The following is a 132,606-nucleotide window of genomic DNA, read 5'->3' as shown; positions in this document are numbered from 1 at the left end:
CTTCAAAACATATTATAATGAACTTATTGCAACCATTTTAAAATTATTATAGCCTTTTTATTTTGCAGGTCAGAAAAAAGCTGGAAAATGGTCTTAAAAATAAATTTTGGCACAAGACATCGTGACTAATATAAGTGTCCTCTAGGGGAAAAATCACCTGAATGAGCCCATTATGCAGCAAAGTGTTTTCATTTTCTGATCATTTGGCACTATGTACTATTTCAGACATCTTTGGAAGCAAAAGTTCATCAAAGCTTTTAGAGTGTGCATTAATCAGCCGTACATGGCGCCTGCTAATTATTTCATTCAACCATGCATTTTTTTTCCTTGCATGCAATTATAGTTTTGTTTTAATTACAGTTTTGTGACAACATCGAGATTTGCATCGCATTACCGTGATGATGTTTGCTAGCCTAATGTAAGCAGCTGTTATTATGGTATGCATCTCTATTTAAGCCCCCAAAAGACCTATTGACTAGCAGGCTGTGATTATTCCAGTTGTGTAGGACTGATTGTTATTCGCTCAGGGCTAGTCAGCGCGGTTCTGCTTCACAGCTTGTTTCCGTGCGCGAGGATCACGGCCTCAGCTAGTGTAGAAAAACAATTTGTTCAGTGGTGACGGGAGGTTGGAGTGAAAGCACTGCTTCAGTTTGAATGAGCATCACAGGGAAGATTCAGTGGAGCAGACAAATGCTACAACACATGTGCTGCTGGTGAACACACACAAAACACGCAAATGCTTTCTGACACACCATCGCACACTAGACTGTTAGTAGAGAACGACCTTAGGAAAAGTGAAAAGTTTTGATTTCATTATTAAAAGTTTTTCTCCATGAGAACTGCTGAATAGGTAGCATAAGCTTGGTTTCCAAAATGTAGTTGAACATAGGAGTGTAATGGTACACAAAAATCACAGTTTGTTTTTGATGTTTTTGGGACAGCAGAAGAAAAAAACAAAACATAAAATAGCTTTTTTTATTATTATTAAACAGTGATTTGTCTTTAAGTACATGCAATTCTAATTCAAATTTACTTAAGATATATTATATATATATATATATCAGCTAATGCTGTGCTGTAAAGTATATCGGAAACTCTATAGAGGGTTTGCACATGTCACGGTTTGGTCAGTTTTCTACAGTGCAATTATTTCACTCACATTTGCGACTAAAAACTATTATGTGCAACCATGACTGTGCCTGACGAAGTGAAGTAGGCCAAAAGATCCTCAAAAGCTACACATCATATTGAGATCCAAAGAAATGAGATCAGGAACAGTGGTGAACCTTCCCAGGAGTGGCCGGCTGACCAAAATTACCCCAAGAGCGCAGGGACGACTCATCCAAGAGGTCACAAAAGACCTCACAACAACATCTAAAGAACTGCAGGCCTCTCTTGCCTCAGTTAAGGTCAGTGTTCATGACACCACCATTAGAAAGAGACTGAGCAAAAATGGCCTGCATGGCAGAGCTCCAAGACGAAAACCGCTGCTGAGCAAAAAGAACATAAAGGCTCGTCTCAGATTTGCCAGAACACATCTTTGTTAATCCCCAAGACTTTTGGGAAAATACTGGACCGACGAGACAAAAGTTGAACTTTTTGGAAGGTGTGTGTCCCATTACATCTGGCGTAAAAGTAACACAGCATTTCAGAAAAAGAACATCATAGCAACAGTAAAATCTGGTGGTGCTAGTGTGATGGTCTGGGGCTGTTTTGCTGCTTGCTGTGATAAATGGAACCATGAATTCTGCTGTCTACCAAAAATCCTGAAGGACAATGTCCGGCCATCTGTTGGTGACCTCAAGCTGAAGTGAACTTGGGTTCTGCAGCAGGACAATGATCCAAAACACACCAGCAAATCCACCTCTGAATGGCTGAAGAAAAACAAAATGAAGACTTTGGAGTGGCCTAGTCAAAGTCCTGACCTGAATCCTATTGAGATGCTGTGGCATGACCTTAAAAAGGCGGTTCATGCTCGAAAACCCTCCAATGTGGCTGAATTACAACAATTCTGCTGAGATGAGTGGGCCAAAATTCCTGTACAGTGCTGTAACAGACTCATTGCAAGTTATCGCAAACACTTGACTGCAGTTGTTGCTGCTAAGGGTGGCCCAACCAGTTAAGTTTAGGGGGCAAACACTTTTTCACACAGGGCCATGTGTTTGTTTTCCCTTCATAATAAAAAAACTTCAATCAAAAACTGCATGTTGTGTTTACTTGTGTTATCTTTGATTAATATTTAAATTTGTTTGATGATCTGAAACATTAAAGTGTGACAAACATGCAAAAAAATAAAAAAGGGGAGCTTCAAAGGTTTAAATAAGAGATTGATTGTGGAATATAGAGAGCTTTGTTGATTATAATAGAGCTTTGTAGGATCACAAACTAAGATGAGTGACAGCTTTTAATAATTTTTAAGGTAGTTTTTAAATGAGATATTAATTTAATACAACAGTTAAATAAACAAGAAGTTATTATTAAGTGACTTACATTGTCTGACTATAACACTATTGCCTGATTTTGCTCTATTTCGTCACCAAAAGTGGTCTGAAACAAGTCACAACTGAGCCGCTGCACATCTCCATTCAAACACAGCGGTGTTTAGTTTATGAATGAACGTGCGTTTTTCCCATTCATAAAGAGAGTCACTTGCTTTATTCCTGAATGAATCAGCCGTTTGAACGAATCAAATGAATGATATGATTCAGTAATTAAATCAGTGTCTTGCAGCCACCTACTGGCAAATTTTTCAGTTATTTAAATCATTTAATATTTCTTTATTCAAAATGTTAATGTTAAAACAATAAATGTATGAATTTGATTGCACTCATGCCACCTCTAAGCCTCATTAAACATGCAAAGGTAAAGTGCTCCTAACAAGAAAAGTAAGTGTAGAGCCCTGTATTGGAGATACTCGGATGTAAACAACAGCGTTGATTGCACGCTTAATGTAGCCTACTACTGAATACTTTGTTAGCACGTTGTGCTAATTTATGTTGTCTAAACCATGGGAAAAAATGTGTGGAAGCTCCTAAATCATATAGAGAAGGACTTAGTCAGCAGGAAAGGGTTCAATATTTTGACAAACTAAAGTTAATAGGTGCTAAAGATATGCACAAGCAGTATTAATTAAGATATTAGCCTAATATTCCACCTATCTGACCAGAAATGATAAGAACAAACACAAATGTTGTCAAGATTCTTGGAAATCCTGGTTCAGTTTGGCCAACCACAAACGCCTTTTGTTCCTCAGACAGTTTTTTGCACTCTTCCCCTAGATTTGTTATAACTTTTAGTAGTCTGTAGTGCTCTAAATGTTTTTTCCGGGTCCGACCAACTAGTACAGCCCAAAACATGACTATAATTGACCATTTTCAGCAGCAATAATCAGCTAAATTTGTAAGTAATATTTGCTACAATAAGTAAGAAAGCCCAACATGCATAACTAGACAAAACATTTGTCAAGATAAACTTTACGGCCCGGTTTCACAGACAGGGCTTAGACTAAGCCAGGATTAGGCCATAGTTCAATTAGGACATTTAGGTCATTTTTATAAACATGCTTGGAAAAAAACATTACAGGTGTGCATCTTGAGACAAAACAAAGGCACTGAAATATTTTAAGATCAATCAGTGCAATTTTGTTTCAGTTGAAACAGCTCAGACTTACATTTTAGTCTAGGACTAGGCTTAAGCCTTGTCTGTGAAACCGGGGGTACAAGTTTAAAGCAGTTTAAAGCATTTAAATTGAAGTAAATAGCAGCTTGGGTGTTATAATAATCAATGCTCAAATATAATATATAGTCAAATAAATTTATAGGCTAATACGGTGATATTTAATACCCATCGGAATGTTTATGTGTGTCCCAAAATGCAAGTTTTCAATAATCTGTGTGGTCAGTGATCATCAGCAAGTTGAAATGCAATGATACAGCTGACGTTTGCACCAACTACAGCTAATAAACCTTCTCTGAATGGACATCAATCACCATAATTGTTTTATTTCTAACAATCCCTCAGTTGAAAATTCAACCAAAATGAAAGATTTGCTCACCCTCATGTTGACTAACTTTCATCTGTGGAGCACAAAAGGAGATATTGACCATACAATGAAACACTGTAAACCTTAAAAATAACTGGAAAAGTGTTATAGAAGTTATGCACTGTATCCCAAGTCATCTGCAGTCATTATTCAATTTATTTTCATTTTTGCCAGAACTATTGCTTTAAATGGGTCACATTATGGAAAAAAATGTTCCTGTATAATTTTCCTATATCTTTTGAACCTTAAATCGTACTATGTAAATCTATTGTAAAAATTACATATGTAAACATATTGTAAATAATATAAATATCCTTCTCTACTGAAAATAAGCTGAAAAGCAGCTTATACCATTAAAAATGTATTTTTACTATTTAAAATAACTTCTCTATGTGAGTAAATAGTAAAATGTAATATTGTGAAAAGTAATGTATTATTTCAGGATCCTTCGATGAACAGAAAGTTAAAAAGAACAGCATTTATTTAAAATCTAAATATTCTGTAACATTACCAATGTCTTTATAGACATTTGAAATAAATGTAATGCATCCATGTTAAATAAAAGTAACTAAAAATTTATTTTCTTATACGTCCCATCTTCTCGGACGCCCTGATTGGTTGATTAAGTACGATGCCTGCCTGCTATTTTTCAGTCTTGACCTTTAGCAAGTATGAAAACAAAGCCAATAATCATCCTAAAGTATTCTTTTAAAATGCTGTCTAGGTAGGCAACTCAGATGTTATTTTGTGTTTTCACAGAAGTTGCTGAAATAATGTCAGAGGTCAACATCAACAATACAAACAAGAGATGGCAACGTGCAATTATTCACCAGGGATGAAAGGAAAAAGACAAACAGATTCTTAGAATAGATTTTAATTTCTTATATGCGTGACTCATTAGATATCATCTTTTTCAAATAAATATAAAAGTACAATCATCGTTATAAATGTGCAACTTGCAACCAGAAGTAATTTGCATACAGTAAATCAATGGTACGCCACGATGCAGGCAACATGAGACGGGCCTAAGTCTGAAAAGATGACTTATGAGGACTGATAACCAGGTAACCAGGTCTAGATTACCACACAGATGACTAAAACCTAATGAGTTTTCATTTTTCAATTTATTTAAAGTTTTAGCAATTTGGTTGCATTTTTTGTCATTATAATTATATGTCCATATAAGTTTTAATTTTTACATTTTAAACTTATTTTAGTTTCAGTTAACTATAATAACCTTGCTGTGAATTATTGATTAATTAAGGTTAGTACGATTAAAAATATTTTTGTCTTCATAATCATTCAGAGATGTTTTTCACCGCGTATTTCACAGAGATTTTTCACCATCCAACAAATTCCCAATACAATAACTGATAAAATCAAGATCCTGTTTCATGTCATAAAAATAAAATAACACAATTTCATGTAAACCTATTGAATTACATATAAACCTAATCCGACAGTTACCTTCCATGGATGTTTCTGCAAAAACAGAGAGAAATAAAGAAAAAAGAGATGGATTGAGTAGGCGAACAACTATTCGGTTCTGCTGTTCTTGCATACTGATGAGGAATCTTTCTTAAAATATAATGATGATGAAAATTCATGTCAACATTTAAACAGTCTGAGTCACACTCATCACAATTAGAAAATCTGAAATGCATGTCAAGCACACCTTTCCATTGTACAATTTATAATACCATCTCAACATGCAATCATACTGTTTCTATGTGGAAGACCAGGGATAACAGTAAAAAAAATGTACCTTTTCTTTAAAACCTCACAGATAACTACTAATGTACCTGCCATCTTCTGGTGTAAGAAACATTCAAATGCTTTTATAGTAAGAGTGACATGAAATAAAATCATTGAGAAAGACTGAACACAAAGGGAATAATATGTGTAAGCAGTTTAAGTGATTTTCTTTAAGTAATAGCTGTCAAAAATAATGTAAAAGAGACATAATTATAATGATCTGCAATCCTTTTTACAATAAATTGATCACGTAATAAAAAATATCAATCGACTAGGTTATATAATATTAATTAAATATTAATATTAAATATAAATATTAATATTAATATAATATTAATTAAACATTACATTTAATTTAATATTCAATCTTTCGGTTAACCTAGAGATAAAACAGATTAGCTTAAATGCAGAAGCTTCTTATCTTGAGATTGTAAAGAAAAATACTGACCAATAACTATCATTTTACCTTTATTTTGAGTGGTATAATCAAAAAATAGATAAATATAAAAATAATATAATATAGTTTTAGAATTGCCCTGGTCTCCCACACAACAATTCATTAAAAACAGACCTTCATGTCTCTTTCGGTATTTATTTCAACCTTTGTACTGCTTTTAAAACATGAGCTTTTCACTCTAATGACAAAAACACACAAGTGATTGAAATTCCTAATACTTGTTCCACCTTTATAAACACCATTCGTGATGTATTTTTCATGCATTCACCAACACATAGTCGTAATCTAAACCTGGTTTCCACTGTAGAGATTAACAACCTTTTGACAGCTGATTCTTGGACTTGTTTGGCTTTATATTGCTGTTGAAAACACAAAGGTGAAACATCATGGACAAATGAATTGAGTCCATTTCAGGGGCTACAAAAAAGATAAATAAATACAACAGTGAAATTCCCAGATCTCCCAAGTCCTGGAGAAAATGGAGGATTTCCGTTCAGTTAGATCCATTGCAATCAATGGAGATACATTTTGCAAAATGCAAAAGATTTACTGTACAGAGCAAGTCCGATCTACATTATAGTTACATGGTTGAGGAACAAAATAAGGCAGTTGATAATTGATCCATGCATGCATTTTAAGAGAACAAACTTAGTCGTAAATACGTTTATTTTTCTATATTTCAATGCATCTTCAGGCTTGTGGAAACGCGTTCCTTCACAAGCTCATACCAAGACTAGACTGCGTTGCATTTCCGTCGCATTGTTAGCACAGCTCTGCTTTACATCTCAAACTCTCTCTTCATGTACATCACACATGCGCAATGATATTTTCATGATGTAACTAGCACTTTTCTACAAACTTGATGTGCAATTTGTAGGACTTCATTAGGGGTTGGCGGTATGGCATCAGGGCTGTTTTCGCTAATTAAAACTATTACATTTGAACAATGCTGAAATAAATCTAAATATTAGATTCAAATTTGTAAAAAATTTAAGCAAATATTCAAAGTTCAAGTTTAAGCACTAAAATCACAACCTGTAAACAAATTTAAATTAAAAACGAGCAAAGAAACTAATACTGAAAAAATAATAAATGAAACCTAATAAAAATTACAAAAGCACATTAAAAATACAAAATATCAAAATTAAAATAGCACTTAAGATACAGTTGAGGTCAAAAGTTCACATACACCTTGCAGAATCTGCAAAATGTTACAAAATGCATGTTATTTTTTTTATTTACCACTGACCTGAATAAGATATTTCACATAAAATACGTTTACATATAGTCCAAAAGAGAAAATAATAGTTGAATTTATAAAAAATAGCCCTGATCAAAAGTTTACATACACTTGATTCTTAATATTCTGTTGTTACCTGAATGATCCACAGCTGTGTTTTAAAAGTTGTTCATGAATCTCTAGTTTGTCCTGAACAGTTAAACTGCCCCCTGTTCTTCAGAAAAATCTTTCATGTCCCACGCATTCTTTGGTTTTTCAGAATTTTTGTGTATTTGAACCCTTTTCCAACAATGACTGTATGATCTTAAGATCCATCCTTTCACACTGAAGACAACTGAGGGACTCATATGCGACTATTTCAGATTTAACTTATTTTGTCTCCTAAGAAACATGTAAGGATCTTCTACAGCCTATGAAGGACAATGTGATATCTAGGAAAATAAGAAAAATGTACACATCTTAATTCCGTTCAAAAGTTTTCACCCCTTGGTTCATAATGCATAATTTTTCCTTCTGAAGCATCAGTGAGTGTTTGAACCTCCTGCAATAGTTGCACATGAGTCCCTCAGTTGTCCTCAGTGTGAACAGATGGATCTCAAAATCATACAGTCATTGATGGTAAGGGTCCAAATACACAAAATAGCTGAAAAACCAAAGAATTTGTGGAACTTCTGTTTAACTGTTCAGGACAAACTCATGAACAACTATCACTAAACAAAAAAACACAGCTGTGGATCATTCAGGTAACACCACAGTATCAAGAATCAAGTATATGTAAACTTTTGAACAGGTTCATTTAAAAAAATTCAACTATTATTTTCTCTTGTGGACTGTGTGTAAACATCTTCTATGTGAAATATCCTATTCAGGTCAGTAATAAATAAAAAAATAACATTCAGTTTGTACGATCCCTCTTATTTTGCTAAAATAATAAACATTTATATACGTAAACTTTTGATCTTCACTGTATATAGCATGTTTGTCATCTTAAACTAGCACAACCAACTGGTAACTGGTTTATTGTTAATCCAAGATGGTCTTGGACCAGCTAATGACCAAGTTAGATGAGCTATAAACAAGTCACCAGTTATAGCTGGACTTTACATTAGAGAAAATGAGCACATTTCTTTCAGTGGATTATCCAAAAATGAACATGATCCCATATGAATTTCATGATATACACTGTTACATTAACATAATCGTACCATGTTTTGTTCATACTGCCAACCCCTAGTTTTCATTACATTTCAAGCACATTTGAGTCATTTGTTCCCAACGTACAAGTACACCATCACTGCCAGATAATACATTAATATATTCTTATAAAAATAGACCTATTAGAGATACAAGTGCCTCTCGTATGGCTTTACCATAGTAGCATGCAAAAAAACTACATCAGAAGATTGAACTACCTGAGGTTGTATATTATAAGCAAGAGCCGCGATCTTCAGTCATTCCTCACAGTTTCCCTTTGCAATATGCAAAAGAATCAAGTTGTTCTGCTGGACTATTTACAGAGAGTTACATACAGGTAGATTCACTATAAGAGTAGGTAGAGAGTATGAACTGTGCTATGCTAAGGGAGGGAGTGTGTTTGTTTGTTTGTTTGTGTGTGTTTTTGTGCGTTTGTGAATGCAGACGTGAGCTGTTGTCCTCAGGAGTTGAGCAGAGACAGTATAGATCACCAGCAGAGAGCTAGCTAATGGAAACTACATCTGTGCTGATGCCTTATCACACCCGAGGGACTGGATTCCCTCTCGTCTCCTGTCTTTCTCTTTCTTCTACTTTTACGATGTCAGGATTTAAGGCTGTGCAGTACACTAACATCTGTTTGTGTCTGCTACATAGACAAATGCTGCATGACAGCTCATTTAGCAACTCTTGCAATTCTTCAACCAATATTCCTTGTTTTATTAAAGCAGTTTGATTTATCATTTGGGGAAGAGGGGAGCTTGCTTTGGCGCTTTGCAGCAGGAAAGCAACTAGAAGTCATTCATTTTCAATGAGAGTTGGTCATTTGAGGCAACATGAGCGAGTTTGTTTGCAATGCAATAAAGTTCATTAGACTTGATGCAAATGAGCAGTGATGCATTGAGGAGTGTAACGGCTCGAAAATGCATATTAAATAATAAATAGCGATAATTATCAAAAATCAGCTCATTATGTTAAAAAAAACCCTCTGTTTTAGGAGTTTGTGCATGTCGTTAAACCGCCAACACAAGTAAGTCTCGTTTACATGAGATTACAAAGTCAGTCATCCAAACTGATTGTTAAGTATGCTGTTTAAATGCAAATCTAAACAAAACAGAGAAAAATCAATGTGTTAATGAGTGCATTTACATGCATAATCTAATGTTTTAAACAAGAAGGTTTAAGTGAAATTGATTTTTAGTTTACTCCCATTTCACTTTAGATGTAAATACACATTACTGTTTTGCTTTATTCAGCTTGTGCATGTCTTGTTCACGTTTTAATGCCAGGATTGAAAAATATAATTTCAAAATCTCATGAAATGTCATGCACATCTCATAAATCTCAAGGTTGTCTGCTTTTTTTAAGCAGATAAGTGTAGGATTGTGCATATAAATATTTATTGTGCCAAAGCAATACACAGGGTTTAAAATGTTTTTAAGACCAAGTAATGCAAGGGAATGCAATACATCAGTATGTGACCCTGGACCACAAAACCAGTCATAAGGGTCAATTTTTCAAATGTAATTAATATATAAATCAGCTTTCCATTGATGTGTTGGTTGGTTAGAATACAATAATTTGTGGCTGAGATACAACTATTTGAAAATCTGGAATTTTGAGGGTGCAAAAAAATCGAAATATTGAGAAAATCACCTTTAGAGTTGTCCAAATTAAGTTAAATATACTAATGATTTTTGGCATAAAAGAAAAATCTATAATTTTGACCCATACAATGTATTTTTGGCTATTGCTACAAATATACTTGAGCTACTTAAGACTAGTTTTGTGGTCCAGGGTCACATAAGTCCTCTTAATGTAGTTTTTGTAATAACTTTTAATGTACCTCCTGATCGCACTGCAAGAAAGATGAATATTTGTGTCATTGTCCAGTGCAAATGTCTACAAAACTTCTTAAATCAAGATCTATTTACTTCAGAAGCAAAATTACATAAAACAAGAAGTCTTGTTTTATGAGAAACTATTTGGGATGTAATGATATTAAAATCTGACGATGCGATAATATCACGATATGAATTCCATGATATGATATTTATTGTGGTATTTAAAGAAAAAGACAAATGAAGACTTGGAAAAAAATGAAAGTGTTGTACTTTTTAAAGATAAATTCTTCTTTCTAATGCACTTTGAGAGTTCAAAATTAAGAGCTCCAACCGACGTTCTTAACTAAGAAAACTTAAGTCAGGAAAAAGTCAAAAATACACTGTATGGGTCAAAATTATAAATGTTTCTTTTATGCCAAAAATCATTAGGATATTAAGGAAAGATCATGTTCCATTAAGATTTTTTTTTCATTAAAATATTTGGTAAATTTCCTACCTTAAATATATCAAAACTATCAAAAGTCAGGGAATTGACTTGTACTTGAACTTTAAAGGGGACTCAACTCTCTTTTTATTTGTGATATACTGTCTTAGCCTAAATTACATTCACACTGGTGTTTTAGGAAGCCAAAAAAATTGAATATAACAATTTTATATTATTGTTATTCCTATGACAGTAATAGCCATATATTGTAAAACAACTGCACTCCAAAATAAATGAAAATGAATATTTCATAGGTATATTATTATTTTTATTTATTTATTTATTTTTTTGCATAATTCCTACACTTAAAAGAGATATTTTGAATTCGGACTGCAGTAACGTTACCTATTTATACTGCTAGCTGTCAGAAATTCATACTGCACTTTTAAGCTTTTATTTTGACAGAAACGAGAACTTTTATTTTGATGAAAACTCCAGCGTCAGTGAAAACAGGCTTACGAAACCGGTCTCACCACAAATCTAGTGAAATGCTACAATATTCTGACAAAATAAAGTGTAACTGGTGGCCGTTGAGTTCTCAAATGCACGCTAAACTCACAGCACATGCACAAGGCCGTAACCAGGGTCTGAAAATGAGTGAGGTCCGAAGTAAGGTGTTAAGAATTGTGCTATAATAACACCCACAAATGCACTACATATAGTAGGGGTGGCACGGTACATGAAAAACAACCGAACCGTTCGGTTCGCTTGTCTCGGTTCGGTGCGTGTGTGCGTCGCACGGTTCAATGGTTCAACGCATAGAATTTCTCTCAAAGATATGTGACCCTGGACCACAAAATCAGTCTAAAGGAGCATTTGTAGCAAAAGCCAAAAATACACTGTATGGGTCAAAATTATAAATGTTTCTTTTATGCCAAAAATCATTAGGATATTAAGGAAAGATCATGTTCCATTAAGATTTTTTTTTCATTAAAATATTTTGTAAATTTCCTTCCTTAAATATATCAAAACTTAGTGATATGCATTGCTAAGAACTTCATCTGGACAACTTTAAAGGCGATTTTCTCAATATTTAGATTTTTTTGCACCCTCAGATTCCAGATTATCAAAAAAGAGTTGCATTTCAGCTTTCAGATGATGTATAAATCTCAAATTCGAAAAATTGACACTTATGATTGGTTTTGTGATCCAAGGTCACATATTCATTTTTTGCAATAACCGCGTTCGTGAATTTAAGACTTTCTGCTCTGATTTTTTTTTGTGGCTTTTAGGAGACTTTTTAAGACCAGCAGAAATGCTGATCATGGTATAATGCATAACTGTTATTCAACAACTAGGGCTATTCTATATGAACCGAGGTTCCTTTGTTAAACACCAGGCATGATATTATGCGTCCTGCAAAGCAAGGGCAGGTGTAGCAAACACCATCTAAGAGGATTTTATATAGACAGCGTTAATAAGATGATAGAGGGCACTAATGCTGGGTCTGCAGATGAACACGAGCTCCGCTGGAAGTCTAGTTCTGCGCTGATAGATGGCTCTTATTCTCTCTCTCAGGGATCTTTCACTCTGTCTCACTCCATCTTTTCAGCTCCTCCTCTTTCCTCTTTGGGGAACAGCAGAGTTTGGCTTTGAAGTTGCTTTGCTCAGCTCATTGGTGCATCTCATCATATTACTATAAGGGTTTAAAACCCTCAGCTGAATTTTTCAAACAGTGGCATTTCTTAGCCATGACATCCCTACTGACAGGAACACAGATTTGAAGTGGTACAGTAAACACGCTCGTTTATACTGTAACTCCCAACCCTCTAATCTGCATACTATAAAGTTATCATCTGCAACTAGCTTTTGTTCTACTTTTCTCTTTAAGTAATGTTGCATACTAACTTAATTTTCCATTCTCAGTAGTATTTTAGATAAAATAACATTTTTCTCTTGTTTTCCAGTTAATCCCTTAAAACATGATACATTTACATGAGAAGCAACACTGTGTAAAATAAGACTTATTTAACTTTTGTTTTTCAACTTATCTGTGACACTGGACCACAAAACCAGGCGTATGTAGCACAAATATATTTGTAGATTTTTCTTTTATTTCCAAAAATCATTAGAATATTAAGTAAAGATCATGTTCTGTGAATATTTTTTAAATCTTTTACTGTAAATATATTAAAACATAACTTTTGATTAGTATTATGCATTGCTAAGAACTTAATATGCACTCTAAAGGTGATTTTCTCAATTTTTTTTTTTTTTTTTGCACTGTCAGATTTCAGATTTTTAAATAGCTGTATCCCAAATATTGTCCTATTCTAACAAACTAAACATTCTTGGAAAGCTCATTTATTCAGCTTTCAGGTGATATATACATCTCAGTTTCAAAAAACTGACCCTTATGTTTGGTTTTGTGGTCTAGGGTCACATTTATATTCAAAACAACTGAAAAATCTGTCAGTTCATTGAGTCTTTTGATATGCTGCCAAGAAAATGTATGCTGTTTTAAAGATTTTTAGATGTCCCAACTGTAAAACATGTCAAAAAAGACTAAATAAAAACTTTAAGTATTGATATTTTTGTAGTGTTGCACTACGGAAGAAAAGGAGTTTTTTACTTTTTGTCAAAAGTAAGTGCCAAAGAATTATAGATTGAAAGCATTTTCATTCTTAATTGCATGAATCTAAAAGTTAATGAATTGAGCTGGATGTTAAGACACAAACTGTACAGAATAATGGAGGCTGTGCATTTTTGAGACATTGTAGCATGTTCAAATACTGAGTATGGACTTTCCATTGAGCAGTGAAGTACATACCTATAGTGCACAGCATAACTTGGATGCAGCCCAAGACTAAAAACTAATATGTCCGCGACATGGAGATGATGCATAGTTGTAAACTGAGTGTGCTCTAAGTAAATAGGATGCTACGTTTACTTATTTATGATTTGATAAGCTCTACAAATAGCCACTGGTCAAGCCTAACTTCAGAGCGTTTGTTTAGGGTTAGTTTATGTGGTATAGTATTGTCTACCAATTCTAGAAAATATGATTTGGGTACTAGAATATGAAAAATTTCTTAAGGTGCATTCAAATCCTCCTGGGACGTTCGTAATTATGAGTTGGAAAGTCATAAGTCACATGAAGCCTTTATATATAAAGCTTTATAAAAGTATTTTTAATGCACTTTAATAATGCATTGTATGACTTCATGAGTAATTATATATGTATATGTATGCATTGTTACACCTTTAGAAAGTATAGAGCATTAAAACTTGATGATTAGAAAGATCCAAAGGTCAGCATATATCTGAAATAAAAAGCTACACTATACCATTCAAAGCTTGGAGTCAGTATAATAAATATTTTTAAAGAAATTATAGAAATGAATACTTGTATTGAGCAAGGATGCTTTAAATTGATCAAAAGTGATGATAAAGACATTTATATTGTTACAAAAGTTTCAGATAAATGCTGTTCTTCTTAACTTTCTATTAATCAAAAAACTCTACTAAGCTGTTTTCAACATAATAATAATAATAATAATAATAATAATAATAATAATAATAATAATAATAATAATAATAATGTTTTTGAGCAGCAAATCAGAATAGATTCATTTTAAAATATACTCAAATAGAAATCAGTTGTTTCAAATGGTAAAAATATTTCAAAATGTTACTGTTTTGCTGTACCTTGGATCAAATAAATACAGGCTTGGTTGAGCAGAAGAGACTTTTAAAAACATTTAAAATCTGACTGTTCAAAAACTTTTGACTGGTAGTGCACATAAATGCTTCAAGTAAAGCATTAATGATTTTTTTCATGCAAAATGAGTATGAGGTGTGTTTTTCCTTTTTTTTTTTTTTTTGCTTTTATTCAATTTGTTGTAAAAATTTTATGCATGCTACTCAGATTTAAACAATAGACTTTTATTAATTTGAGCTTATATAACATTAATAAAGTTGCTGCATTCATTGCATCCCAATTTGGGACTTTTCACATTTCCCACTCGACTTTCCACTGGCGCTCATATGCGTTCATCTCATAAATACGATCTTTCCAACAAGATTCGGATGCACCGTTACTTCCTTAACATACGCTGTAGCAAGTTACGATCCAAAACTCCTACAGGATATCCTACACAGTTCATGCATGCCATGCTGTTCTACACAAGCTCAAAAATTTAAATCGCAAACCCAATGCTCAATGTCCAGAGAGAGTTGGAGAGGTTTCACCGCTAAAAACAATCATTTTTGAGATGGTTACCTCTACCTAGAGTCACTGGTTTCTGCTAATCGGTTGTTCATGATGCCCAAAGCGCCGACGCCACCGGAAAAGCCATTTTGCCGTGAGCTGCCACACACGGTTCTGGGATATCCGTTCGCAGACTCCGACAGCTGTTTCTGCATAATGGCCAGCGAGATTTTATTAGATCCCGTTAAGTCCCGCATGGAGATCATCTCACCTGAAAGCCTGCGTCCTTCTGTGTCGCTATCGCAAGGCCCATCCGAGTCCGGTGTTCGGCCAAAGCGTCCACGTCTGAGGCGCGATCCGGGTCTGATGGCGTTACGGCGTCCTAAGAAAGCATTCGCTTTGCTGCAGCGCTGGCAGCACAAGCAACTCATCTTCCCTAACATCCAATTGAGGACCTGTTTGATGACAATGGAGATGACGTTAAAGAGCGAGTAGATGCAACATACTCCAGTCAAGATGAAGATGAAGTTAGCCAACCGATAAAGTCCTTGATAGCCGTACGCAGCGTTTTGGCTGCTCACCAAATCTCCAAAACCAATCGTGCTAAAGGTGACAAAGCAAAAATACAGCGAGTCCAGATACGCCCAGCCTTCGACTGGAGTGTACATGGCCGACGCACAGCAGGAGATCAAGATGGACGATAAACCCAGAATGAGCATCACGTGATACACCGAGGGTTTCCAACCGGGCAAAGTACTCGCTGCGAAGTCCTGGCAGATCCCCGGCGGGAGGAGGCCGCTGGTCCGCAGACGACGCAGACGCACTGCTTTCATCACCACGGCCAGCAGGGTAATGATGCGCTCCAGGAAGAGGTTGAAGAACAGGATGGTGGCCGCACAACCTAACAGACCGTAGAAGATCAGGAAAACCTTTCCAGCTATTGTCACAGGGGTGGTCATCCCGAATCCTGCAGAGAAGAAAACCAAAAGAGCTTGTTAGAATGTCATATGAAGATCATTCATTTAGAGTCAAAAACCTTTAAGATGCATCATGCATCTACACTGTGTGCATAATTATTAGGTTATATTTTATTCAAAGCATATTTTACCAATTCCAAAAGACATCAATCTTAATAACTACTGTTGATTTTGTAATTAATCATTTATACATAATATATAATTGTCTATGAAGGCTGGAAGTGAAAAACACATTTTCTTTTACAGATAAAATGAGGCAAAAAAGAGAAAAAGTCAACAATTATTAAATACCCATGAGAAGGATGCAATAGAGACAGAGTGCATTTAGGCCACGCCCACACCAGAGGGGAAAACAATCCAACGCTCTCCATTGACTTTGTATTGCGGGAAGCGGGCTCCTTGTCATTTCTTATTTGTAACAAAAAACAGAACAATGTCTAAAGGCTGCCATGAGACAAGGGGTACAGTAAACAAGCTAAAAAACACAAAACTACATTTTTATAAGCTGTCAACCCAAAAAAAAAAACAAGTGTCTAAGGACACAAGTAGTTGTAAATGTTAGGGCTTTTCACATTGGGCCATTCAGTTGGATCATTTCTCCAACAAAAGCAAGGTAAGGAAAAGGAGCACTGACATAGACCAATAAAGTTTAGTTTCTAAATATATCCCCTCCTTTCAGGGTGGTGAAATAATCCTTTGACATGGTTAAATAATGAATGTTTACTGTCGCCATTAAATTTCCCTCCAGGTGTAGTTCACAGAGTAAGGCACGTTGCGCTCTACTTTTGTGTTCTTAAAATTAAAAAAGTTTATAAAAACATAGTTCTGTGTTTTTTAGCTTGTTTACTGTACACCTTGTCACATAGCAGCTTTTAGACATTGTTCTGATTTTTGTTATAAATCGGAAATGACAAGGAAGCAGCTTCCCACAATACAGAGTAGAAAGCGTTGGTTTGTTTTCACCCCCGGTGGGCATGGTTTTCAGATTATGACGTGTGTCGCTCTCTCTCTATACTAGAATCTTCAAAGTTAAGGCATGACCATTAGACAGCGAAATGCTTGTTGGGTCTGCATGGTCAGAAAAAAAAAACAGGTGGATAAGAAAAGACACATGTTAACTGCAAAAGAATGAAGAATTAGGTGTAAAAACCATCAGGAACCATTTAGTGCCATCATTTTCCAGAACTGCAACCTACCTGGAGTCTCCAGAAGTGCAATGTGTCAGGTTCTCAGAGACTTTGCTTTGGATAAAAAAATGACCTTCATTTAATAAGAATAACATGCTGCAGTGTTGTGAAAAACACTTTTAAAAATATATAAAAAAAAATCAATATAATTTCCATAAGTTTAGGTTTAGGGTTCAAGACAGCCACCTCCCAATTGAAAGTACCCAATAAATCAGGGGTCCCCAAACTTTTTTCTGAGAGGGCCACATAATTTTCTTTTCTTTAATGGGGGGCCGGGTCGGTTTATAAAAGAAAATTCCATGGGCCAGACTGACTACTATTATTATTATTATTTTATTATGATTTTACCTGTATTTGTTATACCTTTTAATGCTAGAATAGTTTATTATTTTGTTATGCACCACAGACAAATGATCATTTGCTTTTAAAAGATATACAGGCCCATCTCAATAAATTAGAATGTCATGGAAAAGTTAATTTATTTCAGTAATTCAACTCAAATTGTGAAACTTGTGTATTAAATAAATTTAATGCACACAGACTGAAGTAGTTTAAGTCTTTGGTTCTTTTAATTGTGATGATCTCAACAAATTAGAATATGGAGACATGGCAATCAGGTAATCAACTCAAAACACCTGAGCCATCAAAATGGTCTCTCAGTTTGGTTCACTAGGCTACACAATCATGGGGAAGACTGCTGATCTGACAGTTGTCAAGAAGACAATCATTGACACCCTTCACAAGGAGGGTAAGCCACAAACATTCATTGCCAAAGAAGCTGGCTGTTCACAGAGTGCTGTATCCAAGCATGTTAACAGAAAGTTGAGTGGAAGGAAAAAGTGTTTAAGAAAAAGATGCACAACCAACCGACAGAACCACAGCTTTGAGAGGCTTGTCAAGCAAAATCGATTCAAGAATTTGGGTGAACTTCACAAGGAATGGACTAAGGCTGGGTCAAGGCATCAAGAGCCACCACACACAGACGTGTCAAGGAATTTGGCTACAGTTGTTGTATTCCCAATGAAAAAACTATGAGTAACTGGGAGATGAGTGAAGTCTTGCTTTTGCACTAGTCCCACAAGCAGTGCTAGTTTCACCTCAAATGCTATTGAGTCGTTTTGTCATCGCTCTGAATTTTCTAGCTGGCTCGCTCATTACCTGTTCAATCACGATGACACATTATGTTGAATGTACCATTCTGTTGGTGAATTTAACAAATAATTAGGCTATGTTAATAACTAAGGAAAATTTTAGTTTAAAAGCCAACCTTTATTATTGAATACCGACATGATACAAGTAAAACATATATTTAAAATTACATTTTCAAAATATGTCTCTGGCATTGTTCAGAGGGCCGGTCCAAATGTGGGGGCTTTTATGCATTACTTATAAAAAGTAATGCATTACTTTACTTTTAGTAATATTATGTTGCTAATATTGTAATGCATTACTTTTATAAGTAACTTTGAAGGCATAAAGAATAAGAACAGAAAACACTGTCATTTCACCAGCACTGTAACTGGACTGACTGCGATTGCTGGGTCGCAAAAAAATTGCTGATATGCTCAAAAATTGATTATTCCAATAACGACTGACCTTCAGCAATGCTGCAGCATTCACACCGCAGTGATTAAACCAGCTTGTCTTTGACAGATAGCTGGAACTGATTTAGAGAGCTATATATTAGAGGAGATGTTTTCTAGAGAATTGCATCCGAATTCTGAATAATTAAAGGATTCCTGGGAGAAAAGATAAAGCCCTTACACTTTTGTCATTTTAACTGATTACAGTGAGAGAAAGTGAAAGAGAAACAGCACAATGAACTCTATCTCCAGATCCTGAAGAAAACAGGAGTGCAATAAATGCAGCAAAAGAGCAGCATTAAGATTTCAGGTAAGCTTTGGTGAACACAAATGTTTCTAGTTATACAATTAGCTATTTAATGGCAGAATGTCACACTGCAATTCGTAACACAATGCAAGTATGTTTATAGCACATTAGTATATAATTCTATTAATGCAAGTCAATGGAAATTTTGTTGTAAATCTTCCATTGACTCGCATTATTTGAGTTATACACTAATAGACTTTTAAACACATCTAGAGGTATTTACAAAACTGAATTAATTGCATAAATTACTTGAGTAGAAGACAAGTCTGTAGAATATTAATGCAGTGGCAGCTTGCATAAAAATATGAATTATTGCAAGATCCAAAATAATGAATTACTTCAAGTTCATTTGTAACTATGATCTGAACAAGAAGTGAAAAACTATATTTGTGACCCTGGACCACAAAACTAGTCTTAAGTAACAACAGTATATTTGTAGCAATAACCAAAAATACATTGTATGGGTCAAAATTATGATTTTTATTTTATGCCAAAAATCATTAGGATATTAAGTAAAGATCATGTTCCATGAAGATATTTGGTAAATTTCCTACTGTAAATACATCAAAACCTACTTTTTAATTAGTAATATGCATTGCTAAGAATATCATTTGGACAACTTTAAAGCCGATTTTCTCAATATTTAGATTTTTTTGCACCCTCAGATTCCAGATTTTCAAATAGTTAAATGCCGACCAAATATTGTCCAATCCTAACAAATATCAATGGAAAGCTTATTTATTATCTATAATATATTTTTTTTGTGGTTCAGGATAACATATATATAAATAACCATTTCAGAATGAATAGTGTGAAATTAATTATATTATTTTAATATAAATATTTTATTTTTTATGTTTTGTTTAATATCATTACATTCATATAGTCAATAAATGTAATTTAATAATAATTAATAAAAAAAATCAAAACATTAAAAAAATGTTACCACAACCAACAATAAAAGTTTTTTCCCTCACATATTTACCTGTCCACAGAGATTAAATATGAGACATCAAGATAAATACTTTATCACTAAACCAAAAAAAAAAAAAAAAATACTTGATTGTTTATTACTACTTTAGTATCGAGACACTATTATAAATTATATTTATTGATACAAATTATTATAATTTTTAGTTATGTAAAATTTTCTATTTTACAATTTTTAGGTATTTTGTTGTGTTTTTTTACATGTTGTTGTTTAATATGTCTATTTATTATTATTTATTCTTTTTTTCAGTTTTAGTTTTAGTTATTTTAGTACATTAAAAATGTTTCAGGTAAATTAAAATGTTTCCTTGGTAATTAGCTGAAATAAATTAGGTTGAATTTTAGATTTTAGATTTTTTTATTTAAGATTTAGTTGTAGTTAACTATAAATAACCCCAAATCAGCCTTAGCTAGACGAAAGTCTACACTTTTTTATTTAAAATATGTTTAAAATGACACGCCCATAGTACTATTAAACATACATCTTTTGAGCACTGCTGGACAAATTCATGACTTCCCACAAAATGACCGAATTCTCCTGTAATGCATTTATAAACGCAGTTGAACAAATAAAATAAAAGTCTGCAGAAGCACAACATGCCCACGGAAACACCCGATGTTGCATTCTGGACTGTTAGATAACATTTTTGTCTCAGGAGACAGACAAAGAGCAATGCCACAGACTGCGCTGAAACATATCCAATAAACACAAGCGACATTCACTGTCTGAAATCCACAACTGCCACACACTTCACTTCACAACAAAAAATAATGAAAACACTGAGCAGAAGAGCACCCATGTGGCTGATGGCAATGCACAACAGGCTCTCCCGAAAAACAGCCCATTCGCTCTGGTATAAAACCACACAGTGCTCTTTATAAGACAAAAAGAGAACAGGACCAAATCTAACCTCTCAGGCGTTCATCTCTAATTAATTAACCCTACTCGTTTTTCCACTGGCCTGCCGCTGAGATGCTCTTGTTAAGAGGGCACTGAGGTTTCGTCTGCCAAGGGCCACCCAGCTCTCTCTCATTAAAATCTCAGTTACCTCAAGCCCTGAACCATCGATTCGGTGCTGTTTCAGAGCCGAAACTTCAGACTTGATCTCTGGAGACTTTAGGGACAGAGGGGAGAAAGAGAGAGCAAACACACCCAAAATAACCTGCAGGATTTTAGACAACAGTCTGACAGATTGCCTTTGTGGAGAATTACGAATTACAACTCAGCACTCATAACTGCCGCATTCTGCCCGAGTGTGTGCAAATCATCAATGCCAGTCGTTGTTTTATGATCTTATATTTGACATTCGATATAAAACAATGTGGCAGGCTGGAAACAATACACCATGCTGAATTAACTCCAGATTTGCCATCTGTTTTGAGGTCTGCATGACATTAAATACCTCTTTTTAGAAAATAAAGTCAATTAGCAATAAATTAGCCAAAGGAGGTCTATAATACCTGTAGAAAGCTATCCATTGCATCTAAATAGTGAGGAGTATGTGTGTCACACAAAATATTTTAAGCAACAGTTTAGTCAAAAAAGAAAATTTGCTGAAAATGTACTTACCCTCAGACCATCAAAGATGTACGTGTGTTTGTTTCTGCATCGGATTTGGAGAAATGTAGCATTGCATCACTTGCTCGCCAATGGAGTAAATGGGTGCCGTCAGAATGAGAGTCCAAACAGCTGATAAAAACATCCCAATAATCCACAAGTAATCGACACCACTCCAGTCTATCAATTAATATCTTGTGAAGCCAAAAGTTGTGTGTTTGTTAATGACACCATTAAGGTAACTTTAAACAGTAGCTTCTGGTTAAAATATGAATCCATAATCCATTATAACACTTCCTCAAGTATCTCTTGTTGTTTCTCACATTAAATCCAACCACATATGTGACCCTGGACCACAAAACCAGTCTTAAGTCGCTGGGGTATATTTGTAGCAATAGCCAAAAATACATTGTATGGGTCAAAATTATTGATTTTTCTTTTATGTCAAAAATCATTAGGAAATTAAGTAAAGATCATGTTCCATGAAGATTTTTTGTAAAATTCCTACTGTAAACCTATCAAAATGTAATTTTTGATTAGTAATATGCATTGTTAAGAACTTAATTTGGACAACTTTAAAGGTGATTTTCTCAGTATTTTGATTTTTTGCACCTTTAGATTTCAGATTTTCAAATAGATGTATCTCGACCAAATATTGTCCTATCCTAACAAACCATACATCAATAGAAAGCTTATTTATTGAGCTTTCATATGATGTATATATCTCAGTTTTGTCAAATTTAACCTTATGACTGGTTTTGTGGTCCAGGGTCACTGAACATCACTGTTTTCTCTGAACATATTTCTCTCCTGATTTGATGACATTTTCTTTCTTTTTTTTTTTCAGTGGAGGAAGCAATGTTGTTGTTGGAGGACTCATTTTTAGCCATAAGCAATAGTTTGAAGTTAAAACATTTTAATTATAAATATTTTGGCTTTACAAGATGATGGACTGAAGTTGAGTGTATTATTGTGATGTTTTCATCAGCTGTTTGAACTCTCATTCTGACGGCACCCATTCACTGCAAAGGATCCATTGGGCAGCAAGTGATGTAATGCTACATTTCTCCAAATCTGATGAAGAAACAAACTCATCTACATGGCCTGTAGGTGAGTACTGTAAATATTCTGCAAATTTTCATTTTGGGGTGAACTATTATTTGAATTGCATTATAAAATTTGCAGCATGATTCAAACAATAAAAAATGCAACTTAAACCCACACAGCTGGCCAAAATGCGAGTCCATAATACAAAATAACTCTTCTTCCAGTGAAACAAATCCACTGACATATTTGGTTAGAACAGTTTTGGAGTGTTTTTGCTTGTAAACAGTGCTTGATCTGTGCACATTTCTCCCCTTTAGACATTAGACTAGATGATTATTTAATTGAAGAAAGCCATTAAAAACACCTTAATGATGATTTTTTTTTTCTTAAATACATGCACCTTTTGGTTTCACAAGACATTAAGTGATAAACTGGAGTGGTGTGAATAACTTGTGGTTATTGTTATGTTTTTATCAGCTGTTTGGACTCTCATTCTGACGGCACCCATTCACTGCAGATGATGTGAGTAAGTGATGCAATGCTGCATTTCTTCAAATCTGATGAAGAAACAAACTCATCTACACCTTGGATGGCCTGAGGGTTAGTATACTTTCAGCAAATTTTCATTTTCACATCTGGCCAAAATGTGAGTCCATAATACAAATTAAAATCCAAAATCCACTGACATATTTGTTTAAAACAGTTTGGAGTGTTCTTGCTTGTATACGGTGCTTGATCTGCGCATATTTCTTTCCTGATTCAGACAAGATGACTTCTTCATTGAAGAAAGCCATTAAAAACACCTTAATAGATAGATTTGTTTCTTACAAACACACAGCTTTTTGCTTCACAAGATATTAATTGATGGACTGGAGTGGTGTGGATTACTTGTGTATTATTATGATGTTTTTATCAGCTTATCAGACTCTCATTCTGACGGCACCCATTCACTACAGAAGATCAACTGGTGAACAAATGATGTAATGCTACATTTCTCCAAATCTACACCTTGGATGGACTGAGGGTGTGTATATTTTCAGCAAATTTTCATTTTCAGGCAAACTATTATTTTAATTGCATTATATAAGTTACAATATGTTTAAGACAATAAAAATGCAACTTAATATCTGGCCAAAGTGCTAGTCCATAATACAAAATAACTCTTCTTCCAGTGAAAAAAATCCACTGACGGCACCCAATTCACTACAGCGGATCCATTGGTGAGCAAATTATGTAATGCTACATTTCTTCAAATCAGTTTCAGCAAATTTTCATTTTTGGGTAAACTGTTCCTTTAATTGCATTATATAAGTCACAGACATTTCAGGCAATAAAAAAAATGTAACTAAAAATATAATAGGCATCATGTTGCCTGATCTACATGCATGTTACAGTTTTTGTGCTAGTATGTCAGTGTGTCCTTAAGAAATTAATAGCATGTGAGCGCTTCACTGCGACAGATGGTTTCAGCTCGTTTCCAAACACAATGCAGCACACAGCAATCTTTGCCTCACAATATGCCAGCACAGTCTAGCTATTTAGCACCTATGAAAAAAAGCATATACACACCATGCAAGCACATAAAAACATCATTGTTCGCATTGACCACAAGTTTCCCAATTTCACCAATCTGGCATTTTTCCTGCCCTGGACAGAGGCCATTTCAGTCGCCCTGCTGTCTTCAGGGATCGCAAGCCAGATACATCAAATACAGAGATGATGAGGAGAGTTAGGATTTTTTTTTTCCTGTGACGAACAGGAAATCATTAGTCACCGGCTGGAGTGCAGGGGGTCTGCGGAGAATGGGTTCAGGGTGTGATGATGGGAAGGAGGAGCTGAGTAAGAAGTACTGTATCTGGCGTTTTCTCTACACTACACTACCATCTGCCCATCACTTGCCCTGCTACACATCATGTGCCTGATTACTTACAGCTACACAAACACGTGCCGCACGGCACACCAGCTCTTTTTGGTGGTGTACAGAAACCTGCACTTCAGGTTGCATAAAGAACAAAAATAGCCAAGTTTAAACCACTACGTAAAGGTTTCCTCAAGTAGATATGAACTAGATTCATGCTAAAAATTTCTCTATACAAAACCAGTATTTAAAAATTTTAAGCAGTCACTTCCAAAAAACAAAATTTGATGTAAACTTAAGGCAATAGAAGACACTTTTATTCCTATTGATATTCTGAAGGTTTTTACTGAAGGGTTTGTTCATATACAGTTAAGGTCAAAAGTTTTTCAGAAAAATCCTTCAGGTCCCACAAATTTGGTTGGTTTTTCATCATTTTTGAGTATGATTTTGAGATCCATCTTTTCACACTGAGGACAACTGAGGGACTCATATTTAACTATTACAGAAGGTTCAAACGCTCACTAATACTCCAGAAGGAAAAAGGATGCATTAAGAGCGGGGGGTGTAAACTTTTGAAGACAATAAAGATATGTGCATTTTTCTTATTTTGCCCAAACATCATACTTTTTTTCATTTAGTATTGCCCTTCAGAATCTACAGAAGATCTTTACATGTGTCCCAAAAGATGAAATAAGTTAAATTAACACCGATCTTCAAATTCAAAAAGTTTTCACCCCCAGCTCTTAATTCATCATTTTTCCTTCTGAAGCATCAGTGAGTGTTTGAACCTTCTGCAATAGTTGCATATGAGTCCCTCAGTTGTCCTCAGTGTGAAAAGATGGATCTCAAAATCATACAGTCATTGTTGGAAAAGGTTCAAATACACAAACATGCTGAAAAACAAAAGAATTTGTGGGACCTGAAGGATTTTTCAGAAGAACAGCAGGCAGTTTGGCTGTTCAGGCCAAACAAGGAACTCATGAACAACTATCACTAAACAAAAAAAAAAAAAAAAAAAAAAAAAAAAAACATAGGCTAGCTGTGGATCATTCAGGCAAAAAAAGTAATCAAGTGTATGTAAACTTTTGAACAGAGTCATTTTTACTATTATTTTCTCTTGTGGACTATATGTAAATGTAATTTATGTGAAATATCTTATTCAGGTCAGTACTAAACAAAAAATAACATGCATTTTGTATGATCCCTCTTATTTTGGTAAAATAATAAACATTTTGTAGATTCTGCAAGGTGTATGTAAACTTTTGACCTCAACAGCATCACTTGCATAATTTTTATCCCTATACATTTTTCTTCCTTAAATCATGGTATTTTTGGCTGTTGTTTGGGATTCATGGAGTAGATTAAAAGAGAAATGCAAAATCCTCATTTGACTCTAATATGACAACAAAATAAAGCAATGATTTTGAACCAATGTTCAAATTTCTTTTCTGGAAATGTATGCATATTAGATCAATAAAAAAAAAGTTTGCAATTCTTAATGTAATCAAACTGGGAAAGCATACTGATTTATATTAGTAAAAAGTTTTACCTTATTCACCCGGGGTGTCTTGTCTTAATTTTATTAAACACTCATTTAGAGAAGCTATGCAGCTGTGCAATGTGAAATATTTTGCCATCTCAAAAATATTCTCAAAAACATTTCAAAATATTGATTCACACTCATTTCCATGTGTTTTTCCTGTGGCATCAGATTGGAAAATATCCTGCAAGTGAGCAGGGGGTGAGCAGGGAAGCATATTTATTATTTATTGATTTTATACAAGAGAGTGTATGAGAATTTGATATGGTGACTTGCCATATGTACGCCATGATATCAAAACTCTCAGCAGCTTCTCTTCATACGCGACTGCCTATAAATGAACTGCAATAACAAGAAAAGAATGAATCATATTCGAGCATGACAGAATCTCATACACAGCAATGCAAGAGCTGACTACATAAACAAACAACATGTACTTGCAGTTATTTTTGCATTGATTTACACAGAACAGGAAAAAGAGAGCAAGGGTCTAGATGAGGGAGTGCTTAGAGAGACGTGGTCTGCTTATATTTGGCTCAATGCTTCATCCTCGTCAACTGATTTCATTGGTTGTTTGAAATGATTTCATACTAGTTTGAAATGCATCGTAGCATCTGCAACCAGTTGCATGGTGTCTTTCTAGTGCGTCGCTGACGGGCACGCTGTGAGACGGCTCTGATCTGGGGCTCCTTGTCGCAGTTATAAAACATGAAAGCTTACAAGCTTAGAGCTTGTAGTGTGCGCTTCACTGATGGGGCAAAATAGTTTCAAATATAAAGCATTTTTGCACTCAAAGAAGTATTTATCTCCCAGAAAACAACAAATATCTCTTTTAGGGTGACCTTGACATCTCATTGGTCCAAAAATCACACTCTGCATTAAAAACAACACAGGCATTCTAGCCTTTTCCCCTCAAGCATTTAACTAAATATTTCTATAAAATATTAGAAGCCAAAAGCCTAAAAGAGACCAGTGTTTTTATTGAAAAAAAATCTAAAATATCTAAGGGTGCAAAAAAAAATCTAAATATTAAGAAAAAGTTTAAGTTTAAATGGAAGTACCAAAATTGGCTAAAACTAAAGTAAAATAGAAAAAAAAAAAAGCTAACAAAAATGCAATTTAAACTAAAATTAAAATATAAAGTAAAACAAAATAACACACTAAAAGTATATTTATTTTATACTAAAATATAAATTGAAATACTAAAATTATAAAACTAAACTAAAAAATAAAGCTAAATAGAAAAAAAGCTTACAAAAATGACAATTCAACTTGAATCTAAAATTAAAATATACAATGATATATAGAATAATACACTAAACGTATGTTAATTTTATACTAAAAAATAAAAACAACAACTTATTCAAAATTAATTTATAATAAATAAGAATAATAATAATCCTGACATTAAATATCCTTTTGAATCATTTAATAAGCAAGTAGAACTAAAATGACTAAAAATAAAAATAAATGAAAATATTAAAAAGCTAACAAAAATGACAAAAGCACATAACTAAAATAATATACAGAAAGTATGTTTATTTTACACTGAACACACAAAAATAAAAGCTAATTTAAAATAAATACTATAATAGTACAAATAATACAAAAATAAGCCTGACATCAATAATTTTTAATAAGCAAGTGAGCAGAAGTACTAAATTACTAAAACTAAAATATTACTGCTACATAGTAAAATGCATTAATTTTATACTAAGTATAGTTCTATTAACATATTTACTGACATATCGCTAAGACTTACTGAAAAATTGTAATTAATTGTAATTTGGAATACTACAACTATTTCTTAATATTAATCCAAAAATATGTTTTAATGTCACTGTTGATCTGCACAATCTTTAAATATTTAGCATTTAAAGAGCAATATTATTTAAAGTATACCTGCAATAGCTCCACTTTAGCACAATCAAATATATATAAAGTGCACTAAGTACGAAATTAGTTGTTCCAATTTAGCAGACTTTAAATATACCAGTTGAGTTTAGTATACTAAAAGTACAATTGCAGGGTATTTTATTAAGTACAGATTAGATTAAGATGTAAATGTATTGTAGTATACTTTGCATTAAATAAATGCATTTGAAATACATTTTAGTATATTTATTTTTCACTAGTGTAATATTAAAACAAGAAGTTAAAACAAAATTACTACAACTTAAACATTAAAATATATATAAAAAATACATTTATTCTATATTAAAATAACATAAATATAAAAGCTACTTCAAAATAAATACTGTAACAGTACAAATAATACTAAAATAAGCCTGACATAGACTATTCTTTTGAAACAATTTTTAATAAGCAAGTGAGTAAAAAATATTACGCAGTACGAAAGGTATAAATTCCCTCCGACTGCCTTGCCTCTGAGATCTCAGTAAGAGTCATACTGTAAGTATATCAGCTTATATACATTTTTCATGATTTCCTTTCTGGAGACTGTGTTTAAATGGTTCTTTGTACTGTGTTTAAATGGAAGAGCCCATACTGTGTTCAAACATGTGCTTTCACACAGCGTTAGAATGGAAAAGCTCACCTGCACCCCGACGAGAGCGTACGGTGAAGCGGTTTTTGAACTGAGGAAGTCATACAGTGCTCCAACAGTAGAGGTGCATTTGTTGGACGAATAGAAAAGCCCAGAATGCATTAGAAAGGAGATTCACACTGCATTTGAACCAAAGCTCACTGTGCGATTCAAAAGAGAGAGTAAATAACTTTGTCAATTAAAGAATAATGGCAGAACTGAATTCGCATGTAAGGAAGAGCTGACCCAAAAATAGAAAAATTGCTGAATATGTGACCCTGGACCACAAAACCAGTCATAAGGTTGAATTTGACAAAACTGAGATTTATACATCATATGAAAGCTCAATAAATAAGCTTTCTATTGATGTATAGTTTGTTAGGATAGGACAATATTTGGCCGAGATATATCTATTTGAAAATCTGGACTCTGAGGATGCAAAAAAATCAAAAAGACTGAGAAAATCACCTTTAAAGTTGTCCAAATTAGGTTCTTAACAATGCATATTACAAATCAAAAATTACATTTTGATATGTTTACAGTAGGAATTTTACAAAAAATCTTCATGGAACATGAACTTTACTTAATTTCTTAATGATTTTTGGCATAAAAGAAAAATCTAAAATTTTGACCCATGCAATGTATTTTTGGCTATTGCTACAAATATACCCCAGCGACTTAAGACTGGTTTTGTGGTCCAGGGTCACATATATATTCAGTAAGGATGCACCGAATGTTCGGCAACCGAAATTATAGCAAAAAAGGCTGAGTAAGTGAAAAGGCCGAATAAATTATACCGAACAGTGACGAGACGCGATCAAATAAAGGCGCACACTAATGCAGCAAACATGTGGGCAGTGTGGAAGCTTTTAAAACTGTCCGAGAAAGATGCAAAAATCATTACAAGCACCAACAGCGAGTGAAGAGAAAGGGGTGGTTGTTGCTGGTTACTGTATGATGACTGAAATCGTGAAATGGCCTTAAAACATCAGTAAATAAACTATAGAACGTTACATTGTCTAATATCAACGTCCAAAGTCCAAGGGCGAGAAAAATCTGCGCTGAAACAGTGTAATGAGAATTATTCATAAATCTGCTGCTGTCAGCAAAAAGTACTGAGGTTTTCTTGCGGCTTTCCACCAAAATAAAAGTCAACATTCATAAACGTTAGCATTGTAATTTTACTGTTGTTCTGTAAAATAAAATATAAAAGTAAGACAAAAATAACAACAATCATTACAACAGCCCTAATAATACATTTATTATAACATTCTCCTTTGCTCAGCAAGGCTGCTTTTATTTGTACATTTAAAACACATGCCTGATTCAAGAAGGGGGTCTTAAAAAGGCCAAAGAATGTTACTTTACTAACTTATTAATTTTAAGTTAAATTGTGCTTTGTTGGTAGGCTATAATGTCTACTAGAATGTTAAAAATATTCAGTGTTAAAGAAATATTTTTAAATTGTTGTTTTGTAATTGATTTTTTTTCTGTGAAAAGCAAGACAAAACTGTAAAAAGCAAATATTGGCTATTTAAATTTATGCAATGGTGGAAAAAAAACACTTGGCCATCCAAATTGTAGGTGAGTTTATTTCTTCATCAGATTTGGAGAAATATTGCATTGCATCGGTTGCTCACCAATGCAGTGAATCATCTGCAGTGAATGGGTGCCGTCAGAATGAGAGTCCAAAAAGCTGATAAAAACAAATAATCCACAAGTAATCCACACCACTCCAGTAAATTAACATAAATTAACATTTTGTGAGGACAAAAGCTGCATGTTTGTAAGTAACAAATACATCATTAAGACATTTTCAACTGGAAACTGCTGCTTCTGGCTAAAATATGAGTCCTCTATCCATAATATTCCTTCCTCCAGTTAAAAAGTCATCTGGTCTAAATCAGGAGAGAAATCTTTGATGTGAGACATCAACAGACTTTTTCAATGGAGTAATTATGGATTATCGACTCATATTTTTGCCAGAAGCGATGGTTTGAAGTTAAAACAGCTGAATGATTGGTTTGTTCCTTACAAACATGCAGCTTTTGGTTTCTCTAGATGTTAATTGGTGGACTGGAGTGTGTTGAATTACTTGTGGATTATTATTGTAGTGTTTTATCAGCTGTTTGGACTCTCATTCTGACGGCACCCATTCACTGCAGAGGATCCATTGGTGAGCAAGTGATGTAATGCTACATTTCTCCAAATATGATGAAGAAACAAACTCATCTACATTTTTTTTTTTTTTTGAGCTGACATTATTATGCAACAAAACTACAACTTCCCATCATTCTCTGGGAACAAATGGTTAATAAATAGTCACTATTTATGACACTACAAAAAAGCACAAACACAGTACTGTTTGTACTTCGTATTACTTAGTGTTGCTGTGGTAATAAAGTCATAAGGCCTGAACACAATCTGGTTTGTTCGAGTGTCTGTCAGTATTTAATTTTACACACAGCAGTACAGAAGAGAGCTCAACATCTCGTCTGTTCATTCATTGATTTATTGTCGAGAAACCAAGCAGCGCTCCCTCTCCTTCTGCATTTATTTCCTTATCGACTCTGACTTGTTTTCACAGTCTGCCACAGACACTTACAGTAGTTTGTGCAGTATGCCGTGAAAAGATTACTCAGGTGTGTGACAGATTTTTTTACATCACGAAAGAACGACTGGCTGAGCCGCATTTATCTTGGGGTAGAAGTGAAGTTTTGAAGCCTATGTTACTGCAAAGCTTTTTAAGCCAAGTGCATAGTATGAAAGAAGCTCATTTCCCTTTCCTGATTCATGACAAAAAGCTACAGGCTTGTCTTCTATTGCCTTGTAACGCACAAATTGGCAAATACAATTGGTCACGCAGGGATTTTACACATACAGAAAATGTGCAAGCTTTGCATATTCTGTATAAATACTAAGAACAGTACACTACAAAAAATAACTTCTAAACTTCTTAAAAACATATTTCCAGTAAAACATCTAAAAATTATTGAAATGCTAAGAATACAAGGTAGCCAACATTTCTAAAACATACTGCACAGTTCATTTGAATGATAAAGTTTACTCTTAACTTTGATAATAATGTTTTGCTCTTTCATTTTCATCTGCTTCTCCCATTTGCTCTTTTTACATTGACTATCACTCTGTACAGACTAATACAATCAGATCATCAATAATTTCTCAAATATTTATTACAATATATACTTAGAAATTGAATGTTCACTTGAATGGCACCAACTGAACTGCATTGCTCAAACTGTATGTTAAATATATTAATATTAATATATTAATGCAGTGTTTTCACTAGTTAGCAGTAAACCGGTTACCTCACCTGAATATGCTCGTAGAATTGTGTTGTATGCTCTCTTTGGAATAGAAATATGAATATTTTTCCACTTATTTCAGTTAATGTCATTAAACTAGCGAGCTAAGCCAGTAGTACTACTGACAGTATCTGTAAACATGGCTGAAGACGTGAAAAGCAAACAAACAGACAAAGCGATTCAATTGAATGAGTCATTTACGCTGGAACTGCTCCGATTGATTCAAACTCGTGACTTTGATCATTCAGTTCAAGCGATTCAATAGCAAAAACCTGATCAAATCAGCCATTCATTTTCGAATTCGACATCGCTTGTAATTATTTTAATAAGCAGATTGGTGGAACAGAACTTTTCGAAACGTCTAAACAGTTACATAATTGCGTTAAAAAATGGTTCACTGATTGCGTATTGAGAATCATTTGACTGAGATCGCTGAATCAAATGATTCGCGTACGCGATTTGAAGTCCCGTTCAGAGCGGGTTTGTAAATCTTTTGATTTAGATCGGAATTTTAGAGCGGGTTTGTGAATCATTTAGCGAATCAAATTAGAAAATTGAGTCTCAAACTGAAATGATGGTTTGTGAATCATTATTCAGATCGTGACTGCGGATCGCGGACCGCAAATCTTTTGATTTAGATCTGAACACCAGAGCTGGTTCACAAATCATTTCGCGAATTGAATGATTCGCGATTCACACTCCAAAGTCCTGACTCCGAACTGAAATGATGGTTTACGAATCATTATTTAGATCGGAACTATGGTTCGCAAATCATTTGATTTAGATCTGAACATTAGAGCAGGTTCGCGAATCATTTTGCAAATTGAACGAGTCGCGATTCACACTCCGAAGTCCTGGCTTTGAACTGAAATTATGTTTTGCGAATCATTATTCAGATCGCAACTGCGGATCGCGAATCATTTGATTTAGATCGGAATTTCAGAGCGGGTTCGCGAATCATTTCGCAACTTGAACGATTCGCGATTCACACTACATAGTCCTGACTCAGAACTGAAATGATGGTTTGCGAATCATTATTTAGATCGGGACTATGGATCACGGATTTAGATCGGAATTTCAAAGCGGGTTCGCGAATCATTTCGCGAATTGAACGACTCACGATTCACACTCCATAGTCCTGACTCCGAACTGAAATGATGGTCATTTCACAAATTGATTGATTCGCGACCCAGTACTTGATCTGAAATGATAGTTTAGCGAATGAAATGATTCGCGATTCGCACTCCGATGTTTCGAACTGAAATGATGCTTTGCCAATCATTATTCAGATCGCGACTAAGGATCGCAAATAATTTGATTCAGATCGAAACATCACAGCGGGTGAATCATTCACATTCCGAAGTCCCACCCTGAAATGATGGTTTGCGAATCATTATTCAAATCGGGACTATGAATCACGGATCGCAAATCATTTGATTTAGATCGGAACTTTAGAGCGGGTTTGTGAATCATTTAGCGAATCAAATTAGAAAATTGAGTCTCAAACTGAAATGATGGTTTGTGAATCATTATTCAGATCGTGACTGCGGATCGCGGACCGCAAATCTTTTGATTTAGATCTGAACACCAGAGCAGGTTCACAAATCATTTCGCGAATTGAATGATTCGCGATTCACACTCCAAAGTCCTGACTCCGAACTGAAATGATGGTTTACGAATCATTATTTAGATCGGAACTATGGTTCGCAAATCATTTGATTTAGATCTGAACATCAGAGCAGGTTCACAAATCATTTCGCGAATTGAATGATTCGCGATTCACACTCCAAAGTCCTGACTTCGAACTGAAATGATGGTTTACGAATCATTATTTAGATCGGAACTATGGTTCGCAAATCATTTGATTTAGATCTGAACATCAGAACAGGTTCGCGAATCATTTTGCAAATTGAACGAGTCGCGATTCACACTCCGAAGTCCTGACTCTGAACTGAAATTATGTTTTGCGAATCATTATTCGGATCGCGAATCATTTGATTTAGATCGGAATTTCAGAGCGGGTTCGCGAATCATTTCGCAACTTGAACGATTCGCGATTCACACTACATAGTCCTGACTCAGAACTGAAATGATGGTTTGCGAATCATTATTTAGATCGGGACTATGGATCACGGATCGCAAATCATTTGATTTAGATCGGAACTTTAGAGCGGGTTTGCGAATCATTTCGCGAATTAAATGATTCACAATCCGCACTCTGAAGTCCCGAACTGAAATGATGCTTTGCGAATCATTATTCAGATCGCAACTGCGGATTGCGAATCATTTGATTTAGATCGTAACATCAAAGCGGGTTCGTGAATAATTTCGCAAATTAAACGATTCGCGATTCACATTCCGAAGTCCCACCCTGAAATGATGGTTTGCGAATCATTATTCAAATCGTGACTATGGATCGCGGATCGCGAATCATTTAATTTAGATTAATTTAGATTTAATTTTGATTTAGATCACACTCCGAAGTCCTGACTCCGAACTGAAATGATGGTTTGCGAATCATTATTTAGATCGGGACTATAGATCGCGAATCATTTGCCTTAGATCGGAATTTCAAAGCGGGTTCACGAATCATTTGATTTAGATCACACTCCGAAGTCCTGACCCCGAACTGAAATGATGATTTGCGAATCATTATTTAGATCGGGACTATGGATCGTGAATCATTTGATTTAGATCAGAACTTAGGAGTGGGATCGCGAATCAATTGATTCAGATCGGAACATGAGAGCGTGTTCGCGAATCATTTCGCAAAAATTTAATAATTTGTGATTCACACTCCAAAGTCCTGACTCCAAACTGAAATGTTTTGCAAATCATTATTCAGATCGCAACTGCGGATCGCGAATCATTTGCCTTAGATCGGAATTTCAAAGCGGGTTCGCGAATCATTTGATTTAGATCACACTCCGAAGTCCTGACCCCGAACTGAAATGATGATTTGCGAATCATTATTTAGATCGGGACTATGGATCGCGAATCATTTGATTTAGATCAGAACTTAGGAGTGGGATCGCGAATCAATTGATTCAGATCGGAACATGAGAGCGTGTTCGCGAATCATTTCGCAAAAATTTAATAATTTGTGATTCACACTCCAAAGTCCTGACTCCAAACTGAAATGTTTTGCAAATCATTATTCAGATCGCAACTGCGGATCGCGAATCATTTGCCTTAGATCGGAATTTCAAAGCGGGTTCGCGAATCATTTGATTTAGATCACACTCCGAAGTCCTGACTCCGAACTGAAATGATGGTTTGCGAATCATTATTTAGATCGGGACTATGGATCGCGAATCATTTGATTTAGATCAGAACTTAGGAGTGGGATCGCAAATCAATTGATTCAGAACGGAACATGAGAGCGTGTTCGCCAATCATTTAGCAAAAATTGAATAATTCGTGATTCACACTCCGAAGTCCTGACTCCAAACTGAAATGTTTTGCAAATCATTATTCAGATCGCAACTGCGGATCGTGAATCATTTGCCTTAGATCGGAATTTCAAAGCGGGTTCGCGAATCATTTGATTTAGATCACACTCCGAAGTCCTGACTCCGAACTGAAATGATGGTTTGCGAATCATTATTTAGATCGGGACTATGGATCACGAATCATTTAATTTAGATCTGAACATCAGAGCGGTTCCGTGAATTCACACTCCGAAGTTCCACTCTGAAATGATTTGCAAATCATTATTCAAATCGGGACTATGGATTGCAGATCGCAAATCATTTGATTTAGGAACTAGCGGGTTCATGAATCACTTGATTCAGAATGTTTCACAGATGTTCCGATCTGAATCAAATGATTCACTATCTGAATAATGATTCGAAAACCATTTCAAATCATTTCAGTTCGGGACTTCGGAGTGCGAATCGCAAATCATTTAATTCACTAAATGATTCGCAACCCTGCTAGGTTTGGGCTAGAAGGGATACAGCTGAGTGGGTTCACACTCTGAACTGAAATGGTTTGTGAATCATTATTGAGGTCGGGACTATGGATCATCGCAAATCATTTGATTCAGATCGTAATTTCAGAGCAGGTTCGCAAATCATTTCGCAAATTGATTAATTTGCGATCCACACTCCGAAGTCCCGATTTGAAATCATGGTTCGCAAATAATTTGCTTAAGATCAGGACTTCGGATCGCGTTTTGCGAATCATTTCAATAATTTGATTCAGATCGGAATTACAGAGCAGGTTCGTGAATCACTGATCCGCACTTCGAAGTCCAGATCTAAAATGATGGTTAGTGAATTGTTTTAGATCAGGACTTCAGATCGCAAATCATTTGATTCAGATCAGGACCTTTTGTCTGATTTCTTTTTTTCACCCTAACTTCAGTGTCTGACTTATATAATAATTACGTCCATAAGCTTTTGGTGAAATTTAAATTAATTTGGATTAATTTTTTTGTTTGACCTCTTCATGAGGAGATAACTATAGTTTCCAAAGTCTGACATTGTTTGTTATGAATTTGGTAGAGAAGCGGTATGACATGTACCAATATCCAGAGGCTATTAAATTGTTCCTAGCAATTTTGTTTTAATCAAACATTATGTCCCATATGATTATATGCTGTTTCATATTGTAATGTTTCATCTATAAAAACAAGTATTAATATTTTAAGCAGTGTTGCTTCACAAGAAAATTAATCTTGTTTAGGCTAATTGTTTTTTTTAATCTTTTTATCAGTTGCTAGCACGTAACTCAAAACATAAACAGGAGATCCATATCACTGTCAACATACAATATGCACATTGTACATAACAAAACACATGTTGGTTTTTACTAAGACAAAGTTTCTGTCCACTGTCTACAAGTAGGATGCAGAGCCTGTTAAAAACCTGGTGCACTGCACAACTGGATTTTATGAGGTAGTCATGCCATCAATTCTTGTCTGCGTGGCATTTTATATACAAAATCCATTTAAACAAAAGCTCTGCAAAAGTGCACAAAGCGCAGCACTTTCCCCGAGCAAACACACCTGTCCCTCTGGGCGTTTTCTAAAGGCTGAACAAAAGCTCTTATATCTGCATAAAATCTTTCATATGACTCAATGAGCACAGCATACAAAACACATCATGCGTTAGAGAGCCAATTACAGTCATTCATACTCTGATATTGCTCATGACACACTCCGAAAGTCCCAACAGGAGTGGAGAGTGCATGATCTACAACGCTGTCCGTAAATGATGAAGAGCTGAAGATATTAACACAGAGACATGCTTGAGTTCACGTGAAAGTGAAACAGAGAGAGGGAGAGTCCGGAAAAGGTCAGAGCTAATGGCTAAAACCACATATATATATAGTTCTTGCATTTAAGAAAAATGTGTCTATCCATCACTAGTTAATATAGAGAACCACTGACCCTTTCAGCTGATGTCACGGTGGTGCATTTGACTTTCAGAGTTGTTCCTAGGACATCTTAAGATTATCCTGGCCGAGAATCGTCTACTAAGACAAGATGAGATGCTTAAAATGACCAAATACATGTATCTGAAATGTTTTGAGATCAAAATAATAGGTGTTAATGATTGCACATACAGAAAAAAAAAATGGTATAGGATTTGCTTCAAATTTTCACTTATAAATTGCTAGTAAATTTCATAAATAATTACAAAAACAGGAAGGAACACAATGACTTATGACAGTATTTTCTTGTATTTCAATAACAAAGCTTACTAACAACTCAATGCTGATATTGTGCATCTCAAACTAAAATTCAAGGTATCTTAAAACATGTAATATCTAAAAGATCTAAAATTAAGAATAATCTAAAAGATTTAATTTCTAATGTATCTAATAAATTTAATGGCATAAATTTCACAAACTGTCCAAAGCAAATCCAAAGACTATCATTTTCTCAAAAGCAATCATCCACTGAAATAAACAAATAAATAAATATATGGAGTATGTTTTACAAGAGAATACTTTTTCAGTAATATCTAAAATATAAAAAAATAATGAAATATTTAATATATCTAATAGATTTATTAGCATCAATTTCTCAAACTTTCAAAAGCAAATCCAAAGACTAGCATTTTCTCAAAAGCAATCATTCATAAAAATAAATAAATAAATGTTTTACAAGAGAATACTTTTTCAGTAATATCTAAAAAATTTTACATCAAAAATATTTAGATTTTTATTTTGAAGCTGTAAATAAAAATGATTGGAGTGTGTTTTACACACGAATACCTTTTAATAATCTAAAGAATTTCATTTCAATTAACACCATTTAATGATTTAATGGCATTTATTTCTAAGTTGTACATTTAATGTATTTTAAATTAATTCAGTGTGTTCAGTGTTTCTTGCTGTTTCTTTGTAATTATTAGTAAAATTTGCTAGCAATTTCTTAAGTAAATCCTACATAGTGTAATATTAACCCACTAACTTTAAATACAAAAAAACTGTGCTGCTCAGTGAGCTATATATAACTGAAGCCTGTGACTTTCTAGTTTTTTTTTTTTTTTTTTTTGTGCAATACACATCAGTCGGTCAGTGAGCGGTTTGTGACGGGTCTGTAGTCTGCCAGCAGAGACAGAGACTAACTTTGCACAGACGAGGTAAAAAAGCTCTGTGATGCTGTGCAGAACAGGTATCTAAATTTACACCAGCACATGGGAGGGAACACCATGTCCAAAATCTGAAGAATAATGCTGATACACTGCAGAGTTCTCAAGCTATCTCTCCTGACAGTTTTAAATTTGATGAAAAGAGAGTAAAAAGTTTCAATAATGCTCAGAAGTGCAGGATCTGCAAAGCTCTCTTGACCGCTTTAGTAATGACCCGATAACATATTACAGAACGAGGGCAGCTGCAGCAGGGCAATACTGCACTCTTACCACCAATTCAATCAACGGTTCGGTTTTAACAGGAGAATCCACTTAAGTGAATATAGCAAAACCAAGCCATCCTCCAGTACACACACACACACACACACACACACACACACACACACACACACACACACACACACACAGAAAAGCTTTAAACACTTTTAGTAATGATAGACTACAAAAGCAAGGTCGTACAGGTTAATCAAAGCACTAAACTTCAGTATAATTGTCCCCTCATTTAGTGCAAGTTTGTTCTGATGGAAAAGGTAAATGTTTAGTTACCAAGCTACAGTTTTAAAGTTATTCAAGAAGTGCTTGCTTTCTTGGAAACATTTAATGTTGCAGCATTTCTCATTAAATGGTAGTTGAATGCTTTTTCCTTCTTTCTAGAGGGATCATACAAAATGCATGTTATTTTTTTATTTTTTACTGACCTGAATAAGATATTTCAAAAGATATTTGCAAATAGCCCACAAGAGAAAATAATAGTTGAATTTATAAAATTACATATATTTGATTGTCAATACTGTGCTGTTATTCATGAATAATCCACAGCTATTTTTTTGTTTTGTTTAGTGATAGTTGATCCTTGTTTGACCTAAATAGTTAAACTATCTGCTATTCTTCAGAAAAATCCTTCAGGACCCACAAATTTTTTTTTTTTTTTTTTTGTCAAATACACAAAGAATGCTGAAAAACTAAGAATTTGTGGGACCTGAAAGATTTTTCTGAAGAACAGCGGACAGTTTAACTGTTCAGGACTCATAAACAACCATAACTAAACAAAAAAAAAACCACAGCTGTAAATTATTTAGGTAACAACACAGTATTAAGAATCAAGCATATGTAAACTTTTGAACAGGGTCATTTTTATAAATTCAACTATTATTTTCTCTTGTGGACTATACTGCCCTCCAAAGGCAGAGTGCAGTAACTACGCCAACACTGAAACTGAGAAAAATGCCTTTAAAGTTTTTACAGCAGCTAGTCAAACATGTTGAAATTCTGTTGAAAAACTCTTGTTTCTCTGAAACGGGACACAATATAACCAGGAGACTTTTCCACAAGACAAAACAGTTGTCACAAAGTTAATTTTAAGCCTTAACTCAATTTTGACCAAATCTGTAGTTACTGCGCTTTGCCTTTGGAGGGCAGTATACGTAAATGCCTTTTATGTGAAATATCTTCAGATTCAGATCAGTACTAAATAAAAAATAACATGCTTTTTGTATGATCCCTCTTATTTTGATCAAATAATTAACATTTTGCAGATTCTGCAAGGTGTGTGTAAACTTTTGGCTTAAACTGTATAGCAGAATTAAAAGCAGGATAGTGCTTAAAATATGCTTAACAATCAAAGGTATCAAACAAAAACTCACATGCAATTGACTCTTGCTGGATAAATAAAAATTGTGCAAGTCTTAAATGACCAAAATTACATCTTGAACACATTATTTGTGCACTTTGAGTCCATTTCTCTCACAAAACTATCTAGTCATTCAGACTCCTATTATAATACTTTCTTGTCCTTTTTTGGAGGTCATTGGCTCTTTTTTACTTGATGCTGTCATTGATTGTGCTGCTCTTTCTTATACATTATTCACAATTTCACCTTTTGTGCTCTACGGTAGAAAGAAAGCTAAACAGGTTTGGAATGACATGAGGCTGAGTGAATGATTTTCTAGGTGAACCGTCCCTTTAATGATGGATTGTTGGCTTGCCACTCAGAATATTAGTTTTGTATAAAAATCTCTTGTGACCTTTCCGATCAAAGCAGTATCTTGGATACTGATGAGATTTGCGCTTCATTTCAGTTTCTGAATGAAAAAGCATGAGGAGTGTATATGTACATACTCAGTGAGGGACATTTATGAGGTTATTGTCGAATGTAGATAATGCTGTGACAGCAACAAATCTGTGGTTTGACTTAAAACAATAGCTGTGTGTGCTGTGCAGCATGTGATTGATCCTCTGTGTATGCAGACGCCATCCTCAGATGGGAACACTCCGCATTGAGATTTATTTACAGTCTTTGTGTGTTTGCCAGGGCAGATCACGTACGTGGATCAAGGGCGAGTGCGGGGTGACAGAGAGGATGCAGGCCAGAGATAAATGTGCAGATGGGACAGGCAGTTTTTCCTGATACTGATTTGTCACTGTGTGGGTGTTTCTGCCTGTCTCAGCTGCTCAGTGGCTATAAATGTAAAGACCACTGTAAAGAATACAAGTAGTGTGGTGATACTCATTAGTGATGTTTGCAACAACACCCTAGCAACAGCCAGTACACCCTAGCAACCACATATTAACACCTAAATAACTACAAACCAACTCAGCAACTGCATTGTTTTAAAAAGGCAAACCACTGACATTTACTTAAAAATGTAAACATCTAGTTTTTCTTAATAGTTCACTAACAACCAGCTGTCAGTACAGCATTTGCCCTAATCATTCACAGAATAAAAGATGCAAAAACAAGTGTTTAAGAATAAGCCTTGGCCACTGTGCCATTTAAAATCCTCCTATTTAAACTGTCAAATTTTAACCCATATCAGTGCAATAGAACACATCTGCACATATACAAACAAATAAATGGATGCTTTCAGCTGATTTCCTATTGAACTGTCACCAACTGAATTGCAAACTATTTAAAATACAGTGGATTAAGCTACAAACTCGATTATAATGCACAATGTTTCCATCTGATCTAACATATATTTTGAAGTGCAGCATGTCATAGTAATGGAGTGTTTTCACTAGATAGCAGTAAACCAGTTACCTCACCTGAAGAAGTTCGTAGATGGATGTTATCATTGGTATGGATGGGTCTATATGGATATTTGTAAATATTTGGAGCGGGCTCGCAAATCATTTTGATTCAGATTGGAACTTCAGAGCGTATTCGCGAATCATTTGATTCAGATCCGAAGTTCGGCGTGGGTTCGTGAATCGTTTGATTTAGATAGCGACTTCACATTGCATATCGCGAATCAATAGATTTAGATTGAGACTTTTAGTCATGTATCGCAAATCACTTGATTTAGATTAACCCTCTGGGGTCTGAGGGTGTTTTGGGGCCCTGAAGAAGTTTTGACATGCCCTGACATTTGTGCTTTTTTTCAGTATCCTAAAACATTTTAATGGTTAAAGTCAGATTACATTGTAATCAGCACATACTGGGCTTCAATAATATGCAAGCAACATTAATGTGCATGTTTGTGTTTTTGAGAAAACTATGTTTATGCGTGGTTATTGAAAATCTAAAGTTTTGAAGTCATTGAAATAAGGCAATGAAGCACATACAGAACATTTGTCATCAAGACTGTTGAGAATTTGATGTGGTAGGCTAGAATTTTTTCAACCAAATGATGTGAAAATCATCTTGTTCACTCGTTCAGAGAAAACAATATATTGATGTAAATTTTCTAAAACATGTTTTGTGATCGAAAGGGATTATTCATAGGATTCATTTGATTTAAATCGCATCTTCAGAGCGGATTGGCGAATCCTTTGATTTAGATCAAGACTTCTGAGCAGGCTGGCGAATCATTTGATTTAGTTCAGAACTTCAGAGCGGATTCTTGAATCACTTGATTCATATCGTAAGTTTGGATTGTTTTTTTTAATTGGAAGTTCAGATCGTGTATCACAATTCATTTGATTCAGATAGGGACTTCAGAGTGGACTTGCAAATCATTTGATTTAGATCGAGATTTCTGAGCAGGCTGGCGAATCATTTGATTTAGTTTGGAACTTCAGAGCGGATTCATGAATCATTTGATTAATATCGGAAGTTCGGATCGTTTTTTTTTTTTTATTGGAAGTTCGGATTGTGTATCACGATTCATTTGATTCAGATAGGGACTTCAGAGTGGACTTGCAAATCATTTGATTTAGATCGGAACTTCAGAGCGGATTCGCAAATTATTTGATTCAAATCGGAAGTTTGGATCATATATTTTTTTTTAATCAGAAGTTTGGATCGTGTATCGCGATGCATTTGATTCAGATTGGGACTTCAGAGCGGGCTCGTGAATCATTTGATTTAGATCAAGACTTCTGAGCAGGCTGGCGAATCATTTGATTTAGTTCAGAACATCAGAGCGGATTCTTGAATCACTTGATTCATATCGTAAGTTTGGATTGTTTTTTTTAATTGGAAGTTCAGATCGTGTATCACAATTCATTTGATTCAGATAGGGACTTCAGAGTGGACTTGCAAATCATTTGATTTAGATCGAGATTTCTGAGCAGGCTGGCGAATCATTTGATTTAGTTTGGAACTTCAGAGCGGATTCATGAATCATTTGATTAATATCGGAAGTTCGGATCGTTTTTTTTTTTTATTGGAAGTTCGGATTGTGTATCACGATTCATTTGATTCAGATAGGGACTTCAGAGTGGACTTGCAAATCATTTGATTTAGATCGGAACTTCAGAGCGGATTCGCAAATTATTTGATTCAAATCGGAAGTTTGGATCATATATTTTTTTTTAATCGGAAGTTTGGATCGTGTATCGCGATGCATTTGATTCAGATCGGGACTTCAGAGTGGGCTCGTGAATCATTTGATTTAGATCAAGACTTCTGAGCAGGCTGGCGAATCATTTGATTTAGATCAGAACATCAGAGCGGATTCGCAAATCATTTGACTCATAACGTAAGTTTGGATCGTCTTTTTTTTAATTGGAAGTTCAGATTGTGTATTGCGATTCATTTGATTCAGATCGGGACTTCGGGAAGTTCGGATCATGTTTCATGATTCATTTGATTCAGATAGGGACTTCAGAGCGGATTTGCAAATCATTTGATTCAGACTGGAATTTCGGATCACGTATCGCAAATCATTTTATTTAGATCAGAACTTCAAAGCAGACTCACGAAACATTTGATTCAGATTGGAGGTTTGTAGCAGGTTTGTGAATCTTTTGAACAAATCATTCAATTCACAAAGAATTTTTTTATTCAGATTGGGACTTAGGTACTATAAGGAGCCTTTTGTTGAATGGAATTTTATTGAATTTCTTCATGGAAGCAATAATGCCGTAAAAAAAAAAAATTAATAGTGTACATGAAAGACCGTTTTAAAAGGTAAATTTAATCCCAATCAATTTTACAAACATAATGTAACACTAGATGCAGAGGGGAAAAGCATTGCAACAGTCTCATGACCTACACTTATTATGTTTGTGTCATAGTGAGTAAAATTACATTTCTGCTCAAAATGACTAAAACACATCACAAACAGGAAAATCTTTAGTACTCTTAGAAAATAGCATGATAAAAATGCTAAAGGTGAAATGATTCTCTATATTATGGTAATAGCCATGAATAGTATGTCACAATGTCACAAATGATTTTATAAAAATGACTGTAAAAAACTGCAACCTTTGACACTCCTTTAATCACATTCTGTCCTGTCCCGTCCCATTCAGTATCTGTGCTTGAGTACACTCTGTGAGAACAGCACACACGCCTTTTATGTGGCTACACGCCCTCTTCCATTTTTAACTCTGACATTTTCCAGCCCTCTGTTTTTACAGAGCGACCCAGGAGATCAGAGAGGCAGAGAGAGAGACAGTGAATGAGGGACAGAGAGAGAGACAGAGACAGAGAGCGAGACACCGGCAACACAATGAGGGAGAAGGTGCTGCTCTCTGCTCCAGGAAATCTGATGATAAGCACAACTGTAAATGTCTATCAGGAGCCTCAGAATAGCATGCTATCATACTACTAGTACTATTTTTGCAGCGTGCAGCATGTTAATTATTCACAATATGCACATATTCTATGCATGGCATACCTGTAAAATGTTCAGTTTCAAATGTTGATATTTGAAAGTTTGACAACTAGTGAGTAGATGAGTTTACCTGTTTGGTCTGATCACGTTTAATGTCACAGACAACCTCTGTAGTTCAGTTTAGCCACTTGTTTGCCTTTTTCAAGACAAGTAAAAGCCACAAAAGCAAAATCACAAATCGGGTATTGATGATGTATTTTGTGTTATAGAATAAGATGTGAAAATATCTTGAACTTGTGATTAACACAGACTTTATTTCAGACCAAAAAAAAAAATAAATAAATAAAAATACTTGTTTCTCTTAAATAATTATTTGAACAGACGGCCAAATGTGATTTTTTTTTTACAAAAAGATTTAAAATGGCAATATATCATTTTTTTTTAGATGATAAGACATAATGTATATAACTAAGTATGTAGAAAAATACTCTTTTAAAGGTCTTATCACTAAGCATGTATTACAGAATCTCTTCGAAACATTAACCTCAAAATCAAAGGAACAAAATTAGAAATCATTATTACAATTATCAATACTGCGCATAAATAAAATGAAGCCTATATTAGGACCGAATATAATTTTGAATTATAACATTTAAAAAAAAAAAAAAAAAAAAAGACAACTAGGCCCATTTACCCCCAAACGTTCATTATCGTAATGCACACAGAATCTTACTTTAAATTAGCTTATTTCTAACTGCATTATTCTCAGATGATTCTCATTAGATTGTCAGAACTGTAAAACAATGATTTTCATTAAAATCAGATAATGAGATTGGTTTATTGTGCATTACAGTAATAAGAATAGGAACGGTGCATGTGCTTAATTGTCAGCAGACTTCATTTTCTTCATGCAAAATAAATTATTTAGATACTTTTTTTGAGATTGGGGTGAAATACGACACATGTTCTTCACCTGCACTACATCCGTTTTATTTTTGACAAAGTAGTAGGTTTTGCCATTTGCATCTTAAATGTGTGAGGCTTCCAGTGTCAATCCCTTCCAGTTACAGTTGAGGTCAAAAGTTTACATCCTCCTTTCAGAATCTGCTAAATGTTAATTATTATATTATGCATGTTATTGTTAATTTAGTACTGACCTGAATACGATATTTCACATAAAAGATGTTTACATATAGTCCAAAAGTTGAAGTGAAAATTGAAAAAAAAGTTTACATCAACTTGACTTTTTAATGCTGCGTTTTTACCTGAATGATCCACAGCTATGTTTTTTTGTTTAGTGATAGTTGTTCATGAGTCCCTTGTTTGTCCTGAACTGTCTGCTGTTCTTTAGAAAACTTCTTCAGGTCCCAAACATTTTAGTTTTCCAGCATTTTCGTGTATTTGAACCCTTTCCAACAATGACTGTATGGTCTTGAGATCCATCTTTTCATACTGAGGACAACTGAGGGACTCATATGCAACCATTACAGAAGGTTCAAACACTCACTGATGCTCCAGAAGAAAAAAAACATGCATTAAGAGCCAGGGGGTGAAAACTTTTTGAATTTGAAGATCAGTGTAAATTTAACTTATCTTGTCTTCTATGTTTATTTGTATTTATTCATATATTTTTTTTATTCTACCTTTGTATTTAATGTAACTGTTTGTATTTAATGTTACTGTTTGTATTTAATGTTACTTGTATTCACCATGGGTCTGAGAGTAACGCAATTTCAATTCTCTGTATGTCCTGTACATGTGGCAGAATTGACAATAAAGTTGACTTTGACTTTGACTTCTGTGAAACATTTAACTATTTTCTATAGCCTCTGAAGAGCACTGCTAAATGAAAAAAAATATGATATTTAGGCAAAATTCATTCTGTTCAAAAGTTTTCACCCCTTGGCTCTTAATGCATGTTTTTTTTTTCCCCTTCTGGAGCATCAGTGAGTGTTTGAACCTTCTGTAACAGTTGCATATGAGTCCCTCAGTTGTCCTCAGTGTGAAAAGATACACAATATTAAGAATCAAGCGTATGTGAACTTTTGACTTTTGGGTCATTTGTATAAATTCAACTATTATTTTTCTCTTGTGGACTATATGTAAACAGATTTTATGTGAAATATCTTATTCAAGTCAGTACAATAAAAAAATAACATGCATTTTAGTCAAATAAAATACATTTTGCAGATTCTGAAAGGGGGATGCAAACTTTTGACCTCAACTGTATTTTGCCTCTACAAAAACAGTCTGTTGTAATGCTTAACATTGCTATCATAACCATAAACACTATAATTTGTAGTGCAAATAGCTTCACCATTGCCCTTTGTTATTCCTCTAGTTCTGAAGCAGCTAATGAATTGCAAGTCTCACACGTTCACAAAAATAACTTACTTTCACATTGCATAATAAAAAAGATACAGTACGCAGTACACTACTATCCCATTCTGAAAACAGCCGCCGTGGATCGGATAGCTTGGTAACCACATTGGCCCTTCTGAATGAAACACTGCATTTCATTGACCCAGATCATGTTTTAATGCATAATGATGGCGAATCAATGTATCATAATTCCCTGACCTGCAGTGTGAAGTGTTTTTCATGAGTCAAGTCCATCAGTGCAAACAGCGTGTGATGGAACACAATGAAATTAAAGGAGAGCGAGCGAGATAAGAGGGACGGAGAAGAGAGGAATCCATTCCTCTGCATTAGCCGAGCAGGTTATATTGATAGATGAGTCTGACAAGGAAGAGAATATCACTGAGGAGACAATGATGCATGATCCAATCAAACGCGCCGCTCGCTGTGGAGTAACCGGAGCCAAACGCACTGATTACTATGATACGGGAGAGAGGAATGAGAGAAAGACGAATGCTGTAATGGGAATCCCCGAGGTTTACTCACACTCAAGCAGGTTTACAAGAGTAGCTCACACACAAAAAAAAAACATACGGTTATTAAAAACAAAATATTTGGGCCTACAAGATTTTATTACTATTTGAATTGCGTATAGGATTTCCATCCATAAAGAAATAAACTTAATGTGATTCATATATGTCAGTCATTTGAAATAATCAGGTAAGATATCTGTAATGGCACTAATGAAGTAAATGTTTAAATATGGAAAAACCAGCTTTATGTATTTATCTTCAATAAATCCAATTTGTAAATGTCATACATTTTAAGTTTAACTAAATAAATATTTAATATTCCACCAATCTACGAAACTTAATGAAATGCATATTTGACAGGCAATGAAACAATAAATGAAACAGGCCAAAAATGGTATTAAATAAATAAATTAAGTAATTAATAAAAATAAAAAAACGGTATGATTCTTGCATAAAAAATACATTTTAATGCAACTGTTTGCAATGCATGCATAAATCTGTAATATTGTGAAATATTATTTTAATTTAAAATAATTGTTTTCTATGTGAATACATTTTCAAATTGAATTTATATCTGTGATACAAAGCTAAATATTTAGCATCTTTACTCCAGGCTTCAGTGTCACATGATACTTTAGAAATCATTCTAATATGATATTATTTATTGTTGAATATAATGCCAAAAATAAATCTTAAAAAAAATGTTTAAAAAAATCTGGGCAGGGCTTGCTTGTTTATTTTTAATATAAAAAGTTCTATTTTTGGCAAATGTAAAAGCCTTTTTACACCAAAAGCCTCAGGGTTAGAAAAAAGTAAATTCACTTCTGTACAGTAGACCGCAGAAGAAAAAATGTCAACTCTTTAGCAATAAAAAAAAGGAAAACAAATTTAAGATTATCTTGAGTAATTTTTGCTTATTAGTATGGATGAATTGGATCACCGAAGGTCAGCAGCAAAGACATCGGTTAATAAAATAGGATTAAATACATAAAGGATATTTGTAAATGTCATACATTTTAACTAAATAAATATTTAATATTCCACCAATCTACGAAACTTAATGAAATGCAAATGCATATTTGACAGGCAATGAAACAATAAATGAAACAGGCCAAAAATGGTATTAAATAAATAAATTAAGTAATTAATAAAAAAAAAAAAAAAACGGTATGATTCTTGCATAAAAAATACATTTAATGCAACTGTTTGCAATGCATGCATAAATCTGTAATATTGTGAAATATTATTTTAATTTAAAATAATTGTTTTCTATGTGAATACATTTTCAAATTGAATTTATATCTGTGATACAAAGCTAAATATTTAGCATCTTTACTCCAGGCTTCAGTGTCACATGATACTTTAGAAATCATTCTAATATGCTATTATTTATTGTTGAATATAATGCCAAAAATAAATCTTAAAAAAAATGTTAAAAAAAATCTGGGCAGGGCTTGCTTGTTTATTTTTAATATAAAAAGTTCTGTTTTTGTCAAATGTAAAAGCCTTTTTACACCAAAAGCCTCAGGCTTAGAAAAAAGTAAATTGACGTCTGTACAGTAGACCGCAGAAGAAAAAATGTCAACTCTTTAGCAATAAAAAAAGGAAAACAAATGTAAGATTATCTTGAGTAATTTTTGCTTATTAGTATGGATGAATTGGATCACCGAAGGTCAGCAGCAAAGACACCGGTTAATAAAATAGGATTAAATACATAAAGGATATTTGTAAATGTCATACATTTTAACTAAATAAATATTTAATATTCCACCAATCTACGAAACTTAATGAAATGCAAATGCATATTTGACAGGCAATGAAACAATAAATGAAACAGGCCAAAAATGGTATTAAATAAATAAATTAAGTAATTAATAAAAAAAAAAAAAAAACGGTATGATTCTTGCATAAAAAATACATTTAATGCAACTGTTTGCAATGCATGCATAAATCTGTAATATTGTGAAATATTATTTTAATTTAAAATAATTGTTTTCTATGTGAATACATTTTCAAATTGAATTTATATCTGTGATACAAAGCTAAATATTTAGCATCTTTACTCCAGGCTTCAGTGTCACATGATACTTTAGAAATCATTCTAATATGCTATTATTTATTGTTGAATATAATGCCAAAAATAAATCTTAAAAAAAATGTTAAAAAAAATCTGGGCAGGGCTTGCTTGTTTATTTTTAATATAAAAAGTTCTGTTTTTGTCAAATGTAAAAGCCTTTTTACACCAAAAGCCTCAGGCTTAGAAAAAAGTAAATTGACGTCTATACAGTAGACCGCAGAAGAAAAAATGTCAACTCTTTAGCAATAAAAAAAGGAAAACAAATGTAAGATTATCTTGAGTAATTTTTGCTTATTAGTATGGATGAATTGGATCACCGAAGGTCAGCAGCAAAGACACCGGTTAATAAAATAGGATTAAATACATAAAGGATATTTGTATTATTTAACTTTTAATTATTGCAGGTTTGCATTGGATTTCACTGTTTTTATTCATTTTGAAGAATGCTGTAACTGTTTTGTAGTAAGTGAGATGAATTAACGCATGTTCACATATATTCTAGAACTAAAGTACCATCTTACTCACGAATTCTCTCAACATGGGGACAGAAGAGCTTTTAATCAATGAATGGGGAGAAAAAGTAACTGCCGTTACTAATTTGAAAAAGTAACTCAGATATTTTCTTGTCAATTAAAAAGTAATGCACTACTTTACTAGTTATTTGGAAAAAGTAATATTATTACGTAACTGCATTACCCCCAACAATGCTATTAACACCAACCAGGATTGTGAAGTACAAAAACATTGCATACAAAGTGTATGCATAAGACAAAACAACATTTTTTGATGATGCCCATCCTAAAACCCTCACATAACACAGAGGAAGAAGAAACTGCGAAAATCTAGAACACGCCTCTGCTTGTGGAGTCAACGGCGGTGGGATTCAGAGCTGGGCAGTGGGACGCCCAGGCTCGTCTCTCCCGAGAGTCTCCAGAAATCAGTTTCTGTTCAGACAGGCGTGTAATAGGCTGAGCTCGCACGACTACTGTACGCACTTCTGTTCTATCAGCGTCCTCCAACCAAACCCAATAGATCCGCTCTGTCGGCACACAGGTCAGAAGAAAGAGATGGCCAAATCTAGACTCATTTAAAGGGGTCATCGGATGGCCATTTTCCACAAGTTCATAGGGTCTTAATGAAAAGTCTATAATATACTTTCGTTAAAAATTCTCAATAGTAGTGTAAAAAAAAACACCCTTTTACCTTGTCAAAATCAGCTCTGCAAAATATCAGCTCATTTTCTTGCATGGGCCCTTTAAATGCAAATGAGCTCTGCTCGCCCCGCCCCTCTCTGCTGTGGGATTATGAGCCGTAATGTTTACTTTTGCACATTATTAAGAAAGGCCATTTGCAAAGATGCATATAAAATACCTTATACTTCTGCTGTGGGTCAAGGTGCATCATGAATGATTTGCACGAACATAGACGCATATGTAGATCGGGATCGGCTCTTTCCTTTCTAAAACGAAAGTACGTTAATCCTCTGCATCTTCAGTGGCTCAGATGTCGAGAGTAAATGACGACTGCTATGTTCATTATTACATCCAACAAAAGAACACATCAATCGCCCAATCTGAGACATTCTTGTTTTCTCCTGCACCTGAGTCACACAATGGCGATCGGAGTCGGACTGTTTCAGCTCGGTGAGGGCGGGTCTAAGGTAAGGCGCTCATGTCAATCAACTATCGTGGGAGGGGCCTCTGTCAGTGTGTCGTCACACCCACAAGAAGCTGAGAATGATCTGATTTTAAAAAGGGGATATTACTTTTAAAGATTAAACAAATACCACTGGGTGAATTTGTCATTGTAGGGTGGTTGTGTACACAAACTGCCAAGACACATTAATGTTCAAACAACATGGAAAAGTGAGTTTTGCATCCGATGACCCCTTTAAAACTAATTTTCAACTTTTTGCCCACACGCCTTTTGACTTTTACACTACTTTTAGAGTCTGAAAAAATGCTTCAACAGTTCAACACTGGTGCCAATTTTAAATCAAGCTGGAAATGTTCCTTTTGTTCCAACTGGGAATAAAAGTCATAATTGAGATCTTCCTTAAAATCTCAATCGCTCCCACACGACAGTAAGATTAAGTAAAGAGCTTCAGCGAAAGATGTTTCTTCTGCGAAAAACACTTCTAAATCTATGCAATGCCTTAAATGGTCCTCATTTGCACTAATAATCTCAAACATTTATTATTAAATTCTTCCAAAACCACAATATGAGCTGCTACACATTCGTTTTATAGCTTTGTTCTCTTACTATGATCGACTCATTTGTGGTTTATCTCTCCTGTGGGATTTTAGGAAGATGTAGTTGATATGTATATGAAACATAATTAAGAACTCTGTTGTGTCTCCTGAGCAATGCGGTTCTCCTCCAGAAGCCTGCAAAGCCAAGATTGGCACCGTTGTACACTGCACACTCCAGCCGCAATGATAATTCATCATTCAGACAGTCATCTATTTTAAAACGTTATTAAACACAGAACTGTGTAATATTCGACTGCTATAAACAACAATACAAATCGTTTGACTCAGCAGTATATATTTATATTTCTGCTAAGGAATTTTAGGAGAAACATCTGAGACAGATTTGATACTTGTTTGAAATATGACTTTCAAGCCTTTCATTCTCATGCTGTTCTTAAAACGAAATACAATAAACATCTTTCAAGAACAGGGGTTTTCAAACTGTGCAATGGAGTGCTAGGGAAAATTGAAAGAAAAACAGAAAAAGAATGTAAACATACATGATTTAAAAAAAAGATTAAACTAAATAAACAGATAAAATTAATTACAATTTTTAAATAATATTAAAAAATATGTCAAAATGTCAAAATTATTATTTTTATGGAATTATACTCACACATACGCTGCTGTACAAAAGTGTGGGATCAGTAAGATTTATAATGTTATTTAAAGTCTCTTACGCCTATCAAAGTTCTATTTATTTGATTCAAAATACAGGAAAAAAATAAATTGTCCAAACAGTTGTCACATTTTCAAAACTCTAAACACAATTAGCACAGCATCGGTCCTTTGTGGCCATACCATTTACACATTTCATGTCATTTTCACCCAATATGCAGTCAGTGAACACATTTCCACAATGGTTACATTTTCTTAACAGACAAGCTATACCTCCCAACAAAATTATGGATTGTTTTTGTAGTATTTACGAATGTTAACACAACATCCCACAATAGCAAAAACAATATTCCAAACCTTAGATACAGTATAAAAACCTCTGCTTCTGCAATGATATCAGTTCAAAAACAATATCAATATCAAAAATATATCTCAGCTGATAATAAACAAACAATTGAATAGCTGATTTATGTTGGGTAAATTGGGCCAACCACAGCAGATTCCAGTCTGGCTTACACTCAGAGGCAGTCATTATTTCTATTACATTTACACTTATACAGTAAAATGAGGACTTTGAGGAGTGATGTTTTGGAAACAGGGTTGGGGTTATTCAGGAATGAACTCAACAATTCCAATTCAAAGAAGGAAATGGAATTGGAATTCAACAACAATTACAGGAAACAGAGTTGGAATTGAATTGGAATTACAGGAAGTGGAATTCAATTCAGGGAAATTCCACTGAATTCCATTTATTGCTGTTTCTGAGCATTTATTTGTGATTGCATTTAGAGACATACATTTGAACTTTATTTATGATGCTTTACAAATACCAAGTAATGTATGAAATAGAGTTGATCAAATGCAAGTAAATAAAAATGAGAACTGTACATTATGAATTAATAATTGAATGACAGTGGTGATAAGTTTCTGGATGTACTATACATTCAATATATGATTACCACATAATATATGTCTCAACTCACAAAAAAATGAGTCATGTTCATTCATGTATTTCAGGGGTTTTCAAACCTGTCCTGGAGCCTCCCCTGCCCTGCACATTTTGTATGTCTCCCTTATTAGGCACACCCAATTCAGGTCTTGCAGTCTCTACTAATGAGCTGATGATTTGAATCAGGTGTATTAGATGAGAGAGACAAGCAAAATGTGCAGGGCAGGGGAGGCTCCAGGACAGGTTTGAAAACCCCTGATGTATTTCATTCACTTTTTATTGCATCGAATTATTATCATTTCCTGAAATTTGGCATGTGAAATGATCATGCTTAACCAACTAAACATGCAGTACTTTGTATTTCTTTTATGTGTTTGTTGTTTATGTGATTTACAATATTTGATGTACTATAAACTAGCAACTCAAGTGGAATTTTTTGGAATTTATTTGATTTCAATTCTGTTTCCTGACATTCCAATTCCAAATCCAATTCCATTCCAGGAAGTGAATTGGACTTTACCATTCATTCTCAATTCAATTCATTGCAAGATTGCAGAGATTAGATACAGTAATTTTGTGCTTTTTTGAGACCCCCCCTTTTTTTTAATCTGGGCTTTTTGCTGTTGTTATTTTTATTTATTTATTTATTTTTTGTTCAGAATGCTCTTGTGTGTTTCATGGATATTTTGTTCACTGTAAGCAATACAGTAAAACTTTTTCTGTTCTACCATACCATGTTTCTACTGTACCTCCTGTTATAGACAGAAAAATAAACTTATTTGCTTTTTACTGGAATACTTTTGAATGTGAACATTACTGTACATGTGGACAGACAGTTCCCAACCAAGAAATTTAGTGTCAAAACGGTGGATTGCATAATTTGCATGCAAATACCTGTAAAACTGAAACATAAAAAGTCTATGCAGTTTTTGTAATGTCAACAATAGCCAGTATTTTGAAACCTGGTGTACTTTGATTGACTGCATGTACCTTGTGAAGTGAAAACAAGTGTTATTCTTTGACAGAATAATTTCATTTTGAGTCAGATTTCCAGTGTTTTGGTAAAGTTAGTGTGTGCAGAGAAAGATGTGTCCTGTTTTGAAATGAAGAGTTAGTATATATTTAACAAAATGTATTTTTGAGAAGAAAATGATCCATTTGGCCAATTGTGTTTTGTAGGTGCGAGTCTGTGTTAAGAGTTTAGAAAAAGTATCTGAAGTATGGGTAAGCGCTTGTTAGCGATTGAAAAAAACTGTAAATACTATTGTAATTCAAAATAACAGTTTTCTATTTGAATATACTTCAAAATATAATTTATATTTTTATATTTATATTTTTTTGTCTTCAACTCCTTTCTGAAGGATCATGTGACACTAAAGACTGGAGAAATGATGCTGAAAATTCAGCTTTGCATCACAGGAATAAATAAAATTTTAAAATATATTAAAATAGAAAACCACTTTTTTAAATTGCAATAATATTTCACAATATTACTGTTTTCTTCTGTATTTTTAATCAAATAAACAGAGCCTTGATGAGCAGAAAAGATTAAAAAATAAATAAAAACCAACATTCAAAATCGTTCTGATCCTAATTTTTTTGAAAGGTAGCATATATATAATAAATAAATAAATTCTTAGATGACATATGCATCAATGCAAATATTGGACAATAATCCCTCACATCCAGCAACTTGTCAATCATTTGATATTTCCGCAATTCACAAAACGATCCAGCACTCCAATCAATTCCTGATGGACAAAATCGAGTCCCAACATTTTTTTCCTCATTTGAAAGATCATTTTACTCAGCAATATGTCACAATAGGGAAGAAAAGTCTATTGCAATTATTGTTTCATGTCAAATAAATAAACAATACATCTAACCATATATAAAAAGATGCAGTAATGTAGTGTAACAGAGATGACAACTATTTGAAAATCCGGAATCTGAGGGTGCAAAAAAATCTAAATACTGAGAAGTTGTCCAAATGAAGTTCTTTACGATGCATTTTACTAATTAAAAATTTCATTTCGATATATTTACGGTAGGAAATTTACAAAATGTTTTCATGGAACATGATCTTTACTTAATATCCTAATGATTTTTGGCATAAAAGAAAAATCAATTGACTCATACAATGTAATTTTGACTTGTCGTTCTACTTACGACTGGTTTTGTGGTCCAGGGTCACATTTAAAATATTGAGTCTTCACTATATTAACTAGTAAACAATTTTCTAAAAATTATAGAAGATTTTGGGATGGGGATTCCTTGCACAAGGATGATCACATTTGGGGGTCCATCATCATATGAAACCCCTGTACTAGACTAAACATGATCTATAAGTATCCAGCTCTGCATAAAACTACTGTATAAAGGTAATTTCCTTAATTAAATAAATAAAAAAAATTAACATAAACAGCTAAGTAAGGTTTGCAATTCATAAAGAGTTTCTAATAAAAGCAGAGCTGTTCATGCATTGAGCGGGATTCTCAGTTGTTAGCGTCTGGCCACTAATGAAGCTCTCCTGTCTTGCTGATGTGAGTGATGAGTGATGGTTGTACCCTGCAGAAACGTCTCCACAGCTTGGCATCAGACAATTTCTGAGAGCATGTTACTAACTGCCTGTCTTACACAAAGTTTCCTCTCAACCTGAGCTGAAGCCACTCTGCTGTTCAGATCCATCATGACTGAAAATACTAAAAAAGTAAAATAATGATGCTACAGACAATCAGAAATAGAAGGAACGAAGTGCTTTATTCAACCTGGTTGTTCTGTCTAATTTAACTTATGCATCTTAAACTTGGCTGTTGTCATTTTACATGCATTTACATTTCTTTTGCAGTGCATAAAAGTTATCAGCATTTTAAAGTCTGCCTTGTGATTTCATCTGTTACTGTTTAAAAGTCTAGGGTCAGTATGATTAGGGGTTCAATCGCGTGGCAACGAAACCCTATTGCAATTGTTAGAATGGTCATGGATCAGCAATCTCCACGTAAAACTGATTGTGCAGACCAAACCGTACGTTATAGAGACTTGAAATTTGGAGGAATGTTAGTACTCACACTGCCGACTATGTCACCAAGGCTGGTCCCAGTCGGCCTAATGGGGGCTCATAACTCCTGAACCGTCAGTCTCAGGCTCAAGTGTCTTATGTTGTTGGAATCGAAAATGCAAAATGACATTAAATTATTTGTGTTTCAGAAATTAAGTTCTTTCAAACTTTCTAATCATCAAATAATCCTGAAAAATAAAATGTATCCTGGTTTCCACAAAAATATTGTTTTTCGACATTGATATTATATATAATATATTATATATATCACTCATCAAAAATTACATTTGATATATTTACAGTAGGAAATTTACAAAATGTCTTCATGGAACATGGATCTTTATTTAATATCCTAATGATTTTTGGCATAAATAAAAAATCAATAATTTTGAGCCATACAATGTCATTTTGGCTTGTCGTTCTACTTACGACTGGTTTTGTAACTGGTAAACAATTTTATAAAAATTATAGATGAATTTAGGATGGGGATTCCTTCCACAAGAATGATCTCATTTGGGGGACTATTAACGTCACCATGGATTGGCCTGACAGGGCGCTACAGCGATCAAAAGTACGAAATTGCTCATAACCCCTAAACCGTCAGATGCAGACTCAAGTGTCTTATGTCATTGGAATCAAAAATGCGAAAATCGAACATTTTCCGGCATTTTAGATTTTTTGCTAAACCTACTTTTGCAAACTAGTCCTAGGTTTTTTGGTCGATCGGAACCAAACCAGTGCAGAAAGATTCTCTGGAAAGTGAACATCAATAATTATCAAAAAAAGGTCTAACTTTCGACTGCATCGTTGCACCATTGCAAAACGTTCGAAAGGGGCAGGGCCACCTTTAGTAAAATGTATATAACTCCTGAATGAAATGAGATATCTTCACCAAACTCAGAACACTTATGTAAGAGCTCAATTTGGGGTCACAGGACAAAAATCACAGAGCTTGGCCATTTGGTGGCGCTATAAGAAGGTAAAAAACATAAATATGGCTATACCTATCCAACCATTTGTCTTATCAACATGAAAATCGCTGTGCACAGTCTTGGTCCAAAGAGCCACATCTGTCTATAAGGACATTTGTGTATCTCAAACATACATGGCTGATGAATTTGAGCACCTATTAGATATGGTTAACGGGGGCTGATCGGAACAAAACTAGGTGGGCCTGTTTGGCTCACGGCCCCAAAGGTCTCAGAAAATTTGAAAGAAATCGGCAACTGGGGGACGATACAATTTATATTTGAACCGCTGCTGTCAATCAAATCGTTTGTTAATTGATTGAGAAGATAAAAAAAAAAACTTCTTTGCAAACTAGTCCAAGGTTTTTCACTCAAGCTGGAAAAAAAAAACACTGCAGTACAATTTTCTAGACTCTCTAGGTCAATAATTATCAATAGAATTATATTAATTTACCCTTTGGGAAGCTATAACAGGGTTGTTTAAAAAAGGGGCCTGTCCGAAGTTACCCAAAATCCTATAAACCCTAAAGGAAAACTCAAAACTTCATGAAACCTGCTGAGCACATGCAACCAGTGATTTTAAACAAGCATGCAAAGTTTTTGCAAAGAGATCGGACAACAGCTGGTACTATAACAGTTGTAAAGGTTATAAAACATGGTAAATTACCTGTATTTACACAAAAAAAGGCTTGCTACATAATGTCTTTTTCATTATGTGCTTAAATGCCCAAGTGCTTGAACACTGGTAATCGCTGCCTTGCAGCTATTTTTTATTTTTATTTTTGTGCAGCATGCATGTATAAATTGATCAAAAATGACATTAAAACATTTATAATGTTACTGAAATTCTATTGTTTCGAACTTTCTAATTGTCAAATAATCCTGAAATATGAAATGTATCCTGGTTTCCACAAAAATATTGTTTTTCGACATTGATAATAATCAGAAATGCTTCTTGAGCAGCAAATCAGCATATTAGAATGATTTCTGAAGAATCATGTGACACTGAAGACTGGAGTAATGATGCTGAAAATTCAGCTTTGCATCACAGGAATAAATTACATTTGAAAATATATTACAGTAGTAAATGGCTATTTTGGACTGTAATAATATTTCATAATATTGCTGCAGTTTTCATAAAAAAAAAAAACTTGTCAGATGTTCAAAAACATTACAAAATCGTAGGCGATCCCAAACTTCTGAACAGTACTGTATATAATAAATGAGCCATGCATTAAAGCAACTGATTAAATGGTGCACTGGCGAATCAATTTTTCTCCGTAATAATGTCTGAGTGAGATTGTGACTCACTGTGTGTGAAATGGCAGGGGGTATGGCTTAGATGAGGAGGAAGTGCCTGCGTCGTCCCTAGAAAACCCCCATCATGACAACGCCTGAGCACCTCACATTCACTGACTTTGAAGCTCTTCTGGAGGCGGGAGGTGTATAGAGACTTCACACTGAGATGAAAGGAAGATGGAGACTGAGATGGAAGTACAATGTACAAAACACACATTAATTTCAGCTTAGCTGCTAAATAAAGTAGGATTGTACTTGCTAGACTACGCTGCCTTTTAGCAGTCCCGCAGAGACAGACTTTTGACTGCGGGCATCTAAATCAACCACATTTGTTTTGTTTTGCATGCCATTTAGAAAACAGTTTATCTGAAATAGCAGTTACAATAAAGCTTTCTTTTACAATAACAAAAAACTTGGTGAGAATCAAATATAAGTGCTGTTTCTCAAACAAATCGTAATAGTTCTGCTGGTGGACATTAAGTTTACTTTAAGGTAAGAAACGTTAAGAGTCTTTTTGATGCTACTAACCTGATAAACTTTGGTAAATCCAAAGATTATTTCTTCCTCAAAAGTGCTCAGTTTATCCACCATGTAGTTAACATACTGAAACTAAAACTATAAAAAAATGTTGAACAAGTTGTTACTTAAAAAAAAAATTACTTTTCTTTTTTTTTTTTTTACTTGAAGTACTATAACAACTAAAACTACATACACTAAAACTATATAACAATTATAAAATCATAAATAAGTCACAAAAATGACAAAAACAAACATATATACACACAAAAACATAAAACACAATTACGAAAACTTTAACTAAATTTAACTAAAACTATATAACCCCTATAGAAATATAAGTACCAAAAAAATGACAAAAACAAAACAAAAATAAACTATAATAAAACATTTTGACAAGCACTGTAATAGTAATATCAATAATATTAAAAAATTTCATTGGATGGCACATGACAAAGGTACTTATTTTATAAAAATGTTAATATTACAGTCATCTAAAACTAAAACCATAAAAAAAAATGTTACTACTTGAAATATACTAAAAATGAACTGAATACACACACACACACACACACACACACACACACAAAATTAATATTCAGGTTTTTTTTCAGTTTAACTTATATTTACAAAATTGATATTTTTTTTAGTTTAACTTGAAGTACTAAAACAACTAAAACTAACACAAAATATATAATATATATTTTATGTATATATAACACACACACACACACACACACACACACACATATATATATATATATATATATATATATATATAAATAACAAAATTGAAAAAGCAAACAAAACAAAATTTGGACAAAAACTATAACAGTATATCAATAATACTGCAATATAATTGGATGGTACATAACAAAAGTACTCATTTTATCACATTACAGTTAACTAAAACTAAAACCATAAAAAGTGTTCGCTACTTGAAATATATATATATATATTAAATTACTAAAAACAGACCACAAAAATAAAATATAATTTAAAATTGACTAAAACTATAATGGTACATCAATAATACTAAATCAAAACCATCAAAACATATTTATTACTTTAAATATATAAAACACAAAATTAATATAATTTTTTTTTTCAGTTTAACTTGTTTATAACATTTTTTATTAAATGTATTATTTTTTATTTTCAGTTTAACTTGAAGTACTAAAACAACTAAAACTAATAAAAATTATTATATGTCCAACACACACATACATGCACAAAATTAGTATTCAAATTATATATTTTTTTATTTTAAGTTTAACTTATATTTACAAAATTTATATTAAATTTTTTTTTTAGATTAACTTGAAGTACTAAAACAACTTCAACTAATAAATAAATTTTTTTATATATACACACACAACACACATACACAAACTAATCTAAAACTAAACTTAACTATAACTAAAAAAAAGACAAAAACATACAACAAAATTACTAAAACTTTAACTAAATTTAAAGTTAAAACAGAAAATAAAACCCTAACAAAAACTATAACAGTGAATCTAATATACCACGGCACACAGCCTCATTTCCTGGCATACTAGTGCACTCTGACTCTCGGAAATAGCGTAACGCCAGTCAATTGTGGCCTTTCTGTGTACAATATGCATCAGATGGTCAGTAAACACAGGTTGCTTGGACTGAATACATGGCTACAAAGAACCTGCAGTCTAAAAGGAGTCAAATTCATTGACAACTTCAATCTTTTCTGGGGCCATAGACAACTGTTTAAACTCCACCCAAACAAACTTGGTGCGAGAGTGCTAAAGGACAATATCTATTTTTCACTCTGGCATCTATCAGTAGAATGTGCCAGTCCACCCAACATGAATGGCACACACACACTTGGACAAAGTATGAGTGACGACAGGACATCTTATCAGCTTCAGAGTCATCATGTGGTCAACACAACCCACAAGGACACTGACAACGCCACACAGCCACAACAAGCACTGCTTATGGACACTTTCCTGGCTGAGCCCTGCTCACAGAGCTCATCACAGACAGACTGTGACATACTACAACAGCTCCAAGACTCAGCACCGAAGGACGACTTTCTGGTAAACAGCCAGGGAAGCCAGGACAACAACATATTCCAGCCACCGGAAACACCAGAGCCAGAGCTCCATTCACCAGACACATTATCCCTCTCTCCAGCATCTCCACTTCTAAGCTTCTCACAGAAAAAGGAGGAACTGGTATAGGCTAGAACCAGACTCTCCCACTCTTTTGCTGCAAGCTCCCAGTTATCAACTAAAAAACGGCAGGCACCACAACCACCAAAGCCTGTGGGTCCAGCTCGCCCTCCTCCTCCTGTGAGAGCTCTCCGGCCGCTGCCACAACGTCAGGGCCCAAACCCTCCTCCGTCTGCTGTGAGTGAACAACTGATAACAGCTCTGTGATATGTGTCGGGTCCCCGCTACAATAGCAGCAACAATCAGGAATGTTTACAGTTTCAGTTTTCCCATTTTCTGTTTTAATATGTGATAGAAAGTCTAAGGCCTTCTCAAGTTGTACGGTTGACTCATCTAATCTGAAGCCTATTAGGCATCAAACTAAGATTGCTCTAGAGACAAAAAGTAATGTCATCAAGCTAGCATTTTTAAACATTCGCTCACTAAAAAATAAATCACTTCTGATTAATGATTTTATAACCACAAACAACCTGGATTTTATGTTTCTAAATGAACCATGGCTAGAAGACAGCTGCAGTGCAACAGTCCTCAATGAAACAGCCCCTCCTAACTTTACTTTCATGAGTGTCTGCAGAGCTGTTAGGAGAGGTGGAGGTGTAGCTGCTCTATTTAAAGATGTCTATCAGTGCAAGCAAATGTCATTTGGTCAGTACTTGTCTTTTGAATATTTAGGGATGGTGCTGAAAGGGGCTCCACGCATTCTATTTATCATTATTTACAGGCCCCCAAATACTCTTTGTTGAAGAGTTCACAGAACTGCTATCAATGATTTGTTCAGAGTTCGACTGTTTTGCTATTGCAGGGGATTTTAATGTTCACATAGAAAATGCAGAAATCAAAACTACAAAAGAAATTATAACGGTTTTGAACACTTTTGACCTGATTCAGCATGTGCATGGGCCAACACACAATCGTGGACACACTCTTGATTTACTCATCAGTAAGGGTCTAAAGATTTCATCCACTGTTATCAAGGATGTAGCACTATCTGATCACTACTGTATTTTCTTTGATATATTGATCTCTGCTACCACTGAATCTAGATCAGTCTCTGTCAGAAAGAGATGCATTAATGACTACACTAGTGTGCTATTTATGAAGGCTATATCTTCTATGCCAAGCATTTCTGCAGACTCTGTTGATCTTCTCCTGGAGTCCTTTAACTCAAAAGTTTAGAATGTCATTGATGACATTGCACCTGTGAAAGTCAGAAAGATGATTGGCAGACAGAAATCACAGTGGAGAAAATCAACAGCAGTACAGAGTATGAAAAGACAATGCAGAAAAGCTGAGGGGATGTGGCGGAAGACGAAACTTGACATTCACTATAGCATCTATAAAGACAGCCTTCATGCTTTCAGTGCTGAACTAGGTAAAGCTAGACAAACGTTCTTCTCAAACCTTATAAACAGCAAATTAAACAACACTCGCACTCTTTTTGCTACCGTTGCGAGACTAACAAACCCCCCTAGTCAGATCCCTAGTGAAATGCTCTACGACAGCAAGTGCAATGAGTTTGCTTCCTTCTTTTCTGAGAAGATCAATAATATCAGAAAGATGATTAGCACACCCTCAAGTTATGCAGAGGTCAGACAGATTCGACCGCAATTTCAAATAGAAGTCACTATGTCTGCTTTTGAAGCAATTGATAGCAACATTTTGGAAGAAATAGTACAGCACCTCAAATCGTCAACCCGCTACCTTGACACACTTCCCACATCTTTTTTCAAAAGTGTGCTTAACTGTTTAGAGGCAGATCTCCTAGAAGTGGTGAACACCTCACTTCTTTCTGGGACTTTTCCAAACTCCCTGAAAACTGAAGCTGTTAAGCCCCTTCTGAAAAAGAGAAATCTTGATAACACCATATTGAGCAACTATAGACCAATATCAAATCTTCCTTTTGTAGGCAAGATTATTGAAAAGGTTGTTTTTAATCAGCTGAACCACTACATAAACTCAAATGGATACCTGGACCATTTCTAATCTGGTTTCAGACCACATCACAGCACAGAGACAGCGCTCATAAAGATAATAAATGATATTCGCCTAAATTCTGATTCTGGCTAAATATCAGTGCTGGTATTACTAGATCTCAGTGCTGCATTCGACACTGTCGATCACAACATTCTTCTAGATAGAATGGAAAACTGGGTCAGGCTTTCTGGGATGGTTCTCAAATGGTTCAGGTCATACTTAGAAGGGAGAGGCTATTATGTGAGTGTAGGAGAACATAAGTCTAAGTGGACGTCCATGAAATGCGGAGTCCCACAAGGCTCAATTCTTGCGCAGCTGTTGTTCAGCCTGTACATGCTCCCACTAAGTCAAATAATGAGAAAGAACCAAATTGCATATCACAGCTATGCAGATGATACCCTGATTTACCTAGCATTATCGCCAAATGACTACAGCCCCATTGACTCTCTCTGCCAATGCATTGATGAAATTAACAGTTGGATGTGCCAAAACTTTCTTCAGTTAAAAAAGGAGAAAACAGAAGTCATTGCATTTGGAAACAAAGATCAAGTTCATAAGGTAAATGCGTACCTTGACGCCAGGGGTCAAAAAACAAAAAATCAAGTCAAGAATCTTGGTGTGATTCTGGAGTCAGACCTCAGTTTCAGTAGCCATGTCAAAGCAGTAACTAAATCAGCATACTATCATCTCAAAAACATTGCAAGAATTAGATGTTTTGTTTCCCATCAAGACTTGGAGAAACTTGTTCATGCCTTTATCAGCAGCAGGGTGGACTATTGTAATGGTCTCGTCACTGGCCTTCCCAAGAAGACCATTAGACAGCTGCAGCTCATACAGAACGCTGCTGCCAGGATTCTGACTAGAACCAGAAAATCAGAGCATATCACACCAGTCCTCAGGTCCTTACACTGGCTTCCAGTTATGTTTAGGATAGATTTTAAAGTACTTTTAATCGTTTATAAAGCACTCATAGGTCTAGGACCTACATACATTGCAGATATGCTCACTGAATATAAACCTAACAGATAACTCAGATCACTAGGATCGAGTCAGTTAGTAATATCAAGGGTTCACACAAAACAAGGGGAATCCGCTTTTAGCCATTATGCCGCCCGCAGTTGGAATCAGCTTCCAGAAGAGATCAGATGTGCTAATACATTAGCCACATTTAAAAGCAGAGTCAAAACTCATCTGTTTAGTTATGCATTTATTGAATGAGCACTGTGCTACGTCCGAACAGATTGCATTACAGTATGTATAATAATTTTTACTGTTAATTAATTTTAAATCAATTTTTTAAATGATCTTAAATGTTCTTAAATTCTCTGTTTTTACTGTTGTGATTATTATTATTAATTTTTATGATTTTTATGATATTATGATTTTAATTCCTTTTATGTACAGCACTTTCAATTACCATTGTGTATGAAATGTGCTATATAAATAAACTTGCCTTGCCTTGCCTTGCCTAAACGCCCTGTCTATCTGAAGTTGAGCCTACATATTGTTTGCTGTTTGCAAATAAAACAGAAAACAATCCAGCAATCAAAAACTTTCAGAATATGAAATTAACACATACACACATCTCCACACCCAATCCTGATGCTTCTGAGCAAGCGGGGGAGGATAGATTCTAAACTCAACAAAGAATGGCCTCGCCGTCACCCTATTTTTCATTTGCGAAGGCGGTCACCGGCTATCCGTAGAACATGCGAGGTTGCGTGAAGCGGCTTCAGTGACAGTACTGCTGAATACATTACTCAGAACTACAAGGTGCACGGTTATTGATTATTCACTGCAGATGGAAAGTGTAAAACAGGAGCCAAGGTCCGTAGGAAGCAAATACACACAATAACCAGAGGGCCGTCTCGGAGGGATACTTGCTCTTTAGCGACCTATAACAGGGTAAATGTTATCCAGGACATGTGGGCATCAGCACATTTGGTTTTTGGGACATGAGCCCCACAGCAAACTGCAAGCCTGAGGCTGGGTCCTGAATGCAGAAGTCCAGCAGGGAGCTGGCTCGGCTTGGCCGTGGTACCCGTGAGAGCGTCAACACTAGAGGGTGTTTATTGGTCTTCAGAGGACTTATGCTGGGGAAATGCCAATGGAAAAGCAAAGTCTCCGCAGAGAGCAAGGAAATGTTGTCTCGGCAAGGCGCTGTGAGATTTTATGAAAGGTCATGGGGTCAAGCAAGGTGCCAGAGGCAGTTGCTGACAAATAAACACCGCACTTGAATTGCTGCTGTACTACTTTGCATTTATGAGGCCTATTGCCCCATTCTAGGTATACAGTGTTGCAAAAGCAAACACACATAAATAGATACAGACTGCATTTCATATCGATCTTTGGGGGAACCTTTTATGCACAGGCACATAGTAAATTGGTGAAATTCGAGTGGATTGCATTTAGAAACAAAACCCAAATTGAAGCTTCTGAATGGATAGCTCACCCCAAAAATACCACAAAACAATTGTTCTCACACACCTTTTCCATACAATGAAAGTAGACAGTGATTTATACCGCCAAGCTCTGAAGGAAAAACAAAAGGGCTATAAAAGTAGTCCTTATATTTGTGTCCTACATTCCAAGTTTTGTAAAGTCACACAATAGCTTTGAGGAAGATAAAGACTGAAAATCATATTGAAAATATTGCAGTTTGCCACAGTTCTCATGCATAGCAGCTAATTAGCTGGTTGTGACATAACAAGTTTAAATATGTGCAAGCACAAATGAGATTTGATATTAATGATAGCAGAGTCGATTTTCAGCAAATTCTATTGTACTTACTAATAAATACAGCCATGATCAGCTAAAGAAAAATACACAACCAGACAAAAGGTTTTGAGTTTCTGCTCACCAAGCCTGCATTTATTTGATTCAAAATACAGCAAAAGCAGTAATATTTTGAAATATTTTTACCATATCAAATAACTGCTTTCAATTTGAATATATTTTAAAATGTAATTTATTCCTGTGATCAAAACTGAATTTTCAGCATCATTACTCCAGTCTTCAGTGTCACATGATCCTTCAGAAATCATTCTGATATGATAATTTGCCGTTTAAGAAACATTTATTATTATTATCATCATATTTAAAACAGTTGAGTTTTCAGGATTCTTTGATTAATAGAAAGACCCAAAGATCAGCATTTATCTGAAATTAAAAGATTTTGTAACATTATACTCTACACCATTCAAAATCTTTAAGTCGGTATAATATACTTTAAATTTATCAAAAGTGATAATAAAGACAAAATAATAATAATAATAATAATAAAATTATTAAAATAATAATAATAATAATAATAATAATAATAATAACAATAATAAATGTTTTTGAGCAGCAAATCTGAAGAATGATATTTGAAGGACACTGAAGACTGGACTAATGATGCTAAAAATTCAGCTTTGAAATCACAGGAATAAATTGTATTTTAAAATATATTCAAATAGAAAACATATACTTTAAATAGTAAAAATATTTCAAAATTGTACTGTTTTTGCTGTACTTTGGATCAAATAAATGCAGGTTTGGTAAGCAGAAGAGACTTTAAAAAAACATACTGTCCAAAATGTTTTGCCATCGTTCTCAAGAGGTTATGAAAACGTTATGAAAAAAGTTGAATTTTTTTTTAAATGTTTCAAAAATGTTTTTCCTTGGTTATACGAATGTTAATGGAACATTCCATTTCATGAATTTGCGATCATTGTAGAAAACGTTAGTTTTGAATGTTCTAAAACAAGTACTAACATCTAAAAAACGTTAGATAAACATCCAAATAAAATGTGTTAGAAAAAAGAAAACATTCCATGAACGATATGAAGTTTATTTGCAAAAACAGATAACAGATATTTTTTTAATTTTCAAAAATCATGTTTTTATTTTGTTTTATTGTGTTAGTTGGCTGTATTTTTTAGTTATATTTTGCTTAAAATCAAAATAACCCAACTGTAGTTTGATTGAGATTAATTGGAATGCACAATGGATTTTTGAAAAGTTATCTGTTTTTGCAAATTAACTCTTCATGTATAAATATTTATTTTGAGAACATGATAAAGACCAACGTTCTATTACAGAATGTTAGCCAAAGTTTTGAGAACATTTTCAGTTAGCTAGTCATTTACATGAAACAACATGAGCAAAAATGTTCACTATCTTTAAAGAAAACCACTGAAATCCTATTATACTAGCCCAAGAACATTTATTATCAAAAGCAATCGTTCCCATTCGAGAAACTCATGCATTTGGTAACTTACCTATAGTAGACACCACTGTCCCAACAAAATAAAACGCTCCTGTAAAATCCCATCTGGGTCGAAGAGCATCGACCCGAACTCCAGCGGCAATCGCAGCCTCGTACTCTTTCAGCAAGGAGCTCAGATCCTGCAAGCTGATATTGAACGTGTCGCTGAAGTTCAGGAGGGTCCGGTTCCAGCGCCCGTGTGCCCGCAGCTCGGACGGCCTCTCGATGGCGGAAAACACCGCAGCGCCGCACAGCAGGTACACGATGATGAGCACGGCGAGCAGCAGAAAGCGCCCATTGTCTTCGTTAATGTGAAGGGAGCGGCAGCCCTGCAGTCGCTGCGCCGGCATCATCCAGATTTCAGCACCACCGGCGCAGGGGACAGCGACCAATGCAATGACATGGATCCTCTAGAGCGGCTGCTTCAGGACAACCCAAGAGCTCCTGTTCGTGTTAATAATGGGATATTATGTATCAAACAAGCCAGATAAGTTTTAAATAGCAGAAAGACTTGATTTAAAACACTTACCAGCTTTATTTATCCATTTCTCGTTATCAAAGGCACGGATCCTTTAGAGCTGCTGCTTTAGGACACTCCGATCTTCTAGGACATTGGACATGTTGACGATACAATCATTTGTATCAAACTTGCAAGTTTTAGTGCTTTAGAACTTGAAGAAATGTCTACTTTTGTCCTTTTTGTTTATGAAAAACTCGACTAATAATATCAATTATGCATTTTACTTACAAACTGTTGCTTGCCCAAACCTTCAATGAATTCTTTACGATCAATGTCCTTTAAAACACCAGTTCTAGATCCAAATTAGTATATTTAATAGTTAAATACTCACTCGGACTCACCCTCGTGCTCAATAAATAAGTTTTCCGTCCATCTCCGTTTCTATCCCATTGATTGTTTATCCACATAAATCCACCGCTTAAGTGTTCAGTCGCAAGCCAAAATCCTTTGAATTTCCAAGACTCCTGGTTGTGTTTTATTGCAGGGATGCAGCAGCGTGTCCTCCTGCTTTTCCATGTTGCGGGTGAAGCATCCAGCTCATCCTTTGGGTCGCTGCGCCAAATCTCTCGTCCCGTGAATCACATTAATTTATGCTTCAGTGAAGGATACAGCGGGCTAAATGCTAATAAAGACATTTAGCGACCATATGAAGGCGATTTTTTGCACTTTTTCTAAGGCAGATCTTCAGCCTATCCGCTGTGGGATGTTTGATGCCCGCAGTCCTAATGAGGCTGATCTCAGATCAAATCTGTGCGCACTAGAGTAATACTATGGTTTACACTACAGTACTACAGTGGAGATCTCCAGTGCCTTTTGTTTTACCACACTTGTCATTTATTAAAGTTAGATTTAAATTATGAGCTAATGCATTAAATGAATACAAATAAAATACCTCTTTTCTTTAACTGTTAGGTTTACGTCTCATTATTCGCCTCGCTAATCAAGATAATTTAACACTTAAGCGAATGTTATTTTCTACTTATTGTGCTACTTATTGGGCACTTTTTCCCGCTCTTTCTCCACAAACAGCGTTTGAAATCGTATGTAACGGCATAAACATAAGCGATGAGGAGAAATTTGTCGAGAATAACGTGATAAGTGTGGTAAATGTTGCTTCCATTCCTGGGTTAGTCCATTTCGTGCCGCTTCTGCACACGTTGCCACAACTCCCCACAAATCAAGGGAAACGAGCTCAGCGCGGTAATAGTAAGAGGTGGGTCTGTTCTTTTGTTTTTGTTTTTTTGTGGACAATTAATCGATGGCATAATTACCACTAGCCAGCATTATCACTGCCAATTGCGAGTCCTGGCGCAGTAATGGATGAGTCTGACTGCAATGCAATGGTTGGCATGTTTAAAATCCAGAGCCTTTCATGCAGTAAGTGCTGGATTACATAAATTAGGCGTTTCCAGAACGGACAGGTTATACTGTACATAACAGATTTTATGCTACAACGTAGTTAGGTAACCAAGCACTGATTAAACCAAATTAACAAGACCTACTTAAAGGAACAGTGCACTCATAAAATAATCACTGCATTGTTTACTCACAATTATGTCCATTACAATCGCTAATGACTTTTTCCTTTTGTGAAATATATAATGAGGTGGGATGGCATACATATAAAATGGGATATGAAAGTGCATAGTTGTTCAGGTCATGTGCATAAACTTTGGACCTCCTAAACCAAGCAACACCAGCATACAAAAGTTTGTGAGCCCCAAGTTGAGTGACCAAGTGTAAATATACAGTTGCAATGAAATTATTCAACCTTGACCTGCAAGACATTTTTTTCTGCAGAGAACATTTTGTGAAAACAATTAAACAAAGGCATCACTACAACTATTATTGAAAGTGAAAGCAAATTGGCTCTAAACATTCATGTTCAAAATTATTCAACCCCCAAAAGTCAAATTCGGTGCACAATCTTTTATTCTTCAAGGCGACCAATAAATGCTGCTTGGAATAGCTTAGAAGTTTTTCTACTGCAATTCTGGCCCATTTCTTGCCTGAAAAAGCTTTCAGTTCACTGGTTTTCACTTTGCCACTGCTTTCTTCAAAGTGAACCAAATATTTTCAATGAGAATTAAATCTGAAGACTGAACAGGACACTCAAGAACATCCTATGACCAATCCCTGAACCAAGCATAAGTAGATTTGGATGTATACTTTGGAATGATTGTCCTACAGGAAAGTACATTGATCATTAACTGGCCTGATACTTCAAAGAATATCAGGATTTCCACTTCCTGCTACAGTAAAACAACCCCATAACAGGACTGGTCCACCTCAATGTTTGATGATGAAGATGGTGTTCTTTTGCTCATAAGTTTTGCCTTTTTTGCACCAGACATACCGCTGATCCATGCGTCCAAAATGTTCCAGTTTGGTCACAGGTCTATCTGAATTAATTTTATTATATTCAAGTCAGCGTTTTATGTTCTTCTTGGTCAAGAGTGGCATTCAGCAAGATGCCCCAAAATGAAAGCCATACTTGTCTAGTCTTCATCTTATACTCTGCATTGAAATGTTTTTCCATCTATCATTGGGTCATCTTGAAAGTATTTGGCTGTACAATGCAGGTTTTTTCTTAGTTGTTCTGATCAAACATTTTATGGTATTGTGCTTTTTCTTCAACACCATCACAGGTTAATGTCTTGAAAATCTTCATGTTGCCTTTCTAATATAATAAAACAATTTCTTCTCTATAGCTTTTGTGAGAGCTCTGTTGACTTTGTCATATTAGCTACTCAAACTTCAGCACACGCATGGGCTAACTGTATGCATGTGTAACAGCTCAAGATAATTTCTAATTGAGTTTGTAAAGGTTTAATTGAGTTTTAAGACAATTTTGTTCCCCACCATACAAATACATAACTAAAAAAAGAAACAGCAATGTTGAATAGGGGTTGAATAATTATGACATACTGTAGCTTTGTTATTAAAAAAATCCTAGAACTCAAAAATATTACATAACATTATATATTGACATTATCCATGTTAATAAGCCTGTCATTTGTAAGAGATGCACCTTTATAAAGTCCTGGATCTTCAGAAAAGCTGGTTTTTGTAAAGTACTGAATAATATTGATTGCAACTGTACATAAGTGCATAAACTCAGTTATCAGTGACTGTCAAAAACAGCATAAAAAAGTCTTTCACATGACTCGATACTCACAAATGTGTGAATTTACAATTGTTATGCACTGAACATATCCCCCTCTGTCACATATCGTTGGTGTTTGCACATATGGTGAATAAAACACATGCAAGACCCAATGAGATGTCATAGCAATAATCATGAAAGAAATTTGAGAGCTACTGTAGATTTAATGCATAATATGTTGCTTTGTCTAATAACATTATTGTACATTTTTGGTAAACCTCTCCTATGTACAGATGTAGTAGTCTAACAGTGAAAGAGATGGTTAGACAAAGGTTAAAAATCCACTTGCAAGAAGGATTTGCCCTGGAACAAGAGTGATTGAGATTACCACGTAACCCCATTTTGCTCTAGGGGAGACATGATACTTGATTCATCAGCTTACCCAGACTGATTTCCCTTTCTTCTCGAGAGTCCAATTCAAAGCTTCACTTCTATAGAAGGCCCTTTCCAACACATGAAATTAGAGGTAATCACAACATTAAATAATGCTATTCAAAGCAGGTAACATGAATACAGTATTTCAGTTGGGCAAGTCATACAACAGTCCAACCCTATGCAATTAAATCTATCTATTTCTAAATTAAATAAAAGAACATTTGTGCCACTTACCATGTTAAAAACTCATAAACCCCTTTTACTGATGAGTTCTCAAGGCAATTGGCTTAAAAGGTGTGTCCAAAATTCATATTTACTTGTTTTGAATGTCATTATTCAACAGGAGCCCAATTTCCAGGGTTATTAAACCTGACAATGGCAAAATCAATCAACCCTCTGCTTTCATACACACTCTACTGCTAATAATGTAGGTTATGACCATGATGATGAGGTTGTTGATGATAATAACAACAGAGAAAAATAAAGCCTTTTAAAAGGTTTTAACATTAAGGAAGCATTTTATGTGTATTATTTATAATGCATAGGATTTAGTATATATCATGGGTTAATTGGCCATAAACGTTTCTTACGCTGTTTTGTTGTTCCTATGATATATGCTAAATGCATCAATGCAAGTGTAATTTAATTATTTATAGTTGTCTAACTGCTGAAATGGCTTTTGTCCCAAAAACACAGACTCATCATTATGCTGTTCCTTTTGGTGTCTTAACGCCAGAAGTCTGTCAACACTTGAAGGTCTTACATTGCTGTTTCTAAAAACAAACACAAAACTGCATTCACAACCCATTGTACTTGCATAATCTGAATTATTCACACCGAACAATGTTCAAATAGACAAAATACAAGGCTGAACTTACATTTTAAAACAATAGTTCACCAAAACATTTTAATTTACCTTCAGTACTAACATATACCATTCTTTGCAGTGAATGGGTGCCGTCAGAATGAGAGTCCAAACAGCTGATAAAAACATCACAATAATCCACACCACTCCAGTTTATCAATTAACATCTTGTGAAGCAAACAGCTGTGCGTTTCTAATCCAAATTATAGTCCATCAAGACGTTAACATCACTTCCGGCCAAAATACAAGTCCATAATCATTAATAACACTTCCTCTAATGAAAACTCTACTATTGTCTCTCACATCAAAATTAAGTCACATATTGGTTTAGAACTATTTTGGCTTGTAAACAGTGCTTGATCTGTGCAGATTTCTCTTCTGATTCAGACAAGATGACTTTTTAACTAGGGAAACCAATTTTATTTGTCTCATATTTAGCAATGGTTTGACATTAAAACATTTGAATGATGGATTTGTTTCTTACAAACATGTAGCTTTGTACTTCACAAGATGTTAACTGTTGGATTGGAGTGGTATGGATTATTGTGATGATTTTATCAGCTGTTTGGACTCTCAGTCTGACGGCACCCATTCACTGCAGAGAGCAAGTGATGTAATTTCTCCAAATCTGATGAAGATGCAAACTCATACATATCTTGGATCCCTGAAGTGATTTTCATTTTTGGCTGAACTATTCCTTTAATCATTCATACTAAGACAAGAATTATATATTAAGAAACAAAATGTTGAATTCATGCTCTGTTTAACTCACCAAAGCTAATTTTAATTTCATCTGATATAATCTTCATCTGATACTAATTTGCTCACTGCATGCTCCAATGTCATTCATTTATATTTCAACTTGGCTGGGAACAAGAGAGAATTGCTGATGAGACAAGAGGAGTGTACTGTAAGCTAATGACAAAATCTCTGCCCGTCTCTCTCTACTCTATTGACGCTGCTTAAGCAGCACAGGCAGAGAACATATGGTTCATCTATCACTAACTTGTCAGGATTCCCCCTGAAAGTTGCTGTTTATAATTACCTGAGCGATTAAATGACAGAGCCTCTCTGGGGGCTGACAGCAGTGGAGGGGCTGGCGTTGGGGAAGACTATTGATCTGGTGTCATTCTGCAAAGAACAAGTGGCGGAGTCAGCTCTGATCTAGAGATACAGTATGTTCACCTATCATCAACACACACACACACACACACACACACACACACACACACACACACACACACACACACACACACACACACACACACACACACATCTGACTGAGCAAAGTTGCTGCACATCTGCAGATGGGAGTTGGTGTGCAAGGATATAATTACTGAAGTGTTTAGCATTCAGGGTTTTTGCAGGTTTTGTAAGGTAAATTTAAGACATTCTCAAAATCTTTTTAAAGGATTAGTTCACTTCCAGAATAAGATTTTCTGCTAATTTACTCACCCCCATGTCATCTGAGATGTTCATGTCTTTCTTTCTTCAGTTGAAAAGAAACTTTTCTTCTTACACTTAAAAATAAAGGTGCTTTAAAGGTGCCATAGAAGAACCATTTTTGTTCCACAAAGAACCATACAGTCAAATGTTCTTTAAAGAACCATCTCTTTCTTACCTTTTTATAATCTGAAGAACCTTCTTTCGCCACAAAGAACCTTTTGTGAAATAGAAAGGCTCTTTAGATGTTAAAGGTTCTTTATGGAACTATTTAGACAGAAAAAGGTTATTCTATGGCATTTATTCTTTCATTTTTAAGATTGTATAGTGGGCTTCAAAAGGAGATTCAAGGTCCAAAACGAATGTGCAAATAATGAAAAACGCTCTTTACAAAATCTTTAAAGTTGGAGAAGAAAATGAGAAATTGAGTTTTTTCGCCCTACTCTACCATTTTGAACCGAAGTAAACAGACAAAGAACTAATTGTGTGTGACCTTTCCAATGTGATTTTGTCTTGTTTTCTAGTATAAATATCTAAAAATTCTTGAATAAAGATTATTTACTTTACAAGTAAAACAACTTTTAAACATTATGTCTTCTAAAAAAAAAAGTCATCGGTTTTGCTTAAAACAAGCAAAATATATCTGCCAGTGGGGCAACAGAAATAATCTTGTCTAGCCTTTGAATTAAGGTTACTTTTAATTTATCTTAATTTATCTTGGCAGATATTTTGTACATTTTTCATATTGTTTTTGTTTAGAAAACAACACTTAATATCTTAAGTGATTTTACTTGTCAAGTAAATGCATCTTGATAAGAATGTTTATATATTAATACTAGAAAACAAGACAAAAATACAAAGAAAATATTTTTGCATTGCATTTGCACCACAGAAATAGTAATAATAGTGCAAGATGAGTATCTGTGGCTAAAAAAGCATATACATTTTTTAAAAAAGAAAATGACCATTTCCCTAGATAAGACCCTTATTTCTTGGCTGGGACTGTTTACAGCCCTTTAAAGCTACACTGAAACTGCAATTTGGACCTTTAACACGTTGATCCCCATTGATGCCCACTATATGGAGAAAAATCCTGGAATGTTTTCCTCAAAAAAAAAAAAAAAAAAAGAATTTCTTTGCAACTAAAGAAAGAAAGACAAAATTATCTTACATTTATATTTATTCATTTAGCAGATGCCTTTATCCAAAGCGACTTAAACTTGGGGAAAACATCAAGCGATTCATCCTAAGGAGGCAGATTGACAGGAAGTGCTCAAAATACCATATATCAGGCGTTGTTAGAGGAGTACAGGCTAGAAAGGGAAGATCAAGAAAGGAGAACAAAGTTAATTATTAGTCATTATTGAGTCCAATAGTGTCGAAAGAGATGGGTTTTCAGCAGTCGCTTGAAAGCTGTCAATGAGTCTGCATTCTGGATAGGGGTGGGAAGATCATTCCACCTGGCAGGAACAGTGAACCAAAATGTTCTGGAGAGTGATTTCATGCCTCTCTGTGGTGGTACAATGAGGCGTCTTTCACTAGAGGATCTCAGACTTCTGGAGGGAGTGTAGATTCGTAGTAGTGAATGGAGGTAGGCAGGTGATGAGCCGGTGGCTGTCCTATATGCCAGCATCAGTGTCTTATATTTGATGCGAGCCGCAACCGGTAGCCAGTGCAGAGATATGAAGAGAGGTGTGACATGGGCCTTTTTGGGCTCATTGAAGACCAGCCGTGCTGGAAGACCGGCTAAAAGAGCATTGCAGTAGTCCAGCCTGGAAATGACCAGGGCCTGGACGAGGAGTTGTGCAGCATGCTCTGTTAGGAAGGGCCTGATCTTTCTGATGTTGTGCAATGCAAACCTGCAAGATCGAGCAGTTTTAGCAATGTGGTCTTTAAAAGTCAATTGGTCATCAAAGATTACACCAAGATTTCTGGCTGAAGTCGATGGGGTAATGGATGGAGAAGTCATGTTGTAAAGTTGGAGTGGCAGGAAAGATAAGGAGTTCAGTCTTTGCTAGATTGAGCTGTAGATGGTGTTCCTTCATCCATGCAGAGATATCCGCCAGGCAGCTTGAGATCCGTGCAGCTACTGATGTATCATCTGGTTTGAATGAAAGATAAAGCTGTGTGTCATCAGCATAGCAATAGTAGGAGAAGCCATGTGCCTGTATGATGGGGCCCAGAGATGTAGTGTATATGGAGAAGAGGAGAGGTCCAAGAACTGATCCCTGAGGAACCCCAGTGACTAGTTGATGAGTTTTGGATACCTCCCCTCCCCAGGCCACCCTGAAAGACCTACCAGAGAGGTAGGATTTGAACCAGCAAAGTGAAGTCCCTGTGATGCCCAGCGATGAGAGGGTGGACAGGAGGATCTGATGATTCACCGTGTCAAAAGCTGCAGATAGATCCAGCAAAATGAGTACTGATGATTTGGAATCAGCTTTAGCAGTCCGCAAGGCTTCAGTGACAGACAGTAGAGCAGTCTCAGTTGAATGGCCACTCCTGAACCCTGACTGGTTAGCATCCAATAGGTTGTTCTGTGAGAGAAATAAAGATAACTGGTTGAAAACGGCTCATTCCAGTGTTTTTGTTATGAATGGAAGAAGAGAGATAGGTCTGTAGTTGTCTATGAGTGAAGTCTATGTTTTTTTTAGCAGTGGGGTTACCCAGGCCTGCTTAAATGTAGTGGGGAAAGTGCCTGTGAGAAGAGATGTGTTAATGATGTGTGTGAGCGCTGGTAGGATTGTAGGAGAGATTGCTTGGAGAAGGTGTGAGGGGATAGGATCTAAAAGGACATTTACTGGATGACATGGGGGTGAGTAAATGATCAGGACATTTTTACTCTGAAAGTGGTGTAATTCTTTAAATCTAGACACATTGATAAGCAAAATAACAAGCTACGAAGTCTTGATTTAAAAAAAAAAAAACTGATCAAAATTCATGATTTATAATTAAAACAAGAACAACACTGTAAAAAGAAAAGGGACCAAAGGAAATTTTTCATACAAACTTGTACAGGTGTTTTACCTGTGTTTTGAATTATGTATTGCATTGTATTATATTTTAGAATTAAAGAAATGTCCTTGAACTTTTCCAAAACCTTTTCTGGGTTTTTTATTCGTTTTTGAGGCTGAGAAAAATAAACTCACTTCTTTCTGTTCAGTTTCTTAGAAAACATGACTATTTTCATTACTCATTTACAGTAAATGTATCCTGATTTAAGGATGTTTAGATACACTGGAAAGCAAGACATTGAATGCCTATTTTCTACAAGTCAGTATATGAGTCTTCATGAAATGTCTGTAACATATTTTGATTAAAATTCCTCAATGGTCATGTAAAACAACACCTTGTCAAAAACAGCTGTCTTCACAGCAATTAGTTTTGGTGCATACCTCTTTAAATGATAATGAGCTACTGCTCTTCCCGCCCCTCTCTTTCATTTTTTTGTGCATTTGGTGGCACGTTACCATCAAAAACAAAACTTATAATTTAAGAAAATTAAGACTCTTTTAGATCCAAGTACAAAACACCTGCATTGCTTATGAGACACTATTATTGTTACAGCTGCTTGAGTGGCTGAGGGCGGAAATATGCAAATACAGGAAAGTCCATCACCGTTCATGGGCGGGGCCTGAGGAGTATCATGTCATAATGCAAAATCAAAACAGCTTGATAATTGAGACTGTTTAGGTTTATAAGGATTATTGAAAGGAGGGAATGGATTTTTATCATTGAAGGGTGGTTGTGTTCACACACTGATACGACGCATCTATCTGCAAACACCATGCAAAAGTGAATTTTGCATCTGGTGTCCCCTTTTTAAAGCATTAATTTGTGGAAGAATGAATTTAAACCTTTTTAAAAAAAACAGTCACACATAAACCTCAAAAAGAGTGACAATCAATAAACATAAAGTAGAAAATTGATCTGTGAACATCACCACACAACAAATACTAACAATGATGACAAAAATGACAACAGCAGCATAAATAAAGTCAGCAAAAATTATTATCCTATAATAGCAACTGTATAATTTATTCATGCTGCAATGCATGCTAAATCAGCAACATTGTTCAATATGAATTTTTTTTTTTTTTACACAGCTCTGGGAGAAAAGTTAGAGCACAACATGTGTTTTAATGAAGATTCACATGCAGAGTCACATTGCTTGGTGAATCGAAAGGTCCCACATGCTGTATAAAATGTAATTGCTTTTCTACAGTATAAAAGGAACACAATATTAGCTAATTATAACATGAGCTAAGCAGTTGGGAAACACTTGACAGTGTCTCTCATTAAGGGATTAATTAGTCATTTTCACATTTCCCTTAAATGGCACAGTGTGTTATCAGATGATCAATCAATTATATTGGCTGAAACTTATGTTGATAACCATTTACTTCCCTCCAGGGATCGATATCTTGTAGTTGTGGTTCACAGAGTTTCTTTACACCAGTGAGCGCCTACGGTTTATCCATGGGATGGGAAACTTAACTCATTATTTTATGACTGTAATTTAATTGGTTCGGCAGAAATCCATTGATTGTGTCCTTTTCATTTTAAAGAGTAGCTGTGGGAGAGAGAAATGATCTCTGAGGAGCCAATTAAACCGTCCACTGACCATCTCAACATCAATAACAGATAAGCAGGAGACAAAAAGCATCATAACATTCCTCGTCAAGAGATGATTTACCGTTTGTTTTCTTTAATCTGAATCAAGGCATTTGGATTTGTGATTTAATTGAATTAAGATTTTCTACATCAATTTGAAGACTGGATATGAAATTATTGCAATATAAAAGCAAAAGTAAAATGTAAAAACTTTAATGTTAGGTGGGATTAATCACAATTAATTTGAGAAAAATATGATCAAAAATATTATAAAACAAAAAAAGTTGCAAACTGATTTCCATCTTTAAACATTTGTAAATGCATTATTTTATTAAATAATAAATAAAAATATTATTCTTTTATAAAATAAGAGTTGCCATTCAAAAGTTTGGGGTTAGTATGATTTTTTTAAGTTTTTATTCGAAAAGGATGCATCATATTGATCAAAAGTGACAGAAAAGGCTTTTACTTTGCTACAAAAAATATATATATATATATATATATATATATATATCAAATTAATGCTGTTCTTTTTATGTTTTTATTCATCAAAGTATCCTAAAAATAATACACAGAAATATTAAGCTGTTTTCCATTTCCACTTCCACATTGTAAATGTATTATTTTATTCGATATATTAAGATATGGCTTTTATAAATTTGGGGTTAGTATGATTTTTTTTAAAGAAATGAATACTTTTATTCAACAAGGATGCATTAAATTGATCAAAATCGACATAAAAGGCTTTTACATTGTAAGAAAAAATATAAATATATGTCAAATAAATTCTGTTCTTTTGAACTTCCTAATCAAAGTATCCTGAAAGAATGCACAAAAAATTTATCAATTAAATTGATCAAAATTGACAGCAAAGGCTTTTACTTTGCAATATATATATATATATATATATTTCAAATTAATGCTGTTCTTTTCATCTTTTTATTCATCAAAGTATCCTAAAAAATGCACAGAAATATTAACAATATTAAAATTTAACATTGATCATAATCAGAAATGTTTCTTGAGCAGCAAATAAGCATATTAGAATGATTTCTGAAGATTCACATGACATTTAAGACTAGAGTAGTGATGCTGAAAATTCAGGTTTGCATTGCAGAAATAAATTATATTTTAAAATATATTCTGATTTTTTTAAAAACTGTTATTTTTAACTGTAATAATATTTTACAATTTTACATAATCTGAATCAAGGTCTTTAAAACTGGAATTTGAAAATGATAATGAAAATGAAAAATTTTAATTTTTGGTGGATTAAATAAGGTTTCTGATTTGACAGAGTTTGATATTATCAAACAAATCAACTTACTTAATTGACAACATCAGAAAAATCTATCATTTAATTTTTTTCTGAAGTTTTTTAGTGTCTTTTATATATTTATTGTATTGTGTGTACTGTCTTGTTCCTCATTTGGACCTGTGAGTCTGTAATATTATTATTATTATTATTATTATTATCAATTAAAGAAATATTACCCACAAAAAAACCTTATTTTAAAAATCACTTAATTTCAAACTTATTTCCATCTTTAAACATTGTAAATGTATTATTGTATTCAATATGTTAAGAGATGGCATTGAAAAGTTCAGCATATTAGATTGATTTCATAAGGAAATTTGACATTAGACTGGAGTAATAATGTTGAAAATTCAGGTTTGCAACACATAAATAAATTAGACTTTAAAATATATTCAAATATAAAACAGGTATTTTAAAATCTAAGAATCTTTCAAACTTATACTGTATTTTTAAGAAAAGATGAAAAATCTTAGTAACCTCAAACTCTTAGTCAGAAAGACTTTTCTCTAATTGAGAAACTCAGTTCAATCAGATATAAAACTTACGAGACATTTTAAGTGCCCTAAGCTAAATTTGAGGAAAAAAGACCCATAAGAACGCTATATCAGTAGAAAACTGGGTTAGGCTCAAAAATGAGGTTCTGCTTACTCAGAGTTCTTTAGGAAGAGGTGTATTAAAATGATATGGATATAAAAGAAAGGCCATTGGCAGCGTAATATGTGACATTACCATCACATAAAACAGATTTAGGTTTCATCAAAGCAGTTGTAAAATAAACCATGTGACCTTACATCAATGCACTATGAGATTTGAAACCAAATCGCTTGGTCTCTATGGGGAAAATAACTTTAATTCGATAAAGACATAGCTGCATGTACAGTAGCAGTTAGTCAAATTGAGCAGTGATTACCTGAAGTGTCCTTTTGCACCACAAGAGGAAAGAAATTACCATATGCTTGCTTGTATCAGTCATAAACCACTTGGCCCTGCACAAATGGATGCATATAACCACCAAAGAGCAATAATCATCATTATCAGGTAATAAGCAGAGGTTTCTTATTGTAGCGAATGTCTTTGTGTAAATGATACTCACCGCAGAAGGAAAACACAGAGCTGTGATCACAGAGAGCATCCTTCGGGTGGGTCCTCTGCAATAAATCAACACTGCGTAAATCACATCATATCTTTCATAAAATAGTCATATTGGGAAAGCAATAAAAAAGATGGAAACAACGGAAATATTCCAGTGCTTACATCACACTTTCATTTCCAGGTAGCACAGCGAGGGCACTTTAATGCTACAGCACCTTTCACGGTAATTCAAAGTGCTTTATATGAACACATGTGGAGAGGAAAGAGAGGAAAAGACATATGAAAGGGACGTTTAAAATCATTTAGGAACATAAAACAAAAAGGGAAAATAATAATTAAAACATTTAAATTAAAAATGCATGCCAGTCAAGGAAGATAAAGAAGATACTTCTGTTTAGCAAGCCTGCATTTATTTGATCCAAAGTATAGTATTAACAGTAAAATTGTGAAATATTTTTACTATTTAAAATAACTGCTTTCTTTTTGAATATATTTTAAAATGTAATTTATTCCTGCGATTAAAGCTACATTTTCAGCATCATAACTCTAGTCTTCTGTGAAGACTTGAAAAGCTTTTGTAACATTATACACTATACCATTCAAAAGCTCTGAATAATTTTTTGGCCGGGGGAAGAAATGATAGAAATGAATACTTTTATTTAGCAAGGATACTTTAAATTGATCAAAAGTGATGATAAAGACATTTATAACGTTACAAAAGATTTCTATTTCAGATGAACGCTTTCTATTCAAAGAAACTAGACAAGAGTCTACTTAGCTGTTTTCAACATAATAATAATAATAAATGTTTTTTGAGCAGCAAATCAGAATACTATTATTATGTTTTCTGAAGGATCATGTGACTGGAGTAATGATGCTTAAAAATCAGCTTTGAAATTACAAGAATAAATAACATTTTTAAAATACATTCAAATAGAAAGAGGTTATTTTAAATAATAAAAATATTGCTAAATTTTACTGTTTTTGCTGTACTTTGGATCATCCTTGGCTTATGGTGGACAAAACAAACATTTGATTGTGGCGAAGTAGGAAAAACCTACTTTTGCGAGCTGGTCCTAGATTTTTCACCTAAAGGGAACCAAACAGTGCAGGAAGATTCTCTGGAGAGTGAATATCAATAATTACCAAAAAAGTTGAACTTTCATCTCGCTGTTGCAAAGGGATGGCAAAATGTTTGAAAGGGGCAGGGCTACTTTCAGTAAAATGACTATAACTCCTGAACAGAATGAGATGTCAATCTGAGGTCATATGACAACAGAGCTTGGCCACTTGGTGGTGCTATAAAAGGGAAAAACTTAAAAATGGCTATACGTACGCAACCATTTGTTTTATCAACATGAAAATGGCTGTGCACAGTCTTGGTCCAAAGTGCCACAAGTCTCTATAAGGACACTTGTGTATCTCAGAAAACATGGCTGCCATGGAATCTGAGCATCTACTAGACAAGGATAATGGAGGAAACGGGCCTGTCCAAAAATACCCAAAATCCTACAAAGCCTAAAGGCAAAGTGAAAATTTCACGAAACCTGGTGAGCACATGTGACAATTGATTCTAAAAAAGCTTGCAAAGCTTTAAGGAGCTCGAACCACTGCTAGCACTATAACAGTTCAAAAGGACTCAAAAAATATTTCTATGGCCTCGACTTGCAAAAAACATTAATGCATACACTAGATCTTCCCATAATATGATCGAACGCCTGATTCTGAACAACTTTGCCTCTAGGACCACTGCTGTTAATCATATTGTCCTTTGAATGTTTGACATTATTATAAAAACCTGCTGTTGAGAACTAGTCCTAGATTTTACATTCAACCTTAAAAAAAGCTCTGCTGCAGTACAATTTTCTGAACTCTGTAGATTAATAATGATCCCAAAATATAATAATTTTACCTCACGAAACCTGGTGAACACATACAACAGCTGATTCCAAACTATAACTATAACAGTTAAAAACGAACTAAAAAAACTCGATTTCTATGGTAAATACCTGAATTTGCCAAAAAATATTTTTAATCATTGATTTAGGTGGGAACAGCCTTGCTAAATAATATGCGTAATATTCTTAAATGCCTTAAGCACTTGAACCCCGGTAATCACTGCTTGCAGCTATATTTGTATTACAGTATTATAATCAATAGAAATAAAAAAGTGAAACAGCATATATTCCTTGAATAGCACCATATATTGTGGACACAGATGGTACTCCTTAAAACAAAAGCGATGTTAGCTCATCCTCAAAAATGAATTTAGGTATGAAATCAACACTGATTAGCTTGTTGGCTCTCCATGCTCCTGCAGTAATCGCTCTGTCACCGATATAATGGCGACAGCAACTCTCAAGGGTCAGTGAAAATATTTCTCCACCGCCGGCATGTGTTTCACCTCAGATGTGCTGGTGTTTTGTAGCAGCAGCATTTCTCTTTTGCGTTCAGTCGTGTCTCGGAGGCCCGTGCATCGCCGTTGAGTGCTTTGGACAGGTGCCACGTCATTGAGCAGCGCTCCTCTTACACCTGCACAATCTGTTCGGCAACAATCCCATCAGCCCACGGGGAGCTCGAACAAGACCTGCAGAACAAACACATTACTTCCTGACAGAGTAAATGCTGTTTGACTATAAATGACAATTTTATTGCTCTGTTCCAAATTGAGTGAAGTGCCTTGCTGCGTATTGCCTAAGTAGGCAGCGGACTGCTAAGACAGCATCTTAACTGAAAGGAAATCTGATTGGCAGGAGCGCAGAGATTATGCAACCTTAAAAAACTCCTCAAATTCCCACAGATTTGGAACTCTGTCATTCATTTAACATGATTAAATACATTCCGCAGATTTTCCAGCAGATCATGCGTGATTTGGAACACTATCCATAGACGGCAACTAAAAATATCACTGTAAAGTGTGGAGAAATTGCATTAACTCACAATTTATTTTCAAAGAGAATGAGACACTTTAATTGAGTTCATATTTTATTACTAACCCATTTGTATTATTATTTAAAAATATACATATATTTTAGTAGTATTTTGCTGTATTAAATGAATACAGAAAACTACTTCAACAACTCAAAACATTGTTTGCTATGCATTATAGAATTGCTTTTTCTGCAGAAGATATAAGAGATGCCGCCACAGATTTGGCCAAAAGAAAGTATCTTAGAAGACTTAGAAGAATATTTATGCAGCCTTCCTTCTGGAGGTTGCCTAGGTAGATGCTGTCTCAGTAGGCAGTTTACTAAGTTCTGAATATCACACATTTTAGATATCTATGTAAAAAAATATCTATAAAAAAGTTATGTATCTTTGAAGGCATGACTAACACACTAAAGAAAATAACCTAATATACACATAATAAATAATGCATAAAATAAATAAATAATGTATAAAATAAGTGTAGGTACAAATAAATAAATAATACTATAAAAAGTACAGGTAAAAAATTATAAATAAATAATGTGTAAAATAAGTGTATGTGAAAATAAATAAATACATAAATTAATAAATAATACTGTGTAAAATAAGTATAGGTGAAAATAAATAAATAATATTGTGTAGAATAAGTGTATGTGAAAATACATAAATTGTAGTGTATAAATACATTTTGGTACAAATAAATTATTGACTAATACTATGCAAATGTACATGTGAAAATAAATAAATAATATTGTGTAAAAGAAGTATAGGTGAAAATAAATCAATAAACGGTGTATAAAATAAGTGTAGGTACAAATAAATAAATAATGATATATAAATAATACAGGTGAAAATAAATAAATAAATAAATATGTTGTGCATTTGGGTCAGGAAAATCTCTGGCAATAATATACCATGGTATGTGAATATAAAAATTATTTAGTAACATGGTATATAACAGATCACAATGGTGTAACCATCAGCTTCCATCATGGCAAAGAAAAAAAAACAAGATCACTGAGGAAACAGCTGATTATATTCTCATTTCACATCCACACCATGAAAATATATGTTTTTAAGTGGCCATCATGATACGGTCTGTTCAAAGCAAGCCTATTCTGAATTACAGAGTATAAAATAACTGGGCGCTACAAAACATTACAGAAGCATTGCAGAGATGCAGTGGTGGAAATGGATGATCTTACAGATAATAAACACCCTTCACTGCTCAAACAAATTCACCTCTGCTCTTCGTGCTTGTACTCAATTACTGTCATCCACACTGCCGATTCCTCATTCTCTACGACCTTCACCAATGGCAGCAGTTTGTCACTTGTATCAGCCTTTACACAGACAAATATTTACTAATGGCAAAACCTCCACGTTTTTTTTCGAATAGGATCAATTCCCAGCGAATGCATGCACTGAAAAAGTGCATACTATGCAATGTAAATCACTTTGAATAAAAGCATCTGCCAAATGCACGAATGTAAACTGAACAGTGGTGTGAAGTGTTGGCCCCCTTCCTGATTTTTTTTTTTTTTTTTTTGCATGTTTATCACACTTTAATGTTTCAGATCATCAAACAAATTTAAATATTAATCAAAGATAACACAAGTAAACACAACATGCAGTTTTTGAATGAAGTTTTTTATTATGAAAGGAAAACAAAATCCAAACCCACATGGCCCTGTGTGAAAAAGTGTTTGCCCCCTAAACTTAATAACTGGTTGGGCCACCCTTAGCAGCAACAACTGCAGTCAAGCATTTGCGATAACTTGCAATGAGTCTGTTACAGCACTGTGCAGGAATTTTGGCCCACTCATCTCGGCAGAATTGTTGTAATTCAGCCACATTGGAGGGTTTTCAAGCACAAACTGATTTGTGGATAATGGCTCTCACTGTGGTTCCAATGCTGGAGTCCCAATGCTTCAGAAATGGCTTTATAACCTTTTCCAGACTGATAGATCTCAATTACTTCCTTTCTCATTTGTTCCTGAATTTCTTTGGATCTCAACATGATGTGTAGCTTTTGAGGATCTTCTGGTCTACTTCACTTTGACATGCAGGTCCTATTTAAGTGATTTCTTGATTGCGAACAGGTGTGGCAGTAATCAGACCTGGGTGTGGCTAGAGAAACTGAGCTCAGGTGTGATAAACCAAAGGCAAACACTTTTTCACAAAAAAACCTTCATTTAAAAACTGCATGTTGTGTTTACTTGTGTTCTCTTCAATTAAAAGGTCCACTGAAGTGCCTTGAAACACGCAGCGTTATTCTATGTGGTGATGTACTTTTAACTGAAACAAAAAGATATCGCCCAGCCCCGCCCACTTCTTTTGAATAGCCAATAGCGTTCCATTTATATCTGCTCGGGCCAGAGCCGTTGAGCTCGGTAAAGCCGCATTTGTAAGCTTATGACAGCCACAGACTAATAAATTACCCCACAGATTCAATATGAAACTTGCTAAAACGAAATAGTGATCATTATCATGCTGAGGCTGTGTAGTTTAATACATGCCGACCGCACATATGAGCGCTAATGATCAGCTCTGCGTCTCTGTTGTAGGGGGCGGGACACTACGGACTCTAGAGAGCATTTGATTGGACAGAACGTTTGATGAGAAACTGAAGTGCACGGTGATATCATCCAAATCCTTGATTCATATTGGCGGATGTGACGAGACTGTAAGTTTTGAATGCCCATATCTTGTAAACGCGAATTTTGTCTTTGTTTTGCAGCACACTAGCTTATAGATCACCTTAAGGCTAATATATTCATACTAAAAGCCAAAAAACTTTAATTTTGATTTCAGGGGGACTTTAATATTTAAATTAGTTTGATGATCTGAAACATTAATGTGTGACAAACATGCAAAAAAATAAAATATCATTAAGGGGGCCAACACTTTTTCACACCACTGTATACCATAACCGTAAAAGTAAATGTAGACTGTATTAACACTAGCATTTGGCTCTGTGTTCTGTAGAGCTCCAATATGCATCAACTGATCTGTCTTCCTCCCTCTGAACAAACTCCAAAACATCACCGACCTCAATGCAAAACTGACATCTCAGATTGAAAATGGCACACAAAAGTTTACAGCTCGAGAAGAAAATAGGGCAAAGTAACTGGAGTCTATTAATAAATCAGGAAGATGTGTTGCACCAATGCAAATTACCTTTGAGGGTCTGATCCATAATTAGTGGTGCTTTCTGAGTCAAACAGCACTTTAACTGTTGCTCACCCTTAAGAATGGGGATTATTATAAGTTTAAAAATACAAATACTTTAAATCATGAAGAGACGTGTGCCATTCCGAGGAGAGGCCGTCCAGCGGCTAAGCCTTCCATAAGTCGGTGGATTGTGGATGCCGTCACGGTAGCCTATGAGTCCTCTGGTCTCCCTTCACCATTGGGAATCAGAGCTCATTCTACCAGAAGTGTCTCTTCTTCAAAAGCCCTACTTTCGGGCCTCTTGTTGCCGACATCTGTGATGCGGCGGGCTGGTCTACGCCACTAACCTTTACCAGGTACTATGGCCTGGATCTCAGAGCCTCTCCAGGCTCCTTTGTCCTTTCGCCTTCAACGGCTGGGACCTCCTAGAGACACTTCACCCCTCTAGCCCTACTTTTGGGCCTTTACCTAGCCCTACTTTCGGGTCTTTCCTAGCCCTACTTTCGGGCCTTTCTGTCGAGCCTCTCATGGTTCCTCCGTCCCCTTGCTCACAGGCAGGAACATTCTCAGTATGGCGGCGCTGGTAGATAGATAGAATGACAGAAAGATAGAACGAATGATAAATTGAACGAACAAACGAACGATAGAACGCTAGAATGATGGATAGATTGAACAATAGATAGAATGATAAATAAAACAATAGATACAACAAACAAACAATAGAACAAACATTAGATGGAACGGTAGAAATAAACTAAAGAACGATAGAATGATAGAATGGACAAACAAACAACAAGAACAAACAATGATAGATTGAATGACAGAAAGATAGAACGAACGATAAATTGAATGAACAAACGAACGATAGAACACTAGAATGATGGATAGATTGAACAATAGATAGAACTATAGATTGAATGAACAAACGAACAAGAACGAACGATCGAATGAACAAATGAAAGAAAGAACAATAGATAGAATGAAAAATAGAACAATAGAACAAACAAACAAATTAATGATAGATAGAATGGACAGACGAACGAATGAAAGATACACAGATAGAACAATAGATAGAACGATAAATAGAACAAACGAACAATAGAACGGACAAACAAATGAAATATAGATAGATAGATAGAACAAAAAAACGATAGATTGAACAAACGTTAGATGAAACGATAGATAGAACAAACAAATGAAAAAGAACAATAGATAGAATGATAAATAGAACAATAGAACAAACGAACAAACAAATGATAGAACAGACAGATGAACGAATGAAAGATACACAGATAGAATGATAGATAGAATGATAAATAAAACAAATGAACGATAGAACGGACGAACAAACGAATGAAAGATAGACAGATAGAACGATATATAGAACAATACATAGAATGATAGACTGAACAAACGAATGATTGAATGAACGATAGATAGATAGATAGATAAAAAGAACAAAAGAACAATCAATAGAATGATTGACCAGAATGATAGATAGATTGAACAATAGATAGAATGACAGATCGAACGAATGAATGAATGAACGAACAAGCAAATTAATGATAGATAGAATGATGGAAAGAATGATAAATAGAACAACAGATACATAGAACAAATGGGCGAACAATAGATTAAATGAACAACCAAACGATTTGTATGAATGATCGAATAAACAAATGAACGAACAAACAATAGATAGAATGATAAATAGAACGATAAAACAAATGAACAATAGATAGACAGATAGGACAATAGATAGAACGATAAATAGAACAAACGAACAAATGAACAATAGAACGGACAAACAAACGAATGAAAGACAGACAGATAGAATGATCGATCGAACAATAAGTAGAATGATAGACAGAACAAATGAATGAATGAACGAACGACAGATAGATAAAAAGAACGACAGAACAATAGAATGATAGAACAAAATGATGATAGATAGATAGATAGATAGATAGATAGATAGATAGAATGACAGATCAAACGAACAAATGAATGAACGATAGAACGAACAAGCAAATGAATTAACGATAGATAGATAGATAGATAGATAGATAGATAGATAGATAGATAGATAGATAGATAGATAGATAGATAGATAGATAGATAGATAGATAGAATGACAGATCAAACGAACAAATGAATGAACGATAGAACGAACAAGCAAATGAATTAACGATAGATAGATAGATAGATAGATAGATAGATAGATAGATAGATAGATAGATAGATAGATAGATAGATAGATAGATAGATAGATAGATAGATAGATAGATAGATAGATAGATAGATAGATAGATAGATAGATAGATAGATAGATAGATAGATAGCTGGAACAATAAATCGAATGGTAGATAGACAGAACAAACAAATGAATGAATGAACGAAAGAATGACAGATAAAAAAGAAAGAGAACAATCAATAGAATAGAACGAAAGAATGACAGATAAAAAAGAAAGACAGAACAATCAATAGAATAGAACGATAGAATGACACAATGATAGACTTACTTTCACAATGATAGATATACTTTCTTTCAGATATCTGCACAGAGACTCTCACTGGACTCTCACAGATTAAACATATTAATTCAAAAAGCTATGATGTGAAAACACGTGAGGTCGATTAACATCAAGCAGAATACATGTGCAAAACTCATCACCATGATGTCAGGGCGTTACTATGTGGTTGCTACTACAGTATATTCTTGAGGGTTTCTGAAAATCAACAGTTTTATCACCTGCTAAGTGAAAATCCTGCATCTGATCGCTTCCCATTACCTGCAACAAGTCACATGATTAGAGACGACATTCACGTCTGTAGAACAAATCACTGAGCAACACTCACAGAGATAGTTGCATTAGCAAACAGCACTAATGAGGCAGAATGAATCAGTTTTATAGTATTACCAACACCTCTCTCTGATAGCTTAGTCATTTACAGTACATTCATCATCAGTAATTAAATATATTTGGCAGCTCGCTGACAAAAATGTAGTAGATGCATTAGAAGTTCTGTCAGAGTTAGTGAAAATCACACAAACACAAACAAACCATCCATCTCTTAGACAGTTGCGCTGGGTGAGTTATGCATAACATTACCAGGTTATTGTCTATATTTGATGAGAGCTTCCTTACCTGATCTCCTCTCAGCCCCTGGGATCCTGCAAGAGAGTCACTATCTATCAAGAGAGTGTAATATATGAGCAACATCACACGAGTAGATGTGAGATATGGCTGTGATTCGGCCATAAGTAGGTAATCACAGCGTGCTGATATACAGCCATATCTCATGTCTATGAGTGTAGTATTGCTTTTAAACAACAGTTTGATGGCACCAGTGTGTACTGTAAATGCATAAACAAAATAACAACTGAATGTTTTTAAAAGTCCTCTTTTGCACAGAACTACTTCCTTCCACCACAGATTCAGATTTAAAGTTGACTGAAGCTAAGTAGGGTTGAGCCTGGTCAGTACCTGGATAGGAGACCTCCTGGGAAAACTAGGTTGCTGCTGGGAGAGGTGCTAGTGAGGCCAGCAGGGGGTGCTCACCCTGTGGTCTGTGCGGGTCCTAGCACCCCAGTATAGTGAAGGGGACACTATACTGCCAAAAAGCACTGTCCTTTGGATGAGACGTTAAACCGAGATCCTGACTCTCTGTGGTCATTAAAAATCCCAGGATGTCTTTTGAAAAGAGTAGAGGTGTGACCTCGGCATCCTGGCCAAATTTGCCCATTGGCCTCTGACCATCATCCCCATATTCCGATTGGCTTCATCACTCTGTCTCCTCTCCACCAGTAAGCTGGTGTGTGTGGTGGGCGTTCTGGCGCACTATGGCTGCCGTCGCATCATCCAGGTGGATGCTGCACACTGGTGGTGGATGAGGAGACACCCCTGACACTGTAAAGTGCTTTGAGTGTCTAGAAAAGTGCTATATAAATGTAACGAATTATTATTATTATTATTATCAGTCAAACATACACAGGCAGCGCTCTGATTTACAGCATTAAACTTACAAAAACATGATGTGATTTTGCCAAAACTGTCTTCACTGGAACAAATAATAGTTTAATGAGACCAAAGACTACCGTTAGATTTACCCAAAGCAAATTAACCACTCCAGAGACATCAGAGCCAGTTGGAAATTCCAGAAGATCTGGCTGAGAGACAGAGAGACAGAGACTGCTCTCAGAGGCATTCAGACGGAGTGCTTAAAGGACGCTGAGGATCTGGAGAACTCATGACCCAAATTTTGAAATGGACATTATCTTTAACAAACTGCATATTTGAAAACCTCTTAAAACTACATACATAATCACAAGAGTAGACACGAGATATGGCTGTATATCGGCACGGCTGTGTTTACCTACGGCAGCCATGCCGATATACAGCCATATCTCAGGTCAACGAGTGTGATATCGGCTTTATACTAAGGCTGCACGATAAATCGAAATTAAATCAAAATGGTAATTAATTGGAAGCTTTTTTAGTGAAGCACAGTTCTGTGATGAGCAGTAAATCTTCATTCGAAGGCCAGAGGGTGCTCTCTCTCTCTCACTCTCTCTTGCGGAAACTCCAAATACACCAATAGATAGAAGAAACCCAGAAAATACCTATCGCTGCAGCTGAATAAACAGAAGATTTAACTGCTTCTTTGATTCCATGACTACAACGTGTACAACAATATGTGGTTTATCGGAGTTCTTATTATTATTTTCATTATAATAAAGTATATTTATAATGCAATACCTTTATCACAGCTTAGAATACTATGAAATTATGTTCTGTGCCTTAAGAAGCCACATCGTCTCACAGAAGAATTCATTTCAAACACTCGACTTAAGTTTGGAGTAAAAATATGTTATGAAATGTGGTATTTTAACGTGCACCATTTTCTACACAGAGCCATAGCTCACTGAGAAGCTACGCAAAGAGCTCTCATTATCGTGAATGATTTCTTTAGATTTCATTATTGTGTGATTAAATCACCCGCAATTAGCCGTAGCTTGTCAGTGAACTACAGTTCTGTGTATTAAATGCTGCTCCATCTGAAAGCAGGTGCTGGAGATTTACAACTAATCACAGAACCGGCTTTACTGACAAAAGGTGCATGACAATCATCACCTTTGATTTATTGTGCAGCCCTACTTTATTCATGAGTGCTGAGCGCCCGCTGACCATCTGGAGCCCACGTCTGAAAACGTCAACAAATGTTCAATGAACAAAGAACATTATCACCTGAAAACCTCGTAAAACTACATTCTGTAACACAAAAACAGTATTAGTTATACACTTATACAATTATACAAGTGGATTTGGGCATCTGCCATGACACTCGCTCTAAGAAGTACTGCAAGAGGAGTGATACAACTACAAATGGTGAACCAACTGTTGGAGTTTTGTTGGATTCTAATATCGCAATCTTATCAGCTAATCAGACTCGAGGAGCAGAAATAACTTGTATAAAATAAAACATTTGTGACTTGTGTGTGCATTTTTGTTGCTTGTCTGTATGCTATTCTATCTATAGAGAATCTTGTATTTTTTCCCCATAATGTTGCAGCATCTTCCAGCAGGGATTAACTATCGGAGCTAACCAGTTGAACCAGCAGCAGTGAGGAATGCTGCTCTGCTGTGATTTGGTAACTGGATTCTGATCAGATCTTGGAAGGTCATCAGCTCTGTTGAATCCAGTTGGGCCACAGTGGAATGATTTATTCCATCGTGTCTGGCTGTGTTGGCACCTGACTCGCTCTGCCCGCAGCACGCCAGTGGCTCTCTTCCTCACTGCCGGTGACACTCGAGGCACATCCAGTGCCTGGGAACGTACAGAATCTGCCCTGTTTCTTGCAGTGGCTACAGCTTTAAATGAAAACATATTAGCGGGATGTTTCTCCACCTGCATCGCTTCAGACGAAAGTTCACTTGGTGAATCTTATGAAAACACATGCAGGTCCCTTTTCATCTGTAAAAACATAAAATATTAAGCCTATTTGGCTTGATTTGGGATTGATTGCATGGTGACGATTAAAAGTCATTAAGAAACATTTAATTAAGAGTACTTCATTACTGAACTAAAGAAGCACAATAGACTTCACCTTCACATCACCTAACAAACACACACACCCAAATGTACTACAAAATAAAAAAAGATAAAAACTAATAATCTTTAGATTTAATAAGCATATGTACTTAATATGGTATATGCTTTTAATATAACAAAATATATAAAATTATGTAATATGTAATATTGCATATATTTACAAAAAAGCTTCAATAAGCAGATAATAATAATAATACAAAATTATATTTTTATTATATTATATAATAATTAAAATTGCAACATACTGATTTATTTTTATATTTTATAACAATAATAGTAATATTTTTGATTTTATAATAATTTGTAGTAGTAGTGGTAGTTGTAGTAGTATACTAAATAAAAAATTAATAAAATAATTTAATTTAAATTGGGATATACTGACTTATTTTTTACATTTTCTAATAATAATACAAATATTTTAAACAATAATAATTATTATTATATTATTATTATTATTATTATTACACTAAATGATATTAATTTAAGTATTTAGTATTACATAATACTAATATTTTAAAAATATATATTATTATTAATATTATTATAACAAAATCTAAAATATTAGTATTATCGATATAAAACAATTTAAATTAAATTAATATTATTAAGTTCATATTTATATTTATATAACATAAATACAATACAATAATGTTTTCTTTAAGCAAAATATATTTTTTTTATTTCTTATGATTTTTGTTGTCAAATGTGACTTGTACATTCGATTTTATAAGATTTACCCACATGATGCAGTACGCCAGTATTAAAGATGCTGTAATCCTCTACAATATCATCGACCCAGATGAGGTTTTTATAATTAATTACGGTGACTCAATACTCAATACTCCCTTCAGCCAAATAATGAACTTTAGTGTGATTTACTGTTGTAACACCTCACTGTACTAACTGTACAGACTATTTAACAAATTTGAGTGAAAGAGTGTTTTAATTTTAGAAAACAGCAGAGAAATAGATCAGAATAATAAATGTGAATTGATGTTATTAATGTTGATGTTGTTAAGGCACTTCACATCAATCAACATTTAAATAATGGCTATCTTACACACAAAGAAACCAGCGAGGAAGCTTTGAGACTATAACCGTGGCCTTGAGCGACCTGTCATTTTACGGTAATGTCTCATAAAAGGCCTCTTACTGGAAATAAATGCATTTGAACTGCATCGCATCAGTCACTAGTGTCATGAAAGGATCAGCGTGGGTTATTTATAATGCCAGGGACAGCAATGACCCTCAGAGACCAGTCGTCATGTCCTACTGTACTACTGTCCTTCATTATTTACTTGTTTTTACATTATGTTTAGCATGAAAACTGCATCATTAATCAGGTTGTGCAACACATTTCAATGCAGCATCCAGAATGAGAATGCAGAAGTAAATGAATGAGACTGAGAGTTAACACTGACATAATGAAGCAAAACAGAGAACACAGATAAATCAGTAAATACTGTTGCATAAACATCATCGATCAGGTGGTAAAAGTAATAATTACTAACTGTCTAGCCACTGTTTGGGTTTAATACGATATTGGATTATTATTTTTCACTGTCTGCTGTTATTGGTAAACATATTGAAGCTTGTTTTCACCATGGAAAACAAAAATAAATAAATAAATAAATAAATAAATAAATAAATGTAATAGTAACGTTTTATCTCACAGTTCAAACTTTTTTGTAATGATTTTTCTATTTTATTGACATTTTATTATGTGGTGGGAAAGAAACTCAGAACTACATCTCAATAAATAAATAATAAAATAAAATAATTACCTAATATTTTAGATTTCATAATAATAATAATAATAATAATAATAATAATAATTTAATAATAATAATAATAATAAGTATTATTATATACATTTTATATAATTATTATTAATGTAATTAGAACTGAGATATACTAATTTATTAAAAATACTACTAATAATTTAGATTTTATTATTAATAATAATAATAATAATAATATAAATAATAACATAATAATTGTTGTTATTATTATTATTAATATACTAAATACTATTAATGTAATATTAAGTATTTAATAATACATATTTTAAATAATTATTTTGATATTCTATAATTATTATTATAATAAATAATATTAATGCAAACAAAACATATACTATTTATTTTATACCAATAATACAGATATTTTAGATTTTATAATAATAATAACAATATTTTAATTTTAATAATTAAATAATCATAAAATCGGAATATTAGAAAGATTTTAATTGTTATTATTATTATACTAAATATTGAATTTAATTAAATATTGAATCAATTATTATTATTACACTAAATAATATTTACTTAAAATTTTAATATAATATACATTTTTAGAATTAATTTAGATTTTATAATAATAACAATTACTATTATTTATATATATGATTAATTATATTAAACAATTAACTAATAATCTTAAAGCATATAAGAATTTAATACTGTTCAATAATATTTTAGATTGTGTATGTGTGTCTATATATTTTTTTACTTTTACTGTGTATTTATTAAAAAACAAAAATTACTTTCATAATCACATAAAATTATTAATATGCATACTAGTACATAAAAAATACTTAAAAATATTATTTTAATTAATGAATCAATTTTGCAATCTCTCAGAATTGTCAGGAAAAAAAGTCCAAATTGTGAGATAAAAAGTCGCAAATTACCTTTTTTAAATTTTATTACCTCATGGTGGAAACAATCTGTCATATAAATATGCTTTTATGACTCACTATATTGTGACTGTTAAATTGAAGAACAATAATGTGCCACAACTGAGCAATCAGAACATATTAACTCCTCATATTAACATATTTGTGTGCTCACTATCCTAAATTAGAGCTTATGATTGTAAACTAGTTCTCTTGTGGTTTGGAGGCATTTGAAAGAAAAATAACTAAAGGAAAGATCTTTAATATCACAACTGTCTCTTCACTCGCACCAGAATAAATAAGACCTTGCTGAAGTTCTCAGATGTTTCTCTTGAGAAAAGTGAAAAAAGTGTGTTTCCTTTAGAGTTGAAATCTACACAATACCAGTATGCAACAACAAACTGAGTCTGTAAGGTTGGCAAAGGTTCCTGCTTGTTTACAGCAAATTAATCTTAATTATAAAAAGTAATCAATACAAATATCGTAAGTCTGCATCTTTTATGATTGCAACCTTAAAGATAAATGATTCTGTAAATGTTCGATAATTATTCTAAATGAGAATCAGACTTGTTCTGCCAAGTGTAAGTTCATTAGCCTATAGGTGTGATTCTCTTAATAGAAATTGGCAACTTTACAACAAAAGCTCTGTTTTATAATAATTCATGAAACTCAAGTTGACTTCCATTCATACTAGAAAAAAAAGTGCAAAAGAATGCTAGTCTTAATTAGTCAAAAGTCAAAAGTGCCTATATGTTGCATGTACTGTGTATATACAGTGGTGTGAAAAAGTGTTGGCCCCCTTCCTGATTTTTTATTTTTTTGCATGTTTGTCACACTTTAATGTTTCAGATCATCAAACAAATTTAAATATTAATCAAATATAACAAGTAAACACAACATTCAGTTTTTAAATGAAGGGTTTTTTATGAAGGGAAAACAAAATCCAAACCCACATCGCCCTGTGTGAAAAAGTACATACGTACATAACTGGGGTTCAGTTTCTCTAGCTACACTAAGGCCTGATTACTGCCACACCTGTTCACAATCAAGAAATCACTTAAATAGGACCTGCCTTACAAAGTGAAGTAGACCAGAAGATCCTCAAAAGCCACACATCATGTTGAGATCCAAAAAAATTCAGGAACAAATGAGAAAGAAAGTAATTGAGATCTATCAGTCTGGAAAATGTTATAAAGCGATTTCTAAAGCTTTGGGACTCCAGCGAACCACAGTGAGAGCCATTATCCACAAATGAAGAAAACATGGAACAGTGGTGAACCTTCCCAGGAGTGGCCGGCCAACCAAAAATACCCCAAGAGCACAGCGACGACTCAAAAAGAGGTCACAAAAGACCCCACAACAACATCTAAAGAACTGCAGGTCTCTCTTGCCTCAGTTAAGGTCAGTGTTCATGACTCCACAATAAGAAAGAGACTGGGCAAAAATGGCCTGCATGGCAGAGCTCCAAGACGAAAACCGCTGCTGAGCAAAAAGAACATAAAGGCTCGTCTCAGTTTTGCCAGAACACATCTTGATGATCCCCAAGACTTTTGGGAAAATACTCTGTGGACCGACGAGACAAAAGTTGAACTTGAAGGTGTGTGTCCCTAGCCTGGAAAAAATCCAGACCCTAATCTATTAAGATTAAGGGTCTGGCATCGAGCAATGAAAAGGGCCCAACTCAAGGGGTGGCACCAAGCATGCATTTGAAACGCTCACTTCACTCAATTGGATAACGCCACGACCAATCATACGCATACCCCATATGCTTAGTTATAAGCGGAGCTAACTGATAGATTAAACTCTTGCCGTATCCAGTCGGCAAAACAGCAAAAGCATCCTTCTTGCAAAGGAACGATTCGAGCACGGTTTTCTGTTCCTCTTTTATATGAAAAGCCAAGTCTAACTCGTTCTTTGTAGTGGCCAAAGCCATTTCAAACAACTGGTGTTCATCTGTAGCCATCTTTCAATGTTTACTAAATGATTCCGGACGTCGGAACGCTGTCGTCATCAGCTTAGCTCGCCTCTGGCCCGCCTACATCAGATACACCAATTTGATTGGTTCCCAGAACTGCTTACGTAATGCAGTAACGTGGATCATTGCTCGACGCCAGAGTGTCTTGCAGAAACAATTCAAATTGTGCTCTCGCGAGACCTCTGTATTTCCAGGGTTGTGTGTCCCATTACATCTGGCGTAAAAGTAACACAGCATTTCTGAAAAAAAAAAAAAACATCATGCCAACAGTAAAATCTGGTGGTGGTAGTGTGATGGTCTGGGGCTGTTCTGCTGCTTCTGGAACTGGAAGACTTGCTGTGATAAATGGAACCATGAATTCTGCTGTCTACCAAAAAATCCTGAAGGACAATGTCCGGCCATCTGTTTGTGACCTCAAGCTGAAGCGAACTTGGGTTCTGCAGCAGGACAATGATCCTAAACACACCAGCAAATCCACCTCTGAATGGCTGAAGAAAAACAAAATGAAGACTTTGGAGTGGCCTAGTCAAAGTCCTATTGAGATGCTGTGGCATGACCTTAAAAAGGTGGTTCATGCTTGAAAACCCTCCAATGTGGCTGAATTACAACAATTCTGCTGAGATGAGTGGGACAAAATTCCCACACAGTGCTGTAACAGACTCATTGCAAGTTATCGCAAACACTTGACTGCAGTTGTTGCTGCTAAGGGTGGCCCAACCAGTTATTAAGTTTAGGGGGCAAAAACTTTTTTCACACAGGGCCATGTGGGTTTGAATTTTGTTTTCCCTTCATAATAAAAAACCCTTCATGTTGTGTTTACTTGTGTTATCTTTGATTAATATTTAAATTTGTTTGATGATCTGAAAAATTAAAGTGCGACAAACATGCAAATAAATAAAAAATCAGGAAGGGGGCCAACACTTTTTCACACCACTCTCTGTCTACTACAGTACATGCTGATAAAACCTGTGCAGCAAAACATTTGCTGAAACACTATAAAAAGGCTATAAATAGAACACTATAAACCTCTCATAATCAGAAATTCGCAAAACAAACGGTATCATTGCCATTTTGTTTATAAAGGCTTGTTGTTAATCAGACTCAATGAGCCTGCACAAGCACTTCTGCCTTAATATATTCACTAGCCATCAATGATTTTTATCTGTTTCTAAATGCACTTCAAATGTCAATGCAAAGACATAAAAATGACATCTGTTCCAATACCTAGGGAGCTACTTGGATAGAAAGCTGTCTTCTAAGGCAGCATCTTTAATAAATCATGAACAGGGAGCTCAGGAGACTTTGATATTAAAATGCATGAAAAACTTCAAAAATAATATTATCATAAATTCTAGAAAATAAATAAATATATATCTTTATATATTTTCAACTAGAATCAAGTCAAATCAATACCATTTAGTAAAATGTACTAATATTTAGCAGTATTTTTTATTCATTTACAATGTGTCAACCATCTTGGATGCATTTTTTCACATGCAATTTCTATCTCTAAAATTTGTTTTGAGAAGACAATATCTAAAGCAGCATAATTATACATCAGGAGTGTGTCTACGATGCCTTAAAATGCTGTCTAGATAGGCAGCACATTTAGAACAGAGATTATGTTTCTCAGACTGCAGCGCAGCAAACAAAAGCTTCACAAAGCACTTTCTCCAAGCGCAGATTAGAATTTGACTGAAGTAATTCCAGGACAATTTATTGAGAAGAGATACAGTACCATATTATCTGTAAATTGAAGTGCTTAATCCAGCTTTCGCAACTTTCTGCGGAAGTTCGCAACCGTACAGACTCGCATTAAGACAGACTCCACTTCAAATCAACAGAAAACAAAGCATGCTAATGCATTTCCAACATCCATGACTGGAGTTAAACAATGAATGTCTTGATGTAAACAAAACTGCATTACGTTTTTGAAGCAAAATATATTGCAAAAGATATTTAACATTGATTTAAGTCAGACTTTCGATGCTCAGAACTAATGGCTGATTTTAATGTTTGTTTAGGTAACTAGAACAGATGGAACACTGTTTGTACTTTCCATCGAAATCTTTCCATCTGTGACTTTCAGTGACCCATAAATTGGTTAGAATAGGACAGGACAGAGCGATTTTGCAGCCGCTGTGATTCAGAAAGACACTCAGTTACATTTCCATTAGGCTTTGGCCTCTTGAAACCCGTAATAACAAATACGCAAACAAGTGTGGAAATTAAAATGAAGTCTGGGGGCCACAGCGGTGCTTTCTAAAGAGGTGGCGACAATTAAAATGAAAATTGGTCTGCTATTCCCATCTCGGAATATTTAAGCCATAAAGACTTGATTTGAGATTGCAAAACAACAGCTCTGGTACCATAAGGCGACCGCTGAGAGCATGAACAAATCAAATCATTGTCCTAAAGTGCTTTGTGCAGAAATGTGCATTGATTTAAACACTGTAGTTAATTCTTTGGGAAGGCAGAATTGTGCAAGCCAAAACACACAGATTAAAGCATTAAAGTCTTAAAATCCTTCCCCCATTGCGCTTGTTTCATTAATGAAAGATGATTAAAGAACATAAGCACCTTAAAAGGTGTGCAGAGAAAGTTTTAAATGGGACATATTCACAAATACAGACATTCTGTTTTAAACCCTAGTGAGCTGCCTAACTAGACAGCTTGTGGTGCAAAAAAGTCATCCAAGGTGGCAAATTTTTATTATATTAACATATATACACATACATATAACTTAATAAATATCTATGTATTTTTAAATATATATATATAAGATATGTTTTATATTTACAGTGGTCCAAGATGGTGTTAAATATATGCATTATACTGAAAAAATATTACTTAAGAATAATATATACATATACAAGTATATAAATATATATGTGACCCTGGACCACAAAACCAGTCATAAGGTTACATTTTACAAAACTGAGATATATACATCATATGAAAGCTCAATAAATAAGCTTTCTATTGATATATGGTTTGTTAGGATAGGACAATATTTGGCCGAGATACATCTATTTGAAAATCTGAAATCTGAGGGTGCAAAAAATCAAAATCCTGAGAAAATCACCTTTAAAGTTGTCCAAATTAAGTTCTTAACAATGCATATTACTAATCAAAAATTACATTTTGATAGGTTTACAGTAGGAATTTTACAAAAAATCTTTGTGGAACATGATCTTCACTTAATTTCCTAATGATTTTTGGCATAAAAGAAAAATCAATAATTTTGACCCATACAATGTATTTTTGGCTATTGCTACAAATATACCCCAGCGACTTAAGACTGGTTTTGTGGTCCAGGGTCACATATATATTTTTGGACAGTAAGATATTTAATGTTTTTTAAAGAAGTCTCTTCTGCTCACCAAGCCTGCCTTTTTTATCCAAAGTACAGCAAAAACAGTAAAATATTGAAATATTTGTACTATTTATAACTGTTTTCTATTTGAATATACTTTAAAATGTAATTTATTTCTGTGATTAATCAAATTAATATATACACACATACATATATAACTTAATAAATATTAAATATCTATGTATGTATATATCTATGTATTTATCTATGTCCAAGATAGTGTAAAATTCATTATATTGAACAAATATTATTTAAGAATAATATATATTTATGTAAGTATATGAATATATCTATTTTTGGACGGTAAGATTTTTAATGTTTTTTAAAAAACTCTTTTCTACTCACCAAGCCTGCCTTTTTTATCCAGTTATACAGCAAAAACAGTAAAATATTGAAATATTTTTACCATAAATATTTATTTTTAAAATAACTGTTTTTTATTTGAATATATTTTAAAATATAATTTATTCCTGTTATTTCAAAGCTGAATTTTCAGCATTATTACTCCAGTCTTCAGTGTCACATGATCCTTCAGATAAAAAAAACATTATTATTATGTTGAAAACAGCTGAGTAGAGTTTTTTTCAAGTTTCCTTGATGAATAGAAAGTTCAGAAGAACAGCATTTACCTGAAATAGAAATCTTTTGTAACATAAATGTCTTTATCATCACTTTTAAATTTAAAGCACCCTTACTAAAAAAAGTATTAATTTCTATAACTTATTTAAAAAAATAAAATAAAATTATGCTGACTCCAAGCTGTTACAAAAGTTTTTTTTTTTTATTTCAGATAAATGCTGATCTTTGGATCATTTTATTCTTTAAAAAAATCCTGGAAAAAAACTGTATTAATAATAATAATAATAATAATAATAATAATAATAATAATAATAATAATAATAATAATAATAATAATGTTTATTGAACAGCAAATCAGAATCATGTCACAGTGAATACTGGAGAATGAACATTTAGCTTTGATCACAAGAATAAATTAAAGCTGCGAGCAGCGATGAACGGGCCCTCGCACCCGGGCTCACCGCCGACCGGTGGCTTCAGGAAAACAGCAAACGGTGGGCAGTATGCTTTTAATACAGTAAATGTAGGAGAAATATGTCAAAGTCACTTAAATGTGCCAAACTTGCCGCTGCCAGCTGGTGGCGCTATGCCTATAACTGATTATTGGCATGTAGATGTGTTCAGGCCAGCACTATTATCAAACATATGAAGTTTGGTGCAGATTGACCTTGGTATGTTTGAGTTAGTGAAATATATGAGATATCCTGCTGCCAACAGGTGGCGCTATGATAATATCTGAATATTGGTGTTTAGGTGTCTTCAGGCCAGGACTCTTACCAAACCTGTGAATTTTGTGGCAGATCAGACATTTTCAGGCTAAGTTATAACCACTTCTATGTCTATGCAGAAACATCAAACTTTGTCAGGCCACCACAGACATGCCCTTTAATGAAAACTCAAGATCTTCCCAATTTAACATCTCTAAGGCTTCAAGATCAGACTGACCAAATATAATGTTGATTTAACTAAATGCAATCAATGCAAGGACTTCAGATAAATGCCAACTGTGAACCAGTATGCTACAAATTCTCTATTTTCTGATGATGATGATAAGAACATGATTCATGATGATAGCAAAATGTTATTATTGCTTCCTTTACATCCACCACTTCTGCTTAAATGTCATTGTTACCTATCTGTACAATTTTTGTGTGGATATTGCTTTGCTGGTGACTCCTGTTATAAGACATCACTCTAACAAATGCATTCACAGTAACCCTCTGCTAGTTTGGATTTTAAGTTTACTGAATTGAAAGGGTTACACTTTAAAATCAACACAGAGACACATACACACAATATATAAAATGTTGCCATCCAGTTTCATTTGTTAACATTAACTATATTAGTTAACATGAACAATAATTAAATAGCATTTATTAATGTTAATTAATATTAAGCTAAAAAAAAGTATTCATATATTGTTTAAAGGTAAATTAGTTTATGTACTGTGAATTAACATGAACATGAACACAGTTCATGTGGGTGTACAGCAATACACAAAGTGCTCTATAAACGCTTAATTCTTTCAAAATATCTTTAAAAATCAAGTTGAGTGTTTTAATGGGGCGATATATATATAACTGATCTTAAAATGATGGTTTTCGGATGTTTTGAACAGATAACAGCAAAGTTTGTTTTGTTGTCAAAGTTTGTCTTGAAATTTTTAATTATTATAATTTTATATTCAATAAATAACACTATGAAAATATTGTCTACAATGAAGATTATTCACTCATGCTTAAAAGTTGTATTTTTCTTAATCTTTTGCTATGTGACTGAATAGGACAAGTTCATGGTACAGTTCAGTAAAAATAAATAAAAAACAACAACTGCAAAATACAAACAATGAAAGATTTAATGACCCTTTATATTTTCTCAAAATATCAGACATATTTATGTCGATTACGCTACAGCAATGTGCATCTTCCTCAAAGATGGTCTTAAGCAAAACAGCATGTTCCACTGGTCTCTCTCCCTTACACCCCTCCCCCCTTCAGTCACTCTTCAGTGACTCAATGGTGACTGAACACAGACAGGCACAGGCAGAGTGACAGCAGGTTTCTAATTTCTTTTTTTAATTTTCTTTAATTCATAGAAGCTTGTATAAAATTGATATTTACACCACTTGCTCAGAATGATAAGATCTCTGTGTGAAAAAAGTTGTAAAGAGTTTGGATGCTGCACTTTAAAGATATAAAAAAATTACGGTTATGTTTTTTACTACATCTTTAAAAAATCACCACGTCAACACCGTTCAAGATATCCCAAATTAGCTCGCAATTTAACATCTTCAGAATCTTCTCTTCATGTTAAAAAAGTTTGGTGTGAATACCTTATTTTTCTTAGAAGGAGTGTGAATTTGTTTACAGCCTGATTTTTCCAAAAATCCACATTCAAATCAAAATAGCCGGCTTCCTGTTGGTCTTAGCTAATGAGTTTGATTTAGAAAGTTGTCCAGATTGATGAGAACAATATATGTACAGAGTTTGGTGACTGTAGGAAAAACTAACCCCCCAACTTTTGTCAAAAGATGGCGCTATAGAGTGCCTGCTCCACGCCCATTTATGACCTTTTGCCAGTGTCTAACTATCATTAATATTGACGTGTGTGTTGAGTTTCATGAAATTCTAAGCATGTTATCTGCCTCGAAAAGACAGGAATCAAATTTTAAAGTTTGACACGTTGCCATGGCAACAGCATTTGATTTATCATCGACCCCTTTACATATTCTCATCGGCCGTGTTTTGACATTATTTTGATGAAGTTTGAAGAAAATCAAGTAAAATTAAGAGGCTGATTTCAAAGGATTTTGAAAATGACACGCTTCCTGCTGCCAGTTGGTGGCGCTATAACTTTGACTCATAATAGTCACATTTATGGAATCGGCATCTTACAACGAACAAACTGGTGAAGTTTCATAAGAATCAAGCAATGTGTGCAACAGTAATTAGACACTTCCTGTTTCTCATTTCTCGCCATAACTTTGTCGCCTTGCCACGGCCAAACCGTTCGAGATATCAAAAATCCCCTCGCAATTTAGCGTCCTCAATGTCTTGAGATCATGCTGACCGAGTTTGGTGACAATCCTATGGAAACCCTGGGAGGAGTACGTTAAATTCCAGAGCATGCGCTTTTTAAACAGCCCTAAATATCTCACTTCCTGTTGCGTGGAGCCCATGACATAGAGTACAAAAGTTGTTTGGCTCAGTGAGATCTATATGTGTACCGAGTTTCATATCAATACGTGCAAGTATGTGTGCGCAGTACATCAAGTTTTCAAACTGTGTTCCAGGGGGCGCTGTAGAGGCCCTGAACCACGCCCGGGTCCCAGCCTCTGTGGCGTCCGGACGACGGCAGATTCCGACGTGTGTGCAAATTTTCAAGAGTTTTTGAGTATGTTAAGGCCCCCAAAAGTGCCCCAACGGTTGAAAAAAAAAAAAAAAAAACAAATAAGAATCCTTAGAAGAACAATAGGGCCTTCGCCCTTTTGGGCTCGGGCCCTAATTACATTTTAAAATATATTCAAATAGAAAACAGTTATTTTACATAATGAAAAAAAATATGTATTTTGGATCAAATAAATACAGGCTTGGTGAGCAGAAGAGACGTCTTTAAGAAAAATTAAAAATCTTACTGTCCAAAAACTTTTGACTGGTAGTGTATACATGTATAAATTTAAAAATAATATTATTTCTACTTACAATAATACAACTTCCACAATTCTCTGATGTTAAAAAGAGCTTCATTAAGCTATTGGCAAGCCTGAAGTGCTGATTACTCCCTCCTTTACGTCATTCACATAATGAGATCACTTAAAGAATCATTTATTACTTTAGGCGCTAAAAGATCAGCTGACACTTAAAAAAACTGTCTGACTAATGCAAACTGACCTCGGTTTATTGAGCTTCCCATTTCGAGTCATTAACAAAATGTTAACGAAACAAAAGAAGACTCTTCTCCTGAAACCTGAATTGTGGTCTGTGAAAATGTCCCTCTAATAAGATGGCATCTTACACCTATAACTGGTTATACGTTCATGTAAAATACATTTTGCTCATTCTGTCAATAAGACATAAGGATGAGCAGTCTGTCAGTGGAGGATTACCACAAAGACAGCCCTGTGATAATCCCTAATATCTGTCTAGGATTACTGAATTGAGACTGCAAACTATGAGAGAACACGATCAACATAATTCACTCTGTTCCAGGAGGACTGCATTCGTCTTAATGAGTTTGACTCGTTGTCTTTTCAGTCAGTACAAGATGTAATTTGAAAGACAGTGTTATTTGTTACATTAGGTTAATTATTAAAGGAACAGTGTACCCAAAAAATAAAATTTTCTAAAAATGTACTCACTCTCAGGTCATCCAAGATGTAGATGAGCAGTGGTGTAATGTAACGAAGTAATAATAATTTTTTACAGTACTTAAGTATTTTTTGGGAGGATTTGTACTTTTTTTTTTCAGCCCATTTTTACTTTTACTCCACTACATTTCCTAACTAAAATGTATACTTTTACTCCGATACATTTACCCGAAGCATATTCGTTACTTACTACAAAATAGTGAGAAGTCAGGATCTCAGTCAGAATTGCGAGATGTAAACTCACAACTGTGAGAAAAAAGTTTTTTTTCTTAATTTTTGCAAAACTGTATGGAAAAAAAAAAATTTCTCACAGAAATATTGCCTTTCCCTCAAAAAATTTAGCATTTGCACTGAAATTAAGTTTTCTTTCTTTCACCTCTTTATTTCCGTCACAAAAGTTTTTGTGAAGAAACACAAAGTTTATAAACCTATGGAAGTAAAATACTGACAAATGTTTTTGAAGCAAAACAGGGTGCTGTATAGCACTAACTGAAATAAAATGCATCGTATTAACAGTGCTTGCATTTTAAGGTTGTGCAATTCAACATGGGTGGATATTTAGGCTGTGAATTTTTCAAGTGGAAACATAAAATTTCATTTGTAAAATTTTCAATGTTAATAATACAGATTATTTTAAAATAGGACTTTCACAATTGCATTGTTTACAATTTCAATATTAAATATTCATACTATTTTAAAATACAAATTTAACAATTGCACTGTTCAAAATTTCAATACTAAATAATTTCCATTCAACCTTTGATACTTCACAGGACATTTCGGTGCGTATTATTTCGCTTCCAAAAATTCACCGATTCAAATTCGCCAAGCAATTCGATGCTACACATCCGGGTATGGCAGGAAGAGCAATTGAGCATCGATACAAAATCGACGTCTGTTGCTTTCCGTTTCACCAGCAGATGGTGAAAGCGAGTCTTGCTGACTCTGCTGAGACCATTTCGGTCCGTGAACGTTTTATTCATTTATGAAATAAGCAGAAATTATATATGTATTGTGTATATATATATATATTTTTTTTATTTTTTTTTTATTTTTTTTTTAACTAACTCTGTTCACAGACATATTTATTTTTTAATTAAATGTTTAATTTTGCGGTATGGTTTTTAATCTGAGTATCTGCAGCTGTACCCAGACAGCTCAAAGGAGAACAGATCAATGTTCAGTCAAGTGTTTCTTTTAGACATATGCTCATTTTGGATAAGCGATGGTAAGTGCAAATACTGTAATGCAAATAGGCTGAATACCGAGGGTGGATAATTTTATTTTACTGTACTTTCATAGCCACGGGAACGTTTCATTTTGCCAGCTTTGCCAGTTATTATAAATGTGGACAGTGTATATGCTTACGTAAAATGTTCGTATCAGTTAGGCTATATAGCCTAAGTAACGCTTAGGCTTGAAAAGTCGGTGTTTCACGGTGTTCGGCCATCCACCAACGTAGGCTACTTGCCCACGTCCCACCTTTCGTTTTTTTATAAAAATTGTATAATGAAATAATTTTTATAGAAATAATATCAATGTAGGTCAGCGGAACAACAGACAATCGTCCGCTTCAGGACGATACAGCAGGTGCAACAGCGCACGAGACGAGTGATCCTGCGAGATGATTGACACGACGATTAAGATAGATAGATAGATAGATAGATAGATAGATAGATAGATAGATAGATAGATAGATAGATAAAGTATAAAATAGCAGATTTTTTTTCTTTTTTAACTCTAGCCTAATATTTTATTTCCCTGGGCCCACCCAGTTGGTGAGCGATCGGTCGATGGCCGAACACCGTGAAACACCGACTGCACAAGCTATTGATCAACATTTTACTTAAGCATCTAGGCTGAGCACATTTAACCTAAACCTTAGCAAAATAAAACGTTTCTGTGGCTATACTGGTATATGTATATTACCTGCAGCCACCTATATTTTCTTCTTAATTAACAAAAGTTCACTTTGCGCTCTTGGCTTCTGCCTCATATGGTCCTGTCAGTCATCTCGCTGAATCGCTCGTCTGGCAAGCTGTTGCTCGTGCTGTATGGAACACCGTGAAAAGCGACTTTTTAAAGTGTTATTTTTATCTAGCTGATGTCAACATTTTACTTGAGCATCTAGGCTGTGCACACTTAACTTAAATCCTGGCGAAATGAAACGTTCTTGTGGCTATGATATACAGTACCTACAGTAAAAATCTAATTTTCCACCCTGGGTAACCTTCAGTCGATTTGCATTACAGTATTTGCACTTACCATCGCTTGTCCAAAACTGAGTATAATGTCTAAAAGATACTCAGAAAAAAAAAAAAAAAAAAAAAAAAACATACAGCAAAATAAAACATGCTGGGTGCAGATTAATATTTATGAAATAAATATTTCTGTGAAAAGAGTTAAAGAAGAAAGCCTAGTCAGAGGACTATCTTGTTGACTCTCCTTTTAATAGAAACAGCCAGGTATGCGATCGTTAAAAAAAAAAAAAAAAAAAAAATCAAGAAATAACGCGACACAAGCTGTAAATTATTTTAAAGCCTTAAATCTATTGCTTGAATAATTTGTAACTATTTTCTTCTTATGTACATTTCTTATGTGATTTTGTAATTGCTTTTCCAATTGTATTATTATTATTTTTAACTGTCTTAGTTATATTATATTTTGATGTAATAAATGTTATTGCACTTGTATGTTTGTTGTTTTAAAGACTGCAAAAGAATTAAAATAAATAAACAACGGTCTTTTATTTTGTTGAACGAACAATGGATGGTCTCTATGGCTCTGGATGGAGGGTCCGTGTACTTTTTCGTTCATTCATTATTCAATTTCTGAATGAAAGATGAATTTTAAAAAAGGGTGCAGCTTGGTTTTTTGTTTAAAAGAAAAAAAGCACAAATGGCTGTATTTTGTTTTCCAAATGTATTGCTGTCATCAAATAATAGTAATAGAAAATTGGACGCATTTCCGATCGTTTTTTTAATTTGTAATATTTATTTGTACATTTATGTATTTCATTTGACTGATCCTATCTTTACCCGGAAGTAAATTACACCGTCGTGCGGGTATCAGTTATTATTGTCTAGTAGTATTACTTACTAAGATCCATATTACTATCACACGAGCCAATGGCAATTAAATGCACAGATGCATAGTCAGATAATGAATGAAATACAACTGTTCACCAACAGAAGATTGTATTTGACTCATGCTGCATACGCAATGACAATTATGCCTACTGTAAATATAGATTACAACTACATTAGAGTTGTTTGCATAAAATGCACCGTGAACATTCACACGTTTGCCTAGCTGTGAGAGGCTACAATTTATCTCCATTAATAGCCTACTATTTTCTCAATTCTGCGCATAACACCAGAGAGATAATGATTCATGAAAAAGATGGTCTTTACTCATCTCACTTGCACAAAATAAATGCAGTAATAGAAAGTACAGAAACGCACAAAATACACTGAAATACACTGAGAATTATATGCTCCGTGCACAATATGGCGACCGTTGACGTTCGAGTGTGTGGGCATCGCGTTATTTGTGTGCCTCAATCCTGAGCTAGTAATTGTAAGTTTTGAGCACAGAGAACTATATTTTGCAAGCACATTACATTATATTTTGAACAGAAATTAACAATTAAACCTTTATAATTTGTATAGTACTAGACTCAATTGGAATACATAGACCTACACTTTATTGGCTCAATAATATTTATATTTTGAATGTTGAGCGTTATTAACTGTTGAATAAATGCTGACGCAAAACTTCGTCTTGAAGTGCATTCGCTATGTTTGTATAAGAAAATTCGTTAAGCCTATTAAATTGATTTAATATTCTTGATAATTTTTAGAAGTTAAAATTTAAGAAAAAAGGAATTTGTAGTCTATATATATTTAGGGCTATAGGCTAATCTTTTTCTAAACTTTTATTACACTGTAGATCGAAATAAAATAATTATTGATCCTATTTAACATCGGAGAAAATGAAACTATTTAAATCTGTATAAAGGAAAGACAAAATAAAACAAGAAGTGTATTCAATCTGTATTTTTCTTGTAATCACATTACTTTTGACAAAATTACCTAATTATTAGGGGTGTAAATCGGAGCCTTCAAGACGATTCGATACGATACCGATTTCGTAAGCCAACGATTCGATTATTTTCGATACTTCAGAATTCCCTGTGATACGATGCGATTCGATCCGATTCGATTCAATACTAGATATTTTTACATGATATCTATTAAGTTTCAAATAAATCAACAAAAATAGTAAATAATTTGCCTTTTATTGAGAATACAGAAACAGTATTCTATTCACATAATGTGTATGTTACACTAAAGCAGTTGTGCTCAATGCACTGCAAATAGAACAGCAAATATAAGTTACTGCATCTACAAAGTGCAATCAGATAAATTGTAATAAGAAAAAAAAATTATATGCTTATAGTGCAGGTCTACTATGGCCAATTAGCCTATTCACTGTTTTAAAAAGTTTCATTTATACAAAATTGGTTACATTTTGAAAATACAATTTGCATCTTATTAAGAGGTTATGGTCACACATCCTTTGCAGTAGATGAACTGCAAATAGAATACTACTCCACAAAATCAGTTCAAAATCATCGCTCTTGAAAGTCAGACAACAACGTGAGGTCTGTGAACATGAACAACATCATAGATGGACTGTGAAACGAAAGTAACACGTGTGAAGCAGGGGCGGAGCCAGACGATGTAAACATTCGGGGCTTAGCCCAAACCTAGGGGGGTCCGGGGGCATGCTCCCCCGTGTAGATTTTTTTCCCAATTACGTCAGCTAAATGCACTATTTTTCAGGCTGTTTGAGATAATAGAATGCCTAAAAATCTATACAATTTCTGGGAAAATGATGATAGTTAGGATACTCAATAAAAAAAAAAAAAAAAAAAAAAAATCACCCAGTAGAGCCTACAAGAGGAAATGAAACAGTTGAAGTTATTTTAAAAAAGTAATAAAAACTGAGTGAGTGTTTTAGCGCAATTTTCTCACGTCATGGGATCACAACCAGGGTTCGAAATTAACTTTTTTGATCACCAGCCAAAGTGGCTGGTAACTTTCTGAAGTTACCAACCAATCAGAATTTCCATTAGACAAATTTTTACGTGGTGAAAATTAGGGGTGCAACGGTTTAAAAAAATTAAAAGTAAAGAAATACGAATAATCTATCTAACTAGAAGCAACAGCACAAATAAATACAATAGAGTAAAGATGCAATAAAATAAACTGATTTTTCGGGGGGTTTTTTTTTAAGTATGTCTAACATTAGTTTTTAGGTGAAGGCCCCCCTATGCCTGACATTTCCTCTAAAGCTGTTTATTTTTAAACTTTTTTTATTAACCAAAACATTTGTTTTGCCTTTTTATTCTTCTAATGCATGTTATAAAAAACCTCAAACAAACAAACTTTAAATTAAAACTATACTTTTGAATTTAAAAGAAAACCCTCTGCTCAGTTCTAACTTTTTAACATAGGCTATATACAGATTTAAAGCTCCTGAATTCTTTAATTCAGAGATTCTTTACAACTTCAGAGTATTTTTTAAGCATTTAAGCATTCATTATAAAACACTCACAGGACAATCATTTTGACAACTACGAAAATACTTAAAAATTTCACGCAAAAGTACTATGGATCAGAGCCCCGAAAGCATGAATAGTTTGTGAATCAATAGCGGACTTATGTTTCATGCAGCCAAGAGATGAAGTAGACACCTGTTTTCCCGCGGGGGTATAGGTTACTTTTATGCAGGTTTTTGCGGGCGTGAGTGGGGCAAAACATAAATGTCGCGGGCGGGAGCAGGACAAAATAACATTTCTGCGGGAGTAATATTTGCGCGCGTTCTGAGGCGCGGGTTTGCGCGCTTCGGATGAGCGCACACACAGATCTTGTCACTTCTCACTGCGCGCGCGGGTTTGCGTCTTATGGCTCTTAAATGATGAAACTGGCAAAGCTTAAATGAGTTTAGTTTAAATCCAGATAGCAATGTGTGCAGTTCAGGTATCACCTGCACACGAGCACTATCAGCACCCGGGAGACGACGGAATAATGACTGCTCATATTACAGCATGCGGCACTCGCACTAATTACGCTAAAAACCTAAAAGATTCGGGGCTTTTGACAAAACATTCGGGGCTTAAGCCCAATTAGCCACCCCCCCGCTCCGCCCCTGGTGTGAAGTAGAAGACAATTATGAGGTTAGCGCCACCCGCAGCTTAGGAGTAGGTAGTACGCTTACGTCGGAGCCTTAGACAGTAAAAGAAAGGTCGGAACGGATTCTAAAAATAGACAAGTGAACAAACAGGCGGCAAAATAAACACATTAATCGATACTCTTGCGGACGAATCGATGCATTGAATCGGCAGCTGCATAATCGATGCATCGATACGAATCGATTAATATTTACACCCCTACTAATTATTGCCGAATGATGTTTGACAGTGAACGCATCTCCACCGCATATAGCCTATAATCGCTGGTGTCAGTCGCAAATATCCTAAACATGCGGCTCAGGAATTGGGTCGGGTACAATATTGACTTTTTTTTTTGCGGTCGGAGTTGCGGGAGGGTTAGTTGAAAATGTCGGTCGGGTTCAGGTTGTTTATACATTGACCCGCGCATCACTGATAAATATCCATATCCATATAGGCTATCCATATAGGATAATCCTTTATTATATGATATCTGTGGAACTATCTACACCATCCCGGAAGCTTACTGAAAAAAAGAAAAAAATAATGACTACAGTGAGACTAATGGATTAAAACACATTTTGGTAAGTGTTTTTTTTTTTTTATTATTAACTTAAAAGTTTGTGAGAGAGCACCTGAGTAAACTGCGTGAGAGGGGTTATTATTGCACGTTAATATGGATAATAGCAAATACATTTATTAAGCACGGAATCGTTTTTTCTTTGCTCAAACGAATTTTTTTTGCGATTTGCTAATTTCTGTTCAAAATATAATGTAATGTGCTGCAAAATATAGTTCTCTGTGCTCAAAACTTACAATTAGGGCCTACTCGCTCAGGATTGAGGCACACATAACGCGATGCCCACACACTCGAACGTCAACGGTCGCCATGTTGTGCACGGAGCCAAATTCATATCCACGACAAAATCATGGATCAGATTCATCACATGTTGTTTAAAGGGTCACAATTACCACAGATATATTTTTTTCACATTGAGTGTTTTTAGGATTCAAGAGAGGAGACTTGCCTTTCAAAGTGTGACAGCCTCAGCACTTCATCGTTGTGTGCCGTTATGTACCGTTTCGTCTCATTCCCCGTTGACGCTGCGTACGGACTGAGTGGATGCAGAAGATCCGGGGGGATGACTTCAACCCCACCAAATTTTTAAATGCATATAATTCTCAGTGTATTTCAGTGTATTTTTGTGTGTTTCTGTAATTTCTATTACTGCATTTATTTTGTGCAAGTGAGATGAGTAAAGACCATCTTTTTCATGAATCATTATCTCTCTGGTGTTTATAAGCAGCACACACAGCATTTTACTACCTGTAAAAATACACAAAAACCTAGCTATATTAAATTGTTTGTGGTACCTACAGTTACAAATGTAAAATATGTGATAATATTGATCGAGCAATTGATGTAAGGTACGTGAAAATATATGCGCAGAATTGAGAAAATAGTATTAATGGAGATAAACCTATCACAGCTAGGCAAACGTGTGAATGTTCACGGTGCATTTTATGCAAACAACTCTAATCGTAGTTGTAATCTATATTTACAGTAGGCATAATTGTCATTGCGTATGCAGCATGAGTCAAATACAATCTTCTGTTGGTGAACAGTTGTATTTCATTCATTATCTGACTATGCATCCGTGCATTTAATTGCCATTGGCTCGTGTGATAGTAATATGGATCTTAGTAAGTAATACTACTAGACAATAATAACTGATACCCGCACGACGGTGTAATTTACTTCCGGTAAAGACAGGATCATTCAAATGAAATGCAATAAATGTACAAATAAATATTACAAATTAAAAAACGATCGGAAATGCGTCCAATTTTCTATTACTATTATTTGATGACAGCAGTACATTTGGAAAACAAAATACAGCCATTTCTGCTTTTTTTCTTTTAAACAAAAAACCAAGCTGCACCCTTTTTTAAAATTCATCTTTCATTCCGAAATTGAATAATGAATGAACGAAAAAGTACACGGACCATGGAGTCACCGGTTTTTCGTTTTCTGAACAAATGAAAAAACTAATGAAGGAGCCGTTTTCTTATTTCTGCTTATTTCATTTAAAATAAAAAATCAAATGAATAAAACGTACACGGACCGAAATGGTCTCAGCAAGACTCGCTTTCACCATCTGCTGGTGAAACGGAAAGCAACAGACGTCGATTTTGTATGGATGCTCAATTGCTCTTCCTGCCATACCCGGATGTGTAGCATCGAATTGCTTGGCGAATTTGAATCGGTGAATTATTGGAAGCGAAATAATACGCACCGAAATGTCCTGTGAAGTATCAAAGGTTGTATTGAAATTATTTAGTATTGAAATTTTGAACAGTGCAATTGTTAAATTTGTATTTTAAAATAGTATGAATATTTAATATTGAAATTGTAAACAATGCAATTGTAAAAGTCCTATTTTAAAATAATCTGTAGGCCTATTATTAACATTGAAAATTTTACAAATGAAATTTTATGTTTCCACTTGAAAAATTCACAGCCTAAATATCCACCAATGTTGAATTGCACAACCTTAAAATGCAAGCACTGTTAATACGATGCATTTTATTTCACTTAGTGCTATACAGCACCCTGTTTTGCTTCAAAAACATTTGTCAGTATTTTACTTCCATATAAACCCATAATTCTGATTTATCTCAGAATAAAGTCAAAATTGCGAGATAAAACAAAATGTTTTATCTCGCAATTTAGTTTTTTTTTTTTTTTTTTTTTTGCAAATGCAAGTTTGTATCTCACAATTCTGACTTCTTTTCAGGAAATTCTGGCTTTTTTCATAGAATTGCGAGATAACTCAGAATTCTGACTTTTTATCTTAGAATAAAGTCAAAATTGCGAGAAAACTCGCAATTTAGTTTTTTTTCTCGCAAATGCAAGTTTGTATCTCGCAATTCTGACTTTTCAGGAAATTCTGGCTTTTTTCATAGAATTGCGAGATAAAAACTTAGAATTCTGACTTTTTATCTTAGAATAAAGTCAAAATTGCGAGATAAAACTCGCAATTTAGTTTTTTTTTTTGCAAATGCAAGTTTGTATCTCACAATTCTGACTTCTTTTCAGGAAATTCTGGCTTTTTTCATAGAATTGCGAGATAAAAACTCAGAATTCTGACTTTTTATCTTAGAATAAAGTCAGAATTGCGAGATAAAACTCGCAATTCAGTTTTTTTTCTTGCAAATGCAAGTTTGTATCTCGCAATTCTGACTTTTCAGGAAATTCTGGCTTTTTTCATAGAATTGCGAGATAAAAACTCAGAATTCTGACTTTTTATCTTAGAATAAAGTCAAAATTGCGAGATAAAAACTCAGAATTCTGACTTTTTATCTTAGAATAAAGTCAGAATTGCAAGATAAAACCCGCAATTCAGTTTTTTTTCTCGCAAATGCAAGTTTGTATCTCGCAATTCTGACTTCTTTTCAGGAAATTCTGGCTTTTTTCATAGAATTGCGAGATAAAAACTCAGAATTCTGACTTTTTATCTTAGAATAAAGTCAAAATTGCGAGATAAAAACTCAGAATTCTGACTTTTTATCTTAGAATAAAGTCAGAATTGCAAGATAAAACTCGCAATTCAGTTTTTTTTCTCGCAAATGCAAGTTTGTATCTCGCAATTCTGACTTCTTTTCAGGAAATTCTGGCTTTTTTTCCCAGAATTGCGAGATAAAACTCAAAATCCTGACTTTTTTTCTCAGAAATTGATGATATAAACTCGCCATTGTGAGAAATCATTTTCCTCACAAATTCAAGTTTGTATCTCGCAATTCTGACTTTTTTCTCTGAATTGGGTGATATAAACTCACATTTGCGGAAAAAAAAATTGCATTTACTTGTATTTTTACTTTCGATACTTAAGTACATTTAAGATTTAAAAAATACTTTTTGTACTTCAGTACAATAAATATCACATACTTTAAGACTTTTACTCAAGTAATATTCTAAACGGTGACTTCTACTTCTACCAAAGTCAGATTTGTTTCTTACAAACACACAGCTTTTCAACTCTCAAGACATTAACTGGTAGACTGGAGTGGTGTGGATTACTTGTGGATTGTTGTGATGTTTTTATCAGATGTTTGGACTACGTTCAGGTTACTCCAAGCCTTAGTGCTCAATTTAGAATTTTGCTCAGATTTTTTTGTATAGCTGTTCACATTTTGTTTGAAATGTAGCCAATATCAGATTTCCAGTGTGAACAGATCATGGTTCTGAACTGACCTAATGCGCAAAATAACAATACAAACAGGGTTGCCAGGTTTTTACAACAGTGAAAAGTAGCCCATGTCATATGGAAGTAAACATGGAGGACATAAAGTAAACATTCTTTTTAGTCAATACAAGCTGCGATTTGAAGGAAAGTCTTATTTGTTACATTATGGTAATTATTAAAGGAATAGTTCGCCTAAAAACTAACATTTGCCAAAAATGTACTCACCCTCAGGCCATCCAAGATGAATTTGTTATTACATCACTTGCTCACCAATGGATTCTCTGCAGTGAATGGGTGCCATCAGAATGAGAGACTAAACCGATGATGAAAACATTTCAATATTCCACATATAATCCACACCACTTCAGTTCATCAGTTAACATCTTGAGAAGACAAAACCGTGTTTGTAAGAAACAAATCCATCCTTAAGGCATTTAACTTTAAATTGTTGCTTCTGGCCAAAATATAAGAATAATAAAGCTTCCGTCGGTGGAAAAGGTCCATCTCCTGTTGTCTCTCACATCAAAATCCACTCACATATTTGTTTAGAGCTGTTTTGGACTGTTTCGGCTTGTAAATGGTGCCTGATCTGTGCAGATTTCTCTCAAGATTCAGACCAGACAACTTTTTAATTGGAGAAAGCAACATTATGAATAGAGGTCTCATATTTTAAGCAGGAAGCGGCAGGTTTAAAGTTAAAAACGTCTTAATGACAGATTTGTTTCTTACAAACACAGCTTTTATCTTCACATGATAGACTGGAGTGGTGTGGATTACTTGTGGATTATTGTGATGTTTTTATCAGCTGTTTGGAATCTCATTTTGACGGCACCCATTCACTACAGAGGATCCTTTGGTGAGCAAGATGTAATGCTACAATTCTCTAAATCTGATGAAGAAACAAACTAATCAGAAAGCAATATTATGGATTATGGACTCGAATTTGACCCGGAAATGATAATTTGCAGTTAAAAAAGTCTTAATGGTGGATTTGTTTCTTAGAAAAACGCAGCTTTTCATTTCACAAGATGTTAACTGATGGACTGGAGTGGTGTGGATTACTTATAGATTATTGTGATGCTTTTATCAGCTGTTTGGACTCGCATTCTGACGGCACCCATTCACTACCAAGGATCCACTGGTGAGCAAGATGTAAGGCTACATTACTCTAAATCTGATGAAGAAACAAACTCATCAGAAAGCAATATTATGGATTATGGACTCGAATTTGACCCAGAAATGATAATTTGCAGTTAAAAAAGTCTTAATGGTGGATTTGTTTCTTAGAAAAAACACAGCTTTTCATTTCACAAGATGTTAACTGATGGACTGGAGTGGTGTGGATTACTTATAGATTATTGTGATGCTTTTATCAGCTGTTTGGACTCTCATTTTGACGGCACCCATTCACTGCAGAGGATCCATTGGTGAGCAAGATGTAATGCTACATTTCTATAAATCTGATGAAGAAACAAACTCATCAGAAAGCAATATTATGGATTATGGACTCGAATTTGACCCAGAAATGATAATTTGCAGTTAAAAAAGTCTTAATGGTGGATTTGTTTCTTAGAAAAAACACAGCTTTTCATTTCACAAGATGTTAACTGATGGACTGGAGTGGTGTGGATTACTTATAGATTATTGTGATGCTTTTATCAGCTGTTTGGACTCTCATTTTGACGGCACCCATTCACTGCAGAGGATCCATTGGTGAGCAAGATGTAATGCTACATTTCTATAAATCTGATGAAGAAACAAACTCATCAGAAAGCATTATTATGGATTATGGGCTATTTGGCCCAGAAATGATATTTTGCAGTTAAAAACGTGTTAATGATGGATTTGTTTCTTAGAAAAAACACAGCTTTTCATTTCACAAGATGTTAACTGATGGACTGGAGTGGTGTGGATTACTTATAGATTATTGTGATGCTTTTATCAGCTGTTTGGACTCTCATTCTGACGGCACCCATTCACTGCAGAGGATCCATTGGTGAGCAAGTGACTATCCAAATCTGATGAAGAAACAAAGTTGGATTGCCTGAGGGTGACATTTTAATTTTTTGGTGAACTACTCCTTTAAGAGCGTCAAGGAAGTCGCTGATTCTGTTTTCAGACTGAATGTTCTTCACCATGAGGTGTTTGGGTTATCAGAGTGATCTTTTCCACTACGGTGTCACTAACATGTTTAATGAAATGCATTGATCTAAAGGTGAGTCACTCAGTGGATCAATGCAAATGCGCTCAGAGTCGATAACACATGACACGAGCGGCACAATTTAATACCTGTGTTTTTTACAAACACTATCGATGGACAACTTTAACTGAAATAGCTCCAGGTTTGTCAATGTGGTTTGTTATGAAGACAAGCTGAATATATCATAGGTAACACTTCCATAAATACTAAAGCTATGTTCATAATGAAATATAATGGAAATACTACGAGTAGTATGCCAATAAGGTTTTCCAAACACAGCCATTGAAGTGGATTATTATGATTTTCTTATCAGCTCACTGACGGCACCCATTCACATCCACTGGTCCAGTATGTGATGGAATGCTACATTTCTCTAAATTTGTTATGATGAACAAAAGTTCACTTAACAGGCATCGTAATAGTGCTTACCTTAGGTAACACCACTAATTAAACCACCAAATAAGATTCCTCATATCAGAACACAGTTTGCTGAGACAGCTTGTGTTCCTAGAAAACGTGGTGCAAGCCTCGGCCCGATTCCTCAAAGGAGAGGAACACTTCTGCAGCTGCCCACTTGAATACAAAATCATGGAAGTGTATTTCAAAGTTAAACCTTTCCTTTGAACAGTCTCAGCAGAGTCTGATTGATCTTCTACATATAGGAACAGGATGTGTTGGAACAAAACCAGACACGATCTCAGAGGACAAAAACATTACAGAGTAAATGTGAAGTCACAAGATGAGAGAACAAATGCCATTAAATAAAGTACTGAAGATATATTGAATATTACCAACCACAGATCAAAAGTTTGGCAGTAGGGGTGTGCGATATATATAATCTGTGATAATATTGTAATTGTTTTTTAAATGATGTTCGATTTGACAAAATCGAGTATTTTGCAAAAATACTCACTTATTTGACTCACTTATTAAGAGCAGTGTTGGGGGTAACTCATTACAAGTAACTTAAGTTAAGTAATAATATTACTTTTTCCAAGTAACTAGTAAAGTAACGCATTACTTTTTAATTGACAAGAAAATATCTGAGTTACTTTTTCAAATAAGTAATGCCAGTTACTTTTTCCCCCCATTTATTGATTAAAAGCTCTCTCGTCCCCGTAATTGAGAGAAAGATGTTACTTTAGTTCTAGAATAAATGTGAACATGCATTAATTCATCTCACTCACTAAAAAAAACAGATACAGTATTCCTCAAAATAAATGAAAACTGAAATTCAATGCAAATCTGCAATAATTAAATGTTAAATAATACAAATATCCTTTATGTATTTAATCCCATTTTATTAACCGATGTCTTTGCTGCCGACCTTCGATGATCCAATTCATCCATACTAATAAGCAAAAATTACTCAAGATAATCTAACATTTGTTTTTCTTTTTTTTTTTTTAATTGCTGAAGAGTTGACATTTTTCCTTCTGCGGTCTACTGTACAGATGTGAATTTACTTTTCTCTAAGCCTGAGGCTTTAGTGTGAAAAGACTTTTACATTTGACAAAAATAGAACTTTTTATATTAAAAACAAACAAGCTAGTCCTGCTCAGATTTAAAAAAAAAAAAATGCAAAAGTATGGTAATGCATTACTTTCCATAAAAAGTAACGTAATTACTTTTTTTAAAGGAGTAACTTAATATTGCAATGCATTACTTTTAAAAGTAACTTTCCCCAACACTGATTAAGAGTGACTTACTGCCACCTACAGGCGGTTTTAATTTCACATCTTTTCATTTTTTAAATAATTTCAAACATTGGTTTTCAAAATTTTATGTTCAAAACATCAAAACTGTATTGATGCATTTGTAACTGGTTAAATGCTTTCATGATCTGCATTAAACAGTATGTAAATACATCTAAATGCCACTTCGGATGCAGCTTCTATGATACTGATTTAATTTGCTTGGTAACAGCCCAAATGTCTTATTATTCTAATTCAGTGATTAAATGTGTGAATTTTACTCAAATGATAATGCACACTTTTAGAAAAAAATGATTTAAGGTTAAAATGCACATAAAAGGTAAAAATCTATTTAAACGTATTGCAAAAGAAAAATTTTCTATCACTTCTATGTATTGCCCACACAGAATATGAAGGATATCAAAAAATTAGGAGTCAGCAGTCCATTGTAGTCCTTAAGATACAATAACACACTCAGCAAAATATTGTCTAATTATTGTTATCAATAAAATCCCAGAAAATATCAAGATGTTTATGTCAATATCGCACACCCCTAGGTGCAAGTATCATTTTTGTTTGAAAAAAAGGACACATAAATTTTATCAAAAATTACAGAAAAGACATTTATAAATGTTACAAAAATGTATTTCAAATTAGTTTTGTTTTTATAATAATAAGAAAGCAGAAAATGAGCATATTAGAAAGATTTCTGAAGGATCATGTGACACTGAATGAGTAATGATGCTGAAAATTCAGGATTTTATCACAGAAATAAATTTAATTTTACAATATATTCAAATCTAAAACTGTTAATTTAAATTGTCAAAAATATTTCACAATTTTTACTGTATTTTTGATCAAATAAATGCAGCCTGGAACATAAGAGACGACTTTGAACAAAAATCTTTTTTCAAGAAAAAAAGAAAAAAAAATGACTAATCAAAAATTAAGTTTTGATATATTTACGGTAGGAAATGTACAAAATATTTTCACGGAACATTATCTTTACTTAATATCCTAATGGTTTTGTGGTCCAGGGTGACATATAAACAGTGAGTCCATGACTGTTTAGGAAGGAGAACCCCATGAATAATGCATCCGGGTTTACTGATCTATACAGGATGACAATGCTGACGTCTGCAGTGCATGATAACAGGGAACGGAGAACATCAATCACTAACCCTATACTAACAGGAAAGGCCCGTTTTCCCCCTTCACATTGTGCAGATCTTTCAATCTCTGCTGGTATCAGTGGAACAGACACACCTCCTGCTGACTAGATGCTTGACACATCGTCATCGCTCACCGAGAGACACTGATGAATCTCAGCACACTTGACGTGGCATCTGCTCAAACCAGCCAAGAAATTCAACCGCATTCGATCGCTCACATCAGTTACTGTACCATTGCCATATTCAGGAGAGTATAAAGTCAATCGCTCGATTGAATTTCAGCTATCAGGACGAGAGCAGAGATATTACAGAATATGCAGAGAGAATATATATACAGTCAAGCCCGAAATTATTCATACCCCTGGCAAATTCTGACTTAAAATTACTTTTATTCAACCAGCAAGTTGTTTTTTGACAGGAAATGACACAGGCTTCTCCCAAAAGTCAATAAGACGATGTACAAGAGGCATCATTGTGGAAAAAATATTTCTCAGCTTTTATTTACATTTGGACAAAAAGTGGCATGTCCAAAATTATTCATACTCTTTGCAAACTGTCACAGTCTATAGAAAAATCCAAAGTTCTATACCGTTCCAAATAGTCCAAGCTGTTCTAAAACATCCTAATTAGCCTGATTCATTGGGAACAGCTGTTTTAATCAACTCAACAGGTGAAAAACAGAAGCTCTCTGCTGTTGGTTTGTGGACAGTCATGGCTAAGACAAAGGAGCTCACTGAGGACCTGCGGCTGCGCATTGTGGCTGCTCACGAGTCAGGAAAGGGCTACAAGATCACATCTAAATGTTTTGAAGTTCCAGTGGCTACAGTGCAAAGTATAATAAAAAAAAAAACACAAGACGTTCCACACTGTGAACGTCCAAGGCCCTCTTGGCCTTTGTAAATGCTCATCTGGACAAAGAAGAAGACTTCTGGTCTTCTGTTTTTATGGTCAGATGAAACAAAAATTTAATTGTTTGGCCACAACGATGTAGCTTTCATTTGGTGTAAAACACGAGAAGCCTTCAACCCTAAGAACACCATCCCCACTGTCAAACATGGTGGTGGGAACCTAATGATTTGGGGTTGTTTTTCAGCCGGTGGACCAGGAAACCTAATCACAGTAAACGGCAGCATGAAAAAGGAGCAATACATCAAAATTCTCAACAACAACATCAGGCAGTCTGCAGAGAAACTTGGCCTTGGGCACCAGTGGACATTTCAGCACGAACCCAAAACACACAGCAAAAGTGGTGAAGAAATGGTTAGCAGACAATAACATTAACGTTTTGCAGTGGCCCAGCCAGAGTCCTGACTTAAATCCAATTGAGAATCTGTGGAGGGAGCTAAAGATCAGGGTGATGGCAAGGAGACCCTCCAACCTGAAAGAGTTGAAAGCTCATCGCTAAAGATGAATGGACAAAAATACCAGTGGAGACATGCAAAAAGCTGGTCAGCAATTATAGGAAGCGTTTGATTGCTGTAATAGCCAATAAAGGCTTTTCTATTGATTATTGAGAAGGGTATGAATAATTTTGGACATGACACTTTTTGTTCAAATGTAAATAAAAGCTGAGAAATATTTTTTTCCACAGTGATGCCTCGTGTACATCGTCTTATTATCTTTTGGGAGAAGTCTGTGTCATTTCCGGTCAAAAAAAAAAAAAAAACTTGCTGGTTGAATAAAAGTAACTTTAAGTCAGAATTTGCCAGGGGTATGAATAATTTTGGGCTTGACTGTATACTGCCACTCAAAAGTTTCGAATCAGTAAGATTTTTAATGCTTTTAAAGGAGACTTTTCTGCTAATCAAGGCTGTGTTTATTTGATGAAAAATACTGAGAAACTGTAATATTGTGAAATGTTAATGCAATTTAAAATAGTGGTTTTATATTTAAATATACTTTAAAATATAATTTATTACTGTGATGCAAAGTTGAATTTTCAGCATCATTACTCCAGTATTCAGTGTCACATGATCCTTCAGAAATCATTCTAATATGCTGATTTATTATCAGTGTTGAAAACACTGTCCAAGTGCTTGTAACAGTTTTCTTTTTTTGGAACCTGTGATACTTTTTTTTCAGGATTCTTTGATAAATAAAATGTTAAAAAGAACAGCATTTATTTAAAAGAGAAAAGTTTAGTAACAATAAACACCTCATTCAAAGTTTGGGGTCAGTAAGATTTTCAATGCTTTTTAAAGGAGACTTTTCTGCTCATCACAGCTGCATTTATTTGATTAAAAATATAAAAAAATATATAATATTGTGAAATGTTAATGCAATTTAAAATAGTGTTTTTTTTATATATTTTAAAATATAATTTATTCCTGTGATGCAAAGCTGAATTTTCAGCATCATTACTCCAGTCTTCAGTGTCACATGATCCTTCAGAAATCATTCTAATAATATGCTGGTTTATTAATTATTATCAATGTTGGAAACAGTTGTGAAGTTAAAATTTTTTTGGAACCTGTGATACTTATTTCAGGATTCTTTGATCAATAGAACGTTTAAAAAGAACAGCATTTATTTAAAATAGAAAACTTTTGTAACAATAAACACCTTGTTCAAAGTTTGGGGTCAGTAAATTTTTTCTTTCTTTCTCTCTTTGAAAGAAATCAATACTTTTATTCACTAAGGATGTGTTAAATTGATAAAAGTGATAGTGAACACTTTAAATAAATGCTGTTTTTTTATTATTCTTTAAAGAATCCTGAAAAAAATAATCACAGGTTTAAAAAAAATATATAAGGCAGCACAACTGATTCCAACATTGATAATAAGAGTAATAAATCAGTATATTAGAATGACACTGAAGACTGAAGTAATGGTGCTGAAAATTCAGCTTTGGTCACAGGAATAAATAACATTTTAAAAATATATTTAAACAGAAAACAGTTATTTTAATAGTAAAAATATTTCAAAGTTTTACCGTTTTGCTGTACTTTGGATCAAATAAATGAATTTTATTTAATTTTATTATTTCATTTCATTTTTTAATATATTTTATTTTACTGTATTATTTTATCATTTATTTAGCTTGTTGTTGATTGATCTTAACTAGCTTTTAAACTGGAATATTTCTGCAGAATCAACATGAAATGAAATCAAAATTGACCTTATTTACTTTCTTAAAGCAGGGATTAAATAAAATTTTACCCTATATATGTTCTAATTATATGTTATTGATCTTATTTTTAACATTTCATCCATGCATGTTTTTTTTCTTTTGTTTATTGGTAAAACTTTACTTAAAGCTTTTAATGCATATATATACATATATAAGGAATTCATATATGTTATAATGCATTTTACTTTTTTTTTCTCCTCACTTTATTTATACATTTTTCAAGCATTACAAAATGATCAAAAACATTTCAAAAATTCAGTTTAAATATTTTTTTTTTTACCATGACTATATATCAAGAAGATGATCATAATGCATTTTACTTTAACATAATTTTTTTTTTAAATGCATTATAATATTTGCAGACTCCTCGTTGGTCGCCTTCCCTCTATTTTAATGAAATATACTTTCTAAAGGTGTAAGAATGAAAAGAAATATAAAAAAAATGTGGCTACAATTAATTCATAAAACATACAATGCATTATAAGGTGCATTACAAGGCATAGTTAATAGATTAAAATACTTTTATAATGCATTATATACAAAAGCTTTGAGTAAAGTGTTACTAGACATTTTTAAACTCATAATTCTCATTTCAAAATATCATAACTCTGACTTTTCAATAGTAAAATAACCATTTAGTCATTGTTTTCTAAAATCATGGCAAATTAATGATGCATCTGCATCTATTTAAGAAAAATCAATGGAAAACAATATAGAAAATCAGTGCAAATCCTGCCGACAAACATTGCTCTAATGAGCATCCGGTGTGTTTGTAACGTCACATCTCATGTGCTTATTTACGCTGGCCATCAGACAACAAAACGCAAGCTTTGCCACCAATTAGATGCTTCTTGTACATGCAGCACGTCTCAATTCTCAGAATAAATCAAACTATAATAACCTCACTGCCGCATCCCACAGCGCAGGAGCTGCATCAGCCTCCGAGGAACATAAAGATGATTCAGCGACTCTATAGACGAGTCAAGCAGCACTGCATCTCCGACTACAGAGACATCAAAGCCGCGGAGCCCGGCTGGAGATCTCACTCCATTTCTATCGTTCTGTTTCTCTAATTTTCTCCTGTGGAGGAAGAGACAAGGCTACAGCTGTTGCTCAGACTTTGGATTTGTGATCTGAAGAAAACCCTCAAACTATGTGTTAAACAATACTAAATTATTAACTAGAGACAAGAATGATTCCTTTAATCGTGAGCCTGCTGCTATGTTATTAAGGCGAAACACTGCAGGTGAATAGGGTAAATAAATTAACTAATAGTTATCACATTACTTACTTAGTTGATTGATTACATTGATAATTGCAAACATTTTTTGTATTCTCTAAAAAATATGTTTTAATATGCAAATGGGGCATTATTTAATGAAATATGTGCTAATTTGCATACATTTCTAATACAAAAATCTAAACACTGGATGAAGTCAGTTTCAAAACTCTTGTTTCATTTTTTTTGACAAATTAGAGTCCAATTTTTTTTTACTGAAGGAATGGCCATCTCATTTTGTCACTCCATAATTCAGAAAATACTTAGTTTTTAAGTATTTTACTGTTTAAGTAGTATACTGTTTTAATTATTGATAATAATAATACTAACAATAATAATACTAACAATAATAATAAATGTTTCTTAAACAAAAATATCAAATAAACAGCAAATCTGCATTTTAGAATGATTTCTGAAGGATCACGTGACACTGAAGACAGACGTAACAATGCTAAAAATTCAGCTTTGATCACAGAAATAAATTAAATTTTTAAATATATTCAAATAGAAAGCAGTCATTTTAAATAGTAAAAATATTTCAGACTTTTACTGCTTTTGCTGTACTTTGGATCAAATAAATGCAAGCTTGGTGAGCAGAAGAGACATGCTTAAAATAATATTAAAAATTCTTACTGTTCAAAAACTTTTGACTGGTAGTGTATATTACATTTTTGTATGGGAACAGAAAAAACACATTTCAGATCAGATTTTATTAAATTTTATTTAAAAAATAGATTAAATTTGGGCCACTTTTATATATAGTTTTAAATTCACTACTTTTCCAATATTAATAGTCTAAACGCTCAGATACTCCTGTTATTTCTCAATTATTTGTATCTTTTGTGTTTATATCCATGAATCCTAAAGTAAATATGGAGCTAAGACAGTGATGTCGCTGTTAGGAGATACTTACACTGAAAAAAAATTGGGTAGAAAAAAAATTCTAGTAAATTTCACAATTAGGTACAAAGAAATGGCAAGTAGCACATTGAATTAAGTGAAATTTTGAACAAAAAACATACTGTAATAATCTTAATTTACAACTTTTTTTATTGTGTAGTTTTTGCAAATTCCTAAACAAAAGTAAAATATGGTGAAGAGCACATATATGAACATAATGTTTCATTATATTACTGTTCAGAATTACAAACAAGCACCCCCAGTACTTACAAAAGAGAAAAGTGTGAAAACAATAATCATATCTTTGCTTTTTGGAAATAACCACGCACAGTACACAGGAATATTCTGCACATTTTAAAATCAGATGTGATTTCTTCAGAAAATGTAATGCATGCAGCCATATCTGGTTCAGATGAGACTCAGACTATTTATGACCAAAGCTAGTGGGTCTCTAGGCAAAATGTCTCTGATGGCTTTAAAAGGACTTTGAATTCATTTGATTTTAAGTGTTCAATAAACCAAGGAAAGAAACCAATAGATACCAATGGTAATCTAAAATACATTAAGCTCTTAGTGCATGAATCCTTATACTAAACAAAAGAAAACAAAAAAAAATCCTTAATGAGATTATTAACCTAATCAAAAATGAAGTTTTGATACATTTACAGTAGGAAATTAACAAAATATCTGCATGGAACATGATTTTTATTTATTTAGCATTACATCATTTATTCACCAACGGATCCTGTTTGGACTTTCATCCTGACGGCACCCATTCACTGCAGAGGATCCACTGGTGAGCAAGTGATGTAATGCTACATTTCTCCAAATCTGATGAAGAGACAAAAGTGGTAACATCTAAATTCACTTGTTTTTAATCAAATTAAAAATATTATTTAAAATCACATACATTAACTTAACCATTTTTATTGGTTAAATAAGATCTTTAAAGGAATGGTTCACCCAAAAATGAAAATTTGCTGAACGTTAACTCGCCTTCAAGCCATCAGAGATGTAGATGAGTTTGTTTCTTTATCAGATTTGGAGAAATGTAGCATTGCATCACTTACTCACCAATGGATCCTCTGCAGTGAATGGGTGCCGTCAGAATGAGAGTCCAAACAGCTGATAAAAACATCACAATAATACACAAGTAATTCACTCCGGTCCATCAATTAATGTTTTGTGAACTGCAAATCTGCAAGAAACAAATGCATTATTAAGGCATTTTAACCTTAACACGTCACTCATTTCAAAAATATAAGTCCATGATAAAGCTTCCTCCAGTGAAGTCCATCTCCTGTTGTCCTCTTACATCAAAATCCACTCACATATTTGTTTAGAACTGATTGTTTTGGCTTGTAAACGATGCTCGATCCAGCAGATTTCTATCCCGATTCAGACGTGTATATTATGTATAGTATAGAGGACAATAAAGTTAAAAATGCCTTGTGGATTATTGTGATGTTTTTATCAGCTGTTTGGACTCTCATTCTGACGGCACCCATTCACTACATAGGATCCATTGGTGAGCAAGAGATGCAATGCTAAATTTCTCAGAATCTGAAGAAGAAACAAACTCATCTACATCTTGGACGGCCTAAAGGTGAGTACATTTTCAGCAAATTTTCAGTTTTTGCTGAACTATTCCTTTAAGGCAGGGGTCCCCAAACTTTTTTTCTGAGAGGGCCACATAATTTTCCTTTCTTTAATGGGGGACCGGGTCGGTTTATAAAAGAAAATACCATGGGCTGGACTGACTACTATTATTATTATTATTTTATTATGATTTTACCTGTATTTATTCTACCTTTTAAGGCTAGAATAATTTATTTTGTTATGCACCACAGACAAATGATCATTTCTTTTCAAAAGATATACAGATGCATCTTAATAAATTAGAATGTCATGGAAAAGTTAATTTATTTCAGTAATTCAACTCAAATTGTGAAACTTGTGTATTAAATAAATTTAATGCACACAGACTGAAGAAGTCTTTGGTTCTTTTAATTGTGATGATTTGCCTCACAATTAACAAAAAAACACCAATTCACCATCTCAACAAATTAGAATATGGTGACATGCCAATCAGATTATCAACACAAAACACCTGCAAAGGTTTCCTGAGCCTTCAAAATGGTCTCGCAGTTTGGTTCACTAGGCTACACATTCATAGGGAAGACTGCTGATCTGACAGTTGTCCAGAAGACAATCAGTGAGTACGTTTACATGGACAACAATTTTAACGCGATTAAGACAATACTCTGATTAAGAAGCAACCATGTAAACTAATATTTTTGATTAATTTAATCCGACTAAAGTCATAATCGGAGTAAACACAAGTCGAATTAAGACAGGTGGAGTATTCCTATTTTAGTCGCATTATGGAAGACATGTACACACCTTAATCACACTATTCCCCTTGTGTAGGACTTTTCGCCACATTTTGCGACAGGATACACACTAATGCTGCGTTCCAGGCAGGATTTTGAGCTCGTAAATCCCGTCTTCAAACCACGACTCAGGACCTTGTAGCGTTACAGGCAAGTCACGCCAAGCATTTATTATTTTTATATTATTAATAATTTGATTGCAACGTTATATTGTCCTAAACTATTTTTCCACCGTGTGCCACTTGCATAAACACCGCACCCCTAGAGGCTTTATTGTTGTTTCGCGGGCTATGTTACATCAGAACTCGGAACTGGGAGTACGTCGATCTAGTACGAGTTCACGGGTTTGATTGCCTTTCCAGTGCACTTTCACGGGTAGAAGTTTGGAAAAACATGGGTAACGGGTTGCCTGGAACGCGGCATAACGCTCTCAGTTGGTCGCACATGCTTATGCTTTGGTTTCATTTTTATTTATTTATTTTTTTGCTACAACATGGGATTAATCAATGCTCATTGCTGATAAATAGTTTGTCTGTTATCATAATTTATAGTTTTATGGAAACGTAGTTACCATTCAACCCGTTCTTTTTCATTAGTATTATTTGTGATTTTAATTTTGTGAACGGGATTTCCGCTATTGGAATGTCTTAGGATGCTTTTCACTTTTACTTTCGAATTCATGATCTTGGTTTTGCTTACATATATAGGCTACACCTATCAATTTTAAGATTTAAACAAATTCTTAAAAGATGGATTTGTTATTTTTAATGAAACAGCATAACAACAATAAAATAAAATAGCTTATATAGCATTTATTGACAAAAACTAATGAGACGAGGCATGGACTCCATCACATGCTGTGTTATATGCCGACTAAACAATTTATTACAGGGTGCGCAAACACTGAGCAATCAAATTAATTAATAAAAAATAAATAAAAGAAAGCCTCCAAAGCATATTGCGAGGTAAACGGCAAAGATAACAGAGTTTTCAAAATGAAAACAAACAAAAAAAAGTAAAACTAAACTGGCTTTCGGTGACTGTGTTTGCGTGTGTTTTTTTCCTAAAAAAATAACTGGCTATGAAATGCTCGCTGTATGAAGCAGATGCTTTAGGGCAGCGCAGCATGCACTCGCACAAATGCGACCACGGCAAATTTTAACTCACACACTCTAAAAAAATTGTTGCACATGTCCAGAGCCACTTCAAGCTTTTGTAAAATTAAAACCGAAACATCCAAAAGTCTATAACGAAGATGAACTGATAGCGTTGCGTGTGGACGTAATGATGTGTGTCATTAATCGATCTATGTACTATAACATGTAAAACGGGAACATGAAAGGAATATTCTAAAAGCAACTCATGTAAACACCTTAATCATATTATTGTCTTATTCAGAATAAGGTCATTAATTAGATTACTGGTGTCCATGTAAACGTAGTCAGTGACACCCTTCACAAGGAGGATAAGCCACAAACATTCATTGCCAAAGAAGCTGGCTGTTCACAGAGTGCTGTATCCAAGCATATTAGCAGAAAGTTGAGTTGAAGGAAAAAGTGTAGAAGAAAGAGATGTACAACCAACCAAGAGAACCGCAGCCTTGAGAGGCTTGTCAAGCAAAATCAATTCAAGAATCCACTGTGTTTTTTAAAATCACACGTCAAACTCTGCCTTCATCATTTTCAGCGCTTCCACAGACTTTTCAACTGGGAATGGGGCCACTGGTTTCTCAGCTGAAAAACTTTGGGTAACTGGGAGATGAGTGAAGTCTTGCTTTCGCACCTGTCCCATAAGCAGTGCTAGTGTCACCTCAAATGCTATTGAGTCATTTTGTCATCGCTCTGAATTTTCTAGCTGGCTCGCGCATTACCTGTTCGATTGTAATGACACATTATGTTGAATGTACCATTCTGTTGGTGAATTTAACAAATAATTAGGCTATGTTAATAACTAAGGGAAATTTACGTTTGAAAGCCAACCTTTATTATCAAATACCGATATGATACAAGTAAAACATATATTTAAAAAAATTTTTTTTTTTTTCATTTTCAAAATATGTCTCTGGCATTGTGCAGACGGCCGGGTTTGGGGACCCCTGCTTTAAGGTAACAATTGCAGGTTTCCACTTTTTACAGTGTATGAGCAGCACTATATCACTGATACTTTCTCTTAATTGGAAGGTATATTACTCCCCGCCTGCCATCTTTATGACAATTTTGACAGGTGGTGTAATTCAGGCTGAAGTAAAAAGAGCAGCTTGGTTGAAACAGCTGATTATACGCTGACTCTTGACGGAGGTGTCAGAGCAAAGCGCAGGTTAAACCCAGGGATTTACCGCAGTGATAACCATATAATCCAGCACTCCTACAGGGAGTCATTTACCAGATCAAGTGGTTACAATGTGAATCCTAAAGCGTGCTTCTGCATTAAACATGCTGATGGAGAAAAGGACAGTCGGATGAATTCCTGACGAGCACGTAATCTATTCTGTTACGGTTTTAATGGAGCAGATTAAGGTGTAGCTTAAAGGTAAATTATGTAATTTGTTGATTAAAATAACTTCTGGTGTAAGAAATCAGACTGATTTTCTCCTGCTGGACGATAAAACGGATCATAAAAACCCACAGATTGACATTAAAGGAGGTATTTGAGCAAAGTAAGCTACAACGCCGCATTATAAAAGTGAGTTTTTCATGAAACACCACTTAAATTTTCTTTTTGGTGATGCACATATTACTTGCTTCATCTTTAATGACATTAAACAAGAAGATAAGAAAAACTGCAAGATCTAAATTAACAAAGGCCTATCTGGTTTAACACAAACGTTCATGTACAATAGAGACTAGTGTTGCTCTTCTTGTTTTATGTACATTATTTCACACTTTGCACCAGGGATATTATAGTTAACTAAAATTAATTCCATAAAAAATAATGCTTAAAATAAAATACAACAAAAACATAAACTTATTTACTTTCACCTAGTAAAAAATCATAATAATAGTTTACATAAAAATAATTT

The 132,606-nt window shown here is 34.3% G+C and overlaps 1 protein-coding gene across 1 annotated transcript; it reads right to left on the bottom strand.

Annotated features, from left to right (window-relative positions):
• Positions 1–15,237: 15,237 nt before the first annotated feature.
• Positions 15,238–68,105, bottom strand: kcnk12 (potassium channel, subfamily K, member 12). Its single transcript, XM_073835283.1, has 2 exons — positions 67,766–68,105; positions 15,238–16,130 (listed from the first exon to the last, which is right to left on the bottom strand). Exons 1-2 carry the CDS (start codon positions 68,103–68,105, stop codon positions 15,238–15,240), a joined length of 1,233 nt encoding a protein of 410 aa, XP_073691384.1.
• Between the last annotated feature and the right edge of the window lie 64,501 nt (positions 68,106–132,606).

This window comes from Garra rufa, chromosome 2, assembly GCF_049309525.1.
Source record: "Garra rufa chromosome 2, GarRuf1.0, whole genome shotgun sequence".
NCBI classification, from domain to species: Eukaryota; Metazoa; Chordata; class Actinopteri; order Cypriniformes; family Cyprinidae; genus Garra; species Garra rufa.
This window is presented reverse-complemented; position numbering and strand designations above follow the sequence as displayed.

What these genes read in the sequence shown, in the direction of transcription:
- kcnk12 (XM_073835283.1), bottom strand. Translation starts at nt 68,105, where the DNA reads ATGATGCCGGCGCAGCGACTGCAGGGCTGCCGCTCCCTTCACATTAAC. An exon ending in GACAGTGGTGTCTACTATAG is followed by an intron (nt 16,131 to 67,765) that starts GTAAGTTACCAA and finishes TCTTCTCTGCAG; the next exon opens with GATTCGGGATGACCACCCCT.